We start from the raw sequence: 144179 nt of genomic DNA on the forward strand, positions 1-144179 counted from the left end.
CTTACAAGGGAGAAGAGGAATTAGTCATAAAAACAATTGTGTATTTAAGCACAGAAGAATGCGTAGAGCAGGATAGTGGGGGGTGGGAGGCTGAGATAGACACAAAGCTTCCATAGCTATTTCAATCAGCAAAAATAATATCGTAGTGGAAAAAAAGAAACCTAAGCCAGCTTCACAGCCAGCAGAGGGAGCCAGGAAAAGCCCTTAGTATCCAGAATAAAGACAAATTAAAACAGATGTATCTTTTTTCACATCTTTTCTCCCATCTTCATCTCTTTGTTGCAAGTGACACTCTCTTGGAAGCCTGATACAGATTATCCATTTCCACTACTGCGCAGGCATACTAATGCAACGAAGTATCTTAAATGTTTCAGACTTACTTTCCATCAGAGACCAACAGGATTTACACAATTGAAAGAGAAAATGGCAAGCTCTGCACGGACTTGGATGAGTTGCCTGCCACACACTTCAATCTGGTATCAGAGACAAAAGTTCTGCGGTATTTTGCAGAGCTGAGCCACAAAGGGGATGCATGTGCTGATCCATGGCTCTTGCTTCTCTCAAAAACACCTGCCATAGATGATTGTCCCTGAATCACCCAACTGAGATGCTGGCACTGCACCTGAGTGAAGAAATGACTAATACTGGATCAGCAACGGACCCGGGCATTGCTGTTATTCATCAAATAGGACAGCAGACAATTGAAGGCTTATTCAGCCAGCAACATAAATGACTGAAGTTGTTAAGGGATAGATTAATAGTATCTCATAAATCGACTCTTTTTCTAAGTGAACAGACTAGATCACAACGAGTTGTAGGAAAACCCAGCATACTTCTTTCGTTGCAAGTTGTCTTATTTACACAACTCTGAAAATCTGACCCAGAGCTGGCAAACGCTCCTTTACAGTAAAATCCAGAAAACTTCATTGGTGGAAGAGGGAGGTTCCTTCCATCACTTCAACATTTATTGGGTGCTCGTTTTGGGCCCTGCTCTTCAGCTACAAAATCACACAGGTAATTTTATTTAAATGAGTATCCGAGTCCAAATGGTCTGGTCTTTCAAAAAGAAGTATCAGCACTTTCTGCAAGTAGGAAGCAAGACTGACTTTGGCAAAATGTACATAACTCCATTTTTCCCCTTAAGCAAAATACTTGCTCCAGAACATCTTAATTTTCATTTAGACCATCAGAGTAGCTCCACTAGTTTCCAGTCTGACTATTGCTTTATCTTGGCTGGTGTCCTGGTTTCAGCCGGGAGAGAGTTCATTTTCTTCCAGAGGCTGGTATAGTGCTGTGTTTTGGATTTAGAATGAGAATAATGTTGATAACACACTGATGTTTTAGTTGTTGCTGAGCAGTGCTTGCACTAAGTCAAGGACTTTTTCAGCTTCTACTACTGCTCTGCCAGCGAGGAGGAAGGGGGTGCACAAGAAGCTGGGAAGGGACACGGACCGGACAGCTGACCCCAGCTGACCAAAGGGATATTCCATACCATATGGCACTATGCTACAATAAAGCTGGAGGAGCTGGCTGGGGGGCGGGGAGCGCTGCTCGGGGACTGGCTGGGCATCGGTCATCAGGTGGTGAGCAATTGCATTGTGCATCACTTATTTTGTATATTCATTTATCATTATTATTATTATTATTATTTATTATTATTATTACTGTTTTCCTATCCTTTTCTGTCCTATTGAACTGTCTTTATCTCAACCCACATGTTCTACCTTTTTTTTCCCAATTCTCTCCCCCATCCCACTGCAGGAGGGCAGTGAGGGAATGGCTGTTGGTGTTCAGCCACCTGCCGGGTTAAACCACAACAGCTGGCCAGAGATGTAAGGTTTTGCAGGGAACGAGTGATGTCGTAGGCATTCTTCAAAATAAGTTTTCCAGGGTTTCTAAAAATAGATCTTTGTCTAATACTGACAGAAAGCTATATCCACATTCATAACCCTACAGGTTTACAAAAAACATTTGAGACATACCATAATATTCAGGATAGCATCACTTGACTTATCCCATCTGAAGGTCTTTGACCAACATTAGGCACTCACAATGCACTGGCTACAGTGAGCCATGGACCAGGATTTTTTTGGAAATGATCATCTTGTAAACAATTCTGAAGTGCAACTAGAAGCAAGCAAATGTCGTCTATGAAGAGGCTGTTAACAGAAAAAGTTAAAATATGATTAATAAATCCCACCTCTTCCTAAACTGACCATATTCTTCTGCGTCCTTTGGACTGCCAGAAAAAAAGAGCAGAAACAGGCATTTTAAAAGTCTGTAACTTGATTATGAGTGCACTTCGGACAAAAATGATTTACTGAAGCTTACGTCATGTGCTATTATTTTCCACTGTGACACAGAATCATGGTTGTTTGGCCCATAACAGTGATATGCAAAACGTCTTCTGTCCCAAACATCCACACTGTGGCAAGGAATACAGAGCACATTATGTTCTCAACTCTCAGAGCAACGACAGGGGAGTGTTCTACTGGCTGAGCAGAAAAAAAAGGAAGAAAACTACCAGCAGCAGCTTGTTTTTATGTAGAGTCTTCTTCTGCAGTGATGTAATGCTGTGCGTTCAGCTGCACACTTTGGATTAGGCCCTTCCATAGGCCCTTCCAGTCTACGCCATTCTATGATTCTATGATTGCAAACGCTGCTTGATCTACTGTCCTGAACACAAATGTATTTCACGTAGCCCTTGCTGTCACATGTTGTTATTTCCCTTTGGTTTGCTCCTGAAGACCACCTAAAAGTCTTGGGAGAATATTTTACGATGCTGCAAAAATGGTGATAAAACTCGATTATAAGGAAATACTTAGCAACAGGTCTGAACTTTTTTTTACAAATTCACAGAATCACAGAATGTCAGGGATTGGGAAGGGACCTCAAAGGATCATCTAGTCCATGCCCCCTGCCGGAGCAGGACCACCTAGATTAGATCACACAAGAACGCATCCAGGCGGGTTTTGAACATCTCCAGACAAGGAGACTCCACAACCTCTCTGGGCAGCCTGTTCCAGTGTTCTGTTACCCTTACTGGGAAGAAGTTCTTCCTCATGTTTCAGTGATTATAATAGCTGTGGTGTTTTTCCCCTTTGCAAAGTGTGCACTTGCTCCGAAGAGACACTGAGATGTGTGCCTTACCGATGTTCTTTATCTTAAAAATAGCATTAGTAACACACAATATAGCAGTTGCTTTGGTAACTGGTTTTCCCCTTTTAAAGGCTGAATAAATAGTTGTGTAATACACATGTAAATTATCAGTGGGCATGTGATTGCGTTGGTCTGAAGCAACTTTTATACCATAATCTTTTCTGTGTTCCCATGAATATGCATAAATGTTGAGGTATGACATGCTTACCGAGCAAATAACTTGTATCAACATGGCATGTTGTGGCTAAAGGAGAGTATTTGGAAAATTATGATTTTGAGTAGAAACTGCAAAATTAACAAGTGGTGTTGGAAGTAAACTTCAACTAGTTTCACTCTCCTGGTAATCTTCACCTTAATGAGAGTCCCAACTTCATGGGAACTCGAGGAATGAAATAATTACATCACACATATTTGGAGCTAATTTCAGTAGCGGAATCCAAGACTGTTGCTTTGCGATTCTGGGGCAAAGTAACAAAAAGAGCAAAATTTCTTAAACTGCACAAACCATTCACATCTGGCCTGCAGTGCGCTCACACTGTAGACTACTCATCTTTAAGAGCAGCCATAGTTCCTAGCAGTATCTGGGTATACGGGACATTTACGCTGCAATATCTCAGGAAAGCAGATGAATCTCCTTCCAGTCATAACATCCTGTAAAAATACAGGGTGCAACTAATCACGGGTCAAATAATTCCAACTGACTTCATTACCAAAGTCCAGCTGATCTCGGTGAGAGGAAGGAAGACACTGTGTGACTCCTGGCAAAATGAAATGCATGACACTAAGCAACAGCACTTCCACTGAGAAAGCACTTGTGTCTAATTTAGAAATGCAAATTATTTTTACATACCTATGGGCATAGTTGGACATACTACAGCAAAACTGATAAATCACGCCATTGCGTTATACCTGGAAACAAGGTAATTTCTCCCCCTAGAATATGTGCAAATACATTTGATCTCAACTATTATAACATCTTTCTAGTGACTTACTTAAAATAAAATATTGTTTTATTACTGAGCATTAAAATGCCATGTTTATATAGCAAAGATTTAATTAAATTCAGATAATAATAGTTTAACTCTGAAGCATAGAACTCGATTTCTTTTGTTATAAATTAAAAAGGGTATGTTAGCAGGGACGCATGTGTCAGGAATACGCCGTACTATCGCATTTGTGAATTACGTGCGTGTTAGAGCGGATGACCACATTGCTACTGAATGACCAAACTGGCATCCAAAGGCAGGGAATGCTGCCTGGCAGTACCAGAGAAAGAACGAGTAAGGATAAATATTTCCTAAGAACAATTCCTTACAAAGATGTACTCAACAGATCTAATGTTTCTAAAACTAGATGCAAGGGCTACCAAAGTCAACTGAATGATTCCGATTAATTCTGGCGTTAGGCCCTAAGGAAAGAGCTTGATTTGGAAAAGTGGTGGTTCTGTCTTCAGTATTTTAAGAATATAAAGGCAGTGGGTGAAGCAGCAGCTTCAGTCTCCAAAGTCTCAGAGGTCCTTCAAGGATGACAACATGGTAAAAACAACATAAAACAGGCACAAAATCAAACGCAAAGAGGTATATAAAAATAGTCTGTCTTATCAAAGTCATTAGTAAATTGGACACAGGTAGTGGCTGACACAGCTGACAGGAGTGACTTGATGCATCAGCTCCAGAAAACTGTAAATCCTTTCGCATTGTTTAATGCTAAGAATTGACTTTTTTCCTTGTCGTAGTTTAACCCCAGCTGAAATGAAGCTCCACGCAGCCGCTCACTCACTCCCCGCAGTGGGATGGGGAAGAGAATCAGAAGAGCAAAAGTGAGAAAACTTGTGGGTTGAGATAAAGACAGTTTAACAGGTAAAGCAAAAGCTGTGCGCTCAGGCAAAGCAAAACAAGGAATTCATCGGCTACTTCCCATGGGCAGGCAGGTGTTCAGCCATCTCCAGGAAAGTAGGGCTCCGTCATGCGCAACCGTTACTTGGGAAGACAAAAGTCGTCACTCCGAAAGTCCTCCCCTTCCTTCTTCCCCTAGTTTTTTATGCTGAGAATGATGTCATACGATAGGGTCAGCTGGGATCAGCTGTCCCAGCTGTGTCCCCTGCCAACTCCTTGTGCATCCCCGGCTACTCGCTGGTGGGGTGGGGTGAGAAGCAGAAAAGGCCTTGACTCTGTGAGCACTGCTCAGCAGCAGCTAAAACATCTCTGCATTATCAACACTGTTTTCAGCACAAATCCAAAACAGAACCCCACAGTAGCTACTGTGAAGAAAACTATCCCAGTCAAACCAGTACATTCTTCAACCTCGGAAAAAGATTGCCCCATTGCCACCTGAAAGGGTGATACTTCAGAATGAAAAGTATCCTGGTTTACTGTCGCCAAGTGCACAATCTGGTATCATCAAACATCACCTTTCCCATGGTCACTTTAGAAGAAATATGCAAACTGGTTTTCAAGGTGCTTAATTTTCAACTTACAGATCTGTACTTACACCCTGGCCTGCACAGGAACTTAGAAAGAATTTTATTCTCTCTCATCAATTATTTCTCTGTGTGTGACAGGGCAGAGATCTAAAACATCTTTTTTAATTGGTTTTGCACTTCTAGGCACCTATGATAAAGATTTTGTGTTTTCCAACAGCCATTTCACGTAATCTGATGTCCAGTGGGTCCTGTGTTCCTTTAACAGTTGTTACATGTGATTGTCATGCCTTCTCTGCTTGTGTTTCTAACATTCCAAACTAACTTAAAACACACAGTGTCACTAAACTGCTGATTCCTTCGCATTAACCAGCGGCTTTACCAAGTGAAGTACTTCCCTTTTATCACTATAGGCAGAGAGTTTCATGTGATCTTATTTTCAACAGCAAATTACTTCCTGTTGTGAGTTCAACTGTTTGAAACAGTCTGCAAAGAATCCTACACTGCAGGAAATAGTCCTGTTCTATTTAAATATTTGCTAGTTATACAGATTACTTCCTTTACGAATTGTTTTCCTTTTTTAACGTTTCAAATTGTTCAGTTTAATTATCAAACTGCTTTAAAGTACAGGGTAGCTTGGGGTTTTTTCAGAATACTGTTAGTTTTCAGTTATTTCTGTAACTAATACATGTTTTTACTACATGCTTTTCAACTCCCACAAAAGTAATTTGAAAATAACTACAGCATCAGAAAAATCAACACTGGGATATTTAAAGTTTGAAGGATAAAGTTTAAGTGACAACTAAACTGATTTTTTTTCATTCTGATGAAGACAGAGTTTGTCATTTCAACCCTTAAAAAAATCAAAATACCTAAACATTTCCTTTCTTTTTTTTCATGCCAAAACCAAAACATATTATGATTTTATTTTAAATGGAAAAGAAGATAGTCTCATGTTAGATTAAGAGCATTAAATGAGCACTGGGGATATTTGATTAAATGTTTTGGAGGCAGACACACAGTGACACCAACAGCTCTGCTTTGATCCAAACGACACCACTTTCAGGTGATTTAGAAAGGTCACTGCAAAAATCACGATGCGTTTTTAGGATTAGATACCTGCTTGCTCAGTAGACCAGCACGCACCGAGCCATGACAAAAGCAGTTTTATGAAAGCTGAGCAGTGACGGCTTAACTCCGTCGTTTCTGTCAGGATCTAATTATAGAAGGCTGGGTCACGCCGCGGGCTCTGCCCGCTTCCTCCAGCGCACCGGCCGAGCGGCTGAGTCAGGGAGGAAAGTCTACCACCCATACCAGCTCTCCACCTGGCAGGGGCCACGACTCCACTCCTGGCCAGAGAAGGAGGTACACTCATGTCTGATCTCAAGTGTTGACATTTCTAAAACACTCCTGCTCAAAAAAAAAAAAAAAAAAAAAAAAAAGGAAAGGAAGTATGGCAAGTCTAACAATTATTCTGCATCGTTTTAATCTTATACTACTCCAAGCCCCAAAAGCAGGCTTTGCCCACAAATACGTCTAAAGAAAAGCAATTAAATGTGTGAAACAAACTATTTCTGGGGTTGCTGGTTTTTTAACGCAATCTACTTGATCTTCTCATTGCCAAATAAGGGAAAAGTCCACAAACAATTTTGATCCACAAAAAGTCAAATCTTCACAGAGACTAGAAGTTCAGACCCCAAGACTGCTTTCTAAATTACACCAAAGACCTGCATTATTTGTCAATTTACAGGAAATTTGTCCGCTGTGCAATACAATTGTGAAACAACTAAATTGTGTAGGAGGAGGACAGCATTTTTTAAAAGAGGAGGATGGCTCTGAAAATTCATATAGAAACCTGCATTTAAGAATGCAGGAAACTCCTTAAGTTTCTTGTGCAAAAATTGAAATATTAAATTACAGCTTCATTAGCAGCCAATGCCTAAAATATCATTGTTAGTAGTGTCAATACAATTCACCTTCTATTTTTCATTTGCTGAGCTTCAAAAATTTAGTCTACTCCTGTTAGCTAATCTTCTAACTTCAGTCAATTTACCACGTTTTAATTTCACAAGGGCAACAGAGAGAAAGGTCTGGTTAAATGAATTTTCTACAAAAAGGCTGGTAATTATTGATAGCAAAAGTACCTTGCAGTTTTGGTATCTTTTTTGTAGGCATCACCACTAACTTCTCCCAAGATTATTTGTTCCTGACCTATGACATTTCAATCCTGAGACTTGTACAATCATTTTAAATGTTGGTTTTTGTATAGCTGTCAGTTACAGATTGCAATTGAACCAGTTTCTATAGATGGAACGTGACACTAATTCTTCCTTAAGAAAGACTTATGCAGTCATATCTAGAGGAAGTGTAATGCATTTATAAAATCCATGTTTGCTGATGAGTGAGCCCTAATTCCGACTGATGAATAATTCCAGTCTGCAGGAACGGGAAGGGTTACTAAACAGAGTATATGGCAGTATGAAAGAAAACACAGAATCTTCATTCAACAAACCAAGGAACAAGAGGTTACTGAAATTTAAGCAGAAGGCCAAGTGCTTAAAGTTTTCCTTTTCATTAAGGAGATAATTTCATATGAGTGTATTGAAAACAAAAGAAGGTGCCTAGTCATTGCTGAGAAATACGGTCTGAAGGTCAAATTCCTCTGCAGCTGCATAGAGGTCACCTGCATTTCGCGTAATGGGCAGAACTGGCCCTGTGGTAGGAAAAGAAAATATCTCTAACATTTAATCTGATTTTTCCTCAGCTTCTAGTACTTAGCACATGATTATACTGAAGTTATTCCGTAAGTTTATAAACCTGAAGGGCCCAGTCTTTGAACAAACAGTCTTCCAGAAGAACTAATATATAACCATAAAAGAAGGCAGGCATTTAGAAATGTCAGCAATTTTGTCCATACCAAAATTATCTGGCAAGTAACATTATTTCATTGTTTTAAAGGCTGATGAAGTCAAATGATGGCAAAAGCTATGAGATAGCTCAAATACACAACGATTCTCCATGTGTTCAGTGCGGGATATCAGTCCTGCACCAGCCAGCTGAGCGGTCTTATGGTGCTGCCAAATTCTTGTAGGTTAATGTTTACAACAGCCAATAGCCATACGAAAGGATACATCTTCTACTGGTACAGATGACGAGATTGACTCCAAAGGAGTCACTGCTTCAAACAGAGGCATATCGTTCTGCCAACACTAGGCCAAAATGAACTCTGATAATTTATTTCTAATAAAGGGTATCAATGCAAGCTTTGCACCTTTCCCTCTCCAAATATATGTTACTAGTGCTATCAGAAATGTGAAAGCATATTTAACTGGAGAAACTAATAGCTTAATACAGGTTGGAAGATTCACATTAATGGTGCTGTCCACAAAATATGTTCCAGAGAACTTATATGAACAGCATTATACCAGTGAAGGAAGGAATTTTTATCTGCTTTTTGAAATATAGTAACTGAGAATTTAATAACTAACGGAGAAAATGACTCTTTAGTTCTATGAGCTGCTAGGTATCTAACTACGGAATGTTTTGAAAGCCATTCTACCTTCTTGTTTCCCATTAACTACAATCCAAAAAATTCTCAAAAAAATACCATGTTGCTTCAGATTACCGGGAAGAAGAGCGACAAATTGACTGGACATCAATATTACTACCAGATAATGCAGTAAATTTAGCAATCTCTCTCATTTTTCCAGAAAGAGATTTAGCAATCTCTCTCATTTTTCCAGAAAGCTGCTAAAATGAAACATTTGGACAAACATTTCCATCACTAGAAGAAACAGCAGAAAGTAGTTACAGTATTTTTCGCGCACTGAATATAAACTTCACCTTTGGGGCTTTGTCTCATACATCCTTGTTGCAATCTCACTACTATGTGCACTTTCAGGTCAATGCCACTGCCCCTTTCCTGCTCCAGGATCCCATAATTCAGCCACAAATGGATGGGGTTTTTTTTAGTTATCAGCCACAGTTGGTACATGGGACTCTGGTGCCGAAGGGTGGCTCTGGCAGTGCACCCAAGTGGGGTACCATACATCCTAGAAACAGGCTGTTGGTGTAGGGCTTCCCTGCCATGCCACCTGGCATAGCCAGGGCTGGTCATGATGTGACTGAGAGTCACTGTCACATAACCCAGCAGGCTGGCACCCTCGGATCCACAACTGCTACAGGGTCTGATGTGAATTGTCATGGTTCCAGTGGGGACACCAAATTCCAGCTCCTTAACAGATCTGGGCTTCATGCCAAGTTCTTAATAAATCATAATTAGGAGCTCAGATGTTGGAAATTGGTATGATGATCAGATCCAAGCAGGGAATTTGGTTCCAATCCCCTCACTTCACCATGCAACTAGAAGAATGACCACCCAGCACTGAGAAAAGCTCAATTTAGCAATACATATTGCTCAGTTTAACAAAGTGAATTGCACTTAATAATCTTCCGCTCTCAGAGCAATCTGTCTCCTGAACAATTCTACTTCATCACAGCAAACTCGTTCAAGAAGAAATTATTTTAACCTTGGCATCAGAATTCTGGATAAGATATTTAATACTCACAACTGGGCAAAGTAATAAGGTCATAGAAGACATACTGTTCTGAACCCAGCTTTTCCCTTTTTATAGATCTGCGATTGTACTGGAGACCTAGAAACACAGTGAGGAAACTATTAGACAGAAACAGATCCTCTCCTTCATTAGAGCTCTACTCGGTGCAGAAGACAGAGCAGATCTTAGTAAGGATAGAGCTCCTGGGCTGAGGTCCAGCTTTGAAGCCCCAGCAGGGAGTCCTCCTACAGTAAAGGATTTCTCTGCTAGCCGGCTGTGGCCAAACTCCATGCCCTTTGTATAATGGAACATACAGACCAGAATGTCAGAACCCATTCCAAGAATTGTGCCAGATATCGGTTAACAAGGAGACTCATTTTTACGTGATTTATAAATGCTGATGGCATTTATATGAAGGCTTTGGGCTTTGCTGGAGAATAAGTATGAAAGAGCCTACTTTACTTCCTCCACTGAGGTTGCTTTTCTAGTTCCAAGAAGCAGGACTGCAGCAGAGTCAAGATAAAAGAGTAGGTCATGCATAATTAAATACAAATTTCTACCGAGTTTTTAGAAATGCCAATAATATTATTCTCAGTATGTGTGAGAACTTGACTATTTCACCACTTTTCTCTTGAGTGCTTTGATTACACTAACCTGTTAGTCACATTTTCAATTATTTAAATTTATTTTCACCTTTTATAATTAATAGATTATCTACATAAGATATTATTTTTCTTAAGTAGAATAATTATACTCACAAAGTTAATCTAATATTAAAAGTCATTTTAGACTGGCTCATATTTTGGGGGAGTTAATATTTTCTCTTGGTAACTTTCTGAAAGGAGTTCCATGTTTGGATGCACTCTGCTAACGCTGAAGTCACTGTGTATTCTACCATTGATCTGGGGAAAATTCAACCAAAATCAGTATTTTTGGCAAATGCCATCCCCTGCACTTGGTTTTGAGCAGGCATCTCATTTTTTTAGCAGTTATAAATAGATGCCATATCTAGCAGAATCACATTCCTTGTTGTTAGCCAGCTCTTTAATAGCAAAATATTTGACCACTGCAACATTTTTCTACTGGAGTAGTTAATGGAAACCTTAGTATAGTTCCCATTATGTATTCAAACTATTTGCCAATTTCCTCTCAGCATGTGAAAACCCTTATTTGTGAGCAATGTGCTCCATGCACTGGGAGTATCCCGAGGAAGGCAATTACTGCATAAACCGTGGTTACGGTGTAACGTTCTCCAAAGCATAAAAGCATTAGGCAAAACAGATGAGAACAGCTTTTGTTGCTACCAGAGTCTGCAAAGTAAGACCTACCCTTTAAAACCAACTGTACCAAAGGCTGATCTTCCCTAAAGTAACTCAGTCACATTCCAGTTGGCAACACAGTGATTTTATCAAAACACCTTCTGTTTTCATAATGAACCTCATGAATTTTTGCTGAATTCGCTTTAAGTTAAATTTTAAGTGCAGGTATAGCTTCCCTTTTAGGAAATACAGAATATTGAATCATTTGTTCTTTAAGGTAGAAGAGGTAAAGAACAGATTTGCACATATCAGTGATGCCTCTCTAAGTTTCATGGACATCTACTTTTCTTTAAAATACCCAGCAGCTGGCTCAAAAGTTTCCAGAAACAGTCACAAAAGTCAGGCTTATGGGTCAAACCACCTTTCCTGTATATGAACAATAGAAGTAGCTGTTATTTAAAAACCAAAAAACCTCAGCCCTATTGAAGTACTCCAATATAAAAATAACATCGACAAATTAAAATGCACTTAATACCTCCTCAGAATTGGAATCGCTCACAGAAAGAGTGGAAAAATCCAAAAAGCATACCAAGGGAAAGGAAAAGGTGGTTAGGGTTATACAAGAATGAGTTCAGGAACAGTTGTTCAAACATTTTTCCAAGTAGGGATATGGAACAAAATGGGAAATAAAATTCATGTTCTAGAACACAGAGTAATCAACTCGCAAGCTAAAAACGTGATGGTAAAACTCAACTCACGAGCCACGTTTGTACGCAAAACTCAGGAGACGAAGCTAAAAAAAAAAATCAGTGTATTTATGATTCCTGCAAAGCCAAAAAGACGCCTTAAATCAAAACCCAAAACATATTTGCAATCATTCCCATCAAACACTGAAAGCAAGATTTAGACGTCACGTTCAAAATGACTCTTTATGCTTCGAAAGTGTTTTGAACGATCAAACTCGGTAATTCACTTACAGAAACAACTTACAGAGCTTCCCAGTTCATCAGAAACTGTGCCTGGGTGTAAGGTCAGAGGCAGTTCTCCACACCCGGCTGTGGATTCACCCCAGCTCCACCAGGCCACAGAAAGCTTTTTGGCTTGCTTTCTTTTCATGCCTGCATTGCTTCTCATCTCACAACGTGTGATACCTGCTCAGCTAGAGAGCAGAGGTTCTTCTCCGTACTTCGGCTGAGGGGTGCAACACCGATGACCAAACATTGTTTTACTGGTGTAGTCTGCACCACAAACTGCCCCAGCAAAGGAAGGTCTAAACGATTTTCCATCTTTCTTTGGAGCTGACCCTTTCTAGGTGAGTAACTTTCTCACAGGGCAGCCCCTTCTTCCTTTTGCTATTGAAATCCTACTCCATGAACAACTTCTAAAGTAATCGTCCCAGTCGTGTGTAAAGAATGGGCTGGGTAATGGAATCTTCCTGCATACAGGGAAACATCTCAAACAGAAGTGATAAGCATCAATTTTTTTTTTTACTGCGGGCTCAGCTGAAGCCAGAAGTTGATTCAACACTTCAAGCTGGCCACAAGGTGTGGCACCCGTTTGAAATTGGATGGCAGCGCTTGGAATGTAAAAATAACTGGCGCAGACTAAAGGACGCAGTACTCTACCTGGATTTTTTCCATTAAAGCTCTGACATCTTAATGATAGGTTAGGCTCCAATCTTCCTGTATGGAAACATTCTTTTGGAAATTAAAAAATGATAGTCTTTTGATGCTTTGAGATTTTTTCTGCTAAAAGCCTACACAATTTTCTAGAAAGTTATATCACTGCTATACAATTTGATGAGCTATTTCAAAAGTCTGTCTAAGGTATCACCTACTGTTCAGTTCTAGGGATAATTTTAAAAGTTTCCATGGGACTTTATTAAATTCTTGTAGAATCTTACCATTCTTGTTCCTGTTAAATTTCATAGCATTTTTCCACAGGGGTTTGTGCAGTCTGTTAAAGCAAAAGCCTAGAGTCAGTATAATCTAATTTGGACATTCTGATGAATTAACTTAAAGGGAAAAACTGAGTCATCATTCATTTATAACACATTGCCAGACCTGACAGTAAATACTGATATAGAATACCATAGTTTTGGAAATATGTATCACAAAGCTTATGCTCCAAGTCCTTTACTAACTGGTTTGCTATCACAAACAAGCAAACTCAACAATTTCATGCTGATGTAGACAGCTAGGTATTTGCAATGGATCCCAAACCTTTATTCTTGAAAAGATAATTTTAAAAGTACAAATAATCTAGCTTCTTCCCTCAAATATTCTTACAGAAAAATAAAAACAAACAAGTAAACAAAAAATAATTTACTGTTATCTAATTGGAAAGCAGAGGCTTTAGTCTGAAACAAATACATTTTATGACTATCCAGGATGAACAAACAAATTGGGGCAGAGAGCTAATAACTTATGGCAGAATTGCTCCATGCATCAAGGATCTTCTATGCTCATGGGAGGGCATTACAAAAATTAGACTAATGTAGCTGAAAGAATGAGTTTGATATTCTGTTACAGCATTTTTCTATCACCATTGCTGCGCGTTCCAGGCAACTTCACCACTAAGATCTTCTCAAAGGGTGAGCAAAGCGTACCTGCTGATGGGAATTCACCAGGCTTATTATGTTGGACTGTAAGACTTTTGAAAAATAAGTAGCAGATTAGAAAGTCTATTTCCTCTGTGCTTGCTCCTTTTCATGCAGATCTGTATATATGATGCAAGTATTTAAAATGTTTTCCAACCTCTTTGATCAGGTTGTTAATTGTCGTGCAATCAAGGGCATTCATAGGATTCTCTTCCCTGGCATATAACCATCATAAGGGTACTGACCCAAAGAGTTTCAAATGGCAGGTGGGAAGATACTATGAAAATACTGTGACAGGCAGCAAGAGATTATGGAAGTCAACTCAGGATTCACATTTTGAACTAGCTCACTACTTCGAGAAGTAAGGAAAAATTCACATACATTCATTATTATTGCTATCAACAGTAAAGTAACTGGATAAAGCCAGACTTACAGGTGTTATATGTAACCTGCTTGGCAGTGATCACAGAATGGCAGCCGCCTTCAGCAAAACAACCCCAGAATGCCACCACGTGTAGGCAGGTTTTTGATGCCAAGCATGTATATTCAACATTTCCAATAAGTATCTATACGCAAATATGATGAAAGTAACTGCTTATTTATGGTACTCTTCTTCAGATATCAGGATCACAGTTTCCAAAGGGGGTAAGAAATCAAAACAAGAAGCGGTCTGCAACGTCAGTATTTCACTGAAGTTACCATGCTCAAGGCAGGCCATATCCTATATCTCCATCTACAAACAAGACCATCTGCATAAGTCTACTAGAATATGGAACAGTAGTGTTTTGTTGGAGATGCTGCAGTAGAAACTTTCCTGCAAAGTCTAGCCCTTTATAAGCCAAAATTAGGAAGGACTTCAAGAAACTGCTCATTGAAATGAACAGAAAGTCTTTTAGTGACCCTATTTCTTTCATTAACTTCTAACTCAGCTGAAAATAAACGTATTTACTGCAAAATCACAGAATCACAGAACGTTAGGGATTGGAAGGGACCTCAAAGGATCATCTAGTCCAATCCCCCTGCCGGAGAGAGCAATGGCAAACAGGAGGAAGTTCTGTTACTGAAAAATCCCTCATGGATTCAGCTTTCCATTTCACAAGAAAAGTTCACTGGTTGAGTAGGCACTTGACAATGCTTTTCTTAATTTTTTGCATATGTATATATATCAATATATCATAAAAGCAACTTCTCACATATGTGATACAGAAGTGAATACAATGATTTTGTATTTCCTACATTTTCTTCATTCAGTGCGTATTTGTGGACACACCTCTGAGACACAAGCCCTAGTAACTCATTAGCATAACAACAGTATATTAACATCAATAGCATAATAAAACAATAATAGCTTAAAGAACATCAACATTTTGTCACCCATGTATCTCCCATGAAAAAGAATACTAATATAAATGCCACTGATAAAAGCACGACTTCATTCTCTGTCACACACAAAATATCACTACCATGTAATTAATGCCAGTAAACTCGCAGGCTGTATTCCTGCATTGCTTTTATCCTCCTTGGAAGGAAGTAATTCCAATGGTTTTCATCATATGCAAGTCAGCTTTGCTATGATTCTTTTCAATCCAAAAAGAAAAGCATTGTTTAAAAATTCATTAAATGGCGTATTTTCAGTCCAGACTCCTGTAGGCAAGAGGAAGGGGATTCGCAGTCTGGGAAGCAGAGCTCCCGCGTCCGAGGGACCCTCGATTGAGGCTGGTTTGCTGTCGTTCGGTGAGGGGCCGAATTCACCCTATCACCTGCTCTGGTTGATGAACCGCTACTGCTTACCAAGGCCCTAAAAAGTATCTTCCAGCAACATCAACAGGCTCTAACTCAGCTGAAAACAGAAATATTTACTGCAAAGAAGTAAGGAATTGCAAAAGCACGGACGGTACTAACAAGCTTTGTTATGGACTATCCAGCTACCAGAAGTAAAACAGGGCTAATTCCTGTCACGACTCAGCCCACGTGTTGCGATATCTGATTCTGGACACCCAGTGACGCCATCTGGCCAGAACGATGAGCACGGCGGTGAGTCCTTACAGTGAGATGGACATGGAGGGGCACTGAGGCAACAGCAGGGGGTGGCCATTTTTTCAGCTAATGCTGGAGTCCCAGAACAGGCCTCGAAACTGTGACCTTTGGTAAATAAGTCTCAAAGTTGTGACCCTCTCACTCCTAAGAGGCAGTGCTCGTCTGGATTCACTTTTTAGTGATGCTTTTCCTCCCCTCAAAAGTTACTTGGGCAGCAACGAAGTGGGGTCCACTGACAGACAGTGCCACCACCAAAATTCCTGAGGGAGGGGAAAGAAATCACTCCAGATGTCTGTGAAATCACAGGGATGTGGTAATTCTCCAGAACAAGGCTCTGGTTTTAAGAATTCCTAGTTTCAATAAATGGCGATGGGCAGACCAACATTCTGTTATTTACTTTCTCCCAATGACACAAAACAGCAGGAAAGCCCAGTCACACAACTGGTAACTGCTGGGTCCTGAGGATCTGGATTTTGCCATGAATTCTGTCTCTCTAAGACTGGAAAGAAGACTCATGAACTATAATATATACAGCTGGCTACATATTTGTATATGCACATTGTATATTCATTAGACAAGGGGGTGAAAAATTATCATGTATTACAACTATGCTGGAAGTGAAAAAAGCCAGAGGAATGCAGCCTTTAAGGGCACCACTACTCAGAGAGACTCCAGTTTAACACGCACGCAACAACTACGCACAATCATTCATGCAGACTGATACGGGATGCTACATAAAAAATCCTTTGAAGAGGATTTTGAAAACTGTAACTCAAATCCCTTTAAAGAGTAAATAAATTCTCCTTTATATATGTCTCCAGGAAGATATCTGGCTTCCTAAAAGCATCTTATGCTTATGGAAGTGTGGAAATCAAACTAGAAGTCTAGAACATCAGTTACAACTGAGTCCTGGTGCTCAGTCTTCAGATCAGTGCACACTTGGACAGCAGAAATAAAAATATAAAAATATTTTCATAAATAAATTCTAGTTTTCCATCTCTTCATCCTCTTCCATTTTCATTTGCACGTGGAATTTAAACCTTCAACAGTAAAAAAAAAAAAAACACACAAAAAAAAATCCACTGTCTGGTGAAACACAAAATTACAAACAGTATGAATAACACCTTTTTTCCTATTAATACAGCAATACAAACTAGTGTTTCTCCTTCATTTACCAATTTATTTAAATGTCTCTTCTCCCCAGCGCTGGATATAAACCATAGATTAAAGTTTTCATGCTGTTTCTCTACCTACCTCTTTCAATATTTTACACTCTCAGAAAGAGTCAAGTTCAGCTATTCTGCCACAGATTGTGCAATTTAATGTCAGACGGTTCGGTATAAATAAGTACTTCTAATCAGTTTACTTGTATTTCTCACAGGTTGTGGAAGGGAGATTGATATTGCATTTTTGAGTCGTCAAGGAAGTATGACAAAATTAGCTCATGGTAAAAATTACATTCAACAATCAAATGTTACTTCTGAATGCAAGGTCACAGCATTCAAAAGCTCTGGCCTTGCACTAAAGCAGACGTGTTTATTAAGGTATCTTCTGTGATTCATTATCAATTCTAGAAAATAATGTTGTTTCCTGATCAGAACAGCATCATTATTCATTGCTTTTTAATTGAAAACACCGTGCTGCTATTTGCATTCAAGTGAGTCCTGCTTCTTAAACAAAGGAAAGAAGTAAAAAGTGTGTAGTATTGTTACTTGTGAACATCAGTTCCAGCCTTCATTGCTGGGTACAAGACCTCACCAAAGAGATCTTGCAAAGCTGAGCTATTCTTTGTGTTCTTCTGCACAGTTAAGACCACATATCAATAGACAGTCCCATGGCAGAATGTCTTCTACTGGAAGGAAAAACTCTTTTCCATACAGAACAGAATATGGGAAACTTAAAACTCCATGACAAAAGTGAAAAATCTTCAAGAGCAAAGAAAAATTAAATGCAAGCTGCTGCAGCCTCTAAGCTTTGTTCTAACAGCATGAAAGGAAGAGGTGGAGAAGTAGACAAATGACGGTAAATTGAATGAAGTAGGAGGTTATACGGGAAGAAAAAAGGTAGTATGTCTTCTGGAAGTGAAATTGCAGGAAAACACCAGAAAGTTGGAAACTAAAAACAGAAGTGGAATGAAACCTTTACACGCTGTGTGAATCACCGTTTGGCTCGAAACCAGGAAATAATTGTTGGAACAGGCAAACAGCGAAAAGCCATTATTACAAGACCCTCGGCAGGAAACAAGGAAGATGACTTGGGAGAAGCTGCTGGACTGGCTCTGGACAATTTCCAGTGATGATGCAGGTTAACAGAAAAGAGTGAAAACAGGAATTAAGGAACAGACCCTGGCTCATTGTGAGATGTAATACTACAATGGTGTGATCTGATCAGCTACAGGAAACATTGCACCCAAAGAATCACAAATTAACGTGGTAAGAATGAATCTGCCTAAGTCAAAGGGTGACATGAAAATATCCAGAATGGAACCAAAAGATTTCGCTCCTCCGTCCTTCCATAAAGTGGATGGCTGAATCTGGTTTTAAAAGGAGTACTTTTTTTTCCTACTAAAAAAAAAGTTTTCCATGAAGTGCTGGCTTTCCTTGGAAAAACGCTGATTCAACTTTAAAAAAAAAACTTATCACTGAGAAATACGCAGAGGGCTTTAAGTTTTATTATGATTCTGGATCACAGCCGGAGTTTGAGAGTCTCAAACTTTCAGAAGAGGAAAACTGAAGCATAACTCTAAGAAAGCAACAGCAGAAATAAGGTACCCTGGAAGCATTTCCAATTCAAAACTTGAGTTTTTAAAACAAAAACTTTTGACATTTTGGGTTTTCAATGTTAATTTTTTTTTTAAAACAAAATCAAAACCTATTCCCATTAGCTTTAAAGGAAAACTTTTAGAATAGCTGTCTTTAAACAGAAGTAGATATTTAGCTTGATAATTGTAAGCACAGTTGAGTAGGACATTTCTTTGAGAAACAGCAGGACAATCACATCGTATTATACTGGTCTTAGTCAGAAAAATGCTATTGTCTCCCACAAGATTATCAAGAGGTTAAAGCTGAAGACATTACTCCATATATTTACAAAAGTATAAGGCATAAACATTTGCTGAAAATATCATTTCTGTGAGGTTAGATATCAAGTTACTAGTAGGAAAATGACTACGATTAGGAGCCAGTGCCACATGAAGGAGCGAGCCAGCGCTTCTGCCCAGCCTCAGCACGTGCTCCGAGTGAACCCCTCCTTTGAAAGGACTGGGTGACCAAAGGTGTATCTGACCACTTGTGCAATTAACACAAACACTCAGTCCTCACTCTCGGCAAGTCTGACTTCTGGGTGGTCATTAAAGATTACAAGATTCAGCCTTTGTAACACCCATGAAGACATACTCAAGTGAAGGAGAATTTTGCCCTCAGCCATTAACTTAATTAGCTTTTATTCTGTTTTGTTTTTTTTTTTTTCAGGCCAACTCAGAACACTACTAGCAATTTTCTCGTTTCTTATGGGTGACACAGATCTGAGCAAATTGAAGCATCTCAGAAAACACGTATCTTCTGGTGGAAATGCACATTTCTTATGCCTACTGATGTCCTTATAATTTCACCCTCTTAAGAGCATCTCTTTCTTTTCTCCTGATGTAAATTAGAAGCACCTTTATTAACTCAATAAAATAATAATGGTGAAAGAGAAGAAGTGGCAGGCCCATTATACTCTTGCATTACATAAAAATGGTATTCTTCAATAGAACTTTTCATTGTGACTGGTCTCTAGAAATTTGAACTCTAAGGAGAAATAATATTTACACTGGATTTCAAGATTTTGAAATTTAACTTCATTCTAAATTAAAAACCTAAAATAAAAAGGTTTTAAAAGCTGTGAACTCTATCACACAGAGTGCAAAGAACAAGGCTAGCAGTGAATATTTCCCCAGAATACTCTTTCAGACTCCTAAGACAGAGATTGTGTCTCTTACTGAACAGCTGTTAATTGACTTTTCTTTCATAAATTCGTCCAGTTGCTTTTTGAACTTACGAAAACTTTTGTTACCCACAGCATCCTATGGCAGAGAGGTCCACAGCTGGATCCCACGGGTTTAAAGGAGCATCTTCTGTTGCTTCTTTGAGCCTGCCTGCTGCGACTTTCATTTCATGCCCCAGATCTTGTTGGAAATGACAGCGAGCAATCCCTTCCTCACTTTTGCCATGTCACTCTGATTTTACGGATCTCTATTGTATTCTTCATTTACAGGCTAAAAAGTCCTACTCTTCATTCATTCTCCAAGAGGACATTCCTTTGATTTGGCATGCTGTTTCCATGATTTTCCACCTTCTGGAGCTCTCCTGCATTCCCTTTGAGGCACAGAACCAAAACTTTATTTACAGTGTTCTGGATTAAAATGCACAACATGCAGTGACATTATAATGCTTTCTGGCTTGTTTATATTTTTTCTTGATTTTTCTCAATATCCAATTTTCTTTTTTTTTCTGGACCACTACTGAGTATTAAGCTGACACACTGAGCTGACTGATATTCAACTGACTGATGTTCTGACCCTGCTTTGAGCACAGGGGTTGGAGTATAATTTCTCCAGACATCTCTTCCAATTTCAACAATTCAGTGAGTCCATGATTCAAGCTTAAGGGACAGCAGGTGAAATATTTTTATTTTGCCACTGTACAAGATACTGGAATCACTCCTGTCCCAGTGTTACGCACAGCCTCAGCAACCCTCCTTCAAGAAAAATGAACGCAAACTGGATCAAGCACAGAAAATCATTACCAAGATGAATGAGAAAAGCACAGCTTATCTTCCACAAGAAAACTAAATGAACTTAGGCTCAGCCTAGCAGACTGAAGCCTGAAAAGGTTTATGATTGATGTCTGAAGGACATTAGAGAGCTAAATACAGTGAATGTCTATTTAAGCTATATGACAGCGTTGAACTAACAACAAACTGTCCAGGTGTATTAACAATTCTTGAAAAAAATCAAGACAGAAAATAGGAGAAAGATTCTATGAAGGTTTTAAACAACAGTTCCATCTGCCAGTGATTCTGGCAGTACCAAAGCCAAAAACTCATTATATTTAATATGGGATTTACTGAGTTTTGACATTTTTGTGAGCTCTTTCTTTCTTGAAACTAAATGATGTAGAAGACAATGCAATTTTTCAATGTGCCTTAGCTTTCATGGAATTTCACACTATAATGGAATATAACAATTTTGAAATTTCTCCATCCACACCTATCTCAAATGCAATATATGCCATTTGAAAATATTAGCTATAGCAACAAGTAAAAAATAGGCTTTCCACCAAGTCTGGATAAAACTCTTAACAATTTAATGAGGAAAAACTTCAAAACTCTCCGAACTGTCTATCCTGAAACAAAAAGGCAAACCTAGAGAAACACAGCTCTTGGAAAAACAGATTAACAACCTAGAAATTACATTTGCTGAATTTTTCTAAGGAGATGTGATCAATGTCGAGAAGATCGTGGCGGTCTGGCGAGGTCCCCGATGACTGGAAGAGAGGGAACATAACCCCCGTTTTTAAAAAGGGGAACAAGGAGGACCCGGGCAACTACAGACCGGTCAGCCTCACCTCTGTGCCTGGCAAGGTCATGGAGCAGATTCTCCTGGGAACCATGCTAAGGCACCTGGAGAGCAAGGAGGTGGTGGGTGACAGCCAACATGGCTTCACCAAAGGCAGATCGTGCCTGACCAACTTGGTGGCCTTTTACGATGGGGTGACAGCATCGGTGGACAAGGGTCGACCAATGGATGTCATCTACCTGGACTTGTGCAAAGCTTTTGACACTGTCCCGCACGACATTCTTCTCTCTAAATTAGAGAGTCATGGGTTTGATGGATGGACCACTCGGTGGATAAGGAATTGGATCAATGGCCGCACTCAGAGAGTAGTGGTCAACGGCTCAATGTCCAAGTGGAGACCGGTCACAAGTGGCGTCCCTCAGGGGTCCGTGTTGGGCCCGGCCCTCTTCAACATCTTTGTCGGTGACGTGGACAGTGGCATGGAGTGCACCCTCAGCAAGTTCGCCGATGACACCAAGCTGTGTGGTGCCGTCGACACGCTGGAAGGGAGGGATGCCATCCAGAGGGACCTTGACAGGCTGGAGAGGTGGGCCCGTACCAACCTCATGAAGTTTAACCAGGCCAAATGCAAGGTCCTACATCTGGGTCGTGGCAATCCCAGGCATAAATACAGACTGGGTGGTGATTGGATCGAGAGCAGCCCTGAGGAGAAGGACTTGGGAGTACTGGTGGACGAGAAGCTCAATATGAGCCGGCAATGTGCTCTTGCGGCCCAGAAGGCCAACCGCGTCCTGGGCTGCATCAAAAGGAGCGTGGCCAGCAGGTCGAGGGAGGTGATTCTCCCCCTCTACTCTGCCCTCGTGAGACCTCACTTGGAGTACTGCGTCCAGTTCTGGAGCCCCCAACATAAGAAGGACATGGACCAGTTGGAGAGGGTCCAGAGGAGGGCCACGAAGATGATAAGAGGGCTGGAGCACCTTTCCTATGAGGACAGGCTGAAAGAGTTGGGGCTGTTCAGCCTGGAGAAGAGGAGGCTCCGGGGTGACCTTATAGCGGTCTTCCAGTACCTCAAGGGGGCCTACAGGAAAGATGGGGAGAGGCTGTTCAGGACGGCCAGTTATGATAGGACAAGGGGTAATGGTTTTAAAATAGAGGGAGGTAGGTTCAGGTTGGATATTAGGAAAAAATTTTTTACTATGAGAGTGGTAGAACACTGGAACAGGTTGCCCAGAGAGGTGGTGGATGCTCCATCCCTGGAGACGTTCAAGGCCAGGTTGGACAAGGCCCTGAGCAACCTGATCTAGTAGGAGATATCCCTGTTCCTTGCAGGGGGGTTGGACTAGATGACCTTTGAAGGTCCCTTCCAGCCCTAACCATTCTATGATTCTATGATTCTATGTTTACAGGGCTAAAGCAGCGATTGTTCTGTTACCTCACATCAAGCCCCTTACTACTGACCACAAAGAGCAACAAATCGCTTGTCTATCAGGTCAGAAAAAGCAAGACAACAGCTTGTATTTTGCCTATTGAATCAGAAGAAGAAAGTAGGATCAAATTACCCAAACTGAACAGGCTTCTAAACTTGCTTTGTGAAATTTCATGTTCCCTGACCTCCCCGCTCAGTATGCGTTGAAGCTATATAAAGGCAGGGCAGAGCTGGGAAACCCATTGGTCTCAGACCTTGCGACGTGTTTAGCTGCTGATGTGTCAGATTTTATTTGAGCTGCAAAAGTCAATCTGGTAGTTAGGAAGTACAGAGCATGGGACATTATACACCTCATAAACTCTTCTAGTCAGAGTATTCTACACAAAAGATTTTGAGTCACTGACTTTTTCAGGACTTGTTAAGAACATAAAAGCATGCCCAGTGGATTGCTGCTGCCATGAAAGGTCTGCCACTCCGTTGAGATGGCTTATGCCTACTCACAAACAGCTTTGTGTAAGACGCCCTCTTCTTCCTAGGCAGTGTCCCTTTGGACACACAAACACATGATGTTCGCTGGAGCGCCCCATGCAGAAGCATGTAGACTACAGTGACAGACTTGTTTGTCTTCTGAAGAAAAAGCAACGGAGTCTCTTCAAAAAAAAAAAGTTACTTCCACTTTTTAGAAAAATATCAGTGTCTCTGAGGATCATTTTAGCCTTCCTTTCACACCGCGACGGTTACTACATTATCTCTGAAGAGGACGCAAGTCTCCCTACAATTCACATTGTAATTCTGATTTTAATCACTCTCACTTACCAAGTCTTAACCTCACTGAGGGAATGAGACATACCTCACTCGCCTCAGGGGAGTCAGTTTGAGACACTTTTTTGTACATAAATTATTTCCAGAATATGTATGTAAGACATACAAAAGTGTGTAAGACCTAAATCTTTAATTACTATTATTGCAGATTACAGGAGTCTCCCTCTTATTAAAATGGTGAACTACTGACAGGCTTGAAACAAATTACTCTTGTGTGGTGGAATAGATCACATCCAGCAACAGCCAGTCCAGTAAATCACCACCCTGCCTACGGAGCCATAGCCATGGCAGCTACCTTGTAAACCTTCTTTTAAGAGCTCCTGGGAATGGCAAATGGGTGAACAGGTTCAAGGTAGACTCAGTTGTCAGCGTTTGCTTATGGATCTTCTTTACTGTTTCAATTTTATGGCTCAACAGATTTTGTTTGAGAGTCTTTTGGAAACCTGAGCTGATTTAATAGGATAATTAACTCACTTAGACTTTAGTTTTCTGAACAAAAATTTTAATCCAAAGGTAAATACATTTATCTGCTCAGGTACATTCCCATGCCTTTTTTCTATGTAATTCTCCCTTCACTTATTAAAATTGACCGCACTTAAATATTTCAGCCAAAGGGTCTGGCTCCATCCCATCTCATTTGATGGGAGTGGATGGGTTTCTAACAATTCCCTGAACTAACACCAGGTCTAAGGGGCAGCCATGGTCATGCTGACTGGCTGTCATTTCATATTTTTTCACAAATATTTAGCCAAGTACCACTACACATTTTATATTCTTCCTCACTGTCAAATCCTGAGCATTAAATAACTTCCTACAAACTAACACAAGCTAAAGAAAACTTCCTTGGAGTTTCCTGGCGTTCTGGATGGAGTGCAGCTGAAGACTTCAGCTCCAGCTTCACGATGGTGCCATTTTAGCCATCCGTTTCCTTCAGCTCAAGGATTTATGATGATTAGAAACAATTCAAAGATCATAGCTATAACGCACACGTACTCCTCAGTAACATATATCTAATAATATAAATACGATGAATCTCAATTAACTTAGATTCTACAATTTTAATATTCTGTGGCTAAGATTTACTGACGTCTTGCAGCCATTAACTAGTTACTCTCGTACTAGCCTGTATGTAACAACTAAGAGAAATGATATATCAGCCTTGTCTCTGCAATGTACGAGAACCCCTCATTCTACATAAATGGCATCATCTGGGACTGCCTCACCCTAAATACTGAAATAAATGTGGGACTAACACTGTCATCTAGATGTAACTCTACATTTGGCTGAATCAATATGTGCCATATTCTACTTCGAATAAATAGCTCTTCTCTGTTCATGAGCCACATCTGTAAAATTCTGGTCTTAGATGAAACAAGCTAATTTCAAAGTTATCAGTTATGGAATATTACTTTACAAAGTTAGATTTTCAGCTTTTCTGTAACTTCCCAAGTTGACTTAAGCATTAAAGCATTAAATCGTGACTATGGTCAGATAATTGATCTCAATCTACCTTAGCTAAAGGTTACTCTCACATTAACACAAAATTTTAATTGAGTGCTCATTCAAGTGATCAAAAGCCACAGGACTACAGCTGATGCTGCATCTATCCTCTATTTTAGCATCATCATTTCAGTTTATACCATCAGTCACGTCACTTCAGGTGGAACTGTGTTAAACACGACTGAGGATCCATTCTAGATAATACAGACCTCTGTAACATAACTTAGACTTGTTCTGATGCAATACTGTAAATTATTTTTGGTTTATATGTTCAAATAATAAAATTCATGTAGCTTATAATAAGGTTTGATATTATTATTCTTAGGTTAATATAATATTGAACACATCAAAACGCAACAGAAGGCAAAGAATCCAGTTTGCACCACTTCAGTGGAATTAAGATCTTTGTAACTAAGAGGCAGATCAAACCCGAAACATAAATTTTGCTATCTACATAGTTTAGAGACATAAGACAGGAATAAGTTCAGTAGGGCAAAATAGTATAAAGTAAATTTAGTACTGAAATACATTTTTCATAGAACAGACTGACATTTCTTTGAAGGTTTGCAAAAGGCACTTTATGACCCATTAGGAATCAAATGTAATATCTATGGCACAAGTGCATACACTGTAACATTTATTGAGTCTATTTATCTGAGATAAAACACATAGGATACAAAATGTGAAAGCCATTATAATATTTCGTCCCCATTTATTTACCTGGCCAGGATACACGATTAAATTTCACAACTCATTTATGATGGAGTCATGGGAATATGGCAATTGCATAAATAATACCCCAAGTCAAAATGCAAAGCTATAACCATCGAAAAAGTACAATTGCTTTTTATAGCAGTTCTTAATCGGCTCTTTCCTCACCACGGAAATATAACACATTAACCATTTATTGATCTTTGATGTCATCATGTGACCTTTAAAATGAAAAGGCGTGGACTTAAACAAAAACTCTGTTCCATAACAGATTAATGCCGTTGGCCTTTCTGGTGACATTGTTACAGCTTCCAGAGCAAGAGCTGGTGATGTTGGATGCCAAGTGCTACAATTGCAGCAAGTGCAAAAGGAAAGAGGCGCCACGGATCAGAACCATGGGCTCAGCCTGCCTCACGAGAACTCTAAACAGAAAATACCAGGGTACATCTAAAATAAATTATGTCTTCATTGGAACTAATGATTAAAATACGTGAAATCAGTCATGAAATTAGTTTTCAACTTCCAGCTAGGCCATACCCAGATTGCACACACCACAGACAAACAGATTCCAGTATATACACATCTCATGGCCCAATCACTTCCAGCCAGGAGTGCTGGAACCTCCACACACAAATGATTAAACTGACAGGCATGAAATCCATCTGGGTGCAAGAGTCTTCCCGTCTCGTGCAGACAAATGAACGACGATGCTCACAAATACCTGACTGATATTTGTTTGTGAGCAATTACGTGTGTGTGAAGCACGCTGAGCTGCTCGGCAGAAATCAGTGCCGCAGGAAGTGTCACTAGAGACACAACATGGCAGATTGCAAGCAAAAACTCAGCGTGGTGACATGGGAGCTGGAAACGTCCACATAACGGGTTCACTCGGTATTCTGTGAATGCAGAGGATGTAACAGCTTGTGGGTGACGTTTTGCCTGCACTGAGAAAACGAGTGCTAATCATGAAGTCATAGACGTTCATTTCTTATGTCTTTTCTTTTTAATTGCACAAGTTATGCTAGAATACCCCTCATCAGATAAACTGCTGAGTCATTCAGGGTGCACTGCTGACTCATGACTGTCTCAGTTTAGTTGTACGAAAGAAAGGCTTGACAGAAATTGTTTTGGTTAAGTAGCTGCAGCTGAATTAAAACTTTCTAGGTCAGTACTACTCACATAAAAATAACGATAGCATTCAAGGGCCTAACTCCCTTCTTGCCCACCTCAAAGCTCAACGAGAGATTTATTTGCTAATGGGAAAAAAAAAAAAAGGAAAGTTATTCAGCATATTCTCAAACAACAGTCTTCTAAAACAGAAAAGGTGAGACAAATCTCAACATTTTAGAAAGGAAAGTGTTTAAGTTTTGTATCAGGAAACAACTGATGTCTACTGTGTATTTGGTCTCAGAATTTTACCACCATTTGGAAAGCTGGAGCAAGTGAAGTGGAGAGCTGCTCTTCAGGTTCCAGCATTTCTTCCAGAGGCCTCTCCGGCCATTACGCTCTCCCCCAACAACTGTAGTTGACATTCTACATCTTACTTGATATTTCCACAACAGAAGTAACAGGACATATGTTTTCCAGTTACAATAAGACCAACATGTGGAGAGACAAGACTCTCAGACAATGCAGTGCCAAATACTTTTCTGTTGCAACACTATGAGTAACATATAATTACGTTTTAAAGTAGAACTATGAATACAAATACTTACTAATGAAGCCTCTGAATTTATTAATTTTGCTAAAGAGGTAAGCCACTAAACTGTCTTCAAAGCGGTGTTAATACAAAGGTCAGTCAGTCATTAGCAGCATGGAGTATCCTCCTGCACTTTGGAGAATTCGAATGTTTAGTAATGGATGCTAAAAGACACATCAGAGTTCTTTCATCACATTTTAGCAGAAAATTGGAAAATTCTTCACATCAAAACATAACACAGAAAAAGAGTAATCTTTTCACTATAGAAAATGCCAGTTCTACACTAAAGAACAACAGAAATACTAAATTTCTATCCCTTGTCTTGAAACGTAACCTTGTACGTGTTGGCTAACACTGAGCAAGGATAGACACTCAGGTACTTTTTACCCTATTTATTGCAGCTGTAAATGATTCAAAATTCTCCCAGACAAACTTCACCTGTGAAAACCCAAACAGTATAGAGAAGATGTAGCTTGAAAGCTGTATTTTTTTCTTTCACGGAAAGTTTTAATCAGAGACAAAAATATTTTATTAAAGTCGGGAAGGGGGTCTGTATAAGACACAGTTTTGATTATCAGAATTGAGAACATTTGTATGTTTTCAGATTTTAAGTTCTGAACAAAACAACAAAAGTTCTTCTTCCATCCCACAAGTGCTATTTAATTGAAAAGCCATTTTTTTTCCAGTAAAGAAGAAAAAGTTTTGATGAAAAATGTCCTACTTGCAACTACTAGTTTTAACGTTCAGACTAAGAGTCTGGAAGCCACTGACACTGACAAATTTGCCAGCAGCAGCAGAGCAATGCTGCAAGCTTCCTGCAATCCCCACCTCCCTTCAGGGACCCAGAAATAGCTGCTCAAGTCCCAGAGTGGGTTTAGCTGATTCATGAGAAATGCAATTAGGCCAGGAAGAAAATGCACTGATTAGTTATTTCTCAGGTAGGTTTTGCTGCTAAGATTGCAGGTGAGAACTGCAATCTTGGAGAGGTTTTTGGGTTGTCAGAAACTCAGCCAAACTGAAGAGGCAATACCAACTGTCCTCATTAACTGACTCTTAATCCACAAGTATAAAGTAATTTGTATTCTGCTTGCAGGGATTAATCTAGGCCAAAGCAAGAGTTTCTAGTGAGCCTAGTGCACAAGAAAAGACAGAGTTCTACAGCATTTCCAACCAGGAACAAGTTGTATGTGTCAATAAAGGAAGTTTGCATAATGAGCATGAAGAATTCAGTTACTGAACCAATAGTCCAGACCTAGTAAATATAACAAAATTTCCCAGTAAAATACATGAAGCACTTTACCAATACATGAATGAAGAACACTTCTTACAACTTCTTGCCAGTCATGTGCCACCACAACGCTTGTGTACTGCACATGTAATTGCTACAAACCAGTCTTGGGCCAACAGATAATCCACGTCAGCACAATAATTTTCCCTTAAAGGGATTATACCAATCCTCCCCTCCACACATAATGAAAACGGAGCTTGTTCTTCCTCCTCCCCTAGGTTAGGGAGGAAGATTCAGAAAGTTCTTAAAAGACATTAAACATTACTGCTATTGGCAGGTCCCAGATTTATAATGTCTAAAACCTTGTATTTTGAAAGATTCTTAGGACTATTTTGACAAGCTACCATGGTTGCCACAGGCCTTCTGCAGAAGGTGGAATGCCCTTAAGCTAAAAAAGTGCCTTTGCTTTCTCCCATTGAATTGTACTCAGGCTGAGCCGAGTTACAAATTGTTTAAAATTGACATTTTCTTCTTTTACTTGAATTGCTCAGGAAAATGTAAGAACATAGGACTGGAAGGGATCTCCTGAGTCATCAGATGCAGTCCGTAGGCACCATGTTATACAATCCTTTTCATAAACGTATTGAGCTCCACCTTAAAAGCAGCTGTTCTTTTTCCGAACCCACTACCTCATTTGTAGGCTGTTTCAGAACCTCATATAATTAAAAAACCTTCTGATTTCTAGCCAGAATGTATTCACTGCCACTTTAGACCCATTTTTTTCATAAGCAAATACTGCCCTTTAGCTTAAATAGCTCTTTTCCATGTCTTGTATTTATTCTCTCATCTATTCATTCTCAGTTTTTCTCCTCCTATGCTGAACGAGACAAGCCTTTTTTTGTTCCTTATCCTAAAATAGGTCCTCCACTCCCTTAACGAGCTTCAGGAGCACAGCAAAATTAATTGTCCATGGGCACCCTAAAGGACCAGGTCTGCATCGCTACGAAAGTAAAGGCACATGACACACTGGGAACTCCTGAAACCTACTGGAGACCTGTGACTAACCTAGAGCTGCCACACCACCCTTCTGTAACCCAAATCATCGAGCACTCATCGATAACTTCAGTTAAGAAAAGGACAAAGCAAAAGTCCTACAGAAGCACCTGTTTTTGGAGCTTACCATCACCAAGGAACAGAAGGAGGACAGCACTGGCATAAGCTTGGATTTTTTATTTCTCAGGTACTTTTGGAACTTGAAATATGTGATCTAAGAACAAAACCAGAAAACATACAGAAGGGTTCTTAAATGTCCAATAAAAAAGTCACTGAAATCAGTCTCAATTTTCTAGAAGCTCTCAAAAAGCTTTTAATTAAGTCCAGTGAGGGGGTAGGTTTTAAAAGTTTAGTGACAGCCTACACAACAGCACATAGTGCAAAGATTGGTGTAATTATATCACCCATGGACCTCATGATGGATACAACACACTTCTAGGAAAAGAAGCGGGAAAAATACACCATCAATGATGGGAAAGAAAAAAACAGGGAATATAATCACATTTGGTGAGTCAATGTTGATTTTTATGCAAAAAAAAACCAAACCACACACAAAGAACATTAGCTTGAGTATTAGAAAAAGCTCCTTAATGATGGCACTTGTTAGAGCCTGGAAACTGCAAAACAGTGAACATCTGAAAGTCAGTGACACAAAGCACTGGATGAACAAACTAGTGTTGAACTGAGAGAAGGCATTTTAATTCTGTATCTTTTCTATCTTTTATTTCTCAGGGTTTGGAGTTGGGTTTTTTCATACTGTATCCAAGAAATTTCCTTATAAATTCTACCCTGAATTTCTCTCTGTAAAGGAATTTCAGGATGACAGATCAGAAAAGCACCACATCTTTTTCTCATATAGTGAACAACTCTGATGCCCTGGAGCAGGGAGAGGAGCCTCAGTGCTGTTCCACCATTTCTCATCTAGGTCCTTTGCTGAGAAGCATTGGAGAAAGATAGTGAGATCAAAGGAATCGGTGCATTTGCCAACCTGAAAGGTGAATACTCATCATCGACATTTATGAATGATTTAGTATTCAGTGTGCACTTGGGACTTTCTTGTCAGGTCATCTATCATGGACACACACAAAGACAGACACATAAACCACTAAATTAATCCTTTATATCTAGCTTTATCGAGTACAACGTGTCACTGCTGTGGTTTAGCCTAACTTCACAAAATACATTCTGAAGACACCATAGCAGGACAACAGCAATACATTTTACCCAGCAAGAGACTCATTGCTTAAATACAATGTTCCAGAGACCAAACTAGGTGATGGATAAGGTTGGCACATCTCTTTAACATACACCCACTTTTCTTCCCTCCTTGGATAGTTCTGAAATCTGCAGCAATGAACTACCTCTTAATAAAAAATAGAAAAAGAGTAATTTCTACTGAAAAAAGAGCTGAAAGTATACGACAAGAGCCTTTAAGGTCATTAAGTCTTGTGCAGATTTCAAGACCAACCACAGGTCCAAGAAGCAGTTGTTAACATAGCTGATCAGACATTTGATTTAGAAGTCCTCCTGACTTAGAAGTTTTATCTGCTATTGCTCCACTTTGCTGCAGATCCCAACAGTGACTTCTCACTGATATCTGTAGCCTCTGTCCTCTAACAAGAAACACAGTTTCTTTTTGTAACTTTACATGTTCTCTGTCCATATACGAAATTTCCTCCATGCCTGCCTTCACTCATGAGATACTATTGAGAGAAAAGAATATTCCTTGATCTGGACTTCCTGAAGAGAGATAGCTCAATATATTTACTACCTTTGAAACTAATCTTCTTCACTACATTTTTGTAGAAATACATTTTCTAATTGTCCAGTGGAAATAGGGGTGCCACCTTCCAACGCAGTTAAAATCAGTAGCATGTTCTCAGTGTTTTATTAAAACCGGCTCATGAACTGAGTTTCTTCCGTCCTCATAATTCTGCGAAAGAAGGGGCAAGATTTGCCCCGCTAGGAATTTTACTGTCTGAGAAAGGTGACAGTTAACAACGATAAGGACTGAGGCATTTTCATGGATTTCTCAAGAGGAGACAACTGATACACATAATCTTCAGGCTAAGCAGACCACCACTTGAGATGACAGAGAAGTTCTGGGTTTATATCCACTAGTATTAGACTTTTGAGACTGCCAGAGAAAGTGGCTGGTTTTGTGACATGGGTAGCAGTTCATTTAGACTTGAAACCGAAGACTCCAAATGTATTTCACAGACATATTTTCCTTTTCTACCTTGGAGCAGATTACTTTTTTTATGAGCCTTCCTCCACATCAGCTGCTTTTTCAGTCTTTCCATTGATTGCACGGATAGAGTCAGCAAGGAGGCAGCTACCGAGCATGACTGGCTGCATCAGAATGAGACAAGGGCAGTTCTGTCTCTGCTGCTGTCACCACCATGTGACAGCAGAGCCACTGAAGCAATCGCGGGAGTTAAGCAGAGTCCAGGGCCCAGCTTGTCCATGACCTCTGAGAAGTACATCACGGCAGCCAGCACCACTCACAGGTGCTGCTGGCCACGGTGAGTCACAACGGGTGGGTCAGCACAGGATTTACGGGCAGGGCAGCAAGGGGATGACACTTGTGGACAGGAAAGAAGGTGGTTTTGGGGAGATGGTATGTGCATGAAGAGACAATCATGCTTTAGCTCATGGTCCTGAGCCAGAAGCAGGGCAGCACCTTTGCCACAGGTATGGCTGAATCCGTCCCGGCTCTTGACATCTGACCCCAACTCAAGCCTTGTGCAGATGCATGGGAAGGTGACACATGGTGTGGCAGAGGTTGTGTGGGACAGCAAGGACACCTCTCTGTTCAAGCACTGTCTCTGCTGCTTTGAGGAACCAAGGAAACAAACGCTCGCAACTGAATCCTCCAAGAAACTCCTGCTGGGATGGCAGCTGCTGCTGACCAAACAGCGCCACGGTTGCTAGGGCAGAAAGGCTGACCAGGCACGTTAGCCAACCCTACCACCTTCTGAATGTCCAATGGTGCCAGGTACACACAAGAATCATCAAACAGCCATCAATCAATCATGTCCCTGTGTTACATTGCCCTGTAACAGACTCGTATTGCCAACATTCTGGAAAAGTCTGACTTTGAAATAGCCTGAAACTTAAATATAGGCATAGGAATGAACAAAAAGATGCAGAAAACAGGCGCTGTCCTGTCAGAAATAACAACTGCCCAACTGCGGGTGTGCTTCACCAGCTGAGTATCACATTTGAGAAGCACATCAGTACCATAACAACCACAGGCAGTTCATGATTGTCTCCTAAGTCTGCTTGCTTCCTGCCTCCCTTCAGCTGAAGCTGCACCGGTCCTTGTACACAGCACAGTGAAGGAAGAGCACACAGCAATGCAGATAGCAGGAGCTCCAGCACAGGATACATTCTGCTACCACCCTTTTTAATTACTATTTGCAGTTCAAGGCTGCGCAGATTACCTCCACCCACACACGGTAATTTGAACACTTTTATTTCGTATAACTATGTACTGACATGATGTTAACAGTTGCAATTTCAAGGAGGAAAATCCTTAGAACTGCAGTTACAGATCAAGCAGAAAAATCTCAGATCTTTCCCTCTGGTTTCAAACAATTACAGAATAGGTGAGCGTGCAAAGGACCTCTGGAGGTCATCCCGTCCAACCTCTTTCTCAAAGAAGAGCTAATTTCAAAGTTAGGTAAGGCAGCCCAGGGCCTTGTCCAGTTGAGTCTTGAAAATCTCTGAAGATGGCGATTCCACAACGTCTATGAGCGTACATTCCAGCACTTAACCTCTCTCATTATGATTTTTTTTTCCTCTGTCCAGTCAAAGTTTCCCTTCTTCCAACTTGTGACCATCACCCCTCAACCTTTTGCTGTGCATCACAGAGCAGTCTGGCACGTCCTCCCTATTACCACCTCTTAGGATCACTATTAGATCCACCTTAGGCTTCTCTTCTTTGGACTAAACAAACCTTTGTCCCTCACCCTCTTCTTCCATGAGGTTCTCAGTCCCTCAGCCACCTTAATGGCCCAACTGCTATCACACCGTACCCTCGGCATGCAGGCACACTGTACTGCTTTGCATCAACAAGGCTGAAAGGGTTGAAAATTATCCCTACATAGCATAGTGACACCAGGCATGAGGTCCCAGTCCCTAAGTAAAGTAAATTTAAAATTTAAAATTTGCGCTAGCCTCAGTGAGGCCAGGTACCCTTAGACATTCGTCCTTACTGCCGGAACAGAATGGAGATTTCGTTCAGAGAACGAACAGAGTGGACAACAGGTGCCAAAGATTTCCACGTTAGAGAGGAAAAAAGAACAAAAACCGTGATAAGGAATTGGGCAGCCATTTTCATGGGGACACTTAGTTGACACATGCCCTGAAACTGTGTTGTTGTAATTAGAACAGAAAATTACACTTTCATTACTCAGAATTAGAATGAGAATGGACTGGTTTGTGCACAAAGAAAGTGTAACTGAGAGGCTGTCCAAGAGAACAAGAAACAAACCAAGATTATTATCCGATGATAGAAGTACCAATATTCTGCACCATGTCTTGCATGAAAAATTATCTGTATTACGTACTTAAAAACCATATGTTGCATGAGCTCACAAATGAGCAAAACTTAGCTCTGACTTCCATACAGTCAGTTTAGACAAGGTTATTTGGTTTGGTCTAACTGTTTAACGATAGAGGGAACACGCTGTGACACAAGTCAACGAGAACTACAACTACAACTACAACTGACCAGAATGTCAAGCTGAAACAAAAACACAACTTCTGCTTTCAGGAAACTGAACCAGAAGGAACATGTTGCCAAGAGAGCGGACGAAGAAGCAAAATTAATGCCTTATTATAGAAGTAAAATAATGCGGAGTAAGACTACGTGGCAAGAGGTGAGCTCAGAGCAAGTCCTTTGTTTCTTACCAATATGTGATTTACTTCCAGTTAAAGACTCCAGGCCAGAATTTCAGGGAAGGTGAATTGCTGTTGCTCTACTGAAGTCATTGCTTTAAATTCACCGAAAATCCAGCTTTCAGGTCGTGGCTTTTAATATGCTCCAACTTGCTTTGTTCCAACCAGACTGTGTAGGAAATTTGAGTTTGACTGCAAAGGTACAGACTTGATTCTCATTTCTACTCAGGTTTCATGTTCTCTGATTTTCCAAGAATTACTCTCGATTCACACTGATAAATGAATCAGCCTTTCAAATTAAAACTAGGCTTTTTCATTTACTTCTTTTAACTCTCACTCTAAGTCAGTCGGTTTGGGTTTAAGAAAGCCCTATTATGGAGACTGTGAACCAGTCCATGCCTACCACGAGTGGGCTGGCTGCCATCTCATCTATACCGGTAGACTCTATTAGAGATACTAAAGAAAAACTAAATGGTTCATTATTTGTAAATCAGTATCGCAAATGGATTTAATTTTTTTTAAAGTCACTCTGGTGTGAAAACTAGAGTTAAATTCTTGACAATTCTAAAGTTGAGAACATTTAATGTCTAAAAATAAAAATCAGAGTGTAAAAAAAAATAGAATAATACCTAGGAACAAGATACTACTGTTTTGCAAGTTCTTTGTCAAAAACTGTGGAAGTATGCTTTTGAAGCACACTTTTCCCGCAAATAAATGCAATGCAAATACTAAGTCCCACAAGGCCTAGTTTATAGCTCTCACCCTAAAAAGAAGTCCTTAGGATTAGCATAGTTAAGTACGTGCTGTAATGCAGAGGCTGTTGCATATTCATTTACAGTGGGTATAATTCTCTTCTTAGAGACATGACCAAGCCCAGCAACAGCCCTTGTATGTAATGGAGAGTTCCACTAGCTCGTACTTAAAGGCATCTGTAATAAGAAATAATTAACTTGCATGACATATTTACATATTTTTAAAGTGCAAACTGTACGATAAGGCACCATATAACATTATTTCAAAACATAAAACATCTTAGCAAAATAAAAAAAAAAAGAAAAATGTTCCTTTAAAAGTTAGCTTCCATGCTCTTAAACAAACCTCCTGCAAACACGTACATGCCATTAGTCACTCCAGCTAACTAGGCACAGAAAGAGTTTCTGAATGCCTATCAGACAAAAGTAATGCTACTTCTCCCTGGATTACAAGAGGCTTTTCCCATTTTGTCAAGATCTAAAAGCTCCTTGTTTTAAATTTCCAGACAAAGAGTAGCTAATTCTTTACTACCTCATAATAATATTTTGAGCTGTGTTACAATATTCAAATACAATATATATACATTGTCTTGAGTGAAATGTAACATGATTTCCCAGGGCCCACGAATCCTGTAACTGCAAAAAGAAGTTCTCTCCTTCAAAAATGTAGTCAGAAACAATGCCACAGATAATCCAGTCCATCGCTGGAGCAAGGGCCCGAGAGTTGGGAGAGAGATTTCATCCCTGACCATGCAACTTGTCATGCTCTTGAGAATCATCATGTCGTGATACATTCCAGTTTTCAGATAATCATCTTCAAGATAGTAATACGTTTCTATTAAGTATTTTGAAACTCTCATGAAAAATAAACTGATTAAACTTAGCTTTATAAAATCTAATTTAAATAGCCATTTAAACATAAAAATTTTTATTACTGTGAGGGTAGTCGAACACTGGAACAGGTTGTTCCACAGAGATGTTGTGGAATCTCCACCTTTGGAGATACTCAAAATCCAAGTGGAGATGATCACGAGCAAACCTGCTCTAGATTACTCTGCTTTGAGCTGCAGGGTTGGACTAGATGATCTACAGAGGCCTTCTCCAACCACTACTATTCTGTGCTTTTCTAATAATTTTATGTACTTTTAAACACTTTCAGTGTATTATGAGGTTTCTGCTTGTAAGCCCAGAAAAATTGACTTGGAGGCACCTTCTGGCTTCAGGCTCCCCATCCTCACACGTACTGTAATCTTTCTCACAAATGGATCAGGCTCAATATTGTCTCTCATTAGTAAGGAATGATTCTCTCAGTTTTCTGAAATCTTGTGTGTCCTTGCATAGTTTCAGAGTTACTACTATAATCTTGCAGTGACACTCCTTGTCATTGTGCAACCCTTGTGAGCAGCCTAGCTACACAGAGGGTGTTTTCTGAGCAGCAAATACAGAGATACAAGCTGAGTTCACAATTAAAAATCACAAAACACAGTATTGCTTAACATATCAAGTTATACACCTTGTTGTTAAAACCCTGCATATTTGCCTATTAGTAGATATCGCTAGTTAGAGCAATTTTTATAGAGCAGGGAAAAAATCCATTAGCTTACTAATGTGCTGTAATACTCTGTGAATATTACGTATACGCGATGCGTAAATCGTACTGATTTGTCAGATGTCTTCCCTTACGAGAATCTTTCAGTTAGCTAAATCTAACAGTTTTTTCTATTGTCTTGCTATTTATGGATTCTTCATAATGATTCTAACACATCTTGTCCAGCTAGTACTAACGAAACTTATCCTGACTTCTTCAATTGCACTGTGCGAGTTTCAAATCCCACGCTGCGTTACACCGGATAACATTCTCAGGTGTTTACACATCCTCGTTTGTTGCCTAACAGAAGAAACCACTGGAGCTATCCTCACGCTTCTATTTCTGCCCACATAAAAATAAGGCCGTGAACCAAAATCTCTAATACTGGACTGCTACCTGATGTTCAGGATGTACAGGAATATAAGAAAATAATGTGCCATTTTCTCCTGCTTGAAGGGTATCATGATTTCCTAAATCTGTTGAAAACTCAACTGTTGAGCCATGGATTTTGAAAGCTCTGTATACACAAGAGTTCCCACACGAAACTGACTTCCACATGATCTATGCTTTTCCATTTTTTCGCCTTTGCTGGAAAGTTAGCAAATCTTTCAACAGGAGTGTTTTGGCACCTTTCTATTATCTACGACAACATGTCAGTGGAAAAATGGCATTTGCAAACAAGAGGGAGCAGAATACGGAAAAATGTTATTTTTGGTGTCATTGGGAGGTACCGGGAAAAGAATCAATGTGTTCAGACAAAAACAAAGCTATTTTCATTTTCAACATAAGAAAAGACACAACAATGATTAGGTTCAATTCTTGTTGCCAGTCATGGTTCTGGTTCACAAAATGAGATGCTGAATGACACAACAGTACAGCAAAAGGAACCAGAAAAAGGAGAGATGATCAGGTATGGAGGGCATCTAAATTCACAGAGGTCAAAAGAATACTTCCACTCATTTCTATGTTTTTTGAATGAGGTCCTACACAATCATTTATGTTCCAGAACAAGCATGTGCCCTGGTAAAGCATCTTCTACAATGACTGCTACATGGCTGTGATAATAATCCATGGAAATCAGACCTTTGGTGACTCACACCAGAAACCAATTCTGAGCCACTTCTATCTGATGCAAAATCTTACTCACTACCAGGTTTTCCTCAGTGACTGCTGTTACGGAACACTGCTTGTACGGGTTTAGGGAAACGCCGTTTTGGCAGTGAAGTCTCCTCTAGCAGCGTAATTTCTGTACTCGTCTTTTTCTCTCGCAATGGCGTACACTATCCTCGGTTCTTCTGTGACACACCATTCGGTGCTTTCCTTTTTAGGGCAGTTTTTTATCCATCTCTCTCACATGATGTCAGTCCTGAAAGGACTGCAGTGAGCTGATGCTCACACTTGCATGGAGATCTGCTAAAATCAACAGATCACATGAATCAGCTCACAGAAGCAGAGCACACATCACATTAACATGAAATATTTCCATTGAAAGTAACTGACAAGCAAACACGTGCTAAGCAATGGGACTTTCTTATTTTCTAAGCCTAGCTAGGGTAGAGACCAGTACACACACTGCATCATATGGATTCCCATACAAAGCATTAACGGATTAACACCGTCTTCCACATATCTTAGTTGGTATCCATTTTTTTATGTACCTTTGGTCAAAGTTTCATTTTTCTCCTTCCCAAAATAAAGCAAAACTGTATTGGCCACACTTAATAGAACAGAATAGGATCTTAAAATTGTAAAGAAGTAAAGAGAGTTTTCAGAACATCTGCCATTACAATATACTTTCAACCCTAGGAAAGTTCTGTTCTGTGGCATATGCTGTACAACAACAAATAAACATTACTTTGTTTTCTATATATTATTGTTTGCTCTATTATACCACGGTGTTCCAGGTTCTATTTCAAATGTTTCCTCTTGATGGTAAGTAATTGCATGTTATAAGATCCAAAGAAGGGTCTGGAGGAAGATATTAATTTAGCATCAGAAGCAAACGGTCGCAACTACTCGTTTGCTTTCGCAGACAGCATGGCACAGGGCAACACATATTGGGCTTTCCCCAAGCTACTTCTTTTTGTTCATTAAATAATGCAAATCAATTATTTTAAAAAAAAAAAGGCGCCTTCCTATTTTCTTTTCACTTTCATCTATTCTCTAATTGTTAGATGCTATATGCATGCTAAGGACATCCTCATCTTGTTCTGCAACTCCTATTTGACTTCATATCTTCGATAATTTTCCTGACAAAATACCCTTTGTGGGTATTTTAGCTCTCCCAGATCAAACAGGTGAGTGTACAGCCATCACGGTACCAAGCCCTAGGAAATCCATTATCCTGCCTATCACCCAGCGGGAACAGTGACGTCATACGGGACTCTCCCCTTCCTGGTGTAGCTACTCACCATTTCCTGTTAACTCTTCCTTTATGAACTCAGTAAAACACTTTCCTTCAGTTTCACCCTCACTAACTTTTTTCCAAGTTCTGGTCATCCTCCCTTCTTTGGTTAGAGACAGACATCTTGTTACCTTGTTCCCTGCTTTCACTTCCATTTGCTGCTGCTAAAATATTCCCTTTTGCCTCCCATTTTGTCACACAGTCAAGGCTTTGCAGAGCTTTCTCCCTGCATTCACCTTTGGGTCCTTGTCCTTCTTTCCTTCCTCTCACTCACGCCTTGTTTTCACTCTTTTCTCATTTAATTTTCGCATCTTAGTACACAAATTCTCTCAATTTCTCCATTTACCAAGTTATTAATCATTCAGCTTCCTCTTCAAGAGACAATGCAGTCCTTGACAGCGACTTTTGATGGAGCTTGCTGCCAAAATGCACCATCCGACTGGACACTCCTTGGGGGAACTGTATTATTGACTGCACAGTATCCACAGTGTTTGCACAGCACGGGACAGACCGACTAAACAGTCAATCACACGGCGATGGCACAGCTATGACAACAGGATTTTAGCTGTCTGAAATATCATCGTTTGGGGTTTAAGTTTAGTCAGCCTGAGAGATAATTCCTGTCATTAAAGTAGTGGAAAGCAGAGCATCCACCAAATCAAAAGAAGTGTTCAAACGTGACGTATCACACTTGGAATGTCTCCCTTGCTTGCATTGCTCTCTTGGGATGGGAAATAGGAGAAGGCGGCAAAACAATAAGAGTAATGAATAATCACAGATTTAGCAAAAACATTCAGTTTAGAGTTTGTAATTTGTACAAAAATCTGGATTTTGCAGCAATTTCATTTCAGAGCAAAGATATTTCCATTTAAAGGCAATTAAAATTGGAAAATATGTATTTCCAGAAAATCTGTTACCAGAAACTTTAAAAAAAATGGTAATAAGTTTAAATATTTCTCTTTCTTCCAAAAGACACAGAAGTATATACCACATGACTTGACTAGTTAAAATAGCGACCTGCTGAGCAAATGAAGGTCAGTTGGATTTTTTTAAAACTTAAAATCTTGTTTTCTGCTCAATGACAGGGAAATACACCGAAACCACAATCAACTTTTCCTGGATTTGACAATCGCAAAAGTCCTCTTTCTGCTCCTCACTACTGACTCACACACCACTGCATCCCAAGGGACTGTGTACTCTAAAACAAGGAATAGGTAATCAGGAAAAAGATGTTTCCCCTCTTCAAAGTACTCACTAAAGCATTCATCCTTTCAAAACTTCCAAACTAATATTTGTTTGGGTTGTAAATCTTACACAAACAATAATGCCAGTGTTAACGTGATCTAAACATTGTACAATGTAAATGAAATTTTCTAAAATATAGACCAGGTCATGGAGATTTTTTCCAATACGGTGCAGAGTGGGTTGTTCTAATTTAAGCTGAGAGCAGAGTAACAGCAAAGACCAGAAAGAACAGTTTGGTTATTAGACCTGTCTTGAAAGAAAAGATGTACATTCTTCTACAGCTTGGAAAGGGACGTTTTTTAATTCATTCAAGACACCTTTGGATCTCTCTTGATACTATGCAGAAAGCCAATAGTTTCAGACAAGGAATTTCAGAATGCATCTGAAAAATGACTCACTGGATTTGACTGCCATTTTGTTTACTCCTGTGGAAAGCAGTAAAATAGCAGGTGTAATAAAGCAGACTTTGAAGAGAAATGTGTTAAAATATCTACTTATTGATGGAATATTCTGCTCAATGAGCACCCCAAAGAGCCGATTCATGATTGTAAACAATAAAAGTCACTTTACAATATAACAAAATAATTGATTTATCAAGAAGAAACCATGGGGTGTGATTATTAAGTTATGCATTTCTTGGGAATTAGGAACTTTCTGCTACATTAATTACTAAAATTGCTAAAGGCACAGGTAGTTTATAGTATTTCTTAATCCTTTCAACATTTTACTCTTCAAATATCAAATCCCAAACATCTAAACATCGCTGGCAAACTGGAAAGCAAAGAACAACCCCTCCAGTTGCTTCAGTTAGGATAAAAGACCAAGTTAACGTTTTACGTAAGCAGAGCAGCTTCTCCTTAGGAATCCAACATGATCACACTACCCAGCAGACCACACAAACCATAAACATCTTTGAGCTCCAAACTACCATAAGACAGTTTTTATTGAACTATAAGTCAATACTAAGCTGGTTAGCTGGCAAGTTCATAATCACCAGAGGTAATATTCACAGTTCAGGAGACGGGGTCAATCAAGAGCTGGACGTGCATGTGTTATTTCCTACCTTCTTGATAAAAGGTGACAACATTCAAAATACTCAATATCAATACTTCAAACAGGAAGTCTTCAGCTTCACCACATTTGGATCACACCAGGTTTTTTGTTCATAAATGAAATTTCAGAAATAATTCAGTGCTCGATACCGGCGACATTTATTAACCATGTCCAGACTTACTGTATTACACTCAATAACCAGCTCCAACTTGCCACTCAGATAATAGTCTGGGCAGTGCCAAGACCCACCGGATCATGAAGGGCAGCATTACACATAGGACTGAAATCAAGAGATGAAAAATACCAACACAACAAAGACACACGAAAGCCACAACCGCGGCAAAGCCAGACCGCACAGCACCGCATCACTCCCAGGCTCTGGTGGAACGACTACTAGAGGTGAGAACATGGAGTCTAACAGCCAGTAACCACTACAGCAAGCTGGCTACGAAGCCAAGGCATGAAGAGCTGGTTAGAGCAAACCCTAATGGTGCCCTTTCGTATAGAGAAAGCGAATATCGAGAGGACACTCAAGACATCAGTTACCTGGAGAAACAACTGCTGGAACACAACGATCCTCAATGGGCCTCTGCAGAAGCACAGCCCTTTGCTTCGCGGTGGCCGCGGCGTCAGGCTAAGGGCCCTTTGCCACACACCGGCTCCTCGAGACTCCATCGCGCCCGGTGGAAAGCGGGGCTTCCTCTCTCCATGGCATAGTTCGTCTCCACTCATGGCCACGTTCGTGTGAGAAAACCACCTCAACCTCCCTGAGCAGGAGGTGTCCAGCAGTAAGGGTGGATGACGGCAGGCAGGACATCGAGACACTGCCTGGCTTGCTTGGTGCCATCTTCACGTAGCTCCCTCACTCGGGTAAGCCGCCACGTTGGGCTGTGAGCATGCCACCAGCCACATGGCAGCCCTTTTCCTCAGAGAAAAGGCCCAGAAGACTCTAACGTGACAACAGTTGACGGCTTCGTGCAGCCCCATGCTTCACAGCCGCTTCAAACCGCTGGCCACCACGTGAGGACCAGGTGGCGGGAGGTCGGTGGCTTCCATTTCCTGGAGAGGGCTGGCTAATTTGCAAAATGGCTGCAAGGGACCCAGAGAAGCCTCTCCTCGCCTGGCGGAGGGTGGGCGCTGGTGGAGGCGAGAGGTGGCCCCGGAGCCCGCTGCCCTCCCCAGGCTGCTCCTCCTCGCGGAAGGGATCCCGCCACCTCCATTTCCTCGGCGATGGCCACGGGGTGGGTGGGGCGGCCATGCGGCGCCGAGGGGGCGGGAAGGTGGCCGGCAGGGCCGCCCGAGGCCGGCGGCGGGGAGCCGGCCCCGCGCCCGCCTCTCCCCGCGGTGACCTTGGGCGGGCGCCGCCGCCCTCCCCGCCGCGCGGCCGCTCCTTCCCCCTCTTCTTTTTTTTTTTTTTTTATTATTTAAAATGTTTATTTATTTATTTATTTTGGCCGCGGAAAGAGTTTGAAGTGCTCCCGGCTCGGAGCGGGGTGGGGGGTGGGGGGGGAAGAAGAGGAGGCCGCCCTCCGAGCGGCCCCGGGACTTTCCCTGCCGGAGGGCGCGGGGGGACCCGTCCCGGTCCCCGTTCCCCCCCGGAGCAGGGAGGAGGGTTGGGGCGGGCGGGCGGGGAGCGGGGGGGGGGGGCGCCGGCCCCGCCGCCGCGGGGGAGACGCGGCTCCCGGCGCTGTGCGCCCGAGCTGCTGCTGGTTACGCCAGCCCCGCCGCCTGCCGCTGCCTCTGCTCGCCTCTGATTCTGCGCACAGCCAGCCCCGAAGCCTGTCATTCTGCAAAACACAGTTTACTCAACAGAGAGCGAGTGGGGGAGCGGGAGAGGTGGAGAGAGGGAGACGGCGCGGAGGAGCCCAGTCCCGCAACCCAGCATGGCTTCAGGGGACCTCTACGAGGTAGCGGGGGGCCGCGGGGCGCCGCGGGGCGGGAGGGCGGCGGGGGGGGGCGCCGGCCGGGCGCCGCGGAGGGCAGCGGTGGCGCGTTTGGGAGCCGCTCCGCGGAGCCCTCGTAGTTGCCGAAGAGCGGAGGAAATCGCCGAGGGAAGGGCTGGGGTGGGGGGAAAAGGGCTGGCGTGTGTGCCGGGGAGCGGGGGGGAGGGATGGAGCGGCTCCCCTCCCTTCCCTCTGCCTCTCTCTTTCTCTTTCTCTCTCTACTTTCCATCGGGCTTGATCTTAGCAGGCCTTGCAAGAGAGAAGGAGGAAGGAGTGAGGGAGAGCGAGAGTTAGCGGTAGGATGGGGAGGCGATCGCAGTGTGATGAGCCCGGAGAGTGGAGAAAGTCCAGGTAAAGTCATAGGCGCTCTGGACGTGCTGAATGTGCAGATTAGTGCGAAAAAATGCGCCTTAGCGCTGCCGGGAGGCGCAGGGATGGAGGCGGCTCTGCGCCCGCTGTGCAAAGTGCAGGAGCCGGCGCCAGGTTGCTTCACCTCGCGCCCGGGGTGCTGCGGGGGCGGCGGGGGCGGCGGCCGGGCCGGCGCGGGGGGGGCCGCCCCGCGCCCCCGGCACCATGGCGGGCTGCAAAGTTTGGCGGGGGCCCCGCTCCGGCGGGGCCGGGCGGCCCGGGGTGCGAGGTGGGGCGGGCGGCGTCGCCGCGCCGGCCCTCGGCCCCCCGCAGCCCGGCGTGCGGTCCCCCCGCGGCCGCAGCGGCGGGGAGAGCGGCGATGCTTCGGGCGACGGCCGCCCGGTTTCCCGGTCGGGGGGAGGGAGAGGAAAAAGAGCTGGCAGGCAGTCGGCGACACCCAGCCAAATTTTGACCTCGGGCACCCAGTTCCGATGCCCAAACGGAGAACGAGTCCAGCCGCTCTTACTGTGCCAGAGAAGAAGAAGGGAGAAAGCAGAAATTAAAAATAAGACTGGACCGGGGCGTTTTCAATATCCAGCTCCAGTTAAGTGGCACCAGGGAGGAAGTATACCACCTAAAAAAACCAATTGTGACTGGACGTCCTACACCAGCTCTTGGTCCAGAGCAGCTCCTCGGGCTCTGTGTTTCCTGGCGAAATGGCCGTTTGTGCGGTGGTTGTCTGGAGCGCACAGTTTAAGGGCTAGGACAGAAACGATCACCTTCCAGTAGAACTGTGTGCCGATGATTAGGCACTGCTCAGCCATCAGGGCGTGCTTGGGTGTGGAGTTGCTGCTGCGGGTGGTTGGACGTGGTTGGACTTACTCTCTGATGATCTTGATGATCAGCCGTAGGGTCATAAGTGCAAGAAGTGGAGGATCTGACAGGTTTCACGTAGACAGTTTTTACTTTGTTATGGTCTTTCAAAGTCTTTAAGAAAGGTCGTAGTTAAGGGATGATATTGCTTTATTAGGACTTTATTTTGCTGTGTGGGACACAGACCTCCTTTCAAGTGAACAGTGCTTACGCTGTCCTATGCGATGTTAAATTATCACAATTACATGATGGTTTGAATAGTATCATTGACCTTTTCTCCACCATTTTGTGATACCTGTCATATTACTTCGCAAATTTGAGGATATTATGTGTCACCTGTACTGCTGTTGTGACTCTGGCATAGCCAGTTGGAGTTCTGTGAAGAAGAACAACTTTGACCCGAAAAAGTTAGTTATACAATTTTGTATTAGTAACTTCTGGGATGCATAGAGGATCTTTGCCTGGTCTTGTCTAGGTTTTCTTCAGATGTTTGGTTTAGGTCTGGAAAGAAATAAAACCAGTACCTCGTAGGCTAATGATAGCCATGCTGGTTTAGCTCCATCATTAAAAAATTCAGGGTTTTTATGATCTTTGTGTTACTGTAAGGCGGTGACGTTTGGCAGTTGGATGTGGGCTGTGCATTGAGTACTGCCGCGTGGTATACGCATGACGTTGCTCGAGTAGTAACTTGGCGTGGAGGTGTTCCATGAGAGAGCGCTTAGAACCCAGTTTGCCATCGGTTTTAGGCCCAGTCACTTCGCAAGCGTTTGCTTGGATGAATGTGATTGTTTGTACCGTGGTTCAAAGCCTTCGAATAACTTCTTTGTTACTCCATTTGAACTGCTTTTGCTTATCATTGTATAATGTGGAAGAATTGTATCCACCAGGTAAGTGGAGGTATGGCTATTAATTTCTGGTTGTGTGAGGTGTTTGGAGTAGGACCTTCTCAACTGATCGTGGTGTAAAATCCTCATCTACTCGTCGGACATGTGGGAAAAAGTATGTGCAGGGCTTGGATTATCAATCCATCTACATTTTGCATCTCCACTGCGAAGTTCTTCATGATGGAGGTCAGAAGAAATGTCTAGAAAGCTGAAGAATTTGTCGAGTAGGTAGCAAGTGTATAGATGGTAGTAGCTTCATTTAAAAAATGACTCAGCTTTGCCTCCCTGCTCCTTCCCGTCCCAGAAAACCAACCGCATCAAAGGGACTCATCAGAAGGAAGCTCGTATAGCTGTGACGTTCCACACCGGTTGGCACGTGAGATGAAATCCTTTGTGCCTTCAGAGCTGACACCTCCATTCTTGCTCGGATACATCATTCTCTTCTGTCCTCCTGAACAAGTGAAATATTCTGTGGATGGCAGGATGACCATTAAACACTTTCAGGACTTTAGCTTGAAATAATTTGGGGCTATTGGTGTAAATAAATAATTTGGGGCTTATGGTGCCATTCCAAAGGTATACTACACTCCCAATTCCCCTTTGACTCCGTTAGTAATAACTGAGTCCTTCAAGGATTCTTACTGAACATCAGCAAATAAGACAATAATTACGTCTGCAGTTGGGAGTATTTAGAACTGGCTGCAAAATTATTTTTGTTAAAGCCAATCATGATCTAGGAGCCATGATAAAGCGCATTACAAAGTACAGTGTGTATCACCTACATTAAGTTTTCATGTTTTGGTGGCACTCGGGAAACTGAAGTATAAGAGTTTAAGTTTTGCAAATAGATGTGTATATTTATCCTGTCAGTTCATTCATTTTCTACTGTCATGTTATTTTAAAAGGCTTCTCAACCTTTTAAACTTCAAGATAACTTCAATTAATATCATTATATTGAAGCAAAATAAGATCACAGACAAAATAACCTCAGCATTTTGTTAACTAGGTGCCTTTTTCAAGTTAGAAATGGCTTCTAATCACCTGAAATACTTCCTATTGTATTTCTTTTAGGATTGTGAAACAGGTTCTAGAAGCTAAGGAACACCCACTGGGAATTTCGTGTTTACTGGTAGTCAGTTCTAGATTTGTATATTATAACTAAGACATTTTACATCAAAAATGAGTTACTTCCATTATATGATAGAAGGTAAGTGTTAGTTTTGAACTTTTAAGTAATTTTTTTTCCCTTTAACAGTAAGAAATGATGTATATATTTTAGTGTCATTCTCAGGCTATATAAAATACTAGCTTGGCTTTGCTTGACTTCCATGTTCTTATGACTTCAAGGTTTTCTGAGTGGGTGAAAGAGTCATGGAATATTCCTTGTTTTTTGTGCTTTCTCATATGAAGTATCCTGTTAAAGAACTATGGTGCATGTTCCTTAGAAATAACAAACTGAAAATAAAGGGCTTGACAAAAGGGTATTGACAGTGGCATTCAGTAAGACAGCCCTATTTTGCTTTATGACTCAAACACACTGTTTGATGCGTTGGTAGGAAATCCTCGTTAATTTTGGTAACAAACAGAAAGGGTAATGTATTTACTCTTAAACACCAAGGTTGTTGATTCACATTAAAGTTGTCAGTAATTTGAAGTAATATTTTGTATTTTCCATGTGCAAGTTAGTTCTCACGTTATCTGAACCCAAATAGTTCTCTCGCAAAGGCTCTGGTATTAAAAGTATATGAGATGGCTTCAGAGGGGAAAAAAATTCAATATGAACAGGGCACCTAACTTTATTTTTCCCAGCACAGAGCATCTCGTTTACTGCAATAGAATTCCACTTTATTGATGAATATATGAATCAGTTATCAGTTTCATAGAAATGCTCATGGGGCTGACTTAGATGCTTCTTTTTATTTAATATTTTGGAGGTTTGTATGCGATGGACACAATTAGACATTCAGGGACAATGATGTTGAAATCTCAAGTCTTATTTTAAGGTTGTGTCAGACTATACTGTACTGTATATATAGACTATACTATACTATCTAAAGATGATAGCTAAATCTCTGAAGGGAGCTGTTGCATGCATATATTTCTAGTCACAATAATAAAATTAGTCTTTAAAACTTGGCAATTTTTGCACTGAAGTGTTGCTCTTTGTGGAAAAGTGTCATTTTAAAAAATGGCGTCTTCTCATTGAAATGATACAATGCCCATGGATAGTAAGCTTGTCCACATAGTGACAGCTTCAGTTAAATCTTAGTCCGTTTATGCAGCTGTGTAAGAACGAGCTGCATATTTTAGCTGATGTGATCCACCAGAAATGTAACGTATTTCCAGATGAGTTACAACATCTCCCATTTATACCTGCACTCGGGTACCAGCAAAGTCAAAACTTGAAGATAATAATGGCACTGTTTGCCCTGCTGAATCCTTATTACACGTGGAGACATGCAACTCAGAGAGAACACAGCTGAACTTTTGGACGCTAGGTTTGGTTTGCAGATGCAGAGTTTAGAAGATAATCTTTGTTTTACGAAGTGAGGAAATGCAAGTTTTTGAGCATTGTGGCTTTCCATCTTGCATCTCTTTCAATGGAGTCACTCTCTAGGAGAGACACGTAGTCAAACCTGCTTATTGAACTGGAAAGCAGAAAATCTATTTTTAGAGTGTTTCCCACACATATCTTCTAAAACAGAGGTGACTTGCAAGAAGATGGTATATTTAAGTAAACATTATTGCTTCTCAACTTAAATCAACCTCTTTATTGATATAACAGTTCCATGTTGAAGGAACAAGAGTGATTTCACAAGCAGAAAGCAGAGACTTGAAGTAGGATCTGGAGAACACAGAACAGAGTGAAGTACCTTCTCCTCCTGTAGAATGGCGAGCTCTGGGTGCAGTGCTGATTTCAGTAATATCGGGCTTATTCCCACCAGCTAAGCATCTGGTCATCTGTGAGTAACACCATATTTTATTTTTACTGGAAAACCTTTAGCCACAACTATTTGGAAGAATCAGCTATTTATACATTGTCATTGGTCTATTATCGAAATCAGTTTTTAGAAGACAGCTGTCCTCAAAGTACGGTAACCTCTGGGCAGCATGACTCTCAGTTGGTAGAAATCTAGAAATCTCGCTGCCTGATGAAAGTTTTCAGGACTCTGTTCCAAATTAGGTGTGATTTGCAGTGCAGACAGTATTCTTCAATCCTGAATTGGGCAATCATCTGGACAATAGATTGAATTGAGGCATAAAGCCCAGAATAAAAAGTTAACCTGAGGTCCCTTCTGCCAGGGTCCTGTAGTTGGGTGAGAGAGTGAGTTTCAAAAGCGTAACTGGATAACTCTGGCGATATTCATTATCGTACTAAGAAATTCCAGTGCTGAGCCGCATATGGAACATTACAATGCACATAATGACTGTCTTGTTTACCTACAACGTCACTCTGTTACCACGATTCCAACTTCCTCATTACACTGTAAACTGCTTGGCGTATTTTGGGATACTGAAAACCAATTGATTTCTTAGGCACATTACCGTTTTATTACAATCTTGATTAAGTGTTTTATCTGGATCAAGTGTAGTTTGTCTCAAGATAGACGTCCTGCTTGGAAGGGCTACTGAAAATATACTCTGTATCACTCTCTGAAGCCTAAACACATCCACTGAAGACTTGCTCACCACCAAAGACACTGAACCCTATATGCTTCCCTTCGTTGTCCAGCTTCAGTGTTCCTACCTATCCGAAGATTAAAATGACATAAATTTTTGTAACGCTTTCTGAATGACAAATACAGTGCTTTACTTTGGGTTGGTCTTTGATTCAAAACTAAAATCTAGCAATAAACTCATTGTTCAGTAATTGTCTCTGAAAGTTAAAATATTTAGAGAGAGACAGTTCAAATAATGGCAAAATTTAAATGTGGTCTAATATTGAAAGAAATTGGCTAATTTTTTTTTTAATCAATGGAGTAATTGTGATGGCCAGCTATGCTGTAAATAGAATTTCTTTGTCTATTCATTTGACTTTTAGCAGTATTAGAGTTTCTTGGCTCTGTGCATTTTCATCAGTGCAATCCCTTTGTGTTGTTCCTCCTCACCCATATATTTTTCAGGCAATTTCTGCAGCACGTTTTATGACACTGGCATCCTGATACTGGCAAAAAAGTTTAATTAAATAGTTGACTGTTCCTTGTGTTTAAACTAATAGAACAATATAGTATATCCAACAATTTGAAGTTAAATATTTGCAATGTAGGGCAGCTAGCAGTGGGGTATATGAATGCTGGTTTGCTTTACATTCATGCAAATAAGAATATTCTGTTTTTGACAAAAGGGAAATCACGCTTTTGGCCTGTTGAATAACAATGTCACACTCTTTGTTTATTATCAAAACTTCACACTGGTAATATTGCAAAGCTGAAGGGAAATACACTTCGGTCTGTTTTCTTCTATTGTGCAGAGAAAATGTAGATTCCAATACTATTTCAATACTATCTCATCATCAGTCATAATACAAAATACTGTTGCAAATCTATTAGATCTCTAAAAACGTTTACAATAAATTGATATGATTGACCTATGTGAAAAAAAAATATTCTTGTTGTGGTGTACCAAAGAAGGGGAAATACGTTAACTCTTGCAGAATTGTAAACAGTAGCAGCATGATCGGTAGACTACAACAAAACACTAAAAGAAAAACAGTATTGAGAACATCTGCCAGAAAGATGCTTTTCTTGGAAAATAGTAGTTGCTCCACCTGGGCTTTGATAGATTTCTCACAGACCACCCACAACACTCGCAGCCTGTTCCTTCAGAGGGGCAAACAGGAACAATGAGGATATTTTCTTCCATAAGGCACTTCACTGCAGTTATTTAGATTTTGTGGGGTTTATTGGAAATCATCTTATAATAATATAATCACTTTCATGGGCTCGGCACCCAGTGGATTAAGAAGGGATACAAGAGACTACACACCTCTAAGTCTGAGCTCCATTGCATACCTGTAGAAAGAAATAGAATCAGCAGATATGTGAACATGTCTTGGTTTGGAGAACAGTTAACATGAATTTTTAGAGGAAAGTCATATCTCACGGAACTCTTAGTCAATATGGGGATAAGAGTGGCTTTGGCTGGTGTAAATGGATTTTCAGAAAACCTTCTGGTAAGATCCCACAGGAGCAGCTGCTGATGAAACAAAGCTGTGGTCCAGAAGGGTTGGCCATCTCTTAGACTACCTGGTTCACAGAGAGGAATCAATAAAGGGTGGTTGTGGTAGAGGGTCCAGACATCAGTACTGGGACCTGTGCTGTGCAACAGAATCATCGATTATTTGAAAAGCATCACATTTACTGCTGATAACTTACAGATTATTATTAGCGTTGTCAAGAGGTTGACAGTGAAGAGCTGGATGCAAGCAGCTGAAATACAGTGTTTATAAATGCAAGCTAATGATCAAAGACAAGACAATCCTGACTATACATGCATAACAATGAGCCCTGAAGAAGCCATTACTATTCAGGAGAGAGTTTGGAACCATTGTGGAAAGTTTTTGGGTGTGTCTACATTAGTATTTTAATTTGGATCAGGCGCGTGCTTTTGAAGTGAATCTCCCCATTTACCACACCTCTGTTGCATCACAGAACTGTCATGGAGAGCAGTGACTGCCCTCCCCTCAGATGAAACTAAACTAGAAAAAGTGTTCCAGCACCTAATCGGTGTCCGCTCCGTGCAACCAGACTGCTGCTTGTCAGAGGTAAACCTCAGGCAAAGACAATTTGGGGTGTTATTAAAAAAGCAATTGAGAACGAAGTGGAAGATGATCACCATCATGTCACTGGGGAATACCACTGTGCTTCCACATTTGCGGCGCTGCACCCATCTCAAGAAGAACACAGAACTAGAGATAACACCAAGAAGGGCCAACAGGGTGTTGCATGGTATGGAATGGCTGTCGGTGAAAAGACGCCTTAGGACAACTTTCTGGTTGGCAGAAGATGTGACCAAGGAAGATGTGAATGGTGTGGATTAGTGAATCCAGTGATGACTGCTGTTTCGCATTGCACAGGACAAGGCATGCAGCGAGTGAAATGATTAGTCAAATGACTGAGACAAAGGAAGGACTCCACGGTATTTAAATCTCAGAACTCACTGCCATGGGATGTTGTGGAAGTCAGAACTGTAAATGGTTTTAAAGAATGGTAAAACAGCTTCTCGGAGGATAGAGATCCCTTTATACCTTTCAGCACAAAAAAATCTTTAAACTGCTAATCACCAGAAGCTACGAGGGTAGAGCAAGGGCAGCGCTTACCCTACAGATGCATTTTCTTAAGCATCCAGTACTAATTACTGTTAGAATATACAACATGTTGAGCTACGTGGACCTTTAGTCTGACCTCATATGGCAGTTCTTAGTTTTGTACTTACTAGAGTCATTAAACAAACATAAGTATTGACTAAGATGTTGATACAGTCTGCAGAGATCACAAACATACTTGCCTTACAAGTTGTATTCTGGTATTCTAATTGCTAATCATTGTCAATTAGTATCTTTGCAAACTAAAGGACAAATCAGAATAGTGGGTTCCGTTTCCGACAGAAAAAGTCCGTCTCTGTTTTAGAGACCTCACAGTCTAGACTTCCAACAAGATGCAACAGGTGATGGAAGCAAATAAAAGAGTAGAGGAAGGGAGGAGATGATGAAGTAACATTGAATCAAACATGCATAATAAAAATGAAGTTTTGGCTCATTGCCATAGCTCTGCCTAATAACTGACGTAAAAGGGATAAAGATAAACTAGTAAACTTTTGAGTAAGTGCATGGGATGAGGCAAATGATCGAGTCAGTATTATTAGAAAGTTACATAAATGTAATAAAATCTTTCTAATGAACAGAACCAGCTTTCTCCTACTTCTGTGAGAAAAGCATTTCAACATGGAAGAGGGTTTATCCACAAGTTTTCTGTATTATTTACATTTTTGGATGGCCTTGGTAGGCTTCCTTAATGCTGTATAGGGTTGTTAATACATATTTATCAATCTTTAAAGGCCTTATCTGAATATACATTAAAAAGGCACCAACTTTTAACAAACCTGTCAAGTTTCTATTGTGTTGTTTTTTTTCCAGAAATGGTGATTACTAATATACTGAAATATAAACAGTCTGATTTCTAACTGACCAGCTCAACTTGTCAAATTCCTTCACAGATACAAAATTAACTCTTTTTGCCATCACTTAGCAGTCACTGCAACAAGGAGTGGTACTGTAAACTGTTCTCAGTTGTCAAGCCAACTACATAAGCTTTGCTTATGTATCTTATTAGTCTTAGTACTGAGACAGATCAAAAGTGTGACATTACATAGTTTTTTAAAAGACTACTTTGTGAAATTTGTTTGACTATGCAAATGGACTTTGTTTTAAATGTTATGCAGTTGAGATTTGCTCCAATAGTAATTTTGAAGCCGTTAAATCATTTCCTTTTTTTGGAGAAGGGACTGTTTTGCAAAATATAAAGTCACATTATCACATTAATACACCTGATGAACTTGTCTTTCAGAAATCTTTTCATGATAGTTTTCAGGTGTTTTAGCACAGGAAATCTAACAGGAAAAGTGCTGAGGGATGCCTATGAAATCCATTTCACATGGAAAGAAAGTGCACAGTAATGCTTACTGGGCTTATCAGTGGATTCTGAGTCTCTTAGACTGCAAAGATGTTGATCACAAAGTTCTTTGGTGATTAACGTAAGGGAGGAATAGCAGTCTCCAGTGCAAATGTGAATGCATGAATTTAGGATGACACAGCAAGAGAAGTCCTTCTTTGATGAGAAGTGGTTGAACTTATCTCAGAGGAAGTAGCAACCTTTCAGGTTCAGCAATGGTAAGACGTAACAGTACAGCTTCAAATTAAATAGGAATGCGACTCAAGTATCAGTACCCATACAGGCAGGAGGATAGAGAATTTCTGGATCCCAAATTAAGTACTAGGAATTCAAGAGAAAACTACATTAATGTACTAAAATGTACTAAAAAACTTCACATGACGCTAGGGGAAATGAATAACCTGGAAGTTCTTGAAGGAATAAATACTGCCTGATAAGGGGCAATTAAAACTTTGCCATTCGACTGCCATAACTAGAAGCGAGACTGCAATAGAGTCTAGGTGCACAAACTCAAGCTTTTCACAATCCAAAACTGTGCAAAGTTGAAAAGCAGCTTCCACTCTTGTGTAATTAAACTGTACCAGTGGTTCATAATTTTCTTCTGTGCTGAAATGTCAGAACTGATGTACTGTAACAGTCAGAAAAGGAGATGGTAGAGGTGATGAGGAATTCGGCAATGTTTTTTTCCAAGTAGTCACTGTCCTAATACTACTATATGCTGCAGATTAATACATGATAGTTTACAGTATTCGTACAGTCAGCAAAATGCACCATGGTATGGAAACAGTGGTAAAAGTGACAGGTAACAGGAAGCTCAGAGAAGCAGCAGGTTTCAGGTTCAGCTCTTTGGTAGCAGAAGAGGTGAATTTGGGTTTAGGGTTTGGTTGGTTGTTTGGGTTTTTTTTTAGTTTTTACAGTAGAACTGAAAAATGACTGCTTTTCTGTCTTTAGATATAGAAACAAAGTGTGAGACACTCAATTAAATAAAAATAGACAATTCAGAGTGCAAAACTTAGTAACACTGAACGTTCCCATTACTTACCTTTAATGGTCTGATAGTATCTTATGAACATAGAAGTCCTAATCGTCTGTGCCCTGATGATGCACAAAAGATGCAACAGAAACCCCAGAGGAAGCTGCGTTTAATAATGTATTTTTACATATACAAGAGAAATAGCGTCTCTTTTACTTCACACCCACAGAAACACTCGTGTTTCTTAATTAAACAAAAGGGGTGAGGCCCTCAGCCAGCTTTTATGGCCTCCTCACTGCCGCAATTTATTTGCCTCTTGGTGTCAGGAATGGCAATTGACAGTGAACTGTGGGAATCGTGGGTCTCTCAGAGCAAAATTGTTCAGCATCACAGGGCCGAGCAGTGCCTTCAGAGCCCGCGTGATTTGGATCAGCTCCTTCTTCGGACTTCCCTTTGGGTTAGAGCCTGCTGGTCTGTACGTCATCCTGATGTGTTGGTGCCTTTAGGGAAGCCGAAGCATAAACACGCCGTCAGACAGCGCGGTGGGCAGGCTGCCTCTGTGACCTGACAGCAGCTAAGGGGTCTCAGAGCGCTCTCCCCTCCTGCGTCCTCCATCAGCAAAGACCGTTTGGAGGGAGGCCTTTGGAAGGGGACTCACCCACCGCCCCTCTGCCACCTTCCCCACTGCCTGCTCACCAGCAGTGAATGACATCCAGTGCCTTTTCCACGCGCTGGCATGCCCTCGCATCAGATGACAGATGAAAGCCGGAGTGCCAAGGTGGCCTCGTCATCTCTCCCTGCTGACTAAGGCCTATGCAAACAGTATGTTGTATGGCATTTATCAAGTGGATCAAGAGGACAAAAATTCCAGGCTCCAAGGAGGACACCCTTTTTTTTTGTACACATCACAAGCTTTGGATTATTATTCTCATCAATCTTTTGTTGCGCTGATTGATAGAATGCACTTTCACCGGAAAACAGGATGGTTCAACATGTGGACTGCCTGTTGTAGTTCATAATCTTGTGTGAACTGTTGTTCTTCCTGCCTCAGAAAGCTTCAAGGAATTGCAGGAAGAATTGATGGAAGGCTGCTGGTTCTCGCAACTGAATAACATGTCCCCTAGCTTTGTCATGAGCACCACAAAGGATGCCGGATATTTTTCCTGCATTGTTTGACCATCCTACGCTTTGACTTTCTGACATGACATTATTTACAGTATTTCTACTGAGTGCCAGTGATACCACGTTTCTCACTCGTAGAAGTGGGATCAAATATTGCAGTGTGTGCATGGTTACCTCTTATTGACGAGCTACTGTGGGCTGTGATTTGAATTGTTCTGCAACTGTGCTGCTGTTATTTTTTGTGCTTCATCCACTCATATCAAATACCACTGACAACCTGCTGTGTTTAGAAGACAAAGGCAGGTCTCCTTTTAACGTGAACTGGACCTTCTGTGTGTACCATGAATGATGCAGTTTTCCTCCCCTGCTATTAACTGCTGCTCTTGTAGCCTATTTAGTATACAGGGAAAAAAGTCTTGCTAACTGATCAATGAAGATGTGTAAACTACTCTTATTTTGGAAATGCAATCTGCATTGCTGTTATACCTTAGACTATACAGCCCTTAATTTTTTACAGTCCGTTTCAAGATATGTGTCCAAAGTACAGTTCACAAACCAAGACAACATTCTTTAAGGCTGTTTTATCCCCAAGCCTCAAGGCAGAATTCCTTAGGTAACTGAAATAATTCCTGCCTTAACATAACACTTCTGTATCTAGATTCCCTTATTAATTCTAGGTGCTTGCGCAGCTCAGAACAGCTGTAACAGAACTTTCCCTAAACATCTTTCTCACTTCATGTCCAGCTGCTGTTGCTTCTGCTACCACCAAAAGGCAACCATTCCAAGATCACAAGCATCTCTGGTGATCAAAAGTTGCAGTGTAATGGCAGTTGATCTTCCAAAGTGCAGGGTCACGCACTGAGGATGTTGTTTAGTACTGAGAATCACACAAAGGTATGTTTTGGATGTGTATTTAAATGCATACACTTTTACATGTGTCGAGGGGATATCTGGGGATTGCCTACAGATATTTAGTATTTGATATATCACTTATTCAAGTTTTGGAAAGTACTTGAGTAGTAAGCCTCAGGGTTAGCAGAGGAACTGTGTGATAAGCCTCAGATCTCACAGAAAAACTGATAGCAAGACCTACCTTTTCATTCCCCCTCTGATGATACAGTAGTGTAATAGGGCTTTGCAGCCCAGATTCAGTATAACTGAGGGAGACAGGATGAACCGAGGCTGTTTTACAGTCAGGTTTTTTGTTTTTTTTTTTTTTTCTTTTTTTTCTTCATTTCTGAGAAGGTTACTTGAACCTCTGACTCAAACAGAGACGTCTCTGAACGGGGTAAACCAGTAGCTGCAGCACTGCTGGGACAGAAACTGCAGACTGTTAGGAGCACGTTCCCCTTCACAAACATGGTGGCAGCTGCTTTTGATCTGTGGCTTCTCGCTGCTGTTGTGTGAGGGGATCACACTCTCTGAGCTTCAAGAGCCACAACAGAGAGGAAGTAAAGCTGTAGCTCATTTAGGACTGGGTGTTATTTTAATGAGCTTAATAAATCCTATATAGGACTGAGAGTTTCCTTGGAGTTCTCAGTCCTGCAAAGCAACGCTCTCAATTTGACCTTTGAGCCTTGTACACTATGGAGCTCTGAAAAACTGCACCAGTTCTGTGCTACACCAATTTCAGCAGCATCAGCAGCCCCAGTGTAAGTAGCTCACCCGCTCTGGTGGCTGTTCTCAGCATCAAGTTGATCAGACTTCTCTGAACGGAGCTTAAATGGCATTGTGCTGCAGATGGCTTCCGCTGCCCCAGGTCACCATGTTCACAGACCTTCACAGAAGTCCAGAAGCTCCATACTCATGTAGAAACAAACTGATTTGCTTTGTGAAATAAGTATCCACAGAAGATAAGGACTTGGCGTTTTTGTTAACCGAACTCATCACATGGTTAAAGCTGAAAGGTTCATGAGTGTTAATATTGTTCTTGTAAAACAGAAGCAGCAAGGATTCGTTTCATGTGCAGTATGGACACTGACCTTCAAAGGGCAACATTCATTGCAGCACCATTTATCTCACTTTTAGCAAAGCGGGATGGAAGGAGATCTCCTAAGATATTAATTCTACAGTCATGGCTATCAACTCTTCATCACAGTCAGCCATGTCATACAATCACTGTCATCAAAAGAAATGGATATCTGGATCAGACAGTAGCTTAAAATGAGCAGGGTTCTTACCCTCTCCTCCTAAAGTTAAAGGTTAATTCTGGAAAGGATTTCTGACACCAGTGTCTCATAGTGGTTAGGACTGAAAATGCACTGGAGGAAAGACTCAGTCAGCCAGCAAACTCTCGGACCTCCTCTGCAGAAAAAACATTCACCATAGAAACCTAAAAATGACTCAGGGTGATGAACTGGTATAATTTTAAAAGTACTATCATCACACCTATTTTCTGGCTACAGTACAGTTTTATTAATGGACATGTATTGTAAATTATATATTCTTGGACAGTCTACCTTGGAACACTCCAAAACTAAAAAATTACTTTCATAAAATTATTCCAGTATGCTTTAATACCAAAAGCTGAGAATTATAGTAGATACACCAAGAAAATTAAAAGCCCTAGGGCTAAATAGTTTTATAAAAGTCATTTCAGAAACAGAACTTCAACTAACCAAGTTGACCTTGCTTATTACAATGTTGGAGAGATTTGGTTGTGCATAGCTATGAGTGTAGCGCTGTTTAAATAACATATCAGAATCTACCTGTGGTGTAATGCTTTGTGACTTCTACTAAGATACAATCTATAGCTTTTGACTCAGATGAGTAGGGGAATGTCTGATATGCCAGGTTCTACTGTCGCTTACAGGAACATAATTTGAGTATATTAAAAAAATTAAGTACTATCCTACTATTCAGTGAAGCTATCTTTCACTTCCTTTTTTATGAAGCGTTTTGAAAAGGTTTTCAGGTATCTAAAACCAAAACATACTTGAGAGAGTGAGAATATTCACAACCTTCCAGAATGCTCATGGTGCAAAAAATTGTGGCTCCCTTTCAGGAAAATGAAGGCATCCCAGAACACAACAGGATTGCTGTACCTTTCCTTACAGCAGATCTGTGCTGCTCATTTTTGCGTGTGTGTAGCTCAAGAAGGTAGTAAATCTCCCATGTAACATATGGGTAAGGCAGTCAATTTCTTCACCGGTGGGGACATATAATTTAGGCAATATGTACAGTGATTTCAAGATCCTTCCTAACCCCAAACCACTTGTTCTACTCTGAAGGCTCTAAGGCACTTCCTTTGTGCGCAGCCCTTTTCTGTGCTTATCCCATCCCATCATCCCATGCTTTTGTGCCACTAGTGGAATTTCCCTGGATTTTGCTGGCCTTGTCTTTGGGAAGTCATCCAGCAGCCCCACAACCCACACTGCCCATCTCTGGCTTTCTGGCACCCACCTCTCTGCCGCCTCCACACATAGGGACAACCTGTGAGACAGGTCGTCCAAAGCCGAGTCCATGGAAATTTGGCCTCAAAATTACGCTCAATACGTACAGCTTTCATCTAGGCTACAAAAGTGTTATAAGGACAGGGAAGTGTAGCTTATGTGCTTTCCTCAGTGAACGAAAATCTCATTCCTACTCAGCTGCCCTGGGCCAGTGAGCTCCTGTACCGCTAGTGCAGGCTGCTGACTGAATTTACCCCGTGGAGTTCCCTGATCTCTGAAATACAGAACTGGGTTATTTTAGTAGAAATTGATTCACTACTCATGAATTTCATTTGAGAAAATCATGTAATTTTTGGTTCACTGTCTCCTCTGCAGTGACAGCAGTTATGTACATACCCCAACAGCCTCAACAAACTATTTAATAAGTTTGAGGTTGAGAAGAAAATGCTGTTACTTCTTCCTTTCCCACCACACGTTTTATGGTGAATCACTTGTGCCTAGTGAACGATTTTTCAGGTCAGCAAAACCAACTCCTTTGTTACTTTTGGGCACATGTATCCAAAGGATACTAATTCTTTGCACAAAAAGACTTGAATGTACTTCACTGTGGTAAAAAAATATACAAACTAATAAACTCAAAGTATTTAAACTCTTTCCTTACGTTTGATTAGTGCTTTATATGCCTGCTTTCAGAACATTCCTAGTTTTAATTTGTTTAAGTAGTATTTTTGAATTCATAGCATGTGGTTTTAAAAAACCCAAACACTGAAAATTTGATTTTTTTAAAGGTAGAATATTAAATTTTTACAGCATGTGACTTCTTTTTAAGGTTTTGCACTTATGTAGTATTATGACTGAATAAATTCAATTAAATATTTTGCACTTGAATTTTTCACAAACGAATGAGGATAATATTGTACTGTTTCAGAAAGGGTACAGATATATGTGGATGTAAGCAGTTTGTAGACAGATGTGGGTAATTATATAGTTGTATGCAGTGATCCAGTATAGCACAGGGGAAAACTGTTCACTGTCCATATGACTGAACACATGGGTACCGATTAAGACAATAAGTAGTAAACTTTTTGCAGAGCAGGAATAAAACAGAGGCATAGAACTGAACACTGCACATCCTCTATACATTTAATTTTTCTTTTTCCTGTAGTCAAAATCATGCCATCTTTAAGAGATGCATTACTTTTCTAAGTAATAAAGAAAATAAGTGACTTTTATTGATCTGCAATGGAATGCAGTTGCTATAGTTCTGCACTTCATAAAAATGTTCTGCCTCAAAATTATATGAAATAACCTGAATTTGAACTTTAAACACAAGTGATGAACCCCAACACTTCCAATGAAGTTTTAGAATATGTCTTCTCAAGTAGCTACAAAATTTTAGACAGAGACATCACATTAGCACCCATATTTTACAAAACTTAAAGAAAGATGGGGACCATCTGTTCAGTTAGCTGCAAACCATTTTGCAGATTTAGGCTTTGGAAAATGGAATTAGCCAACAGATACAAAAGGTACCAGTGGCTGGAAGTTTATCCTTAGAAATTGGAACATTAAGGTTACAGCATTTCATTTACAGCGCTTTTAGAAAGATTCACTAACAGCAACGGTGGACTTTGTGTGAATCACTTCAGATTCAGATGCGATGATTTTCTAATAGATTTGGTTTAACTAAACAAGAATTTGGGACCTGGTGCGGAACTGCTGAATGAAAAACATTCCTGTGTAACCCAAGACAGACTAGATGGATATAATTGTCCCTTCTGGCCTTCAAATCTGTGAATCTGTGAGCCTGTAAGTAGTGCCATGACAAACAGATAATCAAGTCTGGGCCATCATACTGACAAGGAACATAGGTACCTCTTAAATGGAAGTGGCATTGGTACTTCTTTGGTGCCGTGGTATATAAAACTTCTTCTAGATCTGTATTCTAGTTTCATTCTAGTTTTCTTCAAAATGTTAGCAAGACGCTACATCCCCAAAAGTTTCACAGCCACAGAATAATCACTTGTAAAGTAAAGAAAGACTTCGGTGAAATTGAAAAAAAAAATGTGTTATCATATGCCATTCACTCTGGAAGGTCACTGTTATTTTAATAGTTTTGTATTTTTCATTTTTAGACTACACTACGTAATAACCACCTAAAATGCTAGAAAGCTCAACCTCAAACATGCAGAGTCTCTTTCACCATTATTATTAGAACATCTGATGAACAGGATTTGATTAGCTTGTTATTTTAAACAATGGTTTAAAATCTGTAGTTTTAAGAAAGGCATGGTGACCAACTGTTGAGAATGAGTTCTAGTGTGTGAATAAACTATGAAGTGCGTATCGCTCTCAGGCAGCAGAAATTTTCAGTGCTTTATGCTCTTACAAATAACAAACTATTTCAGGTTCTAATTCTTTAGAATTATAAATTTTCTCACTGTACATGCAGCATATTTAGATTATCACAGGATGCCATTCATTGAACAATGCCCACAATTACTTACATAATTAGATTTCATGTTGCTGACTTATGAGTCCTGTAACTAGACAGGCATTAGATAGGGGAAAGAACCTAGATCCTAAAATATAGGATCTGGGGTAGAAGAGAGCCTAAAAAATCTCTTCGCTCACTAGATATCTACTACCAAAAAAATGAACCCAAACAGATTTTTATGTTGAAGAAAAAAAAAATGCAATTATGTATGTTCCTTACACAAAACCGAAGTGGCTTATTGATTAACTTGGGCAGGACTCTCCATTGTTAATACGTACAGTATTGTGAAGGGTTTCAAAAAATAAGGAAGTACATCACTGAACAATTGAAAGTGGAAAGATTTCAGACACTTTTATTATCTTGAATAAAAATTATTTTATATTATGTGGCCATCAGAGGAAGTTACTAAACACCTCAGAGTGCTCTTCTGAGTAAGAAAAATTACCACCGAAATGTAGAAGATGTACAGGTGACTCATACACTTTGTCCTCCCGTACTGTCACCATTGGAAGGCACTTTCTAGCCATTTAGAAAGAAACTGAAGAACGTTCCCCATTCGTTTTTTCCCAGTGGCTGTCATTTAACTAGCATATATCCTTGCACATGTTGTAAAACGTCTCAGATCACCTTTAAAAGTAACTCACAGGTGCGAACTTGCCTTTTAAAACCTGCACTGACTGTTGGGAATTGTGTGCATTAATGGAATCAACGAGGCAGAAATGGTGAAGATAACGTAGCATACGGTACCGCGTGTGTTGTGTTTGCCCTATACTGCACAGTGCATGTTCTGAATACTGCATGTGACGTTCAACAGCCAAGGGCAAGGTCTTTCCAGAATAACACCAAATTTTTGTACTGCAAAACAAACGTCTTTGTCTTTGGGGCACACTAAGCAATCGTTAGCACTGATCTGACAGACACTCTGTACTAGATTTTGTGATTAACATATTCTGACCATTTAATTTTAGGAACGAGTAAAATGTTATGGCACACTACATATTAAAGGAAAGTGCTCACTGCTCCAAGCTCCACCTGTTATGCTGTTAAATAATAGTAATGATCATTAGTACCCATTTAGTAGGATAGATTTGCATGGTTCTTTGTAACTATGAAAATAACATTTCAAGAGTAGTAATTGGGGAAGTACATACTCTCTAGGGAAATTCTCTGATTATTTAAAGACAAACCATCAGGGTTTTTAAATCTTTCTTCTATGACCACCTGAAGTTTCTTGTCTCCTTGAAATTAAACTAAAAACTTTAACCATGTGCACATCATCTTGAAATCTTCAAAACATCAAAACATAAAGTACTTTCTTCTTATCTAGAACGCAAGTTTAGTTGTGTTCTAGATACCTCATCAAGGTTTAGTTAATATCCCTAAAAATGTTCCAGAAGGATGGGGTTTATGTTCCTTCATTAGACTACAGCTAGCAAGCATAATAAAAGCAATACTTTCTCCAATATTTGTAGTAAGAATTTAACACTCCTCCATCATGTATGTTACTGTTTATTTCTACATTATTTTTTCTATATATGCCTTTGTAGACAACTGCTCTTTGGAGAAAAAGAAAGGTTGATGTGTGATCAGAAATTCCTTATGTAATTTCAGAGCCATCTAGTCCAGGTGTATTCTTTTTCCTAGCAAAAGGAAATATGTATTCATCTTAGCAGCCTCTGACCCCTCCTGAGTATGCTAGAAACCTCTTGGACTTGTCAGGACATTATACTGCATAATCTGCTACAAAACTGCTAAATACAAGCAGCAGCTAGCACAAATACTAAATGCAGATATTCAGCACAAGTTAATCTTGGATTTTTTTCCTATTTTTATATGGCTCACTAGGCTTCTGCTTCATCAAAAATTTCATTTTGTAGACTGCTGTCCATAAAAATTATTTCAATGCACCTTTTCCATTTTCAACACCAAGTCTGAAATCACTTTACAGAGAGGGTGTTCTTTTCAGATAAGGCACATAAAAATGAAGAGAACATTTGAGGTGATGAGGAGGACCAGAAACAGAAACTCAGACCTTCAAGCCCCATCTAAGCATCCTGTCCTGCAAGGCATTCTGCACAAACTTCCAGGATAGGTACAAGAACTGCAAATGTATTTTTATTAGCATGTTTCCTCTTACCTTTGTGGTAAATGTATGGTAACTTAGCCCCTTATCCCTGTCTTTAATTCCTTCATATTGGATGAAGAGCAAATATATAGCTGCTATCATGGGGCGTGTTGCATGTTCACACCGCAACGCAGCACATTCCTTGTTCTGCTTATACCATAAATACTGAATGTTCGTACAAACACTGAAAATACACTGAATAATTACTTCACAATGTATCTCAGTATTAAAATATGTCCACTTAATGACTAAGAAAATCTCTTTAACTTTGTGATCAGCTGACCTTGGTCCTCCAACCCATCTCTCCTTTGTATACCTCAGAAAATAGATTGTTCTTGCCATATGGCCTGAAAGTCAATAAACCCTGATGGTATCGCATCAAGGAAAGAGAGAAGTTCAGAGCTGCTTGTGGAAAACACCCTTCCAGCTGCCTGGTAAATCTAAACTCAGTTTAACTGAGTCAGTTGATACATCCACTTCCACAGATTGCATAGAGCTCAGTTTTCCAAGTGGAAAAGAATGCATAAAGAATTAGTAAATGATCAGTAAGTATTTTAGGCAAAATTTATGTATCGTAGAATCATAGAATAATGTAGGTTGGAAGGGACTGATCCAACCCCTTGCTTAAAGCAGCTCTAATTTACTTAAGTTACTCAGGGTCTTGTTCAGTTGAGTTCTGAGTATCTCCAAGGATGGATATTCCACAGCCTCTCTGGACGTCTGTTCCAGCATTTGACTACATATATAGTTTGTGCTAGGAACGATGGCGACGACATCAGAAGATTATCATGGGCTTATTAGAATTAGAAGACTAATTAGGTGTGAGATTCATAAGAGTCTCTAACAACGTACTAGCCATTTATTAAAACTCCTTTTGTAATTTCATAAACCGTTTGCAAGTGGGATCTTAGTGTTAAATGTGACCCAGAGGTTTCTTATACTAAAGTGTGAATTTAAGCTTCCATTCATAAAGTGTCTGGAAATGGGTCAGTATGGGGTTTTGGAGCACCAATGTATGTTGGTCTCTGTGCTAACCCTCAATAACAAGCAGACAGCTGCAGCCTTCCACAGCTTCAGCTTGTGACTGGCATAGTGCCACGGAGAGAACATAGAGTAGCCTAATCCCAGGGAGACAAATGAAGGAATAAATCTCAGAAACCCTACATTTATAAAAATATAGTTCCCCGTTCTGCGGAGGCACATGGAACAAAGCCCTTTGCCACATCATTGCTGTAAATGTATCCAGGGGCATCTGACGTATTAACACAACTGCCAAGTTAGGAATCTGACTAACAAATATATGGAAAATCTCCTCAGTAATATATTCACTACTTACATATTCAATACTGCTTCAAGTGCAGACATTACTAAATGGTTCCTCAGCTTCATCAGAGTTCCAGTCTCACCCTGACGTCTGCATGATCTATCAACAGAAAGAGAAGACAGCTGTCAGCATGGAGATGTGGTACCTGCCTCCTCAGTAACCCTTGGAGAGATCTGGCAGGCATTTTGAGCAGGATAGCAAGATCTGTACCTCTCCACCAGAGAACCCTTGGTGTTTCCCTTGGGACTTCCCTGAAAGGAGTAATGGATTCCAGTCTATAGCAATCCTTATGGCTGGAAGTACTGACAACACTTGGCTGAAACCCTATCATCAGGAGTAATGACAGTCTAAAAGAACCTGGGACTCATCAGTTAACTGAATGGTGACCATCTGTTGCCAAAGTCAGCTTTCAAGAGGATCTAGGGCCTGAGGACAGCAGAAGGTAACCTGTGATTGTCCCCCTTGCAGCACGCCGTTCTGATGGCAGCTCCAGGGAAATCTGCCATTGCCAGAGGACTTCCACAGTCGAACGCGGCCGGAGCTGCCACGCAGTGTGCTGCAGTCACTGACTCACTGCAGACGTTGTACCAGCACAGATGTGTTGGTGCCTTTCATCCATGCTGTAAGCAAACGTGCTCCTCACACAGAGCCCATCTCTGCTCCAAAACACACTCTTACGTTCAATCAACCAATATGCTTTTATGCCTTTGCATCTCCATGTTTAGAGCACTCTCCCCGCTTTTTAAATGTGGATTTCTAACTAGCTGCGCTCTCAGACAATTTAAAATGCATCTATCTGATGAACGCTGGCAGCTTTCATAACTGTCTTTACTACCATCCATAAGATAGTGCATTCCTGCCAGCCACCAGTAGCAAGCTGGTTTTACACTGGGCAGAGTTCAGATCTTGAACACAAATTAAATCTGCAGTGAAAACCAGTGCAATAATTGAGGCCGGAACTTGGCCCACTGACCCCGCTCATCTGAATGCTATTTCAGAGGGTATAATGATGTATTATTCTTCCTTTATGACAATTACTCTTTCACAGATAATTTTTGAAATTTTATGTGCCATTTTTCTGTGATATTGCAGCGGTATCCTGGATACTTACTTATAAAATTCTGTGCTCCTATCATGCCATTATAGTTGCCTAAAGCATGTTTCTTTATTCCTTTTTTCTGCTCTACCTTTCTTTTTGGCTCATTTCTGTATTCTGCCATCACATTAGCTTCATTTGTGTAACCAAGAAAATGAAGAATGCTGAATTCTGAAAGAAACCTTTGTGTTTCATGACTTTTCTTCTCTTATCCCATTACTTTACAAACTGCTACTTAAGCTTTTCACTCAAAGGATCGCCCCTCAACCTTCTTCTGTGTTGTGCAAAGTTATCTATTTTTAGCCCTTTCCTTCTAAACCCCATCCCTGCGTGGTATTATTCACAAATTTGACTGTTACTGCCTTTGCTATATGGATGCTCCAAACCGGTTGCTTCCTATTCTAGTTTGGATAGAAAGCATGAAATGGATATATGATTTATCCTTCTGACATCTCCTTATCCCTGTCCAGCCATTAATATAACATGGACAGAGTTCTTCATTTTCCTCTCCCTCCTGTCTCAGTGATGGGAGAGAGATTACCATCCTCCTTCACATTCAAGCCTGTAGGCTGGGAATTCTTTTTAACTTGCTACTCTGTCAAATACGTATTGATCATTTCAAAAATACTTGTCTCTCCCTGTATTCAGTAGCTAGAAATACAGGTCTTGTCACTGGATATTCTTTACACCATACTCAAAAATGGCTATTCCACATACTGTATCTTGGAGTAACTATCTAATACACGCTCTCATTGTCCATTTGTCCAGTTTTTTAACACAGAGATTTAATTTTTACCAAGACATCATTTCAATACAGGGCACGTTCCTTGAAAATATCTGCAAAGCTATTACATTGTCCTCTTTCAATCTGCAAAGCTATTACATTGTCCTTTCAAAGATCACTGAAATTCGCTTCAAAAACTTCAGTAGGGAGAGCGTGTTGTACAATGGCCACTTGAACTGACCAGTATCACCTCGTCCCCTCAATATGCCATACCCTCCTGTTGGCTCTCATCTTCTCCCTGGCACGTAAGCCAGCAAGCTGCCCTCTGACAGTTCTCAGTTGTCACATGAAGTTGGTAAAGCCTCTCTGAATAGCTGCAGCTCGTGCCTACATTGAAATCCTAAGTCCTCAGCACCTGTGGAAACCCCCGTGACGAACAGCGTCCCAGAACCCCGGCTTTCACTCCTTTGTGCTCAAGTTTACCACTTTGCTGTAAAAGGGCTAAGAAAATATTTTTCTACCTACCGCACAAGAACATGTGGTTTATTTTATGACAGTCGTACCAGTAGCATTTGTAAGGCAGTGAGTCACTGAGTGGTAGTACAGCAGAGGAGTTCAAATATTTATTTATACTGCATTATAGCTGAACGTTTGTATTTTTTTATGTGAAATCTTCACTTCGGGTTAAGCTTTAGGATGGATGTAAAAGTGTTGAACTGAAGTCCTGGCCTTGAGTTGAATCTGAATGAAGCCCATATGGTGGAGAAAAAGACTGAGTGAACTGTACAACTAAAATAAGCTAGAACTAAACAAGGTTAAAGGAGAACAAACTGCAAATGAACATAAAATAAAACAGATACAGCATTCATTTTTTTCTAATGATTTCAGGTGCTGCTTTTATGTCAATTAATAATTGCTTCCTGCGTCTCTGGACTTGCGTTAATGTTGGTGAAAAGCATCTTTACTGATAGTCATATTTTTATTTATGACCTGCTGCTTACACATTTCCACATCTGTTTGCAAACATCCGTATTTATAAAAAATTTCAGGAACTGTGATATGTTCACATAAACACAGGTTTGCTTAGAAGTCTCTTCAAGTCCCGCTCCTGTTGTATAAACTATTTTTAAAATAAAAGTGAAAAACCTCGTGATTTACATCCCAGGGATTCCTACTTTGATTTTACTTGCATCTAAGTAAATTGGGAATAACTGCTGAATTGCAGTACTGTAAAGGAAGCATAGGCAGAATCAGATCCTTACTAGGTTGTGCTGAACTCTTCTTTCCTGAGAAACACACACATTTCCCATACATATACTCTCAGATGGTACAAAACTGGAGAATCCCATTGAATTTGGCAGAGAATCATTTGAGGCAGCACTTCACAGTATTAGAAAGCTGAGAGCCATACATGTGTCCAAAACAGCCAGCTCTTTGTAGAGCTTAGCGAAATATTTTGTCTCCTTGAATTTAGATTTCTCATTCATCTTTTAGTCATCTGTGCTTGTCATGGAAATAGACTGTGCAAGAACAGTTCTGCTTAAAGCAAACTTCACCCTGTCTCAGTTCTCTTGGATCAGCAGTGCACTCAGTGTACACGAGCTGTGGTTTGAATCCCTCTTGCGATAGTAAACAGGACCAGCATTATTTTTTTCCCTTGTTGATCTACAAACCAGGAAAATATCTGTTTCTAAATCTACAAATTTAGCAATATAGTAAAAAATACCAGCTGTACTTTAGTACTGAAACAAAAGTAAGCATTTATCATCAAATTCTGATGTTCTGGATAGCATTCTAACAGGTTCCCTCTGAAATAAATTGTGCTAGCAAGTTTGTAGAGAGTGTGTTCAAAACTGACTGCTTTTCAATATAAAGAACATCAAGAATTTAGTATGCCATGCTTCTTGCTTTCCTTTCCTTAAGAAATAGGAACACTGAAATGCAACAGTGAACTGCTTTATTATACAAAAGAAAGCAGGGATTTGATAAATGAAATGCATCATTATGCTTTAAAGTAAATGGAAGCCTCTTGTGTTCTTTGGATTTCCACATATGTTGTATGTCTTCGTTAATGCTTCTAAGTGAAAAGGATTTAAACCATTTATGGAGGAACAGACCTGAGGAGGTCTCTCCCATGTTTCATAGCAGTTCTTTTGATGACATGGGTGAAAAAATCCTTCTCTTCCTTCATAGAAAGAACATTGTCAAGATTACCTGAACCTACTGCTAAAGAGTATGTTTATTTTTTTAATGCACTTTTCTTGCACCTTTGAAAACTGTCTTGCTTTCCAAATGAAAACCTAAAATATTTTTTACAGGATTATTACATTTAAGAATGACCAACTGTTTGCTGTGCAACCTATCAACAATAAGCCCGGGCAGAAATATGTTCTGTATCACAAACACATCCCATATGAAAGGGTTTATGTGATGTAATTGCCTACAATGACAGGGACTACATGCGTTGACCAAGAAGTCCCTTCTTGGTCCCTGTGTCATATGTCAATTTTCCTTTTCCAGTCCTTTCCCAAGGGACAGTATCGGTTTATACAAAAATGCCCTTCTTCCAGTGCAAGATTCTTGTGTATATTATTAGCCCTGTTTGCTCAAAAAACCACAAATGATTGTGGCACTTCCACCACAGGTATTGTTTACACACATACACTCAAATATCCTAATAAAAGAAAGAGATTTAGATTACATCCTTAAAGTTATAGTGGGAGAGAAAAATGGCTTTAACAGACTGGGAGATTTGAGCACTCTAAGTTCTGGCCAGGAGAAATCTGCAGCAAACAAAATGAGAGAAGACCAGGGCACAAAACCGGGTGCCTGTTAGTAGAGCCAGCAACAGGGACAGATGGCATCAAGGGGGGAAACGCAGCCCTTGTGTGGAGCTGGAGATGTGGCACTAGGGCAATTTTCAGAAGAGCCAGAAATGAACAACTGAGAGACCACAGCAGAATTTCAGTTTCAGCAAGACTGAATTTCGGAGAAAGGTGGGACTTCCAAGAAAAGTGACGTCAGGTCACTGGAGATATGAGTCTACACTGAAGCCGTGGTTGGCTGGTTTTCTGCAGGCTATCAGCTTGGGCTTCATTTGATCCAAACTGGTAATTAAGGCAAGCTCCTTCTGCCAGAAGACCCCTTACACAGAGAGGAAATCGTGTTGCTTGCATAAGCATGCAGCGAGGCTTATGTTTCAAAATATAGGCTTCAAAATATCTGGGTGCCAGGGAAGGTGACTAACAGAGTACTTACGCCGGCAAAATGCTGGGTCCAGAAAGGTCTTGGGAATGTGAAAACACCACTTTTAGCAGGAATTTCTAATTGCCACATCATTACTGTGAAATACAACTAACTTGCAGTGCGCTTCTGTTTTTCTGTACAAACCTGGAACATGGAATAACATAGCAGGAAGCCTGTACGGTGTTACTATCAGGAGAGGAAGATCAGAGATGCAGGCCCACACGTACAGGGAGCAGCAGGAGTTTTTACAGCATTTATTTGTTTTGTTCTAAGTCTTCATATGTATGTGTTGCATTTGCAACCATAGAATCATAGAATCATAGAATGGCATAGGCTGGAAGGGACCTTAGAGATCATCTAATCCAACCTTCCTGTCATGGGCAGGGACGACCATGTCTAGTATGAGGCTGATCGATAGGCTTTTTCCCAGCAAAAATGCAAAACTTTCAGCATTTCTCTAGCCAGTTCAACACCTCTTCTGATTCTGAGAAGATTGTAGAAAATTAAAAATCCATATGCTTAAAAAGAGAAAAAGGGAAGAGAATAAAAAGCAATGTCTTCTTGACATGAACAGGGTGTTCACTGAACTTCCTGGGAAGTCATTTGATGTTTTACCTGTGAATAATTCAGATGAGGAATGTGTTACCTTTCATTTTTATGACTATCTAGACCTTTTGTTTTCATTTTGATCTTCCAGGTAACGACACAAGCTTGCTAGTGGGGGGGTTCATAGCTGGCACATTGTTTGGACCTGCTCTGTTCTTAAACTGTGGATCAGGTTCCAAAGAAAGACCCAGCATCCATTCCACTGTTATTCTTCAAACATAAATACTGACTGCTTCAGAAGATACGGTGCCATGTTTTTCGTACATCTGGAACAAATGCTCCAATTACCAGATTTTGAGAATTTAACTACAAATACAAGAGAAACACAAGTAAGATACAAATGCAAGCAAGCAAGAGATTTACAACTAATGGAATACATCATTTCTTAAAGCAGAAGTAACAAAAAAGAGGAAGTTAAGCAAATAATGAATTTCTAAAAGACAAACATGTTGAATCAGATGGCCTTTATCTTCCTCAGAAATCTTACTGCCTTTCTTTCCTTGGCACTTTCTTCTAATACCCTTCCAACACCCTGAGGCATGACATGGGACAAAGACCTCCAATGAAAAAAACACGTAAACCAGTACAAGTCCTGTAATTTATAGTAATGAAAAGCAGTTTGTTTAGTGTGTGTCATGAAATTGGTCTGCTACTCTAACAGAGACCATCTGAGCATCACAGACTGCAGTTTAAGTTGTTTACATAGATGTGCATGGTCAAGGAAGACGAGATGACATGTACTTATTTTGGAAGTCACTAAGTAGACACGTAATCCTCCAAACCTTTCTGGAAGTTTGTTGATCTCCTGGATGGTGTTTTCTGGGAGCATAAGGATCTTTATTTATGCTCTGTAGAGCTCTTGTGAGCTGCGAGATGACCATACTGTGCTCTGATTTTACAGTTACATCTATATAAATAATTCAGTAGGAATTACCCTTTCTTAACTTAGCCTAGATTTTTTATATATATATATATATATATATAAGCGGACAATAACACTGCACTGTTAAATGAGTGATTGTGACCCTGAATCTTCTGTGAAGGAAGATACATGTCTGTTGTATTCTGCATATATAAGCACTTGATCACCAGATTACAACGCTAAGGTTATGAAGCTCTACATATTTGTACTGTAATTGATCAGTATTTTTTTATTTCACATTAAGTTTAGAATACAAAAAAAATTTTAAAGGATTTTATTTATGACTTTCATCCTAGTTTGTGCAGTTGTGTATAGCGCTAGGTTTAAGGGTAGCTGCAAGCTAGAAAGTGAGTTGCAAATACATGTGCACAGATGCCATGGTCTCATTCTATTTGTTCTCTTTAAACATATTTATATGGTAACATATCCGCACCTCAGTGGATCCAGAATTAGCCAGGAGGGGCAGGGAGGGAGAGAATCCAAGCAAGTAATGGTATATGTCAATGCCAGCACTCTCGTAACTGTGATACCCCTGCAAACTTTGTCATTTCACTTTTATTAGATTTAACTACTTCATTTTCCAACCCAAATATAGTGAATTCAGGGATTTGACAAACTGTAACTACCAAGGTCACTTTTGGGAAGATGTTTTCCAGTTCTCAGGAAAGACAGAACTGAAGGGGAAGATGGAAAATCAGACATTGAAGCATATTCTCAGAACTGTGTATTGCTTATTCTAGGGAAGGAATGAAAGTATTATTTCTATTAATCACTAGCTGTCACAGAATGATTTCTCATTAAGAAAGCTTATATGAATTTACGTAACTTTAAGTAAATGCAGAAAGATTATTACTTTACATACTACCTGTTAAAATAAATATACATCATTAGAAGAACAAGACAGTGATGTTTGATATTAGTGGACTGTGAATAGAAGGGAAGTGGGATGGACAGTACCAGGTATGGGTGAAAACCTGATATTTATGCCTACACTGAAGCACTTCACTGTGTGCAGTGCAGGAACACGGTGGCACTCTGTAGGGGATAAATCAATGAAGAACTTAAAGCCCTAGGAAAGAGACGAGACCATGTTGAGAGGCCAAGTACGTTTGATGCTACCCTCAAATACATTCAGTAATGAACAGGGAGGCAGTAATGAGGACGAGGCAAATATCTACTTAGACTTTTTATGCATCATTAGTCAAGCCAGTGGATATAATGGTTGAACCAAAAAACTCAAGGAAAACAACTAATTTTGGATCAACCTACATTTTTTTCATTTTCTCCCCAGCAAAACAATAAACTGAGAAGGGGGTTGACCAGAAACAAAACATTTTGTCTTCAGTTTATTTAATCCCTCTTTTTCTTAGTTTTGTTAGTTAAATTGGAAGTGAAATGTTGATAGTTTTGTTCTGAAAATGCTGTAATGAACTGCTTAGTCTTTCCCAAATAGATTTGCTTTCTAAATATCTTTTCTGAAACCATTTATTAAATTTGACCTAATTTCATAAATACTTTTATTCTCTCTCCATGATGTCTTGAACTGGTTAATCACGTTCTCCATTGCCAGTATTTTGTTTCCCCAGAACACAGACCACTCATGTTTTCTCCTTTTATCTTCTTAATTAAAATGCATAATGCTTCATCACCAAAATACTTGAATGTTTTCCATATTAAAAAAATGCTCTCCAAGAAACCTCTTCCCTTCACTTTTCCTCCATCTAGTAGAGCAACAATGTGAAAATGAGAAGTCAGTATCGTTAAATGTAAAGATATGTGCATGAGTGAAAAAAGGTGAAGCTGAAGAGATGTTTTTTGTATGCGATTCTGACAATGGCAAGGCATTTGTCCATCCTTTCTGGGGTTCTTCCTTCAGTGAGCAAGTAGGGGAATGCAACCGATGTAATCCCTCAAAAGAAAGGCAGAAGTAACTCTGAGCATCAACCTGACACGGAGTTCATGTTCCAAGTCAAACTCCTGAATTAAGAAGGGAGGGAAATGCGTGTATTGTTTAGCTAGTACAGACAGAACAGCACTAAACCAAATTCTCTCCAGTAAGGATAGCTGTGGTCCACTGAGTTTAGCAGTAATTTATTTTTTTCCCCAGGACATATAAATATATGTTTTTCTCCTTGGTATAGCGAGCTGGAGTAATTAAAGTAGCAAATCCACAGACAACCCACAGGCCACTACAGAGTTCCACGGTTCAATGTCCAGTTTTTCTGGCTAGTCCCGGATAGAAGGATGAGAAGTATTTTAAAGCCAGGGATAATTTGGACAGATGCTCTCTATAAAGTCAACAAGATCATAAGAAGCCTATTAGTTTGCCAGTTGAAAGTCGCACATCCCACGAGGACCAAAAAAATGCCATTTTTTTTGGTGGAGACTTTTTTCAGACAAATGATCTCAAACTTGCCTAGACTGAGCTTCAGTTAATTGTTTTGCCACACCGAGCAATCCTGAAGGAGACTGTGCCGAGTTCCAAGTGAAGAGGATGCCTTGCTTTGCTTCCGCAGTGGTTCTATGCAGATATTTGGTAAGACAGAGCACAGGAACGAGCTGTTTGGGATGCTGCAGTTGAGCGCCCTGGAGATGGAGGAAAGCTGTCCACTATGACTCAGACACAGATATCTTAGCACGGTTCTCAGGTAAATGAATTGAGGTAGAAGTATAATGTTGAGTTGCTAATTACATTTACACTCCTTTGGGGAACCCAGGAACCAAGATTTCTATGAATGTACAGTTCCAGCCAGTGAAGAGAAAGAATTAATCCACTGGTTTGCTCTATCAGAGGACCTAAAAAGAACAATTACTTACACTGCCGTGATTGCCCTTCTTCAAGGTTAAATTCTCCATACAAATTCCACTGTTCTTCTGCACATGAAATTATTTTTCTTTGAAGAGCAATGAGAACTATTACATTAGCTAGCCACATATTTATTTTTCTAAACTAAAAATAGTGCTTTTGGTTAACGATAATGATTTTTTTTTCATTAGTGGCATCTTTATCCCTCATAAGCCACATTTTCTAAAAGTAAAAAAACTAAAGAATCAGAAGATAAAACTTGGGAGAGACTTCAAAAGGTTTTCTCATCATAACTCGATTTTCCAGCAGTGACTTTTCATGGCAGATGTTTTTGTAACAAAAACTGTTCTATAAACCCTCCATACTTTCCCAAGTTACCTATTCTAATGCTTAATTCTTACAACCATTACAAGATTTTTCCCAATGACTTGATCTAAATTTCACTTGATGCAATTTAACCCCATGACTTGCTGTCCACTGATTGTGCTTGGATTTTCATATGCCCTCTCCCTGTAGTTGAGACCTTGCCAATGCTGAGGTAGCACAAAGATTTCCTCAGTTGTACAACAGCACTATACTGTTAATTCACATTCAGCCTGCAGTCCCTACACAGTCCCTTATCCCTTGGTGCAGAGCTTCCTTAAACTGACATTCTCTAGCTTAGGTTCATGAAATTCATTACTTCTGTGTAAGAATCCTGCATTTATGCCTTTCATTTGTTTTTTTTTTTTCTAAAATTGGTGTACTCACAAATTTTACATGTTTACTCAAATATTGCCTTCATAAAAAATACAAATTTTTACAAGTTGGAAGTAGCAAAGTGGATGTACACTACTGCGCATATGTCTTTGGTGTAAAACACTGGAATTTGTTCTAATCAGTTCTCCGTTCAAGATACTTTCAAGACATGAAGAAGTACGAGGCTGTTTATAGGGACACGGTGCTTGTGTGGATTCAGGAGAATGATCAGTAACTGACAATACAGCAAAATATGCTTTATTTAGCACTTTCAAGCAAGAAGTAGCTGAGGAATGTAACAAGAATAGTCTCATTTTGCAACCAGATTTTCAAAAAAATGATGCTTTCATTAATGATACTCAGGTTCTCTCTTGTTTCTTCACATCGTGGCTATTGCAGATTCCCAGGTCAGGTTTGATCAGATGTTTGTGTTTCTTCCTACTGTTTTCAGAAGGGGAAATGGCCTTTCTGTCAAAATACTGCTGGGGCTGCTGCACTCCTCTCCTGCATTGCCAGGTCTGTTCCCCGGAACGGAGAACAGTTCTGTTCTTGTCGAACGGAAACATGTAACGCTGATTCCTGCACGTTATGTCACACGGTTTACACACCCCCGCAAGTAGGTTCTCCTCAGCAGTCAGCACGGTCTGTATGGGATCCGATGGGAATATAATGTTGGACTGCATCCTATGGAAATAAGGTATATGTAAATCTGTAAAATAGGTTGCTACGTTTCGGCAAGCCTGGGTGGCTTTCTATGTCAGAGTCGGTTCATGTTTTAGGCACTACATTTTAGAAGAATCTCATGAATACTGAGATTGTCAGAAAATTCTATATTTCCAATGTCAAGGAGGCCTTCCCAGCTGTAAATGAAGAACATCGTTTTCATGATCAAACTGTTTTTATTTCTAATATGACACTTTTTTGTATTTTCTTTTAGGTGGAGAGGATTGTAGACAAAAGGAAGAACAAGAAGGGCAAATGGGAATATCTCATCAGGTGGAAAGGCTATGGAAGTAATGAAGACACCTGGGAACCTGAACACCATCTACTACATTGTGAGGAATTTATTGATGAGTTCAATGGACTACATGTGACTAGAGAAAAGCGATCAAGACATGGGAAACAGGCCAGTGCTCCAAAATTTTTACGGGAAAGCCGAGGGTCATCTGTTGAGAAAATATCGCATAGACCTTCTGAATCTGGGAAGTCTAAAGGGTCAACACACAAAAGGAAGAGAATTAATCCATCTCTTCAAAAACAGAAAAGAGGATACGCAGCAAAGCCAGCATCTGCTAATGACAGGGCTGCTAAAACTGTGACTTACCGAACTACTCCCAGCGGTTTACAGATCATGCCACTGAAAAAGCCACATAATGGTCTGCAGAATGGAGATGGCAGTCATGAAAAAGATTCTAGACATTTTGGGAATGGCTCACAACAGCAAAATATGGATTTAAATGATCATGAAGGAGAACAAAATTTGCCCAGCGTGTTGGAAGTTAGTAATGATTCACCTGTTGTGAATGGAATTGGTATGTGATTTAAACCACAGTCTTTTGAAGCGGGGGGTGAGGGGGGGATGTAATTGCAGCAACTGCAAACAGAGAGTCCGCTCGTGGAAAAATCGCTGTCAGGCTACACAAGTGATGTGGTGAGAAGCACATAAACGTGTTTCACACTCTTTCCCCATATATCACACCATTTTTTTATCAGTTGGCTTCTCTCCTTCCGTTTCCCACGGAATGACGTGAAGCAGCGTGGGCTTTGTTACATGCCTTTGCAGTGTAAAGTTCTTGTGGAGAAATGATGACAAGGCAGGGAGCAGGAATGACAACAGAGGTATGTATAATGCTGCAGCTTTGGGTTTGTGTATCACCAAGTAACAAATCACTTCTCCGTCAGCGTGTGCAGACCCAAAGGTCCAGAACGATCAGGATTACTTTAGAAACAGAATTAATACCACTCTTGCCAAAGTATCCGGTGAGTATGGCTGAATAACGTTCAAGTTCCTCAGTGTTAATGCTCATGGTGTTCAGGAGCACTCAGAACCGCCACAACCTTGTCTCTGACAGTGACAGGATACTTCGGAAGTCACAAGACATACTTTACATGAGGGGACAAACAGCCTTGAAGTGAACGAGAAGAAATAGGAGAAATTTCTTTCTCATCCTCATAGTTACTGACTGGCTTAGTTCTCGAAGAATAAAGGTTTATGTTCTCTGTAAATACTGTGCAGTTTAATGCAACTAAGTAGCTTCTCATTATCTCTATGTGCCCAATCTTTTGTTCTTTTTTTTTTCAATCCTACCAGACTTAACGCTTTGATGGTGCTTTGTGGCAGTAATTTCCAGGAGTTAACAATGAGATGCACATTTTTTTTGATCAGATTTTTGGGGTTGGGGTTTTGTTTAGGGTTTTTTTACCTTAATTTTCATTGAATAAGCTCTTGTCCTTATATGAAAGGATAAAGAGGAAGACATCCTGTCAATCTGTAGGCAGCTCCAGCTTTTTCAGCTTTCCTACCACATGGAAGTCTTTCCAGATTCCTCGTAGTTTTCAGCATCCTCTTGTGCCTTTGGTGTGTGGGGTTTTTTTTTAATACCTTTTAAAAACAGCAGGAGCTGTTCCAAATGATTTCCTACTGCTTACTGATACAGTGGTGATGCAACCTTTTGAGAATTATTTTTTCTGCGGTTACACACTGCATAAAGGTTTTCATTGAGTGATACACAGTTGCTATTAGTTGTTTTTCTTCCTTGCTACAGTTAATTTAGAACACAGCTATATGTATGATTCTTTTCATTGTGCATTTAATCTGCTTTACTGTTGCCAATTCACCCTTTTCTTACAACTCAGTGAAGCTCTTCAAATTCTTTCCTAGTTTTTACTCTACTTATTTTGTATTCCCTTCAAATTTTCCTCTCATACTTCTCTTCCCAGTTCATTAATACATACATTAAATAAACTAATCCTTCTGCAGGTCCTTGGGGCAGCCAACTACTACTCATTTGACATGATGAAAAGTAACCATTTGTTCCAATTATTTATTTTTATTAACCACTTTCTGTAGTCCACGATAGCACTCATTTCCTTAACAGCTTCTTGTGAATTGCCCTGCCAAAAACTTTTCGAAAGTCAACATAAATTATAGCACCCCACTTCCCATTTTCCACCCTACTGGCAACCTGGCAAATGCTACTTGATTTGGGATGTAGAACTGTCCTGGCCTAGCCTCACTGCTTACCTCCTGTCACTGCTGGGATCTTTCCATCCAGCCATCAAGTAACTCGTTAAAGACTCCCAAAGCAGAAAAATGTGTGGTCAGCTTTAAATGCATAAAATGTCAATGACACTTAAAATTGAGAGTGCAGGCTTCTGTAATTTGATGAGTTTGAGCTTAAAAAGTTACCTGCTTCTTTAAAACTTGCCTGTCTAATTACAAATGTGTATACAGTTATTTTTCTTTGCTTTCTTACTGTTTCTAATGAAGTTTTTTTATCATTTGTTTAATGTTATTCATTGGGGAAGTTCTGATACAAAATGCATCTTTAATATGCATTAGTTCCCTTATTTTAGAGTCTTTTTTTTTTTAATGAAGCACTAAAGGGCCACAAAGAACTGTAAGATCAAATGAACCTTCCATTTGTCCCCACAAGAGCTGATGAATGACATCCACCAGCCCCTGTTTGAATAATCCCAGTGAGAGAGCTCTATTTCAGTAGAAAGCTGCTTTGCCTAAGCAGCCAGGTGTTCTGCCATGTACAGAGGGCTCCTGGCCTAACAGCTGATGCATGCAGCTCCTTTAAAACATTTCTTTATGATGGTTTTTGCATTCTCCAAATCCATCACTTCTGTCTGTACTTTGCTGTCCTTTCTCCCTTGTATTTTGACCTCCCTGTAGGCAAAAGCAAGAGATCTTTAAATCTCTGCCTGGTTCTCATCTGAAAAACCCATACTCAGCAGCACTCCCAAGGTCAGAAATCCCTCCAGTCTCGCTTTGTGATACCCAGCACATGCATAGTGGAGAAAACTACAAAGAAAGAGGAGAGACGAGAATACCAAAGTAAGAGCAGACAGAAACTAGTGAAGAAGGGTCAAAATAAAAATACTAGCTTTTTTCCTAATATTGCCCTGCCAGCTTGAGAGAGTCACATTTCCTGATACAGGATTTTGCATCATTTGAAATGTCAAATTGGAAGAACTTGCACTGCACTTCAACAAGTCCCAACAATTTACTGAACTCCCTCACTATTCACGCTTGTGGGGAAGTAGCACAGAAGATGCCAGTGTGTCCTTTAGTATCACAGATTCATTTTAACAGGATAGATATCTACTAAAACTGGTCTGAAATTTTACAAATTACAAATGAAGAAAGTTTCAGATTAAAAGATGCCAATTTGTTGAATAACAGAAGTTTTGTTCCAAACATCTTGGGTTTCGAAACTTTCTCCAGATCTGAGCCAAGGTCCCAAGGCTTTGTCCCTTGAGACCAGGAGCAATGTGGCAGTCTGTTTGGCAGGGCTCCCGCGTTTAGCTTGGAGGCAGCCAGCTTTGCCAGAGGTTTCAGGCAGTCTGCCACAGAGTCTGGAAGTCGAAAGCCCAGCATGCCCCATCAACGCTCGCAGGGTTCCCAGGCACTATATGTAGAACAAAGAGGGAGCCTGGAGGACCTGGGTTTGGCTCGCAGAAGCTGTGGCTCCTGGGCAGCCCTGGGCAGAATCCGATGAAGTAGACATTTGTGTCAGTTTTGAGATTGCCTATATGAAACCCAAATGAAGGTCGGACTCATTTCACAGCTAAGTGTAAGAGTGCACAGAAAATGTATACAGAAGTTTTAAGTTAGTCTTGAGATGAAGCCCAGATTTGCAAAACTCAAAAATTCCCCACAGTTTGAAAACTCAGCAGTAGGCCCAGCTCTGCTACCAGTGTTGGCCTATGGTTGAAGGCCACAAACCCAACAACTTGAAACAATATTCTTTCATATTATAATAATGTTTAACTACCAGTATATTGAACCAAGCAATATAATTAGTAATTTATGAACTATAACTAATCAAAAAATATCTGTTTACTTTGTCTGTGGTATGTCAGTTCAGTTGAAAGAAATAATAGCTATTTGAAAACTAGCTTTTGGTGACTCTTTGACTGGACTTCCACCAGCCTGTGTTGGGGTTTGTGTATACATCCACTTAGGTACAACTGCTTCCTGCTCAACCTATAGATAAAGCTCTCACCAATAAGCTATTTACTTGAGAAAGGTGACTGTATACCTGCAGATGTATGCACAAAATCATAGATACACCCTAGTGAAGGCCTGGAACCTTGCTGAAGTTGGGACAGACCTTTCTCACCAAAACCTTTCTTCCACCTTCTACACATCCTGTCACAAGGAGAGTAGAGTCATCTTTATTGACAGTTATTTAAGCATCTGCAAATTGGAAAATGTTGAAAAACTCTGTGGGAGAACATCCACTGATGATCCCAAGAGCTAACAATACCGTTGTTTTTGATCATATTTGTTGTCTTCTGTTATCACATTTCTGCTTCTCCCCAGATGTTGTAACTTTTGTCAAGTTTCTTGACAGCATCAAAAAACATCCCCTTTTAATTTTCTCTTTCCCTTTTCCACATCACTCTATTTCTGTACCATCTGCTGAAGAATTTTTGCTTGTCATGTATCACTAACCACCATTTTTCTCCATTACGAAAATCTTTGTAGTCTCGTGGTGCCCTTAATTTAAATCCTCTTTATGAACTTAGTCACTGCTTCCTCTTGGTTTTTTTAGCTTGTTCTGTTTTATTTAGTCTGGAGCAATACTGGCAGTAAAAGACAACCAAATATGCTTGCTTTCTAAGTTTGGATAAAAACTCATTGCTTTTAGATATCTTACAGATGCTTCCTTAGCGGGAGAAGTCTGAAATTATTAGTAAATTATCAACAGAACACTGCTTTTAAGTATGTACAGTATTAACCATTACCCACAAGAAAGACAGAAGGGAGACAGAGAAAGGCTATTGGGAAGACTGAGGAATGCCAAGCTTTTTTACCAGGGAGAGTAAGGAAGCATGGTTTATTTCACCTAGAAAAATTAAAGCCCTAGCTCCATGATCCTTTTCATTCAGCATAAACGCATGCTGCTAACAAAAGGAACAGTCCAGCCCTCCATCCCATGATATCCTGATCGTTATTCCCATCCCTTCCCCTGCACCAGTTTCAGGACCCTGGAGGCTACGAGGTGAACTTGATCTGTTTGAAAATTAACCACAGTTTTGCAGGGTGGGTTTCCGGCCAGAACAGTTCGTCAGGTCAGTTCCCAGTATGACCACCTACCTGCGTGTGAATACCAGCACAGGGATCACTGTGCAGGGTGGGGGCACACAGACTGCTCCACTGAACTGAACGTGATGAAATGCTGAGAAAAGATATGTCTGAAAATCACAGTAGGTTGAGGTGTCCTCTTCTAATGGCTAGAAGCAGTGGAAGGAGATGGGTGATCCAAGTCCTCTAAAGCATTGAGTGATCTGAGGCTCATTGCGCTTTTTTCTCTCTTTTCTCTCCTACTCTTTGTCTGCCTCATCTTTTTAGACTATTCTGCAATGCCTGGTATAATGGAGCCCCAGTCTCAGTCTCAGTCTGGAGTCGTTAGGCACTTTCCAGTACCACCAGCAGCAGCAGTGGTAACGTTGTTCGTTACACGTCCCCTTTGACAGTAGAGGGGCACTAGATAAGTTACAGGGACAGCAACTAAAATGAAGATGATTACGAGAATAAAACAGGCTCCAGTGAGGAGAGGGGAAGGCTGAGGGTGAATACGATCAAAGTTTACAAAATCATCAAGGCCTTAGATAAAGTAAATGCAGAACTGTTGTTTGCTAAATCCCTTAATAGCAGAACTGGAAACCACTCACTGAAACTGGTAGAACCTCAGATAAAAGCACAGATGAAAGAAAATTCTTCTCTGTTTAGTGGCTACACAACTTCTCAAACTCATACCACAGAAGACTGTGGAGGCAGACAGCATCAAAGGCTCAAAGGGGATTAGAGAAATCCATGAAAAGGTCCACAGGAAATACTGAAGGAAGGGTGAATCTTCTGATAGTGCTGCACAACGCTTCGGGATGATACTAGGGGAAAGGACTGCAGAAAGGGGCCAAGCTTGTGTGTTCTCCTTAAATAGCATCCTTTACTGCCATCCTTGGAGAAGGATTACTCCAGTGGTCTGGGAATATCTGAAGTTCCCTTAAAAAATATTGAAACTTCTTCTAAATATCATTGTGGTTTGAGGTATTCCACAAGTTCTAGTGATGATTAAAAACAAGGTAATAATTAGATTAAACACCCACTGAAGGAAGGAATGTTTTCTCCAGTTCTGTTTTCTTTTTGTACTTAGACTGAGCATCAAATACTCATTACTAACCGCATTTAGCGGTACCTAAAGCTTCCTTCATTAATTTGTGACATCCTTAATTTGTTTCACGTGCAGTATAGGTTGCTTTGAGAATGCCTCTTTTCTCCTGTGTCAGTCATTTTTCATCTTGACATATTAAGGCGCCGATGCCCTCGTGTGCGTTGAGCAGGTGCTAACTATTAACCCTCTTGTGGAGACAGTCTGGATCCTGCAGCAGCTCCAGCACAGGCCTTCAGTAGCTGCATCACGTCCGTGCAGCAGACATGCTAAATTGTCCTGGGTTCACTTCAGTGTTGTCTTTGGAGTGTGCTGATTATTTCCTCCAGTTTATCAGATTGAGCAAGATTATGGGCATGTACAGCATGCACTGAAACAACAGTTTACTCCCTATGTGTTCTCTTAATTGGAGACTTAATTGTTCTCTTAATGTTCTTGGAAATTACACTTTTCCATTTATGTTTCTCTCATACTTAATTTAGATCTTTCTTAGCTCTGGTTAATTTCTGTCAGCTGGCGTGCAGATTGTTAAAATATTGTGATAAGATCTATAGGTTTTTACATTATATATTTCATTTACAAACTGAATACTTTACTCAAACAAAGAACGCAACTAAAAAGTAAAGTAAAATTATACGATGAGGCTTTTTGTTGAGCTGGATTATCTGTGTGAATTCATCTTCTACCATTCTCTAACCATCTATATTTAAAATAGATGTGACATAATCTTCACCACGAGGCAGACAGTCAGTACAGTTAGTCTCACACATCTTCTGTTCAGTGTTCATTTGTGCCTCTGATTCTGTAAGTTGTTTACACTTTTGGGGGAGATTTAACATCTTAGTAGCTTATTGCTGGGTCAAGCAACGTAGTAAGGATTCAATAGATAAAAATGCAGTATTTTGAAGTCTGCCTCAGTCAAATAATTCATTTGTTTGAGTCTATTATTCCTAATGCTATCAGTTTACCATTAGTAATTTCACAAATTGATTTTTGTTTGTTAGAATACATGTCAACATACATGTGGTAGCAAAACCTTATGAAAAGAAGAAACATACCATAAGAAATTAATCATATTTTTTTTTAATTCAAGGACATGGTGATTTCTAGACTTGTCAAATAATTCTTGTCAAGAAAACAAATTTCAAATTCTGCTGGCTTCAAATGCTTTTTTTCAAATTGATGATCCCATGTAGTTTGTCAATGTTTGCATTGCACCAGTTGAATCCTCTATATAGGCGATACTTGGTATCTCTTAATTTACCAATGGTATCTCTTAATTTACCAATGAAGAATCATTTTAAGATTGACTCAAATAGCAGACTTTTTAACAAACATGCATTTCTGTGTGTAGATATATGGGTACTCACAGGCATACATTACATGATGAGGCCAAATGAGGTACCAGTGAAATACTGTTAAGCACTCTGTATAATTTAACATCACGTAACTGCACGTATATACAGGCATTTCACACTCTGAACAATTCCACAGGCCTTTGCCAACCAAAAGGTACCAAACAGTTCAGTTCCCTCCATAAACATCGAGTTGAAACATAGCTAATCCAGAATGAGGGTAAGTGATTTTGGGTTAGAGAGTAATCTGTTATGAGTTCACCATTCAGTTCTGTTCCAACAGAACTTTTTAATTTGCTGGTGGTCATTTAAACTATAAAATTTAAATCTATGTTCTAATATTCATGTCATCTGCCCTTTAAAAATTCCTAGCTATTTGATATCAGAAGCTGGAACAGGCCAGCTTTGGCAGGAATAAAGAATGGAACAAAGAAAGGTGTTTTCATTCAGCTCTTTCTTAGCCTTTCTTAAATATAGAGTATTGTGGGCTCATGTCTATTTAAACAAAAAACAGATTTGGAAACTATTTCAATGAAGAGAGTGACTTTAATCTGTGCTCCTCAACAACCTGTCTCTGCTTTACTTTTAATGGCAATTGCATGAAACATGTAATTGGAAAAGGAGTATTGCATAAAAATCTTGGAAAGATGTTTTCAACGTTCTGGCTCAGCATTGTTACCAATCATTCTATATGGCCTGTTACAGAGGAACTGTAAACATAAGCAAAGTAATAGTTTACAGCTTATACACAGTGTAAGTCAGAATAAACTGTCTTTTAAAATCGACATGCTGTTACTCTAGTTTGTTTTTAAGGAGGAACTACATATTTCTTGTCATAGTCGCCTTTTTTTCCTACTGCTGAATACCCTCCAAAATGTCATCAGCATTAATATTTTTTATGTACAAAGTCCAATATTAATATCATATCTGTTAGTCAAAAGTCAGTAATTATTGTTCCTGTCACATGTAATGAGCAGAAGCGTGGGATGAGAGCAGAGAGGATGGCTAACTGCTACTGCTGATGCTAACCATGAGGAGATGCGGGAGACAATGCCAGTTCTCTCAGCTTAGTAAGAACTCCCGTAACGTACTGTCACATGGAGACGTGCAACAGGTGTCTGTTCAGATTGTCATTTGAAACTGGTAGTGGCCCTTTGGGCACCATGAAAGGAAGACAACGTAACTTCGAAACACAGGATTTGGACTAAACCTGTCATGTCAAGTTCTTCCAAAGCTGAATTAGAATTTTCCTATGAATTCAGGAATCACCTCACATTCATATGAAAGATTGTGATACAATTGCTTTCATCTTCAAAGCAGAACTGAATCCCATTAAGAGTACCAGTCCTACATGCTATATATTCATAGAATCATAGAATCATAGAATGGTTAGGGCTGGAACGGACCTTCAAAGGTCATCTAGTCCAACCTCCCTGCAAGGAACAGGGATATCTCCAACTAGATCAGGTTGCTCAGGGCCTCGTCCAACCTGGCCTTGAACGTCTCCAGGGATGGAGCATCCACCACCTCTCTGGGCATATTCTTGGATCTAGAGGTTGTCTGATCAGAAAACAAAAAGTACTGCACATTGGAATACATAGAATCATAGAATGGTTAGGGTTGGAAGGGACCTCAAAGATCATCTAGTTCCAATATATACAGAACAATAAGAGTGGCTTGAGGCCACATTTGACTGGGCAGGCATATTTCTGATTTATCAGATTTATCACATAGAGGCTATTGTAAATACTGGGCTGTGTTTAAGCTGATAGAAAGTATCACTCCAATTCTTTGAAGGTATAGACATAATTGTGCTTTGATTCTTTCCATCTGAAAGGTTCTTCTCTGGCCAATGGAAGCTTGAATCTACACAGCACTGTGAAAAGGAAGCTAGATGGCGAGAAAGATTATGTCTTCGATAAGAGACTAAGATACAGCGTACGTCAAAATGAAAGTAACTGCCGGTTCAGGGACATTGTGGTCCGGAAAGAAGATGGTTTCACACATATTTTGCTGTCGAGTCAGACTTCAGATAACAATGCACTGACCCCAGAGGTAAGCATGTAGCCAAAAAAGCCAAAGAAAGCTATCCTAATGTGTGGGTTATGTTGGAAACACAGCACTTGAACTGGATTTTATGTATTTTTATCCTAATTGATTATCTTAAAAAGGAAATGTGGAGTTCAGATATATCTAACTTTTTCACACTTGGGATTCCTATCAAAAAGAATGCAATGGAATTAATTTTTAATTTACATGTCTGGAACCAAAAATTAGAAGTAAAGAAAGCAATGGCACAATCAATATTTCCAGCATGAAGTTGTATGAAGCAGTTTTTCGTGTGTTGAAGTTAGTGATATTTACTATCCTTAGAGGAAATCTGGTCTCTTTCATTTTAATAATTTAAATGCTGCTCCAGTTGTTGCACATAGAGGATTTTCAGGCTATACCCTGAAACAGTAATTCTAAAAGTATACCTTGATCCCTAATTTTCTCTAAATCATTTTATGAGTCCTTATTTATGAAATCTTAACCAGTTAGGGGCTCTGCTCCCAACTGAATTGCATAAAGTCGTACAACATATAAATGATATTAATGAATTCCCTTGTTCCAAACATTATACAGTCAAGGTCAGCCTTGGACTTGTACTATTGTAGTACATATATTGGTCAGTAGAAGGGCTGAGAAGCTTTTCCCTCCATTCCCAGTGCTCCCAGCATAGTGGACAGCAGTGCCCTGGTATACCTTTCCCAGCTCAGAACAAAAGGGGTGTCAATAAATGCCTGCATCCAGATGCATGTCCTGGAGAGCAGAGAACATGCTTGAGCCCTGCTCCACGTGGGCGGTAATGGCCTGATGGAGGGGAGTCACCAGAGCTCAGAGAGGACACAACAGGAGCTGCCTTCCAGCACCAGTTTTGCCTGTCTGAGCATTCAGCAGCGTTCCTCCATGAGCTGCCCGCAGTGTGGCACATCTCAACCATTGCTGCCCCCCAGACACACCAGTGCAGCTCTGTCTTATAGAGTAACTTCAAGATAAGAGAATATGAAACACCAATTTGAGCACCATTTGAGGGAAAAGGAGATTGTAGCTTTAAGGAATTATTTCATTCAATAAGAAACCGAGCAACTTTGAAATTAATTACTTGTAATGAGCTTCAGATAAAACCACTGGCAGGTATGATGGGCCTTAAATTTGACTCCGCTTCCCAAATGCACACCTACCCATGGACATAAGTACACAGAATGATACTAAATAGTTAAAACTGTTGGAACAAACATTTGTCACTCCCAGTTTTTAAACTATATGATATTTAAAAGGATTATCTCAGCAATTAACACAGAACACCAAACACCTGCTTTTAACACTAATTCCTTAAAACGCATTAGATGATTGCATCAAATCCGTCATTGCATCCATGTATTAATTACCACTAATTGACACTGCAGGTAATTTAAACGAAGAGCTCAAGGGCCTGAAAAAGTATGAAATCAAGGACTTACTGTGTTCAGGCTGAACAGACATACCCTTACGTTGCTGGCTGTGCTGTTCCACATCAGTAGTGCTCACGTGCTGTAACCAGTGAATTAATTCAGCTCCTCAGGTCTGCCAAACCAATCCGCCTCATTCTTTGAAAATTTTCAGTATGCCAGGAACCCACCTCTGTGGAAGAATAAATGATAAACATAATAGTAGTCCTCTTCTTGCATCTCTGGCATAGACTATTTCTAGAACCTGTATTGAAGTTCACTCGAAAACCAGGAAATACATTTTAGAAAACTACATTACTGACCAGGATCTGGATGGTCAGGAATTAATCAAGGTAATGAGTTCTCCACATTGAGATTGTCTGTTTAAAACTCATCCAGGCTGAGAGCAATTGAAAGCTCTTGCTCTCTGAAGGCTGCTTGCTGGCAAACATGAAATGACTGCTTTGGCCTCGGTCCAGGCTGCAGCCCATGATTATTCACACCACAAAGTCCAGCACCTCCAATATTGGCAATTCCACATCCTTGCTGGCAACTACAGCAAAATTCAAGGAACTGAAAGGAGGAATATATTGAATGCCATGTCCCTACACCCATAGCCATAGCTGACACAAACTGACAGTGTATTTTGGAGACGTTTACAACATTTTCAGTTTTGCACCTTTTGTCACCGGTGAATAAAAAGTACAAGCACAAAATTCCTACAAAATGAAGAAAGTGTGCTTCATTTTTTCAAAAGACACACTAACTTCAAGCTTTAGTAGACATTCAGTAAATTATGTTTGCCAAATAGTAAATGATTAATTTACTCAGAGCAGGTCTGCTTGGTGTGGTTAATGCAGTGCTCTGGTTATTCTTGGCCATTTATGTTAGGAAAAAAAGAGAAGGTGTGCACTGCCCACAATCATTATAAAATTAAACTTATACAAAATCACTCTCAGCCCTAAAAAGCCCTGCTTCCCTTTGTGCTTTATCTTAATCTTCAGATGAATTATAATAGTTTTGTTCAACCAGTGGCCTATGCTATTTATGCCAATTTAATTAAAATAACAAAGAACTTATTTATTTAAAAAAAAAAAAAAAAGCTTAGAGAAGTCTGCCTGAATCTTTATCCCATGTTTTTGGTAACCACATTGCACCTGTGGGTTTGTGCAGGTGACTTTAGCATGAAATGTGCCGATGCTCCTTCCAGCAGCATTTGCACTGATGGAAGTTGGCTCACTGCCACTCTAGTAATTGAGGTTTTCAACAAAAATGTTCAGGGCACTATAGAAATTCTTTCTTATGTTTTACAAGACCTTATAAAACTTCCAAGCCAGTGTCATGAAACAGCACAGCTTGGTTTTATTTCAGTGGCTTAGGCTTGCTACTTCTAAAATTCATATGTAAAATATTTCATCACTATAAATTCCATTAGGGCATTTTCTCTCATGGGTCTTCTGCTGCTTCGGAAGTTCTTTCGCCAGTGATGATGTTGCTGGGTTAACTCAGCATGTTTCAAGGTTCCAAATTCTGTTTCAAACTTAAGATTAAATGCATCTATCCACTGTTTTTACTTACACTATTAATAGAGTTAGGAATTAATACTCCCCTGAATTAAAAGCAAAACATACCCTAAACAGCTCGTGTTTCCATTGAAGACTGATCCAACTACCTCAAGTACACTTCTCATACAAAAGAAACACGTTTCGTATCTCTAGCCATGAGAATTACAGGGTTTGAAGTTCTACCAGGTACGTTTTGGAGCACTGGTTTGCCTTCACTTTTCCTTACTTAGAACTTTTCCTAACTTAAAAAAAAAAAAAAAGAGGTGGGACAGGTACAAGTTTACTGTTATCTGTATATTTGCTCTCTTTATACAAAGACAAATTGTGGGTTTTGGCCAGTGCTTCTGCCTGCAGTCAGCCGTGTAGGTTCCCAAGTCCTTTATTTATCAAACAGAAAGGACTCAGAATCTGTTTGCACAAAGAGTCAGGAGGTAACAAATAGTGTATTTATGTAAAATGTACAAGTGTGGAAGAAGTTCTAAGAAGAACTGAATGGCTTTAAAATTTTTACTGTACTATTTACAGAATAATTACCAGTAAGAATACCAGCAGTGAGTCCTTGGAGATTCAGAGACGTTAACCTTTCAAACTAGTATTTCTGTTTACCTGAACAAGAGACTTGTGTTCAGGATACTTTGTGTAATTATGGTGACAAATTCCCACCTCTCTGATTGTCCCAGAACGTAAGCAATACTGAAAGCAAAGGGCACCAAATGCCTTTTAAAATTTCCTACATCCAGTGAAAGGCATTAAAATAAGCTCTTAGAAGTTTAATGAAATTTTTAAGCATTTTGTGTTCATTTTGCAATATAAGGTGTCCTGTTGAAGAACTAACCAGCTTATTTTCTTGACAGGATTAAAAAAATAAGCAACTTTTGAGAAAGCAATGATTTTATTACATATTGGGGTTTCAATAAAACAGTAAGTGAAGCATTAGGCCTGGTCTAAATTTATAATTCGATAGATTATCATAAGCTAAATAACTAGCCCATACTGTTTTGTAAATACTTGCTCAGAAATTCTAGTCAAATGCATTCAAATAGAAATACTGTCCCCACAACTGAAAATTAACTAAAAGACCATCAAAAAAGCTAATTAAAAAAAGCATGGAACTGGAGAACACTGCTATGGAGCCCTGAAAATAGTAGTATTAGATCTGATCCACTAGAAGAAGTAAAATTTAATTGGACAAATGCCATAGTTATACCAAAACGAGGAAAGGTTTAAGGACTATGGAACAGAAAAAAGCAGAAAAAAAATATGGAATCTGACAAAGAAATGTAACTAAAGGCACACAGTATCTCTGTATTTGCAAACTGAATTCACTGCCACATTAAACAGAAATTGGTGCTTAAAACCTGACAGCTGTTCTGAACTAAAATTATATTTACTTTACAATACCACAGTTTAATACGCAGTTCTGCAACCCTACAGACAAGCCATCTTTTTTATCTTCGTTGTAATAGCTTTCCTATAATCATGGATGGGATGATGCCCCAACCCTGGAGGTGTTCAAGGCCAGGTTGGATGAGGCTTTGGGCAATCTGGTGTAGTGGAGGATTTCCCTGCCCATGGCAGGGAGGTTGGAACTAGATGATCTTTAAGGTCCCTTCCAACCCAAACCATTCTATGATTCTATGTGAACATTTGTAGAGAAATGCCCCTACCCAGATGAGGAATGAGGAAAGCCATGGTGCCAGGGCACTCAGAAGCAACAGTGGAGAGCGGGCTGAGTGACAAGGTGACCAGATGAATTTTGAACTGCACCAGCAAAGGAATCATGGCATAGAACGAGGGAGTGAGAATTGACTTTGCTGGCATTGGTGTGTTCCAGTGAGCCTCTAAGCACCTTTTGGTGCTAAATTTAATTACAAACTTACAGATATTTACAAAAATTCATACTTTTTGGAGCCTGAACGCATTGATACATTATGGTTTCCAGGCTTCTGATACTGTTTTCTTTTGCTAGAAACTAGTGGAGCAGTGGAACTAAATTTCCGCTCCTGCTCAAAAATACCATCTAAAATACCACCAAAGCCTTCCCATTTTCAACCATATCTGAGAAATCAATTCAGACTTTTAATATCACCCTCTCCAAAACACTGAAAAAACAGTGATAGCAGAATATCGTTTTTTCTTACAAGTAGTATAACCTCTGCTCAAAAGTTTGTTATACTTCTGGATGGCTTTAGCTGTCCAGATCCATGAGAGATAAGACAAAAAGAGGCAGGCTGCTAATGATAATGATGTGTTTGAAGGATAGCCGTGGTGACATCAAAGAGATGGTACATGTGCAGATATCACTGGAGGAAGGGGAACAGTACAGAAACTTGCTGAATGGAGTGTCCTATCGTGGCATCATACTTAAAGCAACACTCTTCATTGGATATAAAAATGTTTGGCTGCTATCCTCTGATATTATTTATACATCCTCCCTAAGAAAGAGCAGAGTTTGAGATGAATTAAAATAAACTTTTTGGACAATCTGGCATTCACATGGGACTAGGAAAATCAAAATACGTGTCTTTTTTTATTCTAATGCCTACCACCTTCTAAAGTTTCTTTTTTAACGTTGATCAGAGGTTTTAGGGGTTTTTTTTCCTTTGTTTCCCCTTTACAAAATGTGCAGTTTTGCTGTTTTTACCAACTGAGGGCTGAGACAGGCTTTGAGACTCTAAGTATAAACAGTACTTGTAAAATCGCTGATGACATTTCTGTACCTGCACAAGAATTTCAAATACACTTCTAAATTCTGCTGCTTTTAATTAGTTCACTTGCACCCACTGTCACATACTCGCTATTACAGGCGTTCTGAAGTGCACTTGTAACAGTGAAGCATCTCAAAGTTCACCACCTGCTTTCTCATGTCCCGGTCTCAGCAGCCAGTGAGATCATTTTCATGCAAACGCGTATGGAGAGCAGGCAGGTAGCATCAGCATCGCACTGCACGGTTTGAATATACAAGTTCAAACTCGGTCTTACACGCCACAGGATTTCTAATAAAAGGCTGCCTATTTAGAATGGTATAAACAAAACTTCTGTGCTGTGTTTAGGGACATTTCTTAAATAAGGCACCTCAGAGATCTAAAGAATTTTTGGAAACAGCAGTGAACAAAAATAATCACAAGCTAAAAATCTTGTTTTTCTCTCACATGGAAACCACATTTTGCTCTCTTTTACCTAATTTACACTTAACAGCAAATTTTTCACTACAAAAGAGAAAAATTTGACTCAATAGGACCCTGTCTGTAGGAAATACTTTGACACATGAGTATGTTTATAGTAGGTGTCACACTAGATGAAATCCTGTCCCTTGAAATGAGGAGCAAATCGCCAAAGAGAAGAGAGGACGCTGAAATGGCTGAAATCAATTACAGCTTACAAATTACACTGAATTGTGATCAAACGAGAAGTTACCCATCAGGAGTTTATGACAGAATATTGCCTTTTAAAAATCATTAGTAAAACAATTCTCTGCTCAGATGAAGGGCCATTTTCTTACAATACCAGTAGCTCAATGCTATACAGATTTTGATTAGGTTTGATTTATGGTGCAATTAATAGCTTGATCCAGTTCTAAATCAGAGTCAAAATGTCTCTCTTTCAAGTGGCTTTTTTACTCTAACTTTTGTAGACTTTAACAGTATCACTGACCACAGAAAAATTAATAATATATTTGTCATGTTGATGTTTATGATGTCCTCTTGTCCTGCTTTGCTCTGGTTGAAGTCATATAAAGCATAGTTGAAGAGCTGAAAACTGGGGTTTATAGATTTTGCTTACAACCTGTTGAGGTTAATAGGCTGTTGTTATGATAACCATGTTACTGAGGATACAGTGATGTACACTGAATATACACAATGGAAATAAAAAAGTGATATTTGAAATTATTAAATTGCAATCAAATAGCATAAGCTGGCTAGAATTTCCCATAGAATAAGCAAAAGAACAGCCAAGTCCTAAAAACTATTTGAATTAGTAAGCACCAACAAAGCACTTCCAAATATAAAATATTTTGTAAATTCTCAGTGTTATCATTCTAAGTATATTAAAATTCTATAAAGATATATAATTGATGTAAGTATTAACAGTGCCCAAAATTTAAGTCTCTCAAAATCAATAAGGTTTGTAAAACTAGGGAAATGATATTGCAACGGCATGCATGTCGAATTGTTTACTTTTCTTTATCCACAGATCATGAAGGAAGTTCGGAGAGCATTGTGCAATGCATCAGCTGATGACAGTAAACTCTTACTTCTCAGCGCAGTGGGAAGTGTATTCTGTAGTGGCCTAGATTACTCATATTTAATTGGCAGGTTATCCAATGACAGAAGAAAGGAAAGCACTAGGATTGCAGAAGCTATAAGGTGACCCAAGCTTACCTATGATCTCTAAATTATGAAATGCAGTGTGTGATTATAAAGATATTTATCAGGTCCAAAAATGTTGTCTATTTAACTGTTGATTGCGTTCTAACTGTAGTCCTACAAATCTGTTTAGTAAGAAGAACCTTGGACCTTTCCTTATTAGAAAAGAAAGCACATTTATTCCGGTGCTGATATCCATAGGGATTTATTTTATTTCAATTCTCTGTATTTAATATTTCAAATCATTCCTCCAAATCCAAATACAACTTTGTTGTTGTTTTTCCAGATTAGCTATTGCTTCATGTTCTAAAGCGGTTCCTGAAAGGCAGATATTTTACTTAATGTTCCTCATTTAATGACTCTCAGTACAAATGGGAATCCATGGCTTACTCATATTCTGTTGAAACAGCAGTCTGCCACTGTATTTCAGAACCTTATTAGAAGGGTCTCCACTCTTTTTCTTAAATTTAAATTACTTAATATATATGTAAATGTAGTTTTATTTTCATAACTAAAATGTGTCTTTCCTTATATATATCACATTACCGTAATAGAAATCCAGGGTTTATGACATGCAGTCTACAAATCAATCTGCACAATACATCACCAAGTATTTCCATTATCCACAAGGTATACTTTAATGGCTTTATTTATTATTTGGCAGATCTTCCAGTATAGATCAACATTACTCCACCAAAGCCAATGGTATTTCACCAGTCTGTACCAGGAGAGGGTTCGGTCCCTTTTTTTTTTTCCCTCCATTTCCTACAAATAAATATTATTCTTCTGAGAGCTTTAAAACCTCATGCACCAATTCTATGAAGGAATATTAAAGAATTTGTTTTACAACAGATCTATATTTTTGATATATTAGTATAACATAAGATCAGGTTTAGTTATTACATGACATGCATTAGCCACCAATTATCTCGGTTACAACTACTGCACGTCAGTTTGGATTCTCAGTTTAATACTTCTGAAATTCTCAAAGTAGTAATTATTCTGAAATAATATAAAATTTACTTCTTAAATATAATAAATTATGACCCTAGCTATGCTTAAATGTCATGTAGTGATTTTAAAAAAGAAAAACCCTTTGAAGGACACATACTAATTTTATTTTTTTTTAATGTGAGGGATTTTTAATAATGTGGAACCAAAAAAAAACACGAGGGAAGAAAATCACTATTCCCGTTTGAAAACACATGCACACTTAGACTCCATTAGAAGATACAAATTTAATATTATTCCTGCAAATATTGTGTAGATAGGTATTGTTATATATGTATACATTTATCTACACGCATTTAATATACAGGTGTACTTATCAATTCAACATTTAAATGAGCATAAGCCAGACTATGATACTCAGTTTTTCCACCCTTGGAGTCAGAGAACACTCTGGAAACACTGGTGCAATGTACTGCTCCTTGTCAAGAATGTCGGCTTCAGGCCCACTGGAAGTAGACTTTTATTGTCCTTCTGGAAACAATACACCACGTTTTCCATTTAGCACTCTCTGTGCCTTCTGTGAACAAAGGACTCAACTCATGGAAAATATACTGTAATAAGAGCAGAAAAAAATGTATGCTTTGCTTTTTCGATGGTTAGGATGTCCTAAAACACATTGACAGATCTTTGCCTCCACTGCTGTACATCAAGTTAGACTTACATCAAAATGAAACTAAAATCTCGATTACCGTGTGTTTCCACTTTCTAAAGTATGGATCTGACATACTGGTCACAAGTTGAAACTGAAGTTTAAATACCCATCAAGGCTCTTCTCACATGAATGATTTATTCATCTGGCTGCCAGTTTCATCCACTGCCTTTGGGGTTTGCGACTCACAGATGGGTGGCACTGCGGCTTCTCTCCGGGTACTGAACACAGATCCATCAGCCTGAGCTGCCATCATCCAGCCGCGTGTCCAGCATTGCGCTCCTGGAGCAGGGAAGAGGCAGACGGACTGCACTGCAACTCTGCACGTGGCCTACGGAGCACCGCAATCGAAAAACTCACTGGAAGTCATTCCAAGCGTCAGCCTCACTTCGTCAGTCAGGCATTGTTATATGACGGGACTTAAGAAGTTCTGAGGGTGCTCAGAAGACAAAGGACTACATGACCTGCTTTGCTTCTTACAGCCTTTTGACATGTTACGAGCCCTGACCTGCAGCAAGACCTCTGCAGCAACGCAGAGGTATCTTGAGCATCGCAAAGCATATTCGATGGGCAACTTCCCAGATGTCCTCTAGCAAAACCAAAAGCCTTCTGCATGTGACACTTCACCTGTCCTTGAGCTTCTGGCTCTAATGTGAAACAACAGTTACAATTTTAAAAGTTCTTTTCAAAGACTGCCTTGAATTCAAACAAGATCTTCTAGCCCAAAACCACATGTGTGAACTTACGGTTTGGAGACACAGAAATATGCCAGATTTTGGGTACAAAGGTGACTCACTGAAAAAAATACCCTACCAAACAGGGAACACAAATAAGTGGAGTGCTGGACACTGCAGCTTCTGTAGATCAAATGCAGGCATTTGTTCCCCTCATAAGCTCCCAATATTGTAGCCTTCCACTCCATCCTATAGGTGGCATGTTCCATACCCATCCGTTGTACTGTCCTCTGTGCTTCCCATCCTTCCCTCATGACAGAGGCTCATTGTGTCTTCTCAATGTGCTGTCCCACTCTCTCCCCATCTCTGGGTCCTCCCTTACTTGCTCATTCATATGAAGATTTCGCATTTTCTTCAGCCTTTCCCCTCCATTAATGTGTTCTGCTTTGTTCTTCCTCCCCATCAGCTAACTGTTTCCTCTCCAGATCCCTAATTGCTTTTCCATATTCACTTCCAGTCCCGTTTATCACCACATGCTTCGTGCTTTTCTCCACAGCACTGTTTTCGTCTGCCTCCACATGGTCCTCAGATCTGCTTCCACCATTTATCCATACTTGGTTCTCTTTACCTATGATTCGTCACATCCCTGTTCCCATCTCTAGTCCTACTTGGAAGACTTCCTTGCTTAACTACTAAGATTCTCAAAATTCTGGAATTAATCAGGTGCAGTTATCCACAGTCATTACTCAACCGTAAACAACTTAAGAAATAATGAGACAAGGGAATAGCTTTACTTTTGCAAACAAAAATGAACCGCAAATCTCCCAAACCCTGCTATCCTCTAGAAAGAAATTCTCTTGAACAGATGACAAAAGTGATGTTCCTTATTTCACTCTTTGTCTTGCCGCTGATCTTCTGTTTTACTTACTCACTATGTGAAGAGAGCTGTATCAATTCCTGCAAGTCTCTGTTTTCCAATGGTCAAAAATCAAATCCGTACTAGATAGCCTGAAAAACAACTCATTCACTGAACATTTAATGTTGGGTCACCTCAGACTCTTCCTTTTCATTTAAAATATAGCCAGTGACCTTGCAGTTCAGTCCAATAAAATACTTCTCTTCCATTGTGTTTTCCATTTTTTGCCAAATCGGCACGCTGACCTGCAAGGCACACCTCCTGTTCTTAGATGCAAAAGTCTGGACCTTCTCAGCTTCAGTGGGAGAGCTGCAGCTCATCCAAGGGTACCTTTGACAAAATGTTCTTTCCTAAAACCTGTCAGCGAGACGGATCTAATAACTACCCACTGCAGGAACAGAATCTCCTCTTCTGTTTTGAATTGGATTTATACATGTCTCTTTTCTCACGTAACTGAGCATCTCGTTTGCCGCCATATACCCGCTGCGCGCTGAGCTGCTGGAGCCGTGATTTGCCTGCAATTACACTCATGCTTTTTCCTAATTGGTCTATAGGCTGTTCCATTCACCAGATGTCTTTCCACAGTTGCTGGTAGGTAACTTCTTTAAAATATCTCCTCATTGCACAGAATTCAACATGTTCCAGTTGATTCATCCAGATGACTCCCATCACATTTACTTCCCCGTTATTTCCCATCACTTCACATTTACTGTTGTAGGCAGGCAAGGGCATCTATTTTGTTACATCTTTGCCAAAGACATTTGCAATGAAGACCCAACAGATCACTTGCCTAATTCTTTCCCTGTTCAAACATTTCTCTCTCTCTCTGACTCCCCTTTGTAGGTCTTGTTCTTTCCGCTCATGTGCCAGGAATATTTACTATCTCCCAATCCATGGGACTTGCAGTACCCTTCGACATAGGATCTTAAGAGAACTTTTTGAAAACAATAAATATTCAGCAATCCACTTATGAGTTTCCTGTCTTTCACGCTGTAATATGTTCATCGAGTTACCCAAACCAGACTGTCAGAATCCGTACGAGCCATTGTGGAGCAAACTGGGAAGCGCTACGTCTATCAACTCATGAGTTACTGGTCCAGAAGTAAAACTAAACCTCACCCAACCATTCTGCAAAAGTACAGCAGTCAGTGCATTCCAATTAAAAAGTTCATATACAACATATACAAAACTAGTTAATATCCCAGATACTCAGAAAGATTAAATAACTAAATATGAGAAAAATTTTCCATGTATCTTGCAATTCTGACCTCATAAAACTGGGCCATGGCATTTATTTTGTTCATCTGTGGTTCTGATTTGTTTTCAGATAAAGTACTTAAAGCTTGGGTGTTTATCTAAGTGTTACTTCTGTATTCAAGATCTTTCTTTTATTTTTTATTTTAGGGATTTTGTAAAAGCTTTTATTCAATTTAAGAAGCCAATTGTGGTTGCTATCAACGGCCCTGCTCTTGGGTTAGGAGCTTCTATTTTACCACTATGTGATATCGTTTGGGCAAGCGAGAAGGCATGGTTTCAGACACCATATGCAACAATCCGACTCACTCCAGCTGGCTGCTCATCATACACATTCCCACAAATTCTGGGTGTTGCACTGGTAAGGTTTTCCGTCTTAAATTGCTGAAGAACCTCTCTCAAATTCATGCTCTTCTTTCTCTCTTCAAATTAAAAAGTAAAACAGAGAACAACTATTTCTCTTATTGTCAGGAATGGAAATGAAATCTATGGGAAGTTCATCTAATCCCTACCAATATCTTATCTCAAAATGACCTCAGAATTCAATATATTACACATGCTATACACAAGAGAGATTGAACCTAGGTTGAAAAAGCAAAGATTGTCAAGGTCGTAGTAGAAAAGGGAAGAAATGCATTAGCAGAATAATGCTGCAGAGTACTCGTCAGTGTTGCGTTAGCATTGTGCAGTAACAGAGCAAGATACCACTCTCTGCTCTCTAAAGGCAACTTACACTAATTCCAGTAAGGCTGCTTAGCTTTTACCAGTATAACAAAGCAGAATTTGCCCCACGAAGTAGTTCGTACTAGGTTCCATGACTCTTGGCACAGTATCACTGACAGTTACTCTTGTAGAATCATCAATACAGGTTCATCATGCATGCCAGCACATTTCTCTGAAATGAAACCCGTGCTGTGCTCTGGCCACCTGCACAATCCTTAAATAACTACTGAAATTCCTTTTTAAGTGTTTTGCAGTATGGAAAGATACAGGACACCATTTGTAAATTTAATCTTGAAAATAGCAGGCAAGTATGGAAATTTTTTAAGGGAATTACAACCCAAGATCACAAGTAATCTTTTGGTTTCACAGGCAAATGAAATGTTGTTCTGTGGGAGAAAGCTGACAGCACAGGAAGCCTGCAGCAGAGGACTAGTGTCACAAGTATTTTGGCCAACAACATTTAGCCAAGAAGTGATGCTACGAGTGAAAGAAATGGCATCCTGCAGTGCAGTGGTAAGAAATCAAACCCCTTTGTGATAAAATAACATTTCGCAGGGGCAAGGTGTGCTCCCAAGGCTCATCACATGGTGGGTCCTCAGTTTCCACAACCACTCCTGTGGAAGAAGGCTAACAACAGAAAATCTGGACAGAGATGAGTGAGCTCATGGAGTTTCCCATTTTTCAGTGGCAGGGAGGGTTTTCCTTTCCCCATCTTCACATTTGTTCAGTATGAGTGGAACCTCCTTGCCCCCGATTTTGAAAGGGGATTTTAGCATAGGTTTCCTTCACAAAGGTGGAAGAGTCTGAAACTATACAGCTGTACAGGGAAATCTCTGTAGGGCCAGTAAGAAAATATATTTGCCTTTCACGTTGTCCGGGCCTACTGTGTTTCAGCTCAATCTGCCTTCTATTCTGCACCTGCATTGCTCCTGATTCTGCAAAATGTTCTACACAGTGCACCCAAAGGGTAGGATAGTGCCATCTAACCTCTGCTGTGAAGGAGAGGTGAGATCCAGACACAAAGGGATTTGAACACAGTCTGGTCACAGTGTATAATGACTTTCCTTTTGTGTACATAAAAGTTGAAAGAAAAGCCTTTCCTATTTTTACTTCCTAAGGTTTTTTCCCTTCAGGCAGATATACTCCTATTCTGGGCACATCCTGGTTTAAAAAGAATGAAGTGAAGAAAGTGATACTGGCTGCAATCATACTGCACTAACTAAAGTGCAAATTGTTGCAGTTTCTTTTTATACTTCCCATGCCTGAAAAACTGTCTCAGCATCCCTCAGTTTCATTTAAAATATCTGTTGTAAAAGAGAAGGTAGAGACAGGAGATTTTGAATTAAATGAAGTGTAGATTAGATCTCACAAAAGACATTCAGAATGAAAGTCTGGAAATGTAGCATAAGCTTATTTGATCATGCTGATATAACATGTATTATATGAGTTGGGAAAACCTCTGGGCCCTACTGTGAATTCTTCCTTCCTTCACTGCTGTTGGCTGCCAGTGAAATTTTATCTTGAGACCTGTTGGGAAGACTGGTGCTAACTTGTGGACAAAGATGAGAGCTAAAACTGTCAAAGACTAGCTTCACTCTCTGAGATCCTAAATGCAAATCAGGCTGAAGTCACAAAAACAATGAATGTGATGAGCTCATCCGAGTTCACTGTGAATCCTTGTTCACAAACAGACCAAAAAAAATACACGGGCCCTGCGATTTCCAGTTAACACCATTTGCTTGAGTTAAAGAGAAATACTGTTTTGGAATAGGAGTGGTGTAACCTAAACCAGATAGGAACTGGGCTTGATAGGTATGTCTTGACAAAGCTGAGTGAAGAGTATATGTCTCCCTTACCATAAACACTGTATTAGTTTACATTAAGTCTTCTGCCCCTCAAAAATCAATAACGTATGAATTATTAATGGTTTTGCTTGACCACTGAGTTCCTTGTGAGATACATACTGGTGTTAACGTATTTCAAAAAGAATTTTAAAGAAAGTAATCTCAATGCTTCTGAAAATGGGTCTGGGAAAAATGAGCTGAACTATGGAAGTAACCATGGACCTTCTGTTCTTGCCTGTAAGAATCCAGAATGATTACCAAGGGCTTGATTGGGCTTTCCATTGTAAAAACCTTAGGTGATTTTTTATGACTGCTTGTATATGCTAAGCAAATCTAACTCCAGAACACAGTCAGAGGGTGCTTGTTTTGCTCAACACCCTTCTTCTATAAAACATTTCACTTTTATAAAAATGTAAGTAAATAAATTTTGAAAGGTATTTGCAGTATTTCCTATTCATTTCTGTTTGGAGAAGGAAACGATGCATGAGGGAAAACTGTAAAAGATGATGGACATCCACATTTGGGTTTCCAGCCTCTATAACCTTAAAGACTACTTTGAAGAAAACAGGTAGCCAATATATCCTGCCTCACACATTTTCATTTCAAGGGATCACAGTTTCAACAGGAGGGAGTTCAGCTGCTAGTGCTTCATGGCAGACCTTCAATAAACCACGGTACTTCAGAACCCCTCATTCCTTTTAAAAATGTTGGCACTAAGGCATAAACCTCAGAAGCCCTTAATTCTTGAAGATGCTGCCCATCAGCAAGTGGAGTTATGGCTGTAAATCAGATCTAATTTCTGTGCCCAAAGAAGTTTTTTAGATTGTAAACCAGAGTCGGAGGTGTAAAAATGCTGCTAATGCCGTTATCCGTAATAACTCTGTGAGATTCAAAATAAAACACTGAGTGATATTTTGGCTTTAGGTATTGGAAGAGTCCAAATGTCTCGTGCGGAGCTTCCTGAAATCCGGACTTGAAGATGTGAATGAGAAAGAGTGTCAGATGTTAAAACAGCTGTGGAGTTCTTCCAAAGGACTGGATTCATTATTCAGCTACTTGCAAGACAAAATTTATGAAGTCTGATGTCTTGGCCTAACCTAAAGAGAAAATGCTCCACTTGTGAACAGTCGAACGTTCCCTGTGTTTGAAAAGCAGAGGCAATGCATCCTTGAGGAATTTGTGACAGTGTATCCTAATACTTATGGTTGTGTCGATTTCCTTGTGAGCTGCACAGCTGCTTGTAGCTGGTTTGATTTTGTGTACCGAGATGTAGGCAGGCTTGTCCAGTGCACACAGGCTCTGCAGAGGGCTGCATCCTTCACGTGCTCATCCAGATAAAAGTGTACATTCCGGGTGCTGGGAATCACCTCTGAGGCCCAACAAGGCACACCATCCGTAACAATTTGTCCTTCTTAACTTATTCTTGCTGTTGCAACACATCTGGGCTGACATAGAGGGCTCAATCTAAAAAGTGGGTCGGCACGACATTTTGTAGACCCGAACACCATACTTTAGAAATACTTTAATTATTTTTTTCTAAGTTCTAACAGTGTAATGGAAAAATCTGATAATTTATATGTATAATATGTAAAGTTAGTTTTACAAAAATTACTAGGATTTTTTTTCTTTGTTGAATTTATTTAACTTATTTATTTTGTGTTCATATTCAGCTGTTTATTGATCACGGATCTTATTTTCATACTTCCCTTGACTGAATTAATGGCATCACATGAGAATGCAAACACATTTTTAGCAGCAAATTGTGTAGAAAAATAAAGAATATATAGAAAGCACACAGAATGCTGTGGGCAGTAAAAGAAACCGTCACGTGCATGCTCCTCTATGTGCAAAATTGTACAAAAAAATATATGAAATAGATTCATTTGCCAGGGTTAAGGGGAAAAAAGTGGATTCTGAAACGAGTCCCCCCTAAGTCTCTCTTCACTTTCTGCCTTCTCGAGGAGCATTGAAGGGCTTGCCAACAAGATGCTTTATTTAAGTTTACTACATTCCTGTTAGCCGGATGTCAGTAACAGGGTGAGCGGTGCCGTTACGTGGCATCGTACTGTTTTTCAGGTTTAAACATCCCCCTTTTGGTCTGAAGTCTAAAAGCAAATCCTTATGAGCCTTAGTCTAGTTGCCTGATTCCTCAGGTGTGAGATAATTTCTGCTCTGGAGGCCTTTGGGTGTGGGCCAGCAGTTTATACAAGGTGCTAGGTATTGAGCTAAGTGGAGGGAGAGGTCTTGTTTTGCTTTTCCCAGCTCTCCACATCTGGCCACCCCACCATCTGTTACAAGAACTTATGGCTATCCATAAAAGCAGTCCACAATGAATGACAAAAATCCAATCTGCTATTTCGGAATGTGATCCTAGTCCTTTTCAGTGACGCTGACTGACTTCTGAACACTGGATCTCTCTCAGTTCCTTCTTGGTAGAGAGGCAATTAATATGGAAATGACACAGGCACGCTCTGTGACTTCACCTGCCACTTCAGTATGCCCAGATTAAAACCTCTTGAAGAGCTTTGCACATTTGTTTGCTTTGTAATTTGTGGACTTGCTCTCCATCCTTGAGCTCCGTGACTTGGTTATGGTTTAAACCTCTGCCAACAAGGCTGCTAGGTTTTCTTCCTCCCAGTATTTCCACAAAGAGTTTCAACAAAGCCTTTATAAAAGTCAACGAACAGGTGATTATAGTCAACAGTACGTTTCAACACATGAATGTAACATTTCTTTTTCCACAAATAATTAAAAGTACTGTTTCTATGGCCTAATTGTACCACTGAATTTTAAGGAAATCATTATCCTAAAAGCAGAAGTTCTCCTGGAGATTCTGTATTAAAAAGACAAAATCTTGCTTCTAATTAGCCTGTTTTAAATGTTTTCAAAAAAAACTTATCCAAACAAGTAACTTATTTTTAAATGTTTGGAACAGAACTCTTCCAATAACTGGTTCAAGTGATAGATGCACCACTTGTTTTATACTAATTCCTGCTTATTTCCACAACCTGCCAGCAATGCCGTGGAGCACACACGCAAAGACCTGGTTGGACTGGGGCCGCAGGACCCCCTGCTGTGCGCACGTGAGTCACCTGTATGGCGGTGCCGTTAAAATGAGAGGGATTACTCAAGTGAAAACCACTCGCATGCACACGTGTTTGCACAATCAGGCCTCCAGCATATGACTTCAGGATAAAAAAAAAGAGGCAAAAAAAAAAGGCAAAAAAAAAAGCAATGGAAAGTACCATGATTCCTCAATTTCCTTTATTTCCTTTATTCCTGTCCAGAGAGCCATAACTCCTAGTCATGTGTTAATAAGATATTAGGAAGTTTATTTCAATACTATGCTTGGGTTTTGTACATAAATATAGAAGATTGCTCAGCAATGTGAAGGTATGCTTTCCATACGAGATTTTCAAATGGAGAAGAATCATAAGTCGTTAGACCTTTAAACTGCATCGTTTCATCTGAATTTTCAGATATCTGTATCTTAGCATTTTTTATGACAAAGGAACGGTTGAAATACATTTTCTATAATTATTTTTCCATTAAAGCAAGCGCTAACCATAGTTAACATTTTTAATTATTCATATCTATACAGTTACAATCTAGCTTTCATGGAATCTATTTTCCCTTCAAAGAAGAGTAATAACAATGTCAAAAACTTCTTTTCCAGTATTTAAAAATCAGAATCAATTTTCTCTTGTGTTTCTGTCCTTACCAGGTATTCAGATATCTAGATGTACTGTACATATTAGTCTGGGTACCTTTACTAATATTCACAGTATTTAAGATTATAAATGCAATTTGTTGTTAAGTATGTTATTTTATTCTTGTGTAAATTGTTTTGTACAATCTTTAAAAATCTACAGTTTTGCATTTGTAGATATTAAAGGTAAGCAAATTTATTTTGTGTTGTCCTGCATGTATATTTTTGCTGTAGATAAGTGTTGCTTAGTTTACTATTTCAGTACATTTCTGTTTAAACAAATAAGCTTACAAACTTTAATACAGTATATATTTTCAGAATATAAACTTTTATATTTCTGTGGTAGGTTAGGGTATGCGTTTTAGGCAATCTTTTTCACTACTATTAACTGTTCTTTTAATCTATAATATAATGGTTTTGTGCCAATAGTTTTTCATTAGAATAAAATGCTCTTTTAATGTTAGGGATAAACAGACAATTTTGGTTGGGGTTTGTTTTATTTTGTTAATTCTTTTATTATTTTGCCAGCCTTTACAATTTTAAATGTAATTTATAAATGTATTGCATTTGTGAATAAGCCTTACCATTAGCTACAAGAAATCTTTAAAGCTACATAATTGCTTATGTAGCACTAAGGACTTCCCCAAATAATTGCTGTAAGAAAGTTAGCAAATCAGAGTACAGGGCCTTAAGTTTTTCTCGTGAAAAGGATAATACGGGTTGTTTCTTTTGAACAACACAGGTAGGCTTGTCAGCATGGGCTTTGTTATATATAAACTGTGCATTTGTGCTCCCAGCCACAGTAGTTTAATCTCAGGCTTTGTGTGGCTGGGTCTATAAAAGTCAAATCTGGCTAAAGCCAGCGCTCTTTAGGAGACACTAAAGAAGTTTACATAAGAGACTTATAGACAATCTTAATCATAGTACATTTGGGTACTCAGTATCCTGGATGTGTTATCTGTGTCTGCCCAATTAACCATATGTTTTAAGCCATATTAAATCTCTTTACTGCTACTTTAAATACTACACTGAAAGTCATTCACTAGCTTGCTTGTTCACAGACAGGATTTCAATTTTTAGTGAATAAAAATATTATGCCTTCCATAAAAACAAAGGACCAAAGAACTGCATTATTCTAACAAAGCATTAGTTCCTTTGCCAGTGAACTAGTTCGACATTTGTACTGAAGATCAAATAGTCTCTTTCTGCTACAAACACTGCATCCTCATCCGTGTCAAGGGTAAGGGGAAAAGGTGTATCCACTGACCTGCTGGGAAAGGAGTGACGTTCAGCTAGGATGGCATGTCTATTGGTAAGGCTTATTACCAAACCTCTGAGATGAAGCAAAGAACCAAAAATTCACAAATTATCAATGTAAATTTATTTTCAGAACTTGCACAAATAATTAATTGTAGAACTTTGCAAATTAGGCCCTTAAGTTATTTTGTCAGAACGCCATGGAACGGACTAAAACAGTTTCTAATATTTGTAATGATGAGTACATATTATAATATTCTAAGGGTACAGGCACCCCTATATCACAGTGTTGTAAATATTTTCTGAAACTGGTACAGTACTGAGGGACTTGTATCTTCTGATATATCAAATATTGACTGTCTAGATCAAATTGTACACAATTTATTTGTTGATGGTCCTGTAACTAGTGTATGGACACATTTCTGGGTGCCTTAGAAGTTGTATTTTTCATGTGTGTTAATATGCAGTATTTATACATTGTGAGAAGCTGCTTTGAATAAAAACATTGAAACTTCATTTCAATGCAATGATTTTCAGTTTTACATAATCAGAATGAATGTGATAAATAGTAGCCACAGACCCTTGTAATATATGATAATTGTATTATATATGATAAAGCTATTCACGGACTCCTTCCTTTTAAAAGAAAGCAGGCATACAGCAGGCTTTTCAGAAGAGAAATTAAACTTAAACTTCTTTTTCAAATGGCAAAAAATGAGGCACTAAAAGATGCTGCAATAAGAACTCTCTGGAATCATTCATCATGATCCATCTCTCTAATCATTTCATGATCAAATCCAAGAAAACCAGTGATAACTGTCTTATAAACACACTTCGAGGACACCACCTCCACCATTCTCACTTCCACTGTTTGATATGTGCACATCACCTAAAGTGTATCTCCCCAGAACCGACTGCTGCGTACAGTGTTCCAGCTATACAGGAGGGAATTTGGGTTTGTAGTGGTATTTGCCAGGGAGGCCAAGATTCAGCCCAGAACCCCCTCGGTGTGAAGCTGGATCACCATGTGGTTATAGATGGCGATACTTCCATGGGGTCTCTTTCATTTGGCTGTAGCATCCCTGAATGCTGTTTCCAATCATGTAACTCCCATGATTAGAAGAGTAACTGTAAATTACTTCTGCCTGGGGCAGAAAAGGTAGGATATTTTTACAGGGAGCCGGTGTTACCCAAACCACCTATACAACAAGGTCTGAAAAAAATGACCTACACTTGAGTCAAAGGACAACAATTATGTTCTAGCAATTATACTGGTTAGCTTCAAACTGACAGACACTGTTAGTAAAAACTGTGGTCAGCTATTTAGAGCAGAGGATTGAGCAATTTAGTCTTGCTTCACCATCAACAAATCCAATTATTTATTACGGTGACTCTTGTCAGGAATTAACTTATCGTAGCTTGCACTGGACTGTAAGCAACGTGCACACGATGAACAGAGTATGACACCTTTCTTCTCTAACAGTTTTATTGCTAAGTTTTCCTCTTAACACAGATTGTCAGCATTTGAATTTTATTTAAAAAAAAACCCTCATTTTTAAAGGAAAGCAAAAATTATTTAAAATTTTAAAATCCATCCAAATATTATAAGTCTAGGTTTTTTAAAGCAAGATAAATGTTAGTCTTTGTTGCTGTAAATTAATATACCAATAAACTCTATGGAAGAGGAACCCATTAAGTATATATAAAGAAGGTCTACAAATTTAAGCAGACGAAAGACTAGTCTGTGAATTGCATATGGGAAAGGACAGGCAGGTACTATTCCCACTTAAGTAATCAAACAGGTCAAAGCTCTACGTAAACTTAAGACATGCCATTTCTCATTTTGAGTTTTGAATAACGAACTGACATAATATTGTGCATGGAAAGAACAAGGATTAGTTTTAAAACAAATAAACATCTAATGAAAGCATGTAAGAAGAACGGAAGGACATCATTTGAAATACTGGGGGGGTTCAAAGCAAACCAAGTCTCACAAGTCAGACTAGAGGGCAGTTTGGTTAAGGAGGAAGAAGCCACAGGGTGAAATTCTGGGCCTATTAACTTGGAATTCACTTCTCCCTGGTGCCTTATTTTTCATTAAACCCTCTCAGAAGATTATAAAATTTAGTAAAACATAACGCATCTGTTCGTGACTCTGACATCTGACTTATCCTCAAAACCGATCTACAGGCATAGCATGGAGAGAGTTTCAAATTACTAAGAAAGCCAGAGTAACGATCCGCTCTAGAATTTGAACCATTTGAATTGTGCTGGCACCACTTTGCTTTAATCCATATGCTTTCCTTGGGTTTACAAAATTTGCTCATTACAGATGTATAACAAAAACAGAACCATTCAGAACTTTGTTGAATTCCAATTATTAAGTCCATCTGGCTTGACACAACAATTTTCACCTGGAACTGTCAAAAGTACTATTGGAGAAAGAAGGGAATATATATAAGGGGAAGGGAACATATATAATCTCCAGCTACACATTATTAGAAAGCAGCCCTAATCGTTGGGTGGTTGGGTGGAGGGTGGTAGGGTTTCATTATCTTAAGCACTACAATAGTTTTTATCATGACATAATTACCGAATGTCATCCTTATAAAATTCTTGGCACAAAAACTGTAATGCTACTTAATGAGTCAGGAAGAATCCTAGCAATTAAAATTTCCCCTGTCCTTCAGTAAATTTCCATGTAATAAGCAAATCTCCTCCTTCCAGGACAGGTCATTAACACCCGAGGTTTGTATGTGACAGATACCATAGTGTCAATGTGACTTCATATCCCATTCCTAGCAAAAATGGCATGTCATGACCCCAAAGGAAAACTAACTTAAGCCCCCAAAAGATGTTCCCCGCAATACAGGAACCACTTTGAGCAGAAATCGGTAATGCAGAGGGTAACTTTAAAAATCCTGAGCTCAACTGTATCACCTTTCCTCATCGCTTCCTGGCACAGGTGTCACTGTAACAAACTGAGCGGATCTAAGTCACAACCCACCACTATCAATGAGATCCTTCTATGGACTTCAGGTGCTTCTAGATCAACCCCAGTGGTTGATGGATACCACAGCAAACTCTTTCACCATAATAGTACAGGGAATATCTTGTACTCATCTTCTTTGAAAAATAATGTAGCACGGATCAGAAAGACATAATTAGCATGGGAGGCAGGGTCCCATATCTATAGTTCAAAATTTAACAGCCCTGTCTAAGAAATATTGAATAAAATTCAACATTTTCCATTTTATCACTGACTTGTTAGTAGAAAAACATGCTCTGCTGTGTTTTAACCTTCCTCTTCAGTCACAGTTTTCAACTTGAATTCTGGATAACTATGTAACATCTGTGAAACTTATTTTATACATCGGTCATAGACAGAAAGACATTGGTGAACAGCTATAAAGAGGAAAGTGAAAATGCTCTTTGCAACTAAGAGTCATGTTTGAAACAGGGGCTATTGAACTGCCACTACCTCCTAAAACATTAGCTAAAAAGCTGCATCTAACATTCAAGTTTCTATAACAAAAACTGATTTAAACACTAAGCAGCAATCTTGACTTGTTAGGATTAAGTTAATTACTATCATCTAGAAGTAAGTTATTCACAGTCATCCAGAAATGTGTTTCTGATGTGTCTGTAAATAAGTGCTACGATTTCTATTACTCCAAAAAGCTCAGCGATTTCATACTGCTGTCCTTCCAGCTTTCTGGTTAGCGATTACATATGCTGCCTACTGGGCTCTGGGGTATTCACTTTCTACAAGAGGTTCATTAAATGGATAAAGGCATTCACATAAAACTCTTCCCATGCCTAATTATTCAAGATCTGCATTATCTTAGCCTCTCACTTGTTTATTTTGTATGCAGCTGCAGTGAGTTGTTTGTCAGAGACTCAGACTACAGCAAACAATTCCCTCCAAGTCCACTTTTTGCCCATTAGGCTCATAATGAGCAACAACTCAAACCTCCTGCCAGCTGAGCTGCCGAGGGATACCCTGCTGTTCCAGGGGTAAAGGCCAGATGAGCACAGCTTTGCTGATCTGCAGCAGCATGCCCACTGGTCGCAGTGCGGGGTCTGGAGTCAACAATTGCTCGACCCTGATCCTCCCTTTATTTCTTAAAAGCAAGCCTTAATAGTATCAGTGGTCCAGCCCTCTGTGAGTTTTGCTGCCATAATGACCTTTCCTCACTTCTTTGCACAAGGCTGTGCCCTGGAATGACACCTGAAGCAATGTCAGTTATTAACTACAAAGCAACCTGCGAGTTCCTTATGCCAGTGACCAGGCCCATCTGACAAAAGCAATGGACAAGGTGATCGTAATGCCCACACCGTCCCCAGCACCACGCGGTGCCTGGCTCAATCAGACCAGAAAAAGAGGACAGTATATTTTTCATGTGTTTACATATAACAGGATAAAACAGACTTATTTTCCCAGATGCTAATGTGATGCCAGTTGGAAAGAAATATCCCAAAATATGTTAGGCCTGGTAGGATTCGTCTTCCATATATGGCTGTAACTAGTTAGAACATAAAGACACTGCCCCTCTCTAAATGATGTTTCTTAAATAAATCCACTTTCACTAAAAATGTATTGAAAGATGAAACTGAGCTTTAAAAAAGTAGGCTGCGATACAGCTGATTGAAAAGGCTGAAACTTTTCCCAACCGTTTCAAGAAAGAGAAAATCCAACGGCACTCCATTTGCAACTCAAGCACTTGGTAAACACACTCCACAACTGTAGCATGTCTGTGTGCCAACAAAATGGTGAGTCAGCAGGCAGGGTAGGGAATCAAGTGTCAAGAATGCATTTAACCCTCACTCCAGAGAACACTTTCCTTAGGAACAAAATGAAAACATTTCATAAAAAGAAAAAAAATTACTGGAATTTTTTCTCCATTAGTACAGGCAACCATCTCAATTCTCCTCCTACTTACAGGAGCTCTCAAATTTTAAATGAGGAGAAATGCTTAAGAAAACAGCAATCAGCAAAATGATGAGAAAGAGGTTCATGAACATGTATCAGTCCAGTCCTGTGATCCTTACTCTGACAACAATCCCACTGAAAAACCTGGCCAGGCTGAATGCAGAGGGTTTCATGAGACAATGAGAATCTGTAACACTAAATACTTGCACGGATATAAAAAGAGTACGTTTTCCTAATGAAAACACAGTTCAAATGATCTGTCATATTCCCCAAGGAGCATCTGTGCATGCTACTTTGCTTCACAGAGTTCTTGTGGTGTGTTTGATGAAATCATGAGATTTCCTAAATCATTTTTAAATTAATCCCTCTTGAGAAATTACGTAGTGAAACATCATTTTGCATGATCACCCTAGATATGCTATTCAGGATAGCAGAAAAGGATAAAAAGATTGAGGATTACAAAAATTTAAAAATATTTGAAAGAGGACCCAATCTTCCACCTGAAAATTTGAACAGTCATTTACAAGGTCATTAAACACTGCCAAACCAGAATGGCAGCATTTTATACTTACTGTCTTACTCACTCTTCACAGGTGTAAATAACCACATTGGACACCTGTGGAGGAGGGTTAAGGGGGGGAAAAAAAAGACGCCAGTTATTACCTTCACAGTGTTAGTTAAGGGTAATTATAGACCTGCTGTGAACTTACAGCTTAGCCCCATCAAGGAACAGATACAGCTTCCAGTTGAAGGCTGGGAACAGCTAGCTCTGCCACACCTCATGCTGCTCAATCCTACAAAAATGAACAATTTTCTTTACGCATTGCCCCACTGAACTCCACGGCTGAACTGTCTTCTGCAGGAACTCAACTCACAGCCAGTAACATCCATTTAATGTTATTGTTTGTCCTGCCCTGGATTGAGCCTGGGCTGTGAAACTACGGAGATAAGAGTTAGTTTCTCTACACAGATCTATGAAAGAATTATTTTTCTTCTGTCTAACAGCCCTCATAAAGCCTAAGCCCAAAGTTTAGACAAAACTAATAAACAAATGTTTATAAATATGTAAAGGGTGACTGTCATGAGGATGGAGCCAGGCTCTTCTCAGTGGCATCCCATGATAGGACAAGGGGAAATGGATATAAACTGGAACATAGGAGGTTCTGCTTAAACATGAGGAAGAACTTCTTCCCAGTAAGGGTAACAGAACAATGGAACAGGCTGCCCAGAGAGGTTGTGGAGTATCCTTCTCTGGAGATGTTCAAAACCTGCCTGGACGTGTTCTGGTGGGATCTGATCTAGGTGGTCCTGCTCCGGCAGGGGGATTGGACTAGATGATCCTTTGAGGTCCCTTCCAATCCCTGACACTCTGTGATTCTGTGAAAACCATCACCTATGGCATTAAAAGACAAGCCCTTCCAAACCTTGCTGGAGTGGTTGAAAAGACTTTTACCCCAACTTTCAGCCCTGTCTTTCTGCCAGATGTTAACAACTGTAGCAGGGACTGCAGATTAGACAGCCGCATCTGCACAAAGAAGATAAATTTGAGCTCAAAGGGTCGACAAACATCTACGGCACTTGAAAGATGGCAACCTCCCACAGAGGAACACAGCAGCAAGAAGGAGGTTATCTCTGCAAACATCACGTTCCCCTCCACCATGATCTTACAGACTGGAAATACGGAAACATGACCAAAGAATAACTTTTATGAGAAACCAATGTCACTCACGTGAATGATTGTCGTGGCTCGCACTTGGCTTACACAAGGGTGAGAACAGAATCAAGTCCTGCAGAACTTCAGTTCTGAAAGCAAATTCCCCATGTATGCTGCTAAATTCCTCCATGTGAAATTCATAAAGAAAGACGAATGTAAAAGATTGTCAGCTTGCACTATTAAGCTTGCAGTTTATGGAAGGAAATCATGACATGTCTTTCCTGTATGCAGAAAGCTCTAAGTAATCTTCCATTATGATCCCAGCACTAATTCCCAGAGATCATGCAGAGCTCCAGAACTCTCTAGAGCACCATTTCATATACCCAGCACTCCTCCATCAAAAACTGTCTTAAAAAAAAAAAAAGTCCAGTTACAAACAGAAATTTATTTGCCCATTCTTGTACTCTCATACCCAAACACCTTTTTGGTCTTCTGTGTGTACATACCCAGGAAATGCAAACACCTACAGGTTATACCAGTTTACACTGCTTGCAAGATGCTGAACAAATCAGGAGAGTAAGAGACCAAATGAAATGACACATGCAGTGTCACCATGAGACTAACACAATTGTTGATTTAGCAGCAGCAGAATCTGAAAGCTTTACAACTCGGTGGCTTGTTGGATGAAGACTTCATCCACATAAGAATGTGAATTATTGTTGAGAATTTTATTTATATAGTCTTTGCAATTTTTATGCAGAAAGCATACGCAGAGACTGTTTTAAATAATTTCAGATACTCAGCACTAAGTAAGTGGCTCACTTGCAAGAAACAACCAAGAAAAAACATTCCACAGAATGTCATATATTCCTTCAAATGGGGAGTTACATTTCATCAGGATGGACGCTTAAGTGGAAATAAGTCTCAGCATGGGGAATGTTTTCAGCAATAGTTGTTAATTAAGCAGTAAAGTACTAATAAAATGTTTAATCAGCTTGCATTTAAATAGCACTGTACTGATATGTAATTACTAAAAAAAAGTGCAAAAACTATGCTGCAATAGACTGCATTCAGTTTTCACACACTGTGCAAATCCATTTAAAAACAGAAAGGATTCCAATGTCCACTGTACGGTGGCCAGCGTACAGGCAAGCTATGAAACTTGGGCTCTAAGTCACAGAGGAGGGGCTTGTATTTAAACGCACACTTCGAGTTTCTCTAACAGAAGCTACAGAAGTTAAAAGAAAAAAAAAAGAAATATCCAAAGCACTGAAAAAGACCACCACAAGCACAAAGACATGCCACTGTAACTGGACTGAAACTACATTATAAATGAAAAAATAAATATTCATATTCTTACTACATACCGGAACAAATAAACACACAGTAGCAGTGAGGCCAGCAGCTTTTCAGCACAGTCATAATGAAAAGCCACCAAAAACTAAGGAAGAGCCTGTCAGGACGCACACGATACACGCTGAACATACCCCGGGTGAACCAGCAGGAACCTGTCCCAACAGTGCACAGCCAAGGGTCAGGCATTCCATTCCAAAGTGAACTCGGTGGAAGAGGCACCCAGATGTCCTGCTGCAGCGAGGTACAGTGAGACCGGTACAACTCTGTGTGTGGAAGAAAAAAGTGCAGTGGGTAAAAGAAACTCAGCACAGCCAGGACAAATCTCAACCAAAAGAAAAAGCAAATACTTCAAACTGAAAAATGTGTCAATGAAGATAAACGCTCAGAGGAAAAAAGCACAAAGATGAAGTCGAAATGCAGTCCCACAAAACTGCCATCATAGCAGAAATTAAATAACATGTACTGGAGAGAAAAATTTTTATAACTCAGATATAATTTATACTATTATCTTTAGAAGATAACAAACAATAACACCAAGAACGGAGAAAATTTTATTTTCTAACAGCTTTTCTCACTGATGGCAGTAGTTCTCTACTTGTGGTATAAACACAGTAAGTAGCTGACAGCCTAACAAGTCCCAAAGTTGTTCACAGCATCTTTATATTCTTTATAAATTTTTACATTCCTGAGTAATGGCCATTGGTGTCTTTTAGACTAATTAATGACCGGCTGCTGTGAACATGGGTCCCAGTTCCAGAAAAGGTACTGTTTGCTCTTAAATCAAATCTAAGTAACGTTCATGTAATTATTATGATCACCAACAGTTTATAGATCATAATTTTGAAAACTTAATTTCATTTTTACTCTATGTTAAACTAAAGCTTAGCAGGCCCTTCCAACCTAAATTATTTTATGATTGTAAACTAACATGGTAAATCTCTGCACCATTAAAACCCCTCAGATTTCCTGTGGCCATAGTTCCACGCGTTTTTAAGACGACCTGCGGAATGGCTGTGCTACACATCATGGCAGCAACAGGGCTCCTTCCAAGGCAAAGAAAACAGGGCACTTCCTGTCGTGGTTTAGGCCGATCCGGCAACTAAACTCCACACAGCCGCTCTCTCACTCCTTCTCCAGTAAAGTGGAGAGGAAAAAAAAAAAGAATAAAAGAGCTGAGGGTCGAGACAAGAACAGAGGGAGCACCCACCAACCATGGTCCCAGGCAAAACAGACTCAGCTTTCTTAAAGCAAAAAAATTTATTAACAGCTACTTAAAAGAATAAAGAATAAAGACAAGCAAAACCAGTTACTTAAGAGGATAAAAAGAAAACAAGGCCAGATCTTAAAAACAACATGCTATTTTTTTGAAATCTGCATCAATGGAAATTAGGTACCAAATTCACAGAACTGCTTTTGAGAACTTGTCTTGTGTGCCTTCACTGGCAAGCTTTCCCTGTGTTTAGGCAAAGCCTTATTCACTTGGAATTGTGCCAATAATCCCTTTAAAAATACCAAGTGCCTGCTTTCGCGAGCACTGGCTGACTCCAGGATGCCCACTGAGGTGGCGTTTTGAGCATGTGCTCAGCAATGCACTTTCAGACATCCGTATTCTTAACATTTAACCGCCAGATGTTTAAAAACATTTTTCCATGAAAATAAGCCTTCCTATCACTGTACAAAACCGAGGCAAGCTGAGACACTGGATTCGCAGAAGCTTGGATTACTTTTGCCTGTGTATTACTTGCACATGATCTACAAAAACACTAAATTACAGGTTTGTTTTTTTTAATTAAATTAAAGCAGCTGACCATAGGTTATACGTATGAAAATAACTATCTTTTTCAAAACAGGAGGAAGGTCTTGTTCATTTGACAAGAATGGTGCATTTTTTAGAGATTCAAATCTTACCACTAGAAAAACAGGTCATCTTTACCTGATATAAAAAGAATTATAGCCAACCAAGAGCAAAAAGCCAAACCCACATGCTTGGGGTGAGGTTCTCATCCTGTAAGTCAACTAATGCTCTAAAATGTTCTCATTTCTTTTCTGCAAGACCTCCCAATTTCCACTGTGTAAAACCTGTGCTTTGAACATTAAGGAGGATGACATTTATATTATGGGAGTATGATTTGCAGCAAGTTAATGTTCTACTTTGTGAACAGATTACCGAGAAAGAACCTTCCCTTGTCATAAAAGCCACTTTTTTTCTTTGGAATCAGAAAGCTGATTTCACAGCGTAACTGAGTCATCAAGGAGATTACTAAGCAGCAGCACCAGCAAGAAATAAAGACTAGATTGCATCTGCTGTTGCTCAGTTCTGCACCTCGCTTCTGCTCAAACCCATTTGTCCTTAGTCACCACACTCTGGTCAGGATTCTCCCTGTACAATAGGCACAGCAGTTTGTTTTCCAGACGTATCAAAGCCACACTGCTGAAGCAGAACAGAAACCTCACTCCCACCCTGCCAGACAAGTGCCTCGACCAGTAAGTCACAGCGATACGCTTGCTCACTCTCACTGGCCTCCTGAGCATTGAACTGGTCATGGCAAAGCAGAACAGTTTCACTGGGAGGCACTGAGAAAGCCCTCCTTCATTTCCAAGTATCCTGTTCATCATTTGGGATGTACTTTTGGATGTTGCAGGAGGTAGATTCAAATCCATTAAGCAGATGAGAGCACTACAGCTACACCTCTCACATTCCATATTCTGGAAAAAAGATATGATACTGGATAGAAGTAGATGGTATCACTTCATTGGCCGCCTTCTATTTTTCTTGAGTTTTCCTGCTTGGATCCTCTGCTCTAACTGGTTTAGATACCTCGACACCTGAATTGCTGTGGATCCACTGCAATGCTCGCCAATACAAGATCTAAACTAACCATGTGTAAATACAGTTCACAGGCTCAGTTCTTCCAGTTTTACAGAAGGAAGCTTTGATTTGAGAGATTGTTGCAAGACAGGCCCCTAGAATCCAGAAGTTCATTTTCTGCATAATTCGATGTTATATTTTTAGAAGAATTATGTCTTCCTTTATTTCATGTGGTATTATACATCCACTGTGTCGCTACAAAGCAGGACGTTACACGCTGTTGACTTGCAGCAGTGTCAGTTAAATTCAAGGAACCTTCTCAGACTGATTAGTAAATAACACTAGGTCGTGTAATTAAAACAAAACCAAGACAGTAGCAGAATTATTATACTGCATTGTCACTACAAACTGGCAAAAGGATAGTGGTAATATGTATAGACACAGTCAGAGATCAGACATAGTGCTCATATGTGTACGATATAGCCAAGCAAAAAGGAAAACTTATCTCACTTAAGAACTCATCAAACTGAACACACAGTGGGCAGAATCACTGGTTTCAATGTGGCAGCAAGGTGATCAGTAACACCCAAATCCTTTTCCCTTCTCTTTTTGTCTTTGATGCTGGTAGACATGGCGCTTAGAGACATGGTGGACTTGGCAGTTTTAGATTTACAGTTGGACTCGATGATCTTGAAGGTCTTTTCCAACCTAAATGATTCTGTGATTCTATTACAAAAGAGATGAGACCCCAAACTCAGATGTGATTCAGTTGCCAAGATGCTGTGGTAACACAGACAAAGACGTAGCTCCTATCCCAGAAGGAGGAAAAGTCACCATCAGAAATGCAGTTATAAATACAGATACATGGAAAATTAATATTGACCTTGCTGTACTAAAATCAATGAGAGATTTTTCACCAACTTGAATAGAAATAGAATCAAGCCCAGAGATATGCCAGTTTTACTCATCAGACTCTACCTAGCCTTTGCAGTCTCATTTATTACAATCATCACATTAGAGGGAGGTCTGCAGGATCAATACAAAGCAGAAAGAGACACAGTAAGTTTGTATGAGATTTAAAAATGGATTTTGAGGCTGGGGATTGAAAGGCGATGAGACAAAAATAAGTAGGAAGAAGTACAGGTTAGCAGCTGATACAAATTGTTACAACTCCAAGAGAACTGTGAAACAACTTCATGAACACAGGGCTTAGAAACTTACAGGGTAGAGCACAAAAAAATGAAGAGGTTGAAAATGAGGCTTTACTACAAGAAAAGAAGGTGGCTAAGTGCATTTTTTTTATGCAGGTAATTAGGGGAAATAAAATGTTTCTCTCAAAATCGAGACTTGAAATAACTCAATGCATCTGTGGATTTTTTGTCAGCCCACACAGTGAAAGGTAATAGATAAGGAGCTTTTAGTCATCTGAAAGGGAGTAGGAACGAGCCTAAACATGAGGGACGGAGTAATGCACTGATTAATTTACGTAGTATTTCAAAATCCATAAACAACAATTGTTAAAATAACCACAGAAATGTAAGGATACTGAGAATTTAGTGTTCTCAGAGTGCACCATGACATTAGCAAGCTAATGAGCAGTTAGTGGGTATCACATGATTGATTTTCAAGTTCATTGTTATGAATAACATTTAATTCAAAAAATATAAAGCTATTTCCACTGTGACTGATAGCAAGACAAATGAATTAGGGACTGCACGCCAAGGAATCTATTTTATCTCAGGAGAAGGGTTGCTTACTCATCTCTAGTCAACAGATCCTTTTTAAAATACTAGAAGTAACTTTAAAACCCCAAGGAATGGCTGAATTTAAATGATTTGTGAGGGTGGAAGACTGAGATGTTTTCATATATGACCAGTCATTTACCAGAAACATATCAGATGCTCTAATACATTGTTTAATCATAGTACAAATTTTTTTCCCCCAAATTAAACTCCAGCCAATACAGCTGAACTCAGACACTTCACAGCAGAACAAATTTGCTCTCCCATCTTTGCAATATAAGTATGTTGCAATCTAGTATTTAGTTTTCTTGTGGTCATATGTGCTTTTCTAAATGAATCGGTACATTCAAATCGTTCAAATGAATCAGTTCACACTTCAAATGAAGTTCAAATGAATTCAAATGAATCAGCCAGCTTATAGAGAGAAAACAAGTAAGTAGATTAAGGTGGCAGGTTTAGCTAGACAAAGTCCAGGTTCAGTTCTCTACTCCAGCAAAATAAGCGGTGTGACATGTGAACTGCTTTTGGTCTCAACCTGCAAAGATATTTAGGTACTTTCCATTTACATCCTCTAAACCAGATTGTATCCATGAAGCACCTTACTCCACCATCAGTTTCTCCTCCCATTCCAATTATTACGCTAAACTCCAAAACTGTGCTCAACTGATCAAGTCAACATAAGCTTTTTCAAGAGCTCAGATGCCAGAGAGGAATGGAGACATATTTTTGTTCTATACATGCACACCACTCTACATTTGTGTTAAGTGTCTTCTTCTGAGATACTCAAGTTCCTCTGAAAAATAAACATCACACAGACTAACCATTCATCCACACTTGAGATAGATAAACTCAAATTTCCAGCTCCACAGTTAAGTAAATGCAAAATAAAGTGACTAAGAGATTAGTCACTGAACAAGTATATTTGTAAATAAATAATACATATTCCATGAACGGTGCCAACAAATCTCTCTTTGGAAAAGGCATTAATCTATATTGACTGAGACCAGTGATAAAACACAGGCTAATTTCCACAGGTCAGGATGGGAGCCCAGGACCTCCTACTGAGAACCTAGACATTTTAACTTGCACTGGACCAGACCCACAGCAGATCTGACTCATGTAATCGCTACAGGAAATCGACCAAGGATATACAGGAAGAAAAAACAAAAAGAATAAGAAGTCTCAAAAGTCCTTTACTGTAAAGTCAGATACTGTTTGTGGACAGAGGGTGAACCTCGGCATTTAGCTCCAATATAATACAGATTGCTGCAAGGGAGTGCATATTTCCATCTGGGCACAACTCCAATTTTATATTAATAAACTGGCTCTTTTTTTGTAAACAGAATCAATATCCTGTTTAAAAATTATTCTCAGAAGAGCAGGAAATTAGAAAATATTAGTATTAAATTAATCAAACTTCTGTTCATGAAATATTGTTCATGTTAAAGGATAATTTTTTTTGTTGTTTTTTCAATGTATATACACATGTACATCAAAAACATCACCTTAAACACATGACCTATCTGCTCATTTGAGATATACAAAAGCTACATATTTTCTTCTTATTGGTGATTCCATGAACACTAAATCAGTGCAATTTCTACTGTCAGGGATTATGAATTTAAAATATGATAAAGTTTTTTAGATTGAATCATACAGAATAAGTTTCTTTTTGCTCTTTAGTATTTCTCAACAATATTCGATGTGCCTCTACAAGTGAGGAGAAAAATATAAAGGGCACAGGGAAGCAGAGATTTCCTAAACCATTTTATTTTATTATTGGCATACCAAGCATCCATTTCCCTGTCCCTGTGAGGAACCTTCAGAGAATCAACTGACGTCAGCTACATCATGGAAGGCATTCTAGATCTTGGCTTGCATTTTAACATAGCTAAGGAATTTCTAAGCTCTCTACAGTTTTGCTTTTGCAGAAGGGTAAAAACAGTTCCCAGTTTAGAAGAAATGTATCCAAGACAGAGAGAGGCCTCCCTGGGGAAAGAGCACTGAAAGCAGGGACAAGGAGGGAGGCCAAAAGAGGGAAAGGGGGTGAAGTTTTGGGGAAAAAAATGTCCAAAGAGATCAGTAATGTGGTTTGGCTCGTGACCCTGATGAATATTAAAATCACTCGGAAACTATTCTATGGTCTGAATGTAGATAAGAAGAGTGGACAGAAGAGAGGAAAAGAAAGATTTTGCAGTTTTTCTCAAAATCTAAAATCACACAAAATCATCTTCTAAGATGAGAAAAAAAGTCTGCTGAAAAGAAATGAGTTTATAAAACAGGCTTACTGTGCAAGTCCAAATTTAGCTATAGCATTCATTACCAAACACACTTTAAAATGCATCACACCCGGGGAAGGTTACTTTTAGAAGAAATTACTTACTTCACGTAGACTGTCATTCTAAACCTCAAAACTTTGCTTCCTTGCTGCTCAATCTATTTTAACTCTTCAACTGAAGAGCTTCAGGTTTTTGGTACGACCTATGAGGGAAGCTGCACTTGAGAAGAACATACCTGAAAATATCGACTGCATAAACCAAACACCGAGTATGTCAACTACTTGCGGGACTGAGGTGCTGTTTTACTTACTGAGCCTTTTCCTTTTGTGTTTGCACATTGATGAGCAGTAGCTTTTTAGGAGGTCTACTGGAATCCCAGTGTGAGAGTTCCCAGTGATGCCTTTGAAGCAATAAGCAAACATTTTTAATTGTGAGTGTGCCAGATTAGTTGTGAACTTCACATCTACGGCCCTGCCGCTGAAATCACCGCTAGCGGTCCCCAACTGTGGATTCCACAAGCTGGTGAGTGGGAGAGAGAGATGACAGTTCATCCAAGTACTCATTCATCCCAACATACACTTGGTCTTTTATTAAAACATACATAATTCACATGGGAGAAAGAAAGTAAAGCTATTAGCAGCCTTCAACGTTTCTACCCTTCCAATAATATGTTTCAACAACTTCAAATCATCCCTCTTCTCTCTGTTACCTTTAAAAGGTTCAGGTGTTCATACCATCAAAACTGCATACACGTCTTCAAAACTGGGCACATGAATATCCGAATTTTAGTTTGCAGCTCCCAGCTTACACACACAAGCAGAAATGTCCACAAATTAAGACATAAGGACTACAGATATTCAACCGTACTTGCACATTTTGGAAGTTCACAAGTACAGGCAATTTGTTCCAGAAAAGGGAAACAAACTCCAAACTGTCTGTTGAATATTCTGCAAATGAAACCACAGATCATGGACAAGGTTCTCTTCTATTGTGCCCTACCTTTCATGAACATTTTAAAATAAACACTAAATAATTCTTGCTTAATGCACCTCAAATATGCCTTTGGGATGCTCTGCGGGTAACAGCAGAAAGTCACTCGTGCCACAATATAGTCAATTTGAAATATTAACTTCCATTAAAATATTATTTTCTATTGTTACGTCTGTCGGCAATAATTGCTAAAGAAAAAGAAAGATCCTCTACTCTGAGTAAGGCTTCAGTACAGCTCTTCCACCAATGCTGTACAGTGGCCACAGACACACTGTATTTTTTCTACAGTCACAACCTAAGTGAAACATCTGAATTATTCTAAATAATAAAATGATGGGATGCCTTGTTATTCTCATGCACTGAAGAAAGCAGAGGGATATAACTATAGCCAAAGCTTAAATTAAACTGTATTATTTTATATACATATGCAGAGTCAACACGGTAGCATGTTTTATGTCTGAGACTATGTACAACAACATACAACCACAAAGACTTGGCAGTGAAGACTGGATTTTTCACATTTTGAAACAAAAATCAAACCTGTCTTCCACACTCTAAGCTAAGAGCACCTTTGTTTAAGCAGTTAAATGTTCTTGTTCCAGGGCCAGCCCCTAGAAGGAGGTGTGATCTCACAGAGCCAGCCTGTGAAAGAGGTTTTATCACAAAAAGTAAGAGGTTACCCAAGGCTACTCTGGTTCCATTGCGGAATGGTACTCAGCTTGATTATTTGCTTTATACTTTAAGTCAACAGATCATGACACATGAAGCCTGACAAAGCCTCTCTCACGAAAAAATGCCTGTGTATTGCATGGCAGCAGCTCCGTAAGCTATAGCTACGCTACAGAAGGTTTCTCCTGGCATTGCAGCCCCACCAAGGTAAAGCCCAGCACAACAACTCTGCTTTCAGTGGGTAATGTCAGGCTTTAAACACTCATGCCAGTAGCCTGTCTAGATGGAGGAGAGCAGCAGATAAATAGAGAAGAGAACTAAAACACATTTGGCAGGGTAAGACTCCGCAGGGGGAAGGGAAAGAACTTGGGACGTGCTATGCAAGATGCCAGCGGAACTAGTATTTGGGGAAACATCCCATACGTTACGTAGTAGCATATGGCTCTAGATTATGTAATTCCATACTATTCTTTCCTGCACTCCCTGTTGCTCAGGACAGATACATGCTGGGCTTGGTTTGTTCAGAGGAAAAGGCTCCCATGTTATTGCTGAAGTGCACAAGCACTTTGGAAACAAAACAGCAGGCAGCGGGAAGGGCAAGGCAAGCAAAAAGAAGACAGTCTCAGTTAGGACACCTGAATATTGGACAGTGGGATGGGATTTCATCCCCATCTCTGCTTTACTTTCTCACAGTTGGAAAATCTTTTGAATGAAACTTGTTCTGCAGTTTCAGAGCTTCTGACTGGAGACCCTTGGGTGCAACGTTTTGAATACTGATAGCTGCAATGGAAGCTGTTCCCTGATCGAACGGTGTACGTACACACGGTGGCTGAAAAACGTACCTTGGCCCTCGGTGTCCCAATTCAGACAACCAGCATTAGAATAAACTGTCATTCCTTTTATTTTGCTACAGTTTATTACCTGTACAATGGGGACAGTGCTCACACATCTCAGACTGTTTTGAAAAAAACTGGTGATTACAGAGCAAACATCTTATACAAGAAAGCCTCTTAAGGAATTAATCTTCTTGTCTATATGGTTGAGTGTGAATGTTGTACATAAGACATCTGAAAATTCAGAAAAGAACAAACTACCAAGCTGCTGGCCATTTTAGTGTACAGAAAGTTCATTCACGAATTTCAGTCTTGAAATTGCTACCTTTCTAGCAAATCTGACAATGTGCTTTCAGCAATTTGCATAAAACATTTACGGAAGGGATACCACGCTCAGCATTAAACTCAGCTGACATATAAACCTACAATAAACTGGAAACTAGTAATCAAAGTTTCAGCTCTTTGATGGAGGCATGCACATACTGAAATTCACTTACTTTCTGAGCACGGCAAAATAGGCTGCAGAGTATTTTACATAGCAGATCTTCCTCAATTACACCTCTTTTCTCAACGGAGCTTATTTTACTACTACTCTCACTCCCCTACATGTGGAGCAAGAACTGCAGATGAATTTTTGCTGTTACGGAGAAGAAATTAACCATGAAGCAACAGTAAAAACTCCAAAAATGACTTGCTCTTTTTGAATTCTGACTATAACACACACACTACCAGATAAGCACGTATTTATTACTGAAAGCCCCAGCTTCCTTACCAGTCTTCATACATGGGTATTACCAGCATCTGCAAGAACAGTTTTCCCTACTGCTGAAAGGAGGAGGAAGCAGCACAACGCAGAACACAAGAAGGATGTGCAGTGCTCGTGTACATTAAAAAACAGCTGTGAGTGCAGGAATTCATATGCAAGGATTACTGTAGCAAAGCCTATAGCCACAGATACAATTAAACTGATTTTTTTTTCACCTCCTTAGTCCTTATGTAATGTCAGATTTTCACTTTCTTTTTCTGACATGCCCTAAAGCTTCCTGTATTCTGATCTCACAGTCTTTTCAGCAGTGCTTAGAATGAACTCAAAGTCTGCTATTACAGTCAGTTGCACTTCATCAGGTGTATTAGGAGACACCAACATTCAAACAGATATACTGAGAAGAATCTGAGCTGTTTGTGGCATTTACAAGATCACAAATGCAGCTCAGTTTACATTTTTCACTTACTTTGTTCTTTTTACTTCAGAATTTGAGAGGTGGGGTAGATGAGAGTGACAGAAGATAGTTTATTTGAGAGTAACTACAGTACTTTGTCATAACATCTTTATACCATGAAAGTCAAAGCACATGGCATTGAAAAAAAAATGCTAACCCAATTTCTTGTTTCTTACTGATCTGTAAGAAACAATACTTGATTTTTACCAGTCTGTATCATCTGCCAAAACCAACACTAATGTATCCCAGTGCATTGACACTCAATATGCTCTTACAGGCGTGAGTGAACACAGCAGGAAGCTGAGCTCCCATCAATTTCTCAAACTAGGTTTCTCAGTTCTAAAACCAATACACGATCGCAGCTAAGACTTTGGTCATTTCTGTGGCAGAACAAAGCATGAAGCTCAAATACAATACTTGGATTGGCTATTTCTCCTCTCACAAACTGCTCAAATAAAATTTTTCTGGTTGGATTTTCTTTTTAATGTAGATATTTACGAGTTGTTTAGTTTACAATGGCCGCAAGAAAGATAGACATAAACATTCATAGCATCAAATATTGTAAGGAATATTATTCAGAACAAGATCCCCAAGTTGTACATTATATACCATGATCTACGAAAATCAATGGAGCTGCAATAATTTACATCCATGGAGAATCTTGCTCATTATATAATTGTACTGAAATACTTTTTCCCTTGGTCATGACACAATTATCAAATATAGGATGTTTTCGTTTCGAAGGTCCTCTAGTGTGCACTATGCTGCAGAAAGTATTGAACCCTACAAAAAATAAAGCGGCCAGATGAAATAGTGCTGCAAATTTCAGAAGGTGCAGCTGATTTTTATCACATTTCAATAATGCTTCTCATCTCCCATCATAAAATATAAACCAGCTCTCTGAAAGGCTAAATAACCAACTTCAGCTGCTCTGATCTGCACAAAAGACTCTACTTGAGTAAAAGGTACTCGCTTCCGTAATGTTAATACATCAGTTTCTGCTGTGCTAGATAATCAGTGAGCCAAGTTTCCATTTCCAGGCTCTGTGCTGTTGACACTTCACAGTATTTTCTGAGAAAGAAAATCAAGAACAAAACAGTGACAACAAAGAGGATGATGAAGATGAAGATTTAAGAAAATCTTTCCATCAATTTTTTTACCTGCCTTAAGTGTGGTTTGTGTTGTGTGTACTGAACTCTTGCAGTGACAGTTGTCATAATTAGAATTTTCTAACAGATTGGCTACTGGTTTGCCTTCTAACAGCATCAGGAATTCAAAGCTTAAGAAGCACACGCTGAACACCCACAGGCCATGCCACATAAAGAAGCATGCTTCGTTTATCGCTGTTAAAGGGCATTGCTCCCAGTCTTTAAAAACGGAACAGGTTTGCTCTGCATGAAGGTGTCGCAGGGCCGACGGGCGTACTCAGACAGCTGTGCAACAACTGCCACGCCACAGCGGAGGAAAATGGCAGCTTCACTCAGCTTCTGGTTGAATGGTGAGTGCTGTGGAGAGACTTAGCACCCATTCATACCCAGGTTTCCTCTGAAATCTCGTGTGGGAGGACTGGGAAAAAAAAAAAAAAAAAGAGCTCCCACTTTGTTGTAATTTGAATTAATCTTTACTATTAAAACAATGCTATGGATTCTTAATCAATGCCTGATTAAGAATTAAGGACACCAGAATGGCAGTACTACAAAAAAACTCTGCCACCAGCTCTTCTCTGCTTTATCTTACTGCAGATACTCAGTGGCCTTGATCAAGAGATGGGAAGAGAAGGAAGATGGGGCTATTCTTCAGACTGGCCTGAAGAAACCAGTCTTTCAACTAATGGGAAAAAAACAAAATAAAGAGCCATATATTCTAACTTTTCTTGCAACCATGAAGTAAAATCTCTGCCAATCCGTTAAATGACAGTATGTTCAAGTACATTTGTCATAGCAAAACTTCTTTGCACTCTATATTCCAATAAACTAAAATACTGTACCTGCCAAATAGGAATAGCCAAGAAATAATACGAGATAACAAGAAATTAACACGTTGAGCTTTCAGCACCAAATAGATATCGAAGGGTTTTGCATGCAGCCATCTATTTAACTAGATTCTTGGCTGAGCTCTGCAGAGAGAAGAAATTAAGGGTGTGGACAAACACCCACCTTGCAAATAGCTGTGCTGGTGGAAAAGGTTTATCCTCAGATGTTCTTCACCAACTCAGCTGTAGAGGTAACTGCCTCTTCAGAGTAGCTCTCAGCTGTTCACTCTAACTGGTGCCAAAACCACCTCAGCCAAAACAAACTAGATTAGCATAGACCTGCCTCTTTATCCTGTTAGAAAAAACTTGGATTGAGGAAAGCTGGCAATGCATCACCTGCCCTTCCCTCTCCCATCCACTCATCCTCTCCCTCATGCAAGCAACAGCCCTTAAGTGACCCCTTTAGGCATCACAGGATGCTAAATAGAAAATTAATGACTTTATTGAACAGGGAAAAAACTAGGGGAAGAGGGAAAGCAGGAAGTCTCTCTTCAACTTCAATCTTGGTGTATCCGCGATTAAAATAACCAGGAAATCATGGCTTTATCTTCAGTATGTAAGTGGGAGAGAGAAGGAAGGTCAATTTATTTCACTTAATGAGAAATATTATGCTTCCTCTTCAACAGATAAAATAAGGAAGTAATGGTCCAGACAAGAGCAAACTAAGTATATTGCAAGACAGTTTTAAACCATCCCAGGTCTTCCTCTCCTTCAGGATCAGGATCTCCTATCCTTCTCATGATAAGAACATCTTTTACTGTGCAACCACTTCGAAAGACTATTCAGATTGTTTTACTTTACATTTTCCAAACCTGAAACACCAGAATGAATAATTACGAGAGTGTTCACCCTTGCTATTAGTTTTAGAGCCCTCTAGGGCAAGCTGTTTAATTCTTGTCTTCAAGGCTAAAAACTATTTTTCCTTCTCAAGAAGCAGTTCAGAGACTGGCATGGGTTTGATCAAGAAAGATTTGAAATACGGAATAAAAAGAATCCTTCATTATGGGCAGACGCTAGGAATCTCTTCCTCCCACCTCTTTTTTCTGTCTTTGAGGAAGACAAATCGCTAAAAGTTTAGACATATAAAAATAACAGCAGCATCAATTCTGAGGCAATGTATATTTCAGCAGACAGCACATCTGTCAGTTTGGTTTATAGAACCTGAGAAATAATGTTTTAACTTTTACTATTGCTTCTGTCAGTGTAGAAAAAATGTAGTTTCTCTGCTTTAGAGTACAACAGATAACACTGTCATGTTCAAAATTATACTTATTGCTCATGAATATAACAACTACAACATTTGTCCTGCATTTAATTTTATGTCTGTGTTCCAGTGTTTGCTTGGTTAAAAGAAAAGAAAGAAAAAACAGTGTGAGAGTGCATGTGTGTTCATGTGTGTAAGAGATTTTTTTTAATGTGCAGTGTCTAATTTGTGGAAACAACAACAACAACAAAAGGCAGAACTGTTGCATATTTTAGGGAAGGTAATTCAGCAGCACTATAATATTAACCTAAAAGCTAATTACACCTTAGCTATGGCAACTGCGTGTCGGCAACACAATGGCAACACGCTCAGACCAAAACTTTCAGAGCTCTTCAATGTCCTCCTGCCTGCTGCTGGGATAACCATCTCACCAAGTGGCACCGGTCTTTTTACACAAAAATAACATGTTTCAATGCATTCTGCGTAAATCTTGCAGTGACGAATTTAACCCATTCACTAAAACCGCTCTGCGCAGAGCGCTCCAAGAATGTCTTTTCTTACAGAAGATAAAGCCTGAGAAATCACCTTTGTATCAGTCCATGAGAGCAAAAACTTCAGGTGTGAACCAACATACTGATGTGAACCAAGAAGGGATGGCTGACCACTTCCACGTGGAGATGGCACGTGGAGGTGAATCCATACAGCCCATCCCTGTCAGCTGCTTGCATAGCTGCAGCGATTTAGACTGGGAAGCAAAGCGTTGTGTGAGGGCTGTCCTGCTCTGTGGTCTATGTACAGTGCAAGACAGTCCTTTCCCTCCCTCTGTACCTGGAGTCCAAGCTCTTCTCATTTCAGCACCAACATTGATCTTCTCCTTTGAGATCACACACCCAGAAAGCTTAACTTCTAGTATACCATTCCAGAAACATTACTGCATTCCCACTCTTTGAAAGTTGGCTAGCTAATAAAATGCTATAAGTGCCAAAATATTAGTATTAAGCCAGAAACACATTATTCATCCAGTCTAATGATACCTTGAAAGAACATGTACAAGTAGCAGTACAGCAGGATCAATAACATCCAGAGGACAAGAGGAGAACAGATCCCTGAGGGTTGGCTTGCTTGAGCTAATTATCAACAAAGACTGGATCCAACACGTATCCCTGGCAGCCTAGGCACTTCACAAATATGGTGCTCTGGAACAACATACTCTGGAAGATGGAAGTAACCCCTTTAAACAACACTCAGTCCCCCCAAAATCCCTACTGCAGATAGTCTCACAAATTATCTTATTCCATCTGTTTGAAAAATGATCATAAATACTCACCGTTTCACATGCTTCCTTATTCTTCTGCCTTGTCTACTTTATTGTAAGCTCTTCAGGGAAGAAGCTAGGTTTTTTAATGCTGCAGTGAAAAGCACTTAACTAAGCACGGCTTTGAGCACTACTTTATTTTCAAAACAACAAAGGTCTACTTTATTGAAACATTGCTTGCTTGGCCAAGAAAAACTGTGCTGCCTAGAATCTCCTTTTCTGCTTCTCTGCTGTAAGATTACTAAACCTTTCACTAGGTTCATCACTAAAACTTGTATTTGATTAAGGAGGACTCCTAATAAGACTTCCTCAAGATGCTACTCTTGCCTACACTTCTATCACTTTCCGTTGCTGACCTTTCCTTGCTTTGCTGACTCCTAATTTCCTTCTGTGTGTGTGCACGCTTCCGTGTGCGCGTGCGCATTTCCTCCTCTGCTCTTGAGTTCTTCACAGCCACTGGTGTTCACACCAGAGCACGTACAGTGCTCATGATCAAAACACAAAAGCAGTAAGGGAAACAAGAAAGACAATCTGGCTTGGACTGGCTGTGAAATGATACCAGTTCAGCGGTTCAAATCGGCATCAGCCGTTCTTGGGTGCTGGCCCCTGCCAGCAGCAAGCGGCCTGCTGTAGTTCTACGGAATGAGCCAGTCCCTTCCCCCACTGCAAGAAATCCCTCCCTGGCCTCCAGCTGCCAGGTGGAAGTGACAGGCGAGGGTCAGAACCCCCTTTGTTACCAACATGCACTTATTGATCTCTGTCCCCCCAAAGCACAGAACTCCAGCTCAACCTCAGCATTCAGACCACAAGCTGGTTTAGGTCCTAGGGCAAACAAAACATCAAAGCCTCATAACTGAGACCACAGTGCACAATATTCCCTTTCTCTCTACTTCCCCAGCCGGTTTCTTACATTTCGCCATGGATAATTCTGCACAGGAGCCTTTATTCCATGGCTGAGAGTCAGAGGGAAGATGGGAGACGATAAGGTGGCAAGGCATTTCTCCATTTCTTTAGGTCTCACAGGCATCTTATTATTGCTGGGACATAACAACATTATCTCTCTTCATATCCTGGCTCATCCTGACCTTATATTTTGACACCAAAACTCTGAAATTCTGTGCTACTGTCCCAAAGAACAGGCAACTATAGAGAACAGTAGAGAAGAAAGAGCCTGGGCTAAATGGTACAAAGAGGAAAAAGCACTGAGAGTGCCTGTATCCTCATTCTGATCTGCTTTTCCTGCTTCTCAGTGTTTATGCGCTACGTTTTTTGTTGGGGTGAACCAATAGAGGTTACATCAGCTTACACAGGGGTGACACCACAAACCTGGTAAACACTCATGTCTGTAGAAGGAAATTGCATCCTCCACCATGATGCCATCTCCTCAGACATGCTGTGTGAGCACTGCCCCAAAAGTTTCAGCCAAATCTGACAGGCTACGAGAAACGGCTGTGGAAGAGTTCTCTAATTTGACAGAAACAGGTTGCAGAGCTCTACTGGCAGGGCTGGAACATGGACACCTGTCCATAACCTACTGGAAATCACAGACAGATGTCTTTGCCAGATTCACCTAAAGTCTGCACCCTTCCTCACCTCCCCATCACTATCCACCAGGTCAACACCCTCCAGCAAAGGCGGATTAACACCATCAGGTAGAACTGCTTAGGGAGCACTCACAGAGCTTCTGTTGCAATACAGAAATCTCTGGCAGAGAGAAGTTTCTGTGGGCATTAGATTCTCCCACCAGCTCGGAGATCTGCAAAAATGAGCTTCAGTTTCTGGCCCAAGAACCTCTGAAGTATGTGAGATGACATAAAAGCAGAAACACCTGTACTGTGGATGGAGGGATTACACAGCTGCTCATGTTTATATGACCAGGATGTGGGACAGTGCAGCTGGCAATGCAAGTAGAGGCAGAGGCGAGAAGCAACCTTCTTGGCCCTTCATCCCATCTCAATCCATCTGTCCCTGCGAAAGCAACCTTTCTGATTTAGTGACATTCTACCTGTGCTTTGCACAGGTACAAACTGCTGCACAACAAATTAACCAAGGCCTTTAACTGCAGCCTGCCAAGCACTGCTGGTGCCATGGCTCAGTGCTCCTCTCTGCCGTTTCTGGAAACTGCCTAGTCACAAAAGCAGTCCCTGTGTCCCAAAACCTGCCTGAAGAACCTGAGTCAACAGTTATTCTTCCGATTGGAGGAGTTATAACAAGAAAGGGTATTTTCAGAACAGTTTTAGGCAGGGATATGTGCTAACCACTGCCAGTAATGAAAATCATAAAAACCCTGAAGAATAGTACAGACTTTCCAGACATGTAATACCCAGTTGTCCCTAAGAGGCAACAACAGCTACAACAGTGAATGCGGAGCAGCCTCTGCTGTCATTGCAAATATTGTCTTATTTTAACACAATCTTGCTTTTATTTTCACACAGAATCCAGCCTCTTTCCTGCACCGGTAATTTCTGGCCTTCTAGAATGCAGTGCTGTAAGAAACACTCAACATCATGATGAGTGCAAGCCCTATCCCAAAGAGCTGGTGATGACGTGATACTGTCAGCACCAGTTTTAACATCCATTCAGCTTGGATGCTGAACAGAGCAGGGGACCTTCCCCACAGACGTACAGAAATAAAAGGCCTCTATTCGCTCCAGTAACAACACCAACACACGTATTAAAGGAGAGTCAAAGAAAAAGTAAGCTGTATTTCAGAAAAGTCTACGCAAATGGAGAATCAGGTGCATTGCTGTAAGTATCAGGCAGCCTTTTATACGGTATGACAGAAGATGCTGTTGCATCCAAGTCCCTCTGACTCTCATCTTTTGTATATGTTCCATACAGGCAATCCGCTGCCTTCCAGTCCCACTGTCTTCCACGTGAATTCACAGGAATCTGGTGACACAGAGAAGTCTGCAGCTGGTTTTGGTGGTAAAGTCACTCCCTGAACATCCACGTATGCTCCATGCACGTGCTCCTCAGTGCTATGCAGAGTGTTCAATCTAAAAGCTGCGTGGCAGAACGGCAGTGTAGCATGGGGTGAAACAGTAAACGTGATTCCTGCCAGCATTCAGTGATGCACCAGGTGGAATCATTTGCTTCAGCACGTATAGACTCCTTCCAGTTAAATTCATAATATTTAAGTGCACAAGCCTCTCTGCTTTTTCCTTTTTAAGACTAGAAAATGAGGTTATTGTGGACAGCTCAGGTATCTTGTGTCTGCAGATGAAGTGGATGCTTCTGTGGGGTTTGCACTACCAATTAACTTTGCCAAGTAATGAGGTATAATCCCCCCTGAGAAAGCCTGCTTCATCTGTGATATACTCCCTGCAGAAATGTAGAAATCTAGCAGGCTAAGCTCTGATTCATGAGTTTGGTGTTGGGGTTTTTTTTGTATTCTTGAGAAGCTACAGGAATAAAAATTTGACATGGGAGCCCTTCTACTGTTTTCCTCTCTGGGATAAATACTATATAATCAATGAAGAGTGTTTTAACACTAAGAAAGGTAAAAATATTTTATGATCAGTGCCCATATAAAGCTATGGGTATTAAAAACGTTCAGCCAATCTCTGTAGAAAACAATGAAGATAAATGACTGTCGTGAATTAATTTAGGGCTGCTACTATAAGATGTCTCCGTTTCTGACATATTTTAGATAGTGAAATTTATGATTTACTCTGCCTTTTATTCACTGCTACTGTAATAAAAAATCCCAACAATTTTGCAGCAGTATAAATGGTTTCCCAAGAACATGAATAGTGTCAGTCTGTGGACCTGTACCTGTTTTCACTTGAGCTCAAGTAAATCAGAAGTTAACCACTGAAACATGAATTACACTGATACAAGTTTAAGAATGAAGGAATCAGACCTAGACATTGATTCTGCACGCCCTTTGCTAATGAAACCAGCTCTGCTATTGTTTATACCCGAACTGAATGCTATCACAATCACTTGGATACAATAAACAGCTCTTGCAGATGGCTGACTGCTAAAGAGAAGGAAAAAAAGACGTGTACAATGGCCACACTAAAAGGCTTTGACAACAACACATCAACTTCATAAACCTGTGTCCTGCAGTAACACAAGCGAACATTCAGCAGACCACAAGCAACAAAGGAAAACATGGATGACTTCATCAGCCATGAAGTCTGCTGCATCCTGATCTAACGGCATGATTCAAAATCAAAATCAAGGAAATTTGTCAACAAGCATTTCCTCAGCTCAGAAGAATCCTCAATTGTTGTGGCTTTTACTATGTACCTGTTCGGGAGTGTCAAACAGACCATGAATGAGGAGGAAGGACACTGAGGAGACTGTCACTGTATTTTACCAGTTCCAAACCAATAAAAACAGCCCTTTGAGGCAGAGCTTAGTCAGTGTCAATTTTCCTTTTTGCTAGGGACTGGAAATGATACATGCCACCACACTCTAGAGTGGCAAGGAAAATGAGGATTTTCATGCCTTCCTCCTGCACACAGACCTTCCAGGCTTGTTCAAAACACAGCAGAGCAGCCACTGCAAATGTCGCAGTGGTCCTGAGGAGTGAAACTCAAGAGTGCTCTTGTGTGGCCGTGGAAAGATGTTGTCAGTGATGGGAATTACACAGAGAACCAAGAACAGACTAGATGAATATTCGTTATTCAAAAGCAGGATTAAGAAGTAAATGACGGTTTGAGGATGTAATTTATGAGCTGGAATGACACAATCCATACCATTTAAAGAGCAGCTTCTCAAACTGCCCCCATACTTTCACGCCCACCCTGTTTCCCTCCCCTTAAATGTTAAAGCACTGGGGGAGACGCCTAGTGCATGGAAACTGCGTATAGATACATATTGATTTTTTCATGAATTTGTGAAAAAAATCTGATCTCTAGAATATGCCAAAAAAAAAATCACACAGAAAAAATTATTTCAAGGCATATTTTAATCCTCTAGACAGTAAGTATTTCTAAGTCATACATGGGGCAACATTTTACTTTTCTAATCTGGAATCTTCTCATATAAACACAGAGCCAGTTTTCAATACCAGTAAGGGTACTTCATACACATCTTTACTGGCTTCACATTCTGCTTTATCAATGAGTTCAATCATTTCTCAGTAATTACTGTGTCGAAATGTTATTTTTTAAAACTTCTCATTTTAATCCTATGAACTGCAGCATACCCTAAGATCTTTATTCTAGTTCCATCCTTCAAAAATCTACTTTTTGGCAGGTGTTCAAGGAAGCCAGTGTTTCTATAAACTGCAAGTGCAAATATGTCTCATAAAATGCATTGCAAACAGAGAATTGAGGAGACAATTAAGAAAACAAAACTGTATAAAGCAATGACATGGATTATAGGAGAATTTGGTTTATGCATCAGTATTTAAAAACAGTTTCTTTCTGGCCAAACACTATTTTTTCAGAGCCCTCTGCTGAGTAGTGTAACAGGGAAGTCTCTTTGTACTCTCAATTTTCTGGCTTTTAAGGGTCTCAGTTCAACACAAAATTTAAAGCAAATTAAAGCATGTGAAGTAACTCAAAGCACTCTACGCATGGCTGGTAATCTCCACTTCATAGATGTGGGAAAAGATGTGAGGATATGGAGTTAGCCTGCCTAAACTCACATCCAAAGTCAACAGGACAGTGAGGGACAGAACCCTATTTCTACCTCCTAGCCTAAGCACTGAGCTACAGTTCTTAGAAATGGAAAAAAACATTCACAAAAAGCATGGTCCTATCAAAGAGGGTAGGAGAGAACAACCTCACTGAGGTAAATACTTGTTTGCAGATTACTGCCTGTCTCACCAATACCCTAGTGACCACCCCGTCTGCACCCATAATTAGGGCAAGCCCCTCTGTAACTGCATGAGGTCATGTTTTTCTTTCTAGCAGCAGTAAATTACTGTGCTTGTTATCACCCCTTTACACAGATTCCCTCAAAAATTAGATTATCTCCAGGGCATCTTTTCTATTTTGTCATTTTCAGTATCACTCTCATCATAGCAGGAAAAAAGGCCCCTTCAAAAAAAACCCTAAAATCAGCATTTAGGGTTTGAGAAACGAAGATATTCATGTATCAGGCAGAGGGGGGAAAGAGTGAAAGCAGCAGATCATCCTGGAACTGCCAATTTTCTGTATCCTTTGAGGATTAGATCCAAGCTTATAATTTCAGTGAGCAATTATCTAAATAGAAATGCTCTAATTGCACTAGGATTGTGTTTTCTCTGGAGTGTTAATTCTTTCAAGTATCCTGCTGTTTATTTATATTCAGCTAAATAAAAGGTATTCTGAGCAACCCAGCGATTTACACTGCAGCAGGGATGTTACCAGTGGTACTCAGGAGATTGCCAGTACAGCACAGAAAACCCTCTAGGCTGTTCTAACTTACTAGAACTAAGCCCATGCCAGTCTCTGTCTTACAAACTCAAAGTTTAATAAAGAAAACAAAGCAATTCTTCCTGGATGATCGTCAATGAACTGCTTTGTTGCCTCTGGAATCGCTACTAGCTCAGGGAGAAGTAGAGAAAAAATTAGGCATGATGCACAACCATGCAAGGAAAACAGCTCACCTGGCTTGGTACTCCACGTGTCTGGAAGCAGCAAACATGTTAGGACAGAGACTGTCAAGGAGGCAAAACAAAGCCACACACCTGGTTCCTTCAGGAGTGATAACAGTTTACACTGGTCATTTCAACATGCCTCGGTGGCTGCTCTAATCAATAGATACACCGGGAGAGAGAACAGCACCAAGAGAACAGCCAAGACTCCAAAGACCTAACACTTGCTTATTAAAGTTTCGTACCTAGCACGAGCAGAAAGGTTCTAAGAGTTGGCCTCTGTCGTTGTGCACTTTACACACCATTACATGAGAAAAGTTCCATCTATCTTAAAGGTTAATAAGCCTGTAAGATGTGCAGACATTCGAGGGGAAGGCAAAAACTCTCCTTCACGGGAAATTGTGGTGATTGTCTAAAACGGGGTCCTAGTCCTCCTTCTCTAGAATTACAGCAAAATGTCAGAAGGAAAAGCAGCAAGGGGAAACTCAAAGATCTTGCCGTCTGCTTGAAAAATAAAATGGATCACGTTAGTCCAGGAAATTTCAGTGGCAACATTGTGATGTAGTATACAATTCTTAAAGGGTCAGGTGACTGAGGAAGTTTCCTATTGCACACATTTGTATCAAAAGCTACTTAATATCTTAATTTGTGTTTATTTATGTTTATACGCAGTAATAGATTTACAGAAAAAGGGAAAGAAGCCAAAACTAAGAGAGTTTAGAAAAGGATAAAATTCAGGAGAATGCATGAAAATTATACAGTTTCAGGAGCACGAAGTATCAAGTACTGAATAATTCCCTAGAAATGTCACTGCTTTTTCCAAATTCCAATCAACAGTAAGTGCTTTACATTAACAGTAAAGAAACAACGAAGAGCATGTTCCTCCTCTTCTAAATGTGCCATCATTAATGGAGAACTTGACAGGGGCAGTATGTGAAGAGGATCTTTATCTGCTTTAATTTTATTTCTGTGTAGAATAAACTCTACAATTCAACCATTTTCAAAAGGAGAGCGACGTTTAGAATCATGGCTTAGCTCTCATTTCAAAGCAAAACAGTATGACAAACAGGATTTTGTATACAAGCCTAATTTTTGTATCAAATTTTACCATGCAAAACATGCACAGAGCACCTGTTGATGAGCCACAGGCATCTGTGACACAGGTCCCAAGAATAAAACACAAAAATATGTTAACTAGCAAGTAAAACCGTAACAGCCAACAAATTCAATCCCTGACAGGGACTGAAAAACATACATTTCAGAAATACACCCACTTAAAGCTAATTTTCTATGCTGCCATGAACATTACCAGAAGAGAAACAGTATCTACTCGCCTGTCCTTTAACAATGAGGAAGATGACTGGGAGGGAAATAAACATAATTTCTTGTCCAAAGCTGTCATTCAAATTGATGGAGCAACTGGATTTTTCCACAGCTGAATTAAAGAAGACTTATACATGTTAATTTTATTGCTTTTCTCTACTTAACCAACTGAAGTGAGAACCTTCAGAGTCTTGGACAGCCCACACCAGAACAGACAAGTCCTATTTACGCATATGCAAAACATGAACTAGCCGCAAAAAAAGGGGCTGCAGAAACAGACCAGATTCAGAACTACGCTTGAGAGGAACACCCTACTTAACCAACTGGAAGTTTTTCTGGAGCAGTGGTTTTCAGCCTTTAAGTCCATGCTTCACTTGAAGCACTTAAGAAATATTATTGCCTCACAATATTACAAAAATTTCACACACAAAATTTTCTAAGGCTGGTGCATTTTAATGACTAAGCATTTGAGATAAGAGGGATAAATAAGTTTGCTGCCTTCTCGTTCAAGTTTTCTCCCTTAGAGTCATGAACTCAAGGATGCAAAATCTCCATGTGGAAGCAGAAATCCAGATTATGGATTAGATTTTTTTTCTCCCCAAAAGGGTCTAAAGATGGGAAAAAGGACAACGGAATGCCATGCAGATTATAAAGGGTCCTGGGCAGCAGACCACTCAAGAACCCCAGACCAGACTTCAGCTCTTCCATGCTCCATTTCAGCCGAAAGGGCAAAAATGTGCCAGGTTGAACTTGGTGTTGTAGAACATCACACATAGATTTTGGGGTCTACCTTTTGCAAGTCCTGCCTGTTCACCATTGTTTTTTCTTCTTGCTCCAGACAAGTTCCAAAACAGCATTCAAAACCAAAGGTTTCATGGCATTTTTAATGACCTTGAGATCCTCAGTCCTTTGAAGAAAACCAGGTTCTCTATCAGTGCCCAGAGGTTCATGCATGTCTGTCTTCATGTAGTACTGTTTTAGTATTTTTATACAGATACCATGATACTCAGTCATGGAAAGAAAGCTTTTCTGTAACATGTAAATTCATACCTTGTTCTGTCGTCTTCCACAAAATGAATTTTTTACCACCTAGTTTGCAAAATGTGATTACACAATTGCTCTTGCAAATTACAGCAATCATTCAAGTCTATTCAGGAAAACCAGATTTAGAACTGAAAACCTAGAGGATACACAATAAAGCAATATCTAGAATTCTAAACATAGTTGGTAGCAAACCACAAAATTCTAGCAATATTTTTCATCATTTATTCTCAGCATATGGTAAAGACAACAGACAATGTGTATTTGATCATAAAGGCCTCAGTATTCATTATTTATTCCCTATTAAATTCAATTATGTTGCTATAACTGCCAGTAAGTCTTTCTCTGGTAGATTCATTCAGTCAGCCACGCCGTGTTTCAGCAGAGCAGGATTTTAGGACTGTGTTATCTGTGAATTTAATGTGTCTGGGATCATCTTACATTTGGCTACTAAGTGTTTGTCAACATACTATTGAAATGATCGGACTGATAGTAACCCATCATAGACATGATATTGCCAAGTTACTGAATTTCAACAAAACCATTGAGATGAATAGTCAGAAATGTCTCAACACTCCATTAAGACAAATTTATTTTCCCTGAATTAACATCTCTAGCTCCACTTTCTAAAAATAGACAGACAGTGGTCAGTATTTCAGCAATTGCTTCTCTGGCTGTCTTCAAACAGACATTTGATTTGCTGTTGTACTAGTTAGATCACTCTTCATCAGTCTTTTCAGAAAACCAGCAGGAGAAGTGGCAGAGGAAGAGAAAGATCAAAGGATGAACTGACAAACTTCAAAAATTACAGGGTCCTGTGTCATCATCAAATTTGTTAGTCCCCCTATGTTACAGATTTACACCTAATATAACCTTTGTCCTACATTCACTGGTAACAAAACTAGAACAGGCTAAGAAAGTCGGCATTAGCATGGGAATACATGATGCAAAGCAGAATAGGTTTGACAAAAGGGATTGAGAATATCCCATCCTAGAACAGCCTGTGGGGTTACAGGTGGAGCACTCATCTGGGAGGTTAGAGATGAGCTCTGAAAGAAGAGGGCTGAGCCTGGTTCTCTCACTCCAGGCACTAAGCCAGTCCTCCTCCAGCCACCTGAATTGTTGGGCCATACTCAATATTTGCACTTGAAGAATGCCTCCAGGTCAGACAAGACAGGCACAGAAATGCCCAATCTGTGGGTTACAATGCACTTCCAGCAATAAGACACATCCTAATCCTAATCATTTCCTCCAGGCTTTTTCAACAGAGTCAAAAGTAGACATCAGGATACTGAAGGAACTTGGCTGGCAGAACTTGAAGTGCCTAGAACAAAGTTTCCCTACTTAAACAATTAATGAGCTAACGAGCTGTTCTACATCCATAAACTGCTAGCTCAAATGTGCTGCACTAATTTCACTGGTTGAAGATCCCAGCTGCTTCTCAAATCAGCATTGCTGTGAGTTACGAGGTTTTTACAGAGTCATCCAAATTCTCTTCTGTTAACATGCTTACGTATCATTAGATATGTGTGGGGCTGCACTACAATAGGAGTTTGTTCATTTACGGTGGAAAACCAAATCATCTCTCCTGGACCTTCAAAAACATCCTGAGGGGATGGCAATCACTAAAGGACTGTCTGCTTCCTCTCTTTCTAGTCAGAGGAGTGCTCAGTCCCAAACAAAGGCAACTGCAAGGTGTATGAAATCTCCATTTTCAGATTTTTATGTACCCCACCTAGCCAGTTTTGCATCCTGATTTTTCCTGGCACCTTTTGCCAAATATGCCTCTAACTCCACACAAGCTCTCGCTCAAATTATTGATCTTACACCTCTTAGCATCTTCTTTTCTGACCCATCTTCTGGTTCAGCAGGTGGAATTTCTACCTGTATAGGACATACCTCTTGATTCTGACATACTTGCCTAGCCCACACTAAAGAAGTTTGCTTTTTTCAATTTTCAAGATAAGTTACGCTTCTTGACCTACTAGTTTAGTTGAATAAAAGTTAGAAGTTCTCTGGCTAGGATGAGAAATAATTTTCGAGGTTCCTAATTTTACAGGAAAATATGAAGAGCAGTTTTCTCTACAATTAATTTGATATTTTAATTATTGCAAAACCATTCAAGGAAGAGGCAGTATCTCAATGGCTCTCAGTTTCTAGGATACTTAATGAACAACCTCTGGATTCTGAAGCCATAGTTTGTACCTCAAGCTTAAATTCTACTTCATCTCTGCTTCATTATCTCCACCTCAGTGAAAGAGAGTTGCATACTGTTTCCTGTGTTATTATTACTTGCATTAATATGGTATTTCTATTTATTATTAGCATAGTATTCTCTCACCACACATTCTTTTCTAGCTGCTTCAATGCTGCTGACTTTCTTAAATATGTTCTTTGAACTGTGCTCTCAATTTCCTGTGAATAAGACTCTCTTACTTGTAGCTGGCTCCTAAGACACCCTTCTCTTTCTCATACATATTTAAATATCAAATGGAATTTGTATTTCTCCTGTATCTTATTAATTTTTGGATACTAATTAAAAAATCAAGACTTCTAAAGCAAAAAAATGAAGCAGTGTTCCAGTCATATTAGTCAAATACACCAGAAACTGTGGATCAGCTGCCTTCCTGGTAGAATTTCATCTAGTTTAATTCGATAACTCTGGTTAATACAACCCAACGGTTGTGGAAAAAGTGGCACTGGCCACTTTTCACAAGGAGCAAAATCAATCTATTCTGTTAGTGCCCAAGAAACAGGCAAGCTTGAACAGTTATACCACCATAAGAAATTATTAATCATCTGTGTTTGTAAATGTTCCCTCTGCTTATGGACAAAAGTTTTAAATCCCAGTCAGTGCACTAGCTACGCTAGTGAATCAAAGATACAGGGATGCAAACTGTTTTCACACACTGTTTTCATTGTCAGTCATGACATTTCTTCCACCAGGCAGAACGTACATGGGCAAAAGCAGTTTATTGTCACATTTTATGCTCTAGAGCAATAGCAGTTTTTCATTTAGTTCAAAGAAAATATTTGAAGCCATCACTGCCTCCATGACCTGTTCTTGTCTAACATAAATGAAGAGAATTATCATGCTGTCTCTGAATTCCATGTCAGTAATACTTTTCTTTAAATCTTTAATCTTGAACCAGTCTCTAAGTGAAGATGTTTAATTGCAAACGCGGATGTAGCTACACTGAATTGACACTCAAGGCTCTAGAAACAAGTAAAGCACCAGGTTTGAAAACGTTACCAGTTTGGAATTGTTTGCCATGTTTATGAAAAGCAGGCCAAAAAGAGATACTGAAATTAAATACACAGAAAGAATGGAAAGGCTATACTAAATGTATGCACCGTGTACCACAGAGCCAAGAACACAGTATCACATGGTTTGGCATTAATCAAAGCGGGGAAAAAAAAACAAACTTCAGAAAAAAACAGAAGAACAATGGCTTAATTTAACATATTTGCACCTGGGTCAGACACAGCTGATTGCTTTGGAAAGGATTCTGCGCAAAGTGAAAGGTGAACAGAGGATGAGAGATCAGGAAGGAGGCGGGTGTTTGTAATTAGAAAAAATAATTTGGAAGAATGCAATGAATAATGAATGTTATCATGTTGCAGCAAACACTCCAAACATCAAAAAAAATCCTGTAGCAGTATCTTCATTCTCTTGATTGTGACTAAGTAGAAGGCAAACAAATGCTTCTTTGCAGAAACAGTTTGGAGCTCTGCCAGGAACGGTCACATCTAACACACGTTCTTTATGACTGTATAAAGTGCAGCAATATTAGTCATTTACTGAATAGCTGGAGGATGACTGTTACAAGACATGAAATGATCACAACTTGTTAAAGAAGGTTAAAACTGGGAATTTCTTCACTCAGGAAGCTGTTGTGAGCACAAACAGTCTCCACCTCTGGTCTACAGACACGCATTTTCTAGCTTCTGCTAAAACAGCTGTCATGGGCATCACCGACGGCCTTTTAAAATTCAAGATCTAACATTGTCTTCTCCTTATTGCCTTTTAAAAACCCCCATGGATATCTTTGACATCATAAATTACTCATCTCTCACTACAACTTCAGTTTGGTACACAGCTGTATACCCAGTGGGCTTCCTCCCTGCTTTCTTCTCAGAGCTACTTTCCGTAATCTTCTCTTCCTCCTCCTCCTTCATACACTGTGGACATTTTCCAGGGGGCCCTTCTCACCCTACCATTTTTCCACATTTTCTGCTTTTACTCTTCTGTTGACCTCATTCACTCATGTGGTCTCTTCTCAAGGAGGGACTGACAACTCTCAAATATTCCTCTTCTGCAGAACTCTACCCTGCCACCTTTCCCTCCTCTCACAGATACTGCAATACCAAATACAACAATGGAATTACACATTTATCCCACCTACCTCATTCAAACTATTGCCCTTCTCTCCAAAGAGAACCTGTTACCCAACTATAGATGAAGTTTTTGAGACAGAGCAGCCATAAGATATATATTTTTCCTTTATTTATACCTCACTTATTTTTATCTTATTTTTCTTTTTTTAATCATCTATTCTCATATTAAAAAATGTATATTAAAGAAGGTGGGGAGATGAGCCCTCTGAGAAGGCAAAGTTATCTTTGGATCTGTATTCAAGTAAGAAGATGAAACAGGACACAAGTAAACAATAGCTTTTTTGTTGTTGTTCAGAAGACACCTGAAATTGCATGAAAGATGGAGCTATTTATATACGGAATCTAATTACATAAAGTGTTCTGTATCTCTGCCACTGAATTTTGTGAAACACCATGGGTTGCAGGGTTTGTTGCTTGTTTGTTGTTGTTTTTTTTTTAATGGTGGTTTTACATTATTTTGGCCTCTTTTAAAGCAGTTCCCCATTTTCCTGAAGAACGGCTGTTTCCAGCCACCACACTTTGCCACCTCTGCTATCACAAACCCATCATCCCTGGCTAACTACTCGCTCAATATTTACTCAGTTTCCAGCACGACCCAGCCCAGTGTATCTGGCATCATTTATCACACATATCGTGCAAAAAATTTCTCTCAAGCATAATCATGGCTCTTAAAACTCAAACTTTGCCACACAATGACAAGGTCTCCACGTTACCAGAATTACATTCCCTCCTCCTCCACCCCCATCCAACTCCTCACCAGTCTCTAGCATGACTCAACCAAGTTGAAAGGCAGTAGGTTTACGTGTCTTTTCTTTCAAGCGAGATGCATCATATGGAAGAAATAAATAAAATGTTTTACAAAAGTTATTTTCAGTGCCTGGTCCCTGGTGCATAATAGGGTCTATCTGGTTGCATAAGCTTCTTTTAACTGGGAATTTTTCTACAGTAGCTTTGTCTTAACCAGAGTGATAGTCGCATTCTGCAGCCTGCTCTGTGATGGTGGCAGGACCCATGCCCGGTAGCATGTCAGCATTTCCTTCTGACTCTTTAAGCTGAGAAACACATTTGGAATATTCCTGTTGTCACAGTGACTGCTGTATCTCCAAGCCTGCAGGCAGGGTAACAACTGCCTTTGCACAAACACATTTTTCCTAAGGTGCGGTGCTGAGGGCCATCTTTTACTTGCCAAAACCCTAGACTTCAGCTACACTCTGAGGTTTTCAACCCATTTTTACCAATTTCTCTTCCAAATAGTAGGCAGCTTATTGGCTAGCTATGAGATGTTTATGCATATGCTCTTCTTTGTCTCCTTCTTACTGGTATATTGTTAGTGTGGGGAGCTGTGTCAAAATTTATACAATATAAAAGGGGAAAAAAAAGAAAATGACAGCCATGTATCATCCTGAGGAAAATGAAGTTAAAGTATCGTATTTTCAGTAGTCAGGAGGGATTGAAACCAGAAGCAAACATTTATCTGGATGTTGCAGAAACTGATAGATCATTATGATTGCAGCTTTTTTTTTCTCCCAAGAGTTTCATGGTGTTAAAATTTTGAGGATGAATGATGCCAAGTTCTGAGTATCCTCTGCTAGCTGCCACTTGCCCTTACTTCTAGTCAAATTACTTGAACTGATAGCTGTCAGCACTGCGCAGAATTAAGAGCCCTTTTGGAAAAGCATCCCAAACCTATAAAAATAACTGCAAAAGAATCAAATGGGGCAGATGTGAAAAAAGAGCAATGAGGGCTAGCAGAGGAGAGATGGTTCATTGAAGAGAAAGGGGCCAGGTAGTAGCTGAAATTTCAGTATTATAAATAGGACATTATGTAGCTGAACTAAAAATAGGAGTTTTATTTTTACTTAATGTTCCTCACTGCTGGCTGCTGACCTAGAGAAAGAGGACTCAGAAAGGAGAATTAAACAATTCCCCACAACCACACAAAACAAAACCACTAGCCTGGCTCCAGTGTCTGTTTGTAAACTAAGAACACCGGTTTTTAAACCAATTTCAAAAGATGTCTAATTGAAAGAACTCCCTAATGTCGCTGGGAAAAGAATGTAATAGAACACAACAATTTCTGCAGAAAACCAACTGCAATTACAAATTCCCTGTCTGCACACTTGCTTCTAACAGCAAATCGCTAGCGTATCTGATCTGATTCCTTCACTCGCTTCATACACATGCAACTGTTGTCCTATGCTGTAAGCAGTCTCTGCTCAACAGCAACAATCTATTATCATTCCAATACTCGATTTCAAGACAAGATTGAGGGGCCCAGCCCAGGTTTGGAGGAAAATGCTACATCAGCCTGCCACCTGCCAACCGTCTCAGGGCAGCATCTTGTGTCCTTCCCTTTCCTAAGGACCAATTTTACACTTAAAC

The 144179-nt window shown here is 39.8% G+C and overlaps 1 protein-coding gene across 2 annotated transcripts; it reads left to right on the forward strand.

Moving 5' to 3' along the window:
• The first annotated feature begins 43672 nt into the window (after positions 1-43672).
• On the forward strand, positions 43673-105977 carry CDYL2 (chromodomain Y like 2). Of its 2 annotated transcripts, XM_086621011.1 has the most exons (8): positions 43673-43879; positions 76199-76793; positions 77164-77241; positions 85860-86077; positions 93252-93424; positions 98079-98289; positions 99021-99164; positions 101420-105977. In XM_086621011.1, exons 1-8 carry the CDS (start codon positions 43856-43858, stop codon positions 101576-101578), a joined length of 1602 nt encoding a protein of 533 aa, XP_086477137.1. In that variant the 5' UTR covers positions 43673-43855; the 3' UTR covers positions 101579-105977. The 2 variants fall into 2 exon arrangements, with proteins under 2 accessions (XP_086477137.1, XP_086477138.1); XM_086621012.1 differs by lacking the exon at positions 77164-77241.
• Positions 105978-144179: the final 38202 nt, after the last annotated feature.

This window comes from Tauraco erythrolophus, chromosome 15 (assembly GCF_009769465.1).
Source record: "Tauraco erythrolophus isolate bTauEry1 chromosome 15, bTauEry1.pri, whole genome shotgun sequence".
In the NCBI taxonomy this organism is placed as follows: domain Eukaryota; kingdom Metazoa; phylum Chordata; class Aves; order Musophagiformes; family Musophagidae; genus Tauraco; species Tauraco erythrolophus.

Excerpts from the sequence above, each read along its gene's own strand:
- CDYL2 (XM_086621011.1), top strand. The coding sequence starts at position 43,856 with ATGGCTTCAGGGGACCTCTACGAG. Across the intron at positions 77,242-85,859 it reads CACTCTTGCCAAAGTATCCG|GTTCTTCTCTGGCCAATGGA; the intron begins GTGAGTATGGCT and ends TCCATCTGAAAG. Across the intron at positions 86,078-93,251 it reads ACAATGCACTGACCCCAGAG|ATCATGAAGGAAGTTCGGAG; the intron begins GTAAGCATGTAG and ends CTTTATCCACAG.